Source organism: Hordeum vulgare, chromosome 3H (assembly GCF_904849725.1).
Source record: "Hordeum vulgare subsp. vulgare chromosome 3H, MorexV3_pseudomolecules_assembly, whole genome shotgun sequence".
Lineage (NCBI taxonomy): Eukaryota > Viridiplantae > Streptophyta > Magnoliopsida > Poales > Poaceae > Hordeum > Hordeum vulgare.
This window is the reverse complement of record NC_058520.1, coordinates 605040911-605185089: the sequence shown is the minus strand read 5'-3', so window position 1 is coordinate 605185089 and position 144179 is coordinate 605040911. Positions and strand designations below refer to the sequence as shown.

Here is a 144179-nt window from a genome sequence, read left to right as displayed (position 1 = left end):
TAGGGGTCGCTTTGAGATCCACCAAGAAATTATCACACTATATATCATGTTTCTTTGATCTTACAAAGGTCTATATAGTACTCATTGCAAAAAAAAAAAAATCTATATAGTATTAGTACACGAACTAGTCAAAAGGCAAGAGAAGTATTTACAGAAACCAAGGAATCAAGAAGACCTATGTGCTTCTCTGCGATCATCAAAAGCAGCTCGGCGGTGTGAGACTACGAACTAGCTAAACATAGGTAATATATAAACGGAGACGGGAACAGTGACAACTTCCTCGCCGGCCCTTTGTCCTTCCGGTCGCCGGCGCAGTTGTAGGAGTCGACGGACGAGGAGCCTTGGTCGTCATCATCGTCGTCGGAGAGGATGACGAGCCCTTTTAGCCGCTGGAGCTCCCTGCCTTACTCCCGCTAAAGCTTGGCGAACCGAGCCGCCTCTGTCGCCTCGCGCTCGGACTGCTCAATGGCAATGCACAACGCCTTCATGCTCTTCCGCTGGAGCCGCAACACATCTGTCTCTGTGGTCATAAACAAACGACGGTAGACCCATTCGAGGAGTCGTGCGTCCTTATCAGGCTCCGCCTACATCCCGCGGCGGCGGCGCATAGATTGCTCCACCTCCGACCTCTCCCTTTGTCGTTGCCGCTTGCGGCAAGCGACACACGCCTCTGATTCCGGAGTGCGTGTCAGGGCCGGCGCAGCGGGCACAAGCGCACACCGCTGCCTAGGTGGGGGAGTAGCAGTCGATGGGACCAGGGGATGATGCAGGGGAGGCACGGATTGTGCATGCCGCCTGCCGGAGTAACACATGGACCAGAAGGGGCTAACGCCAGTGTCTGAGCTGCCTTCGAGGGAAAGCGGTGAGGCTGCCGATCCGGAGCTGTCCCCGGTCTCCACCTTGGACGCTCCTAGGCGATGCAGAGGGCAAACTCAAACTTCGGATCTAGGTCATCGTCGGGGCGACTGTCGAAGCTCGACATTTCGCTGGATTCGATCGGATTAGGTGCGGGAATAGGAGAGGACGGGGCGAGAGAGGAGAGTGACTGAGCTAGGGTTTCGAAGCAATGAGCCGGATGTGGCTTTTTATGGATCCGTGGGGTCGTGGGTGGGTCGGGCCTGCCAAGCGAACGTGCCCGGGCTCTCCATATCCGTCCCATATTTGGGCAGTACGAGCGTCTATTTGGTTCATTTTTCTAATGACCGGATACTGACCGTACGGACTGTCTGAACCTTTGAGACGGATATAAGGGGTCCGGTTATAGATGCTCTCACGGACCCCGTAAAGAGCAGGGTCAAAAGTTATAACCTTGTGATTTTACACAAATATTCTCCATCTATAAAAAAAATAAAAAAAATCTCAAAATAAATCCACAAGAACAACCACGCAAAATTTATGACGTTGATTGTGGTTTAACTATGTCTGAACCAATTGAGAATTAACAAATCCGGTAAGACTACTACCCTGGGCTACATGTAGGGGTCGCTTTGAGATCCACCAAGCTATTAGTACACGAACTAGTCAAAAGGCAAGAGAAGTATTTACAGAAACCAAGGAATCAAGAAGATCGTATGTGCTTCTCTGCGATCATGAAAAGCAGCTTGGCGGTGTGACCTCTCCGGACGCGGACCCGCCGACGTTTTGGCACTTGGCCTGCGCCGGCCGCTTGTGCCGGTACGTGAGCCTGATGTTCCTGAGGTTGATCCCACTGCAGGGGTTGGTGTCGCTGCAGTTAAACTTCACCGCGACGGGTGTCATCGACGTGCCCTCGATTTCCGTGTACGACACGTTGCTGATCTGCACCCCGGAGCTCTGCATGCACACGCAACAATAAAGCACTTGATACAGTCGATCGATTGATGAATTCATGTAGTAGACCTGCACGCATGCATGCATGGATGGTGGCATCGATCTCTTAGGTACGTACGTACCTTGCCCGGGCAGTCGGCCTTGCGGGGACAGTAGTTCTGGTCGACGAGGATGGGGTTGGCCACGCGTTGCATGGTGACCCTCGAGAAGGAGACGTTCACGACGGAGCCGGAGTTGGGCGTCCCCCACGTCTTGATCCGCAGGCCGTTGGTCGTGCCCGTCAGCACCGCCCTATCCACGGTCACGTTCCTCACCTCCTCCTCACCGGCCTGCCATCCCAGGCTCCCGATGCTGCATGCCACGGTCCATCCAACGCAAACACAAAAATCTATCAAACGCTGCGCAAATCACAAGCAAACACAATATATGATGTATGATGAACTAGCAAGTGAAGGTGGCACCTGATGCCGTGGCCCGGACCGCAGGTGATGTCCCTGATGAGCATGTCGGAGGTGCCGGGCCCCAAGGAGACGCAGTCGTCGCCGGTGCCGATGGTGGTGTTGAGGATGCTCACGTGGCGGGAGCGGCTGGCGTGGATGCCGTCGGTGTTGGGGCTGTCGGCCGGCGCGATGATCCGGACGCCTTGGAACGTCACGTTGGTGCAATCGAAGATAACCATGTGGAATTCCTTGCTGTCGAGCAGCGTCATCTGCTTCACGCTCACGCCCTTGGACTGGCTAATGTCCAGCGTCTGCAATCATATGTACGTACGTCACAAGGAAACTGAACAACCCAATCAAATTGCAAAAACAAAACCAAGAGGTTCATTTCATCACTCACCCTGGGGCCTTGCCCGGCGGTGCACCTGCCGGCCTTCTTGCACGCCCAATACTCCTGCCCTTGCCCATCCAGCGTCCCGCCGTGGATCGCCAGGCCGTCGGCATGGTGGAACATGATCCACGCCCTGCCGTCCACGGCCGGCGGAGCGAAGACTGTGCCATTGCCGTCAATGGCCACGACCACGCCGGCGCTCCGGCAGGGCCCCTTGAAGTAGGCCCGGCTGAGCAGGAACCTGCCCGCCGGCACGCACAACACCGGCCGCGAGCCGGAGCTCCCCGTGTCATTGCACGCAGCGCCCCACGCGGCCTGGAACGCCCCCGCCGAGTCAGTCCCACCGTCGGGCCTTGCGCCATATTCCATCACGTTGTACTCCGTCGCCGTTGTCAACGTCACCAGTGCCATGAACGCCACCAGCAGCAGCAAGAGCCTATCACCCATCATCCTCTGCACGATTAATTAATCGGATATGCTATAGTCTCAGCGACACGCTCTAGTCTCACGTACGTACGGGCGCTGAGTGCTTTGACAGGTTGAGTTTACAAGCCAAAGTATTCAGTATATAAAGCCAACAACACCTTCCTAGTATTGTACTAGTATTCCTATTTGATGCAGAATCCTGTCAGGACACACGGACGGAGCCAGCGGACACCACCTTCCACCCTTGGGCTCGGCCCAGTTTTCCTTTTGGATGTGTCCAGAAAACATCTAGATGCGACATAGTTATTAATTTTAATTATATATACGTCTCATATAAAAAATTTAATAATTAAATAAAAAGTTTAAATAGTTTAAAAATATTTTTGGGTTAAACTTGACTTTTTTGTACTAGTATAAAAAAATTACAAAAAAACCAACATTGACTTCTAGTCAAAAAAGAAAAAAATCAATTTGCTATTATAGCACAATTCACATTATTTTGATTGAAAATTTGTTTTTCCTAAAAGACGTCGACGTGTAATTTAATTTTTCCGAATTTTTTCTTAAAAGTAAAATGAAAGGTCAAATTTATTTCGAAAATATTTTTAGAAATTTTTAACTTTTTGTTAAATTGCTATATTTTCTCACATATAGGGTGTACATACACAAAGGAACCAAACGTTCCCGTCCCATAGTTATTGCACACCTAAATGACCAAATCTCTACTATTAAAGCAGGATGTGCCGTCGTGATGGTTTAACCAGAGAGATGGTTCGACCTCTCGATCCCACCTCTCCACTTCCTCCCGCTAGCATTTCCACCGATTTTTTCATCCCTTCGTAAACCAGACGATTAAATAACCACACCAAACGGTTCAATAAAAAAAACCGTTCGTTCCCACGTGTGATCGCCCTCCCACGCACTGCCTCTCCCATCCAAACCCGTCAAAACGCAAAAAAAAGACACACAACCCACAAACGCCCCTGCTTCCCCCAAGCTCTCACGATCCCCTCGATGGGAACCCTAGCCGCCGCCACGCGCAGCCACCGTCGTGGCCTCCACTCCACTGTCGGCGCCGCCTCCCCTCCTTTCCCCTTCTCCCGCCGACGACGAGCCCCTAGCTAGCTAGCTCGGACCAGTCCGGCTGCGAGAGGCCACCGGCGGCATGGCTGCGTGCAATGCGAGCGCTCTACTCGGATCTGTCCGAATCCTGTCGCCACGCCCGTCCCGCTCGCCGTGGCCGCTAATCGCGCCACGTCCGAATCCTGACGCACCCAAGGCCGCCGGCAGGGAGGGATGTGGAGGATCCTCGAGTCCGGTGGCGTTTTTTGTCTGGCCGCCGGCGGGGAGGCGGAGGGTGGGGGCGGTAAGACTTGCGTGTCTTGGCCTCGCCTCGATTCGAGGATGTCGGGTTCTTCACCGACCACCGGACGAGGGGGAGGAGGGGCGGCAGGCCCGTTCCGGGGGAGGGAGAGGACCGGAGGCAGGCCCGTTCCGGGGGGAGGGAGAGGAGGGGCGGTCGCAGTTCTTGGCGTCCTGCCGCCGGCGTTCTTGCGTTCTTGTCCTGCCGCCGGGGGATGGATGAGAGGCGTCGGGTTCTTGATTTTGGGGGGATAGGGGCCGGGTGGTCCCACTTCTCTCCTGTCTTGCCGCCGGGGGGCGATGTTGATTCAGGCTTGCAATGCTGCGATTTCCTGATGACTATTCTTGTTTTTCACCCGCAGCTTGTTCCACGCGAGTCTTGTTTTAATCAGTTTCCACGCATTTGATATGTACAGTAGCTAATTGAGTAATTGGATTTGCTCTTGTTGAGGAGGAGGAGGAGGAGGAAGCGAGGTGTCGAGTTGCTTGTGGTCGGGCGGCGAGCGGAGAGCCGCGAGTTGCCGCTGACGGCCGGCATATCGGACTGGACATTTGTGGAAGCCAATAGGTTTAGTATTTTTATTTTTGTTCCTATTCCAGGCAAAGGAAGCAGCTAGTCAAGCATAAAAGGTAAAAAGGAAAACAATATACCCACACAAGTTTTCACGTAAAGATCAATGATATAGAACTTAGATGTGTACTACTTATCTCACATCTATATGTGTTTCAGCAAAATTGCTTCCTTTTCTTTTTTTCCTTTTCCTCTACTGCACCGCGTTCTCTCCTTCTCTTCCTTTTCCCCCGACCACAATGTCGTCTTGTCTTTCTTCTTCCTTCGCCATGATCCCCTTCTTCTCCTCTTCATCTCTTCTGATGATTGCGACCGTAATCCAAGCAAAAGGCAGTAGATCGATTGGTTCGCGCATCCACTTCTCAAGGGTCGTCATGGCTTGTGAAGGTTCGTGCTCATCTCCATTCTTTTGTCCCGTCTCTTCGAATCAACGGATGCTGCCCTTTTGATCCGGTAGTCTATGTGTGGGTATGCTCATATTCATATATTGAGAGGTTTATCTAGTAGTAGGTCTTCGCTCGGCTGTTGGTCAGCAACAGGTTTAGCACTCGGGGTAATTTGTTCGCCAAGAACGGTGCTCAAATTTTATACTCATAGTAGTGAAACAAGGAGTTCATGAAAGTTTCTACTTGTAGTTGAGTTGTAGATTGCATTCTATTGCTCTATAACTAAATACCTCGTTGGCGCTAAAGGTTTTATGGTCCTGATAAGTACCTTTCTATGAGCATCTCCAAAAGACATGCGCTAGCGCGGCCTCTTAAAAAAATTTATACAACGTCAAAATTGTGTTTTTAGCGCGTTGAAGGACGTTTGCTCCAACAGACATGCGCTAGCGCGGCGCCCAATTCAGAGGTCCCACCTGCAATAGTCCAGAGTTTGTAGCGCACGCGAGCGGACACATCAAATACGCAGCGCGTGATGCCATTTTGATCTGCATGTTGGATCGAGTATAGCGTGCGCACGATTTTTATGCGGCTGCTGGAGCACCCAAGTCGGGTCCGCGCACGCTAAAAACAGGTTTTTTACAATGCAGCTTAGATAGCGCGTGCCTGTTGGAGTTTCTCTAATATGATACTCAAGCTTTCACTACTATGAGTAAATTATTATTTTTCTAGATTGAACCTGTGCGGCACAGATTTCTGACATCTAGCTTGTCAATATTTTTGTTGGGATGATGGTGTTAATAGTGATGCTTGTGTTTCTTTATGAAAAAGGTTTTCCCTCTGGTTCATGTTATAAAACAACCATTACCGAATACATGCTTGTGTTTATTTTGAGGTGTCCAAATAGCTACTGCTAGATTGTTAATTTTGTAGCACTCTAAGCTAGGAGTTTAGTTCCATCATTATGTTTGGCTCTTTAGTCTTTTAACGTTGATATAGTTTACTCTTTAAATCTTTGGAAAACTTAAACGAAAGGTTGTGAACATTGACATTGGCAGCATAAAGGCAGCTCAGGCACGCACAACACATTTTTATTCTGTTAGAAACGAAGGCTCGCTAATTTCTCTCGTTCACAGGGAAGACTGTGGTTTTTGTGTCGCATGCAAAGTTGTGACTTTTCACATTATCCTTCCTCGCACTATTTATTCGTTACAAGGGGAAGAGGGGTCAGTGGCGATCCTAACTACGCGCCACAATCCGCTAGACTCGCGCCATCCCACGAGTGTTGATCGTGTCTCCTATGCCACCTGCGAAACTATCGGGCCTTGACGCGATCGCGCCGAGCTACACGCCCGTGCAAGCTACTTGCACGGCGTGCGGAACTTCCTGCTCATGCCTTCCTATCTATTTATTTGAAAAAAATAACCTAGAACAAAGGCAGCTCAATGACTAGATTAGCTAACAAATCACCCCCCTAATCTTGTCGTCGGCGAATTATTCCAACCATGCCGATCCTCCTCGTCAGCTCCTGAAACATAATGCAGCCAAGTGCCTTCGTAAGAGTGCCAGCAAGCTGGTCACTTGTTCTTATGAAGTGAATGACGATCTGCCCCTGTTCCACACACTCGCGAATGAAATTATACATGATCTCTATGCGCTTGCTTCACTCGTGGAAGACAGGGTTCTTTGCCACGGAGATCGCTGATTTGTTGTCAACGAGGAGCTTCAGCTGCACAACCTCCTTGTTTATCATCTCTCCAAGTAGCTGTGCCAGCCAGATGCCCTGACAAGCAGCGGTAGTGGCCGCCATGTACTTGGCCTCGCATGAGGAGATCATCACCACCCTTTGTTTGTGAGACTGTCAGCTCACCGGGCTCCTGCCGAGGAAGAAGATCACACCCGTCGTGCTCTTCTTGTCGTCCGTGTCCCCAGAGTGATCCGAGCCACTATAGTCGGTTAGCTGCAGCGTTCCTTCGCTGCGCCCATATGCGCAGCTGTGATTCAGTGTCCCCGCCACATACCGCAAGAGATGCTTCACCACGGCGTAGTGGTCGGAGGCAGGCTTCTCCATGAACCTGCTCAAATACCCGACTTCGACTGAGATATCATGTCATGTTTGTCTCACGTACCGTAGCCCTCCGATGATGTTGCGATACTTGATCTTATCCACCGGGTCGGGGAGCTCTCCTCGCTCAGCTTGAGCCGTACCTCCATGGGAGTGTTGCTCTGGTTGCAATCCTCAATACCTGCACGCTCCAGCAGCCTCTTGGCGTAGGCCGCCTGCCCAAGCACGATCCGATCGGGCTCCTTGCTCACCTCGATCCCAGGTAGTAGCTAAGCTTGCCCAGGTTGATCTGCTTGAAGGAGTCGATCTCCATTCTGGCCGTGCCCGTGATGATGAGATCATCTACGTAGACTCCGACAATCAGGAGCGAGCCACCTGAGCCGGGTTGGTACACCGCGTGTTGCGACGAACAGCGCTCGAAGCCCACCACGCACAGGCTCTCGTCCAACTTCGCGTTCCAGGCCCTCGGCCGTTGGCGGAGACCGTATAGCGCCTTGCAGAGGCGCAACACCTTGCCCTCCTGGCCAGCCACGGCATACTCCGGCGGCTGCTGCACGTAGACCTCCTCGAGCAGGTCGGCCTTCAGGAAGGCTGACTTGACTTCCATATGGTGTACCTGCCAGCCGTGGTGCGCCACGAGCACGATAAGGATGCGCACCGAGTCCATGCCTGCGACCAACGCGAAGACCTCTGATGACCCACAAGTATAGGGGATTAATCGTAGTCCTTTCTATAAGTAAGAGTGTCGAACCCAACGAGGAGGAGAAGGCTCTGATAAACGGTTTTCAGCAAGGTAATAACTGCAAGCACTGAAAGTGGCGGTAACAAGTGATGGTGTAGTGAGATGAAACGTAGCAAGCGAAAAGTAACAAGTAACAAGTAGTAGCAACGCTGCAGCAAGTGGCCCAATCCCTTTTGTATCAAGGGACAAGCCTGAACAAAGTCTTATAAGAGGAAAAGCGTTCTCGAGGACACACGGGAATTTCTGTCATGCTAGTTTCGTCATGTTCATATGATTCGCGTTCGTTACTTTGATAGTTTGATATGTGGGTGGACCGGCGCTTGGGTACTGCCCTTACTTGGACAAGCATCCCACTTATGATTAACCCCTCTCGCAAGCATCCGCAACTACGAAAGAAGAATTAAGACAACGTCTAACCATAGCATTAAACTAGTGGATCCAAATCAGCCCCTTACGAAGCAACACATAGACTGGGGTTTAAGCTTCTGTCACTCCAGCAACCCATCATCTACTTACTACTCCCCAATGCCTTCCTCTAGGCCCAAATATGGTGAAGTGTTATGTAGTCGACGTTCACATAACACCACTAGAGGAAAAACAACATACATCATATCAAAATACCTATCGAATACCAAACTCACATGACTATTATTAGCATGACCTATCCCATGTCCTCAGGAACAGAAGTAACTACTCACAAAGCATAATCATAATCATGATCAGAGGTGTAATGGATAGCATCAAGGATCTGAACATAAACTCTTCCACCAAGTAATCCAACTAGCATCAACTACAAAGAGTAATCAACACTACTAACAACCCTACAAGTACCAATCGGAGTCGCGAGACGGAGATTGGTTACAAGAGATGAACTAGGGTTTGGAGAGGAGATGGTGCTGATGAAGATGTTGATGGAGATGCCTCCCCTTTGACGAGAGGAGTGTTGGTGATGACGATGGCGACGATTTCCCCCTCCGGGAGGGAAGTTTCCCCGGCAGGATCGTCCTGTCAGAGCTCTAGATTGGATCTGCTCAAGTTCCGCCTCATGGCGGCGGAGAATCCACGAAAGAGCTCCACCCTGACTTTTTTCCGGACGAAACCCTTCATATAGAAAAAGAGGGGGGCCAGTGGGCCACCAGGTTGCCCACAAGCCCTGTTGCCGCGGCCAGGGGGGTAGGCCGCGGCAAGCAGGCTTGTGGGCCCCTGGTTGCTCCCCTCTCACACTTCTTTCGCCCAGTATTTTTTATAAAATCCAAAAAAAATCCAAGTTGATTTTCGGGGCATTTGGAGTTGCGCAGAATAGAGGACTCAAACTTGCTCCTTTTCCAGTCCAGAATTCCAGCTGCGGGTATTCTCCCTCTTCAAATAAATCTTGCAAAATAAGAGAGAAAAGGCATAAGTAAGGTTCCACAAAGTATAATAACAGTCCAAAAAGTGATAAATATCAACATGAAAGCATGATGCAAAATGGACGTATCAACTCCCCCAAGCTTATACCTCGCTTGTCCTCAAGCCAAAACCAAGACCCAAAACATGTCCACATGTTTAGGGATGAAGGTGTCGATAAAACAAAATACGGACATGAGGGCATCATGATCACACATAGGACAACAATACATCATAGAGATTCTTATGGGAAAGTAACAATTCCTTCACAAAGCAAAGTATGAGACAAAAAACCTTACCGAGAAGTGGCCAACAACAGTCCATAGTCATTGAAGCAATTGCAATTTATCATATTATCAGAAAGAGTCAAATAAGAGCTTGCAAAGCAAATCCACATACTCAATCATCTCTTTTGTTTTCCACAATTATGACAACTCACGTGGTACCCATGGTATCCAAGTTTCAGTCGGACACAGAGAAAGATAGGGGCTTATAGTTTTGCCTCCCAACTATTTACCTCAAGGGTAAAGTCAACAATAATAAAGCATAAGTACTCAGCTCCAAGTTGATATATGAATGTAGATCTTTCCCAAGCAAATGACGTTCACCAAGAAAAAGGCTAGATAAGGAATTGGTGAAGATCACCATGACTCTTACAAGGGCAGAAAGTAAAGGTACAAGATAGGCCCTTCGCAGAGGGAAGCAGAGGTTGTCATGCGCTTTTGAGGTTTGGATGTGTGTCCTCTTAGTGCGGAGGAACCTCACTTTATATTGCCTCCTGTGATAAAGAACTTTATTAAGTAGTCTGTCGCTTTTATGTCTTCCTCATCACAGGTTCGTACAAAGCTTATTTTCCACACACTAATAGATCATACATATTAGAGAGCAATTTTTATTGCTTGCACCGATGACAACTTACTTGAGGGATCTTATTCAATCCATAGGTAGGTATGGTGGACACTCATGGCAAAACTGGGTTGAAGGTTTATGGATGCACAAGTAGTATCTCTACTTGGTGCGGGAGTTTTGGATAATATGAGGTGGAAGCAATCGTCACATGCTAAGGGATCTCTAATCATATAACATTGTTTGGAACCAAGCAAACACAATTCATTATGTTGTCTTCCTTGTCCAACATCTACTTCTAAGCATGTAATAGTTTGGTGAATGCTCACAATTATAGAAAGTGTCTAAGATGATATATTTATATGTGAACCTCTCTTTCCTTATTACTTCTTATTAATTTCAACAATGACTGAGGTATATGTTGGTCTACTCTCAACAGGTTTCAATCATCATACTTGTTATATGTGAAGCTATCACTTTCCATAGGATCATCTCATGATCTTTCATGCTATCGTTCTTTTCATACTTTTGATCACGACACAAAACAAAGCCCTTGACTAAGATACTCTTTATTATATAGCTCGCAAGCTCGAATACATCGGGGGAGACACAAGGCAAAAGACTCAAACTAAAACACTAAAGACTTATTCCACTAAGAGAAGAAATAAAAACTGAAAAGGAAAGAACTAAAACAAAGGTAAAAGCAAAAGATATAAAGGTGATACGATACCAGGGCAACTCCCCCAAGCTTGGCATAAGCCAAGGGGATTGCCCATACCAATGCTTAGTTGTTTTCCTTTGGTGGTGATGGTGGTGGTGGTGTTGAAGTAGTCTGATCCTCCGTCTTCCAAGGCATAGGTGCTCCATCATGGTAGGATGAACGAGTCGCCGGAATCCTCAAATCTGCAGCCAACCGTATTGATTTAAATCTATACTCATACTCATAGTTTTGGTTCTGTAGGTCATAGATCTGGCCCTGGAGTTGATCAACCCTGTCATAGAGCCTGGAGAGGTGCTTCCCAATGTCAATGGTATCCATCTTGTGATTGCTGGTGAACTCCATGATCATCATGTGGTTGACGTTGAGTCCACGCTCCACCATCCCTTGGCACTTGAAGACTTGTTGCTCCATTGCTTCGAGCCTCGTCTCCATGCTTCCGGTCTTCTTAGGCCCCTCAACATCACAGATGTGCAACATCCCCTCACTCATCTTAATAGACTAAGGGTGTTTCAGCACTTCCGTGAGGTAGGGATTTATGACCTTCTCGAAGATCTTGTCTTTAGGAGCTTTTGGGGAAGTCATGATGGTCTAGATCTGCGAAAGAAACAAGCTCGAAACAAAAACAGAGGAAAACTGTGTGATACCGAGATCAAAACCCTCGGGCGAATATATAATGATTTTTTCTGGACCAGAAGGAGCGCTCCGCAAGAAAACGGAGTCCGGGAGGCACACGAGCTGCCCACAAGCCCAGTTGCCATGACCAGGGGGTAGGCCGCGGCAACCAAGCTTGTGGCCGCCTCGTGCGCTCTCCGGACTGCTTTTTATTTTTCTAATTTTCCATAAATTCCAAAACGGAGAAATTTTCCTATTGGAAAAGTTTCGGAGTCCAATTACTTACCAAAACAGATACCTCTTGGTTTTCAGGGTCTGGAACAGACTGATAAACATCCCTTATGTAATCCTGTGGAGTTATGATATTGATGATATTGGTCTCAACATTTATGGGAGTACCACAGATGTAATGCTTGATTCTTTGCCCGTTTACCACCCTAGGAAAATTACCTTCCGTGTTATTGATTTTGATGGCACCGGAACGATATACTTCCTCGACAACGTAGGGACCTTCCCATTTAGAGAGAAGCTTGCCTATGAAGAATCTTAAACGAGAATTGTATAGCAGGACATAATCACCTACATTGAACTCTCGTTTTTGTATTCTTTTATCGTGCCACCTCTTAACCTTTTCCTTGAACAACTTGGCATTCTCATATGCCTGGGCCCTCCATTCATCTAATGAGATGATATCAAACAACCACTTCTCACCGGCAAGTTTGAAATCAAAGTTGTGCTCTTTGATTGTCCAATAAGCTTTGTGTTCCAGCTCAAGAGGTAAATGACAGGCCTTACCGTATACCATTTTATATGGCGACATGCCCATGGGATTCTTATAAGCAGTCCTATAAGCCCATAGTGCATCGTCAAGTTTGCTAGACCAATTCTTTTGAGATCTATTGACGGTCTTTTGTAAGATCAATTTGATCTCCCTATTACTCAACTCCACTTGACCACTAGACTGAGGATGATAAGGAGATGCAACTCTATGGTTGACATCGTACTTAGCGAGCATCTTGCGGAAAACACCATGAATGAAGTGTGAACCGCCATCAATCATCAGATATCTAGGTTCTCCAAATCTTGGGAAAATGACTTCTTTAAGCATCTTAATAGAGGTGTGGTGATCAGCATTTTTAGTGGGGATAGCTTCTACCCACTTAGTGACGTAGTCCACAGCAACTAAGATGTGAGTGTACCCATTGGAACTCGGGAAAGGTCCCATATAATCAAAGCCCCAGACATCAAATGGTTCAATGACAAGTGAATAGTTCACAGGCATTTCCTGACGCTTACTGATATTCCCTATTCTTTGGCATTCGTCACAAGACAAGACAAACTTACGGGCATCCTTTTAGAGAGTGGGCCAATAGAAACCTAATTACAATACCTTATGACCAGTTCTGTCTCCAGCATGGTGTCCTCCGTAAGCCTCGGAATGATACTTCTGCAAGATCTGTCCCTGTTCATGTTCAGGCACACAACGTCTAATAACACCATCTACTCCTTCCTTATAAAGGTGAGGATCATCCCAAAAATAGTGTCTCAAATCAAAGAAGAATTTCTTCTTTTGCTGGTAGGTGAAACTGGGTGGTATGTATTTGGCTACGATATAGTTTGCGTAATCAGCATACCACGATGCACTATGTGAAGTGCGGATGAAATTCAATTGCTCATCAGGAAAGCTGTCATCAATAGGTCGTGGGTCATCAAGGACATTCTCTAGCCTAGACAAGTTATCTGCTACAGGGTTATCAGCACCCTTTCGGTCAACAACGTGCAAATCAAACTCCTGTAGCAGGAGAACCCATCTGATTAGCCTAGGCTTAGCGTCCTTCTTCTCCATGAGGTACTTAATAGCAGCATGATCAGAGTGAATAGTGACTTTGGAGTCAACTATATAAGATCTGAACTTTTCACATGCAAACACGACTGCTAAAAACTCCTTCTCCGTAGTGGCATAGTTTCTTTGGGCACTGTCTAGAGTTTTACTAGCGTAGTGAATGACATTCAACTTCTTGTCAACTCTTTGTCCTAGAACAACACCCACAACATAATCACTAGCATCGCACATGATTTCAAAGGGCAAGTTCCAATCAGGTGGTTGAACAATAGGTGCGGTTATCAAGGCCTTCTTAAGTATTTCGAAAGCTTCCTCACAATCCTCATCAAAAACAAAAGGAACATCCTTCTGCAAGAGGTTGGTAAGAGGCCTAGAAATCCTAGAGAAGTCTTTAATAAACCTTCTATAGAAACCAGCATGACCTAGGAAACTTCGTATACCTTTGATATGTGTGGGGCAAGGCATTTTCTCAATTGCATCTACCTTAGCCATATCAACTTCAATGCCTTTCTTAGAGATTTTCAGTCCTAAGACGATGCCTTCATTTACCATGAAGTGGCACTTCTCCCAGTTCAAGACGAGGTTGTTATCTTTGCATCTCTGTAAGACTCGATCAAGGTTGCTGAGGCAATCATCAAAGGAAGAACCGTAAACGGAGAAATCATCCATGAAAACCTCAACAATATTTTCACAAAAGTCAGAGAATATAGCCATCATACATCTTTGAAAGGTGGCAGGTGCATTGCACAAGCCAAAAGGCATACGTCTATAAGCAAAGGTACATAAGGGGCATGTGAAGGTGGTTTTCTCTTGATCAGATTGTGCAACAGGTATTTGCGAGAAACCTGAATAACCGTCTAGAAAGCAGAAGTGTATGTGTTTAGATAGCCTTTCTAGCATCTGGTCGATAAACGACAAAGGATAATGGTCTTTCCTGGTTGCCTTGTTCAGTTTCCGGAAGTCTATCACCATCCTATAGCCATTAATAATCCTCTGCAGGATTAGTTCATTCTTATCATTAGGAACGACGGTGATACCTCCCTTCTTAGGTACGCAATGTACTGGACTTATCCAATCACTATGAGCAACATGATAGATGATTCCTGCTTCCAGAAGCTTTAATATTTCTTTTCTCACAACCTCTTTCATCCTTGGATTTAGTCTCCGTTGATGATCAGCAACTGGCTTAGAATCAGGATCGGTTTTAATCTTGTGCTGACATAGAGTGGGACTAATACCCTTAAGATCATCAAGAGTATATCCAATAGCAGCACGGTGCTTCCTCAAAGTTTTTAATAACTTCTTCTCTTCGTGACTCGAGAGGTGAGCACTAATAATAACAGGATATATCTCCTTCTCATCAAGATAGGCATACTTAAGACTATCTGGTAACTGTTTTAGCTCGAACACAGGATCACCCTTTGGTGGGGGAGGATCCCCAAGCAGGTCAACAGGCGGATTATTCTTGAGAATAGGATATTGTTCTAAGACAATTTTATCTATCTCATCTCTTTCATCCATATGCATATCATTTTCATGCTCTAGCAGATATTGCTCTAAAGGATCTGTAGGAGGTACGGCAATAGAGGCAAGAGCAATGATTTCATCCCTACGAGACAACTCTTTTTCATGGGGTTGTCTTTGATACGTCTCAAACGTATCTATAATTTTTGATGGTTTCACGCTGTTATCTTGTCTTCTTTGGTTGTTTTATGTATCTTTTATATCTTTTTTGGGACTAACTTATTAATTCAGTGCCGAGTGCCAGTTCCTGTTTTTTCCGTGTTTTTGACTCTTTTCAGATCTGATTTTGAAACGGAGTCCAAACGGAAGAAAAACCCCGAAATGATTTTTTCCCGAACGGAAGAAGATCAGGGGGCCTTTGGGCCAAGCCAGGTGGGCTCTAGGGAGCCCACAAGCCCCCACTCCGCCACCAGGGGGAGGCGGCGGTGGGCAGGCATTTGGCCTCTCTGGCCGCCCCCTGACCTAGATCTTTGGCCTATAAATTCCCAAATATTCTGCAAAAAAATCAGGGGAGCCTCGAAAATACTTTTCCGCTGCTGCAAGCTTCCGTTTCCGTGAGATCTCATCTGGATACCCTTCCCGGCACCCTGCCGGAGGGGACTTTGGAGTTGGAGGGCTTCTTCATCATCATCATCGCCCCTCCAATGACTCGTGAGTAGTTCACTTCAGACCTACGGGTCCATAGTTAGTAGCTAGATGGCTTCTTCTCTCTCTTGGATCTTCAATACAAAGTTCTCCATGATCTTCATGGACATCTATCCGATGTAATCTTCTTTGGCGGTGTGTTTGTCGAGATCCGATGAATTTTGGATTTGTGATCAGATTATCTATGATATATATTTGAGTCTTTGCTGATTTCTTATATGCATGATTTGATATCCTTGTAAGTCTCTCCGAGTCTTGGATTTTGTTTGGCCAACTAGATCTATGATTCTTGCAATGGGAGAAGTGCTTGGTTTTGGGTTCTGCCATGTGGTGACCTTTCCCAGTGACAGTAGGGGCAGCAAGTCACACATCAAGTAGTTGCCATCAAGGGTAAAAAGATGGGGGTTTTATCATTGGTTTGAGATTATCCCTCTACATCATGTCATCTTGCTTAAGGCGTTACTATGTTCTTATGGACTTAATACACTAGATGCATGCTGGATAGCGGTCGACGTGTGGAGTAATAGTAGTAGATGCAGACAGTATCGGTCTACTTGTTTTGGACATGATGCCTATAGAAATAATCATTGCATAGATATCGTCATGACTTTGCGCGGTTCTATTAATTGCTCGACAGTAATTTGTTTACCCACCGTCTACTTGCTTTCATGAGAGAAGCCACTAGTAAACACTACGGCCCCCGGGTCTATTCACATCCATCGTTTACATCTCCGCTTTTACTTTGCTTTGTTACTTTGTTGCTTTCAGTTCTCACTTGGCAAACAATCTATAAGGGATTGACAACCCCTTCATAGCGTTGGGAGCAAGTTTTTGTGTTTGTGTAGGATCTTGAGATACTCCTCCACTGGATTGATACCTTGGTTCTCAAACTGAGGGAAATACTTACCACCGCTACGCTACATCATCCTTTCCGCTTCGAGGGAACACCAACGCAAGGCTCCAAGGCCACGGGGGAAATCCTTTGCACACTTGCCTAGGAAGTCCCTTAAGGTGTAGCCGCAACAGAAAGATCAAGCCAAGTATTCTCCCGTCGACGTGCCTATTTCTGGCGCCGTTGGAAGGTCTTTTGTTGCAGTAGCAGAAGTATTTCTGGCGCCGTTGCCGGAGAGGAGAAATCAAGATCTATCCAAGTAGGTCTCACAAACTCTTCTCTTGCATTTACTTTTGTTGCCAGTTGCCTCTCGTTTTCCTCTCCTCCACTTCACATTTGTCGTTTTCATTCGCCTTTCGCCTTCGCCGTTTTCTTTTGCCTTTGCCGGTTTTCTCCGTGCTTGTGTGCTATGTGCCTTCAATATGCTTGCATCTTGGCTTGCTGAAAATCTATTGATATGGATCCTCAGCCACTAGCTAGTCTCTTTAAGAGACCCACTATTGTTGAACGAATTGCTAGTGTATTGAGGACAATTGACTATTTCTATGGAGTTTTGCTTAAGATGCTTGAATCTGAAAATTGTGAGGAAGAAATTCATGAAGTGATTCACGAGGGCTCCTTGGATGAAAAGCATGATTGCAATGGTTTCACTATAAATTCTATTAGTGACAATCATGCTAAAAATATGCAAAACCCTAAGCTTGGGGATGCTAGTTTTGCTATGTCCTCTACTTGTTGCAATAATCATGATTGGGGTGGTGATCTTTCTTATGATCTTGAAAATTTGTTCAAACCTCATGATGAATATGATATTTGCAACAACACTGAAAGTGGGATTGGAGAAGTCATGACTTTATTTGAAGATAATCCCACTATTTTCGAAGAGCATCAACTTTGCATGCATGTGGATCATGAAAAGAATATCCTATCTGATAGTTACATTGTTGAATTCGAATATGATCCCACATGTAATTGCTATGAGAGAGGAAAATATTGTGGTAAAAACTTTCATGCTACCAAATTACCTCTCGTTATGTTGAGATTGCTATTGTCTCTTTCTTCTTCCTTGCATATGGCAACTATTGGTTGTTTTGCCAATTTGTTTTCCTATAAAATGCCTATGCATAGGAAGTATGTTAGACTTATATGTGATTTTCACATGCTTTAGGATGCTCTCGTTGTACTTCAATTCTTGTCTTTTGTGAGAGCATCATTGAATGCCTAGCTAAGGGCGTTAGACAAAAGAGCTTGTTGGGAGGCAACACAACGAATCTATCATTTTTCTTTATGTTTTGTGTTTTCCACACTTCCATAATTCTGTTACGATTGTGTTTTTGTGTTTCTTTTTGCGTTTGTGCCAAGCAAAACCGTTATGATTAGTCTTGGGGATGATCGTTTGGTCATGCTGGAAAAAACAGAAACTTTCTGCTCACGAAAAGAATTTTCATTCTTTTTTCGTAAGAGCTTTTGAGTTGACTCTTTTTGCTGCTAATTTATACGCAAATTATTCCAACTGTCGTAATTTTTCAGAAGTTTTGATGTACCAGAGGTATACGAAATATACATATTGCTACAGACTGGTCTGCTGTTAACAGATTCTGTTTTTGTTGTGTTGGTTGCTTATTTTGATGAAACTATGGATAGTATCGGGGGGTATTAGCCATGGAATATTGATAGTACAGTAACCCAACATCAGCACAAGTAGAATTTAAGTTTTCTACAGTACCTAAGGAAGTGGTGGTTTGCTTTCTTGTACTAATGTTATCACGAGTTTCTGTTTAAGTTTCGTGTTGTGAAGTTTTCAAGTTTTGGGTGAAGTTCTTATGGACAAAGAGATAAAGAGTGGCAAGATCTCAAGCTTGGGGATGCCCAAGGCACCCCAAGAGATTCAAGGATGCCGTAAAAGCCTAAGCTTGGGGATGCCCCGGGAAGGCATCCCCTCTCTCGTCTTCAATCCATCGGTAACGTTACTTGGGGTATATTTTTATTCACCAGATGTTATGTGTTTTTGCTTGGAGCGTCTTGTATCGTAGGAGTCTTTTATTTTTGTTGTGTCACAATCATCCTTGCTGCACACCTAGAGAGAGAGACATGCACACACCGTGATTTTGTCGAGCTTCACTTATATCTTTCGGTAGACAATTCAGCTCACATGTGCTTCACTTATATATTTTGAGCTAGATACTTTTGCTCTATGTGCTTCACTTATATCTTTTAGAGCGCAGCGGTGCGTGGTTTGGTAGTTGATCTATGCTTTTAAAGTAGTCTCAAAAGGGGTAGTTATCCAAAGGGATACGAAAACTTCCACCTGCATGTGCATTAATACTTAGAGAAGTTTGATTCATCTCAATTAGTTTTGAGTTATGGTTATGGTAATATTGAAGTCATGCTAGTAAGGTGTTATGGATCTAGAAATACTTGTGTTGAAGTTAGTGATTCCCGTAGCATGCACGTATGGTGAACCGCTATGTGATGAAATCTGAGCACGATTAGTATATTGATTGTTGTCCTTTGCGTGGCGGTCGGGATCGCGCGATGGTTTATACCTACCAACCCTTCCCCTAGGAGTATGCGTTGAATGCTTTGTTTCGATTACTAATAAAACTTTTGCAACAATTATATGAGTTCTTCATGACTAATGTTGAGTCCATGGTTTAGATGCACTTTCCCCTTCCACCATCACCATCTTCTTAGTGTCGTGCAACTTTCGCCGGTGCACAAAACCCACCATTAGCCTTCCTCAAAACAGCCACCATACCTACCTACTATGGCTTTTTCAAAGTCATTCCGAGATATATTGACATGAAACTACCACCGTGACATGTGCCACCACGTCTACATTGCCATTGCATGATCGTAAGATAGCTAGCATGATGTTTCCATTGATGGCTATGCCATGCTAGATCATTGCCACGGTACACTACCGAAGGCATTCCATATAGAGTCATCGTTACTCTAAGTTTTGAGTTGAAAGTGTGATGATCATCATTAATGGAGCATTGTCCCATGTGAGGAAATAAAAGAGGCCAAAGAAACCCACCAAAAAAAAGAGGCCAAAGAGCCCACCAAAAAAATGAGAGAAAAAGAGAGAAGGGACAATGCTACCACTTTTCCCACACTTGTGCATATTAAGCACCATGATCTTCATGATTGAGAGTCTCTCGTTTTGTCACCACCATATAGCTAGTGGGAAATTTTCATTATATAACTTGGCTTATATATTCCTATCATAGGCTTCCTCAAAATTGCCTTAGGTCTTCGTGAGCAAGCAAGTTGGATGCACACCCACTAGTTTTCTTTAAGAGCTTTCACATACTCATAGCTCTAGTGCATCAATTGTATGTCAATCCCTACTCATTCACATTGATATCTATTGATGAGCATCTCCACAGCTCATTGATATGCCTAGTTAATGTGAATATCTTCTCCTTTTTGTCTTGCAACCTCCACTACATTCCACACCATCTATAGTGATATAACCATGGCTCATGCTCATGTATTGCGTGAGAGTTGAAAAGGTTTGAGAAAGTAAAGGTGTGAAATAATTACTTGGCCAATAGCGGGGTTGTGCATGATTTAAATTCGTTGTGCAATGATGATAGAGCATAGCCAGACTATATGCTTTTGTAGGGATAACTTTCTTTTGGCCTTGTTATTTTGAAAGTTCATGATTACTTTGCTAGTTTGCTTGAATTATTATTGTTTCCACGTCAATAGCAAACTATTGTTTTGAATCTAATGGATCTGAACATTCACGTCACATCAGAGGAATTACAAAGGACACCTATGCTAGGTAGCATGAAAGCATCAAAAATTCATTCTTATCACTTCCCTACTCGAGGACGAGCAGGAGTTAAGCTTGGGGATGCTTGATACGTCTCAAACGTATCTATAATTTTTGATGGTTTCACATTGTTATCTTGTCTTCTTTGGTTGTTTTATGTACCTTTTATAACTTTTTTGGGACTAACTTATTAATTCAGTGCCAAGTGTCAGTTCCTGTTTTTTCCGTATTTTTGACTCTTTTCAGATCTCATTTTGGAACGGACTCCAAACGGAAGAAAAACCCCGAAATGATTTTTCCCCGAACGGAAGAAGATCAGGGGGCCTTTGGGCCAAGCCAGGTGGGCTCCAGGGAGCCCACAAGCCCCCACTCCGCCACCAGGGGGAGGCGGCGGTGGGCAGGCTTGTGGCCTCCCTGGCCGCCCCCTGACCTAGATCTTTGGCCTATAAATTCCCAAATATTCTGCAAAAAAATCACGGGAGCCTCGAAAATACTTTTCCGCTGCCGCAAGCTTCCGTTTCCGCGAGATCTCATCTGGATACCCTTCCCGGCACCCTACCGGAGGGGACTTTGGAATTGGAGGGCTTCTTCATTATCATCATCGCCCCTCCAATGACTCATGAGTAGTTCACTTCAGACCTACGGGTCCGTAGTTAGTAGCTAGATGGCTTCTTCTCTCTCTTGGATCTTCAATACAAAGTTCTCCATGATCTTCATGGACATCTATCCGATGTAATCTTCTTTGGCGGTGTGTTTGTCGAGATCCGATGAATTGTGGATTTGTGATCAGATTATCTATGACATATATTTGAGTCTTTGCTGATTTCTTATATGCATGATTTGATATCCTTGTAAGTCTCTCCGAGTCTTGGATTTTGTTTGGCCAACTAGATCTATGATTCTTGCAATGGGAGAAGTGCTTGGTTTTGGGTTCTGCCATGTGGTGACCTTTCCCAGTGACAGTAGGGGCAGCAAGGCACACATCAAGTAGTTGCCATCAAGGATAAAAAGATGGGGTTTTTATCATTGGTTTGAGATTATCCCTCTACATCATGTCATCTTGCTTAAGGCGTTACTCTGTTCTTATGGACTTAATGCACTAGATGCATGCTGGATAGCGGTCGACGTGTGGAGTAATAATAGTAGATGCAGACAGTATCGGTCTACTTGTTTTGGACGTGATGCCTATAGAAATAATCATTGCATAGATATCGTCAAGACTTTGCGCGGTTCTATCAATTGCTCGACAGTAATTTGTTCACCCACCGTCTACTTGCTTTCATGAGAGAAGCCACTAGTAAACACTACGGCCCCCGGGTCTATTCACATCCATCGTTTACATCTCCGCTTTTACTTTGCTTTGTTACTTTGTTGCTTTCAGTTCTCACTTGGCAAACAATCTATAAGGGATTGACAACCCCTTCATAGCGTTGGGAGCAAGTTTTTGTGTTTCTGCAGGATCTTGAGATACTCCTCCACTGGATTGATACCTTGGTTCTCAAACTGAGGGAAATACTTACCACCGCTATGCTACATCACCCTTTCTGCTTCGAGGGAACACCAATGCAAGGCTCCAAGGCCACGGGGGAAATCCTTTGCACACTTGCCTAGAAAGTCCCTTAAGGCATAGTCGCAGCAGAAAGATCAAGCCAAGCATTCTCCCGTCGACGTGCCTATTTCTGGCGCCATTGGAAGTTCTTTTGTTGCAGTAGCAGTCTTCCAAACTTGGAGAAGTTAAATTCATGAGACACACCCTCGATACTAACAGTGACAGCCTGTTTAATGCAATCAATGTGAGCATTGACAGTGTTGAGAAAGGGTCTACCAAATCTGATGGGACAAAAGCTATCTTGTGCAGTAGCAAGGATGAGGAAATCAGTAGGATACTTCGTCTTACCACACAGGACTGCTACGTCTCTCACAATTCCCAAAGGGCAAATAGTGTCTCTATTAGCTAGCGTAATAGTGACAACGATGGGTTCTAACTCAGCAGGTGCAATCTCATCTTTGATTTCATCATATAGGGAACGGGGTATTGTGTTGGAATTATGCCCTAGAGGCAATAATAAATATAGTTATTATTATAATTCCTGTATCAAGATAATCGTTTATTATCCATGCTATAATTGTATTGAATGAAGACTCATTTACATGTGTGGATACATAGACAAAACACCATCCCTAGCAAGCCTCTAGTTGGCTAGCCAGTTGATCAAAGATAGTCAGTGTCTTCTGATTATGAACAAGGTGTTGTTGCTTGATAACTGGATCACGTCATTAGGATAATCACGTGATGGACTAGACCCAAACTAATAGACGTAGCATGTTGATCGTGTCATTTTGTTGATACTGTTTTCTGCGTGTCAAGTATTTATTCCTATGACCATGAGATCATATAACTCACTGACACCGGAGGAATGCTTTGTGTGTATCAAACGTCGCAACGTAACTGGGTTACTATAAAGATGCTCTACAGGTATCTCCGAAGGTGTTAGTTGAGTTAGTATGGATCAAGACTGGGATTTGTCACTCCGTGTGACGGAGAGGTATCTCGGGGCCCACTCGGTAATACAACATCACACACAAGCCTTGCAAGCAATGTAACTTAGTGTAAGTTGCGGGATCTTGTATTACGGAACGAGTAAAGAGACTTGCCGGTAAACGAGATTGAAATAGGTATACGGATACTGACGATCGAATCTCGGGCAAGTAACATACCGAAGGACAAAGGGAATGACATACGGGATTATATGAATCCTTGGCACTGAGGTTCAAACGATAAGACCTTCGTAGAATATGTAGGATCCAATATGGGCATCCAGGTTCCGCTATTGGATATTGACCGAGGAGTCTCTCGGGTCATGTCTACATAGTTCTCGAACCCGCAGGGTCTGCACACTTAAGGTTCGACGTTGTTTTATGCGTATTTGAGTTATATGGTTGGTTACTGAATGTTGTTCGGAGTCCCGGATGAGATCACGGACGTCACGAGGGTTTCCAGAATGGTCCAGAAACGAAGATTGATATATAGGATGACCTCATTTGATTACCGGAAGGTTGTCGGAGTTACCGGGAATGTACCGGGAATGACGAATGGGTTCAGGGAGTTCACCGGGGGGGCAACCCACCCCGGGGAAGCCCATAGGCCTCGAGGGTGGCACACCAGCCCTTAGTGGGCTGGTGGGACAGCCCAAGAGGGCCCTATGCGCCTAGAGAATAAAATCAAAGAGAAAGAAAAAAAAGAGGAGGTGGGAAGGGAAGGAAGGACTCCCTCCCACCAAACCAAGTCCAACTCGGTTTGGGGGGAGCCTTCCCCCCTTGGACTCGGCCGACCCCCTTGGGGCTCCTTGAGCCCCAAGGCAAGCCCCCTCCCTCCCACCTATATATACGGAGGTTTTAGGGCTGATTTGAGACGACTTTTCCACGGCGGCCCGACCACATACCTCCACGGTTTTTCCTCTAGATCGCGTTTCTGCGGAGCTCGGGCGGAGCCCTGCCGAGACAAGGTCATCACCAACCTCCGGAGCGCCGTCACGCTGCCGGAGAACTCTTCTACCTCTCCGTCTCTCTTGCTGGATCAAGAAGGCCGAGATCATCGTCGAGCTGTACGTGTGCTGAACGCGGAGGTGCCGTCCGTTCGGTACTAGATCGTGGGACTGATCGCGGGATTGTTCGCGGGGCGGATCGAGGGACGTGAGGACGTTCCACTACATCAACCGCGTTCACTAACGCTTCTGCTGTACGGTCTACAAGGGTACGTACATCACTCATCCCCTCTCGTAGATGGACATCACCATGATAGGTCTTCGTGCGCGTAGGAAATTTGTTGTTTCCCATGCGACGTTCCCCAACAGTGGCATCATGAGCTAGGTTCATGCGTAGATGTCGTCTCGAGTAGAACACAAAAGTATTTGTGGGCGGTGATGTGCGTTTTGCTGCCATCCTTAGTCTTTTCTTGATTCCGCGGTATTGTTGGATTGAAGCGGCTTGGACCGACATTACTCGTACGCTTACGAGAGACTGGTTTCATCGTTACGAGTAACTCTGTTGCTCAAAGATGACTGGCAAGTGTCGGCTTCTCCAACTTTATTTGAATCGGATTTGACCGAGGAGGTCGTTGGATGAGGTTAAATAGCAAGTCATATATCTCCGTTGTGGTGTTTGCGTAAGTAAGATGCGATCCTACTAGATACCCTTGGTCACCATGTAAAATATGCAACAACAAAATTAGAGGACGTCTAACTTGTTTTTGCAGGGTATGCTTGTGATGTGATATGGCCAGCGATGTGATGTGATATATTGGATGTATGAGATGATCATGTTGTAATAGAAAATATCGACTTGCACGTCGATGGTACGGCAACCGGCAGGAGCCATAGGGTTGTCTTTATACTAACGTTTGTGCTTGCAGATGCGTTTACTATTTTGCTAGGATGTAGCTTTAGTAGTAATAGCATGAGTAGCACGGCAACCCCGATGGCAACACGTTGATGGAGATCATGGTGTGGCGCCGGTGACAAGAAGATCGTGCCGGTGCTTTGGTGATGGAGATCAAGAAGCACGTGATGATGGCCATATCATGTCACTTATGAATTGCATGTGATGTTAATCCTTTTATGCACCTTATTTTGCTTAGAACGACGGTAGCATTATGAGGTGATCTCTCACTAAAATTTCAAGACGAAATTGTGTTCTCCCCGACTGTGCACCGTTGCTACAGTTCGTCGTTTCGAGACACCACGTGATGCTCGGGTGTGATAGACTCAACGTTCACATACAACGGGTGCAAAACAGTTGCGCACGCGGAACACTCGGGTTAAGCTTGACGAGCCTAGCATGTGCAGACATGGCCTCGGAACACATGAGACCGAAAGGTCGATCATGAATCATATAGATGATATGATTAGCATAGGGATGCTTACCACTGAAACTATACTCAACTCACGTGATGATCGGACTTGAGCTAGTGTAAGTGGATCATGAACCACTCAAATGACTAGAGAGATGTACTTTTTGAGTGGGAGTTTAGCAAATAATTTGATTAAGTTAAACTCTAATTATCTTGAACATAGTCTAAGTCCACTTTGAATATATATTTGTGTTGTAGATCATGGCTCACGCGACAGTCATCCTGAATTTTAATACGTTCCTAGAGAAAGCTAAGTTGAAAGATGATGGAAGCAACTTTGTAGACTGGGCTCGTAATCTTAAGCTAATCTTACAAGCTGGGAAGAAGGATTATGTCCTTAATGCTGCGCTAGGAGATGAACCACCCGCTACGGCTGATCAGGATGTTAAGAACGCTTGGTTAGCACGTAAGGAGGACTACTCAATAGTTCAATGTGCAGTCTTGTATGGCTTAGAACCGGGACTTCAACGTCGCTTTGAGCGTCATGGAGCATTTGAGATGTTCCAGGAGTTGAAGTTTATCTTTCAGAAGAACGCCCGGATCGAGAGGTATGAGACCTCCGATAAATTCTATGCTTGCAAGATGGAGGAAAACTCATCTGTCAGTGAACATGTGCTCAAAATGTCTGGGTACTCAAACCGTCTAGCTGAGCTGGGGATTGAACTCCCGCAAGAAGCTATCACTGACAGAATCCTTCAATCACTGCCGCCAAGCTATAAAGGCTTTGTGTTGAACTACAACATGCAAGGGATGAACAAGTCTCCCGGCGAGTTGTTTGCGATGCTGAAAGTCGCAGAGTCTGAACTCCGTAAAGAGCATCAAGTGTTGATGGTGAATAAGACCACTAGTTTCAAGAGAAACGGCAAAGGCAGGAAGGGCAATTCGAAGAAGAGCGGCAAGCCTGTTGCCAATCCGACGAAGAAACCCAAAGCTGGACCTAAGCCTGAAACGGAGTGTTACTATTGCAAGGGTATGGGTCACTGGAAGCGCAATTGCCCCAAGTATCTGGCAGATAAGAAGGCGGCCAAAGAAAAATTAGGTATATTTGATATACATGTTATTGATGTGTACTTAACCGGCTCTCGTAGTAGTGCCTGGGTATTCGATACCGGTTCTGTTGCTCATATTTGCAACTCGAAACAGGAACTGCGGAATAGACGAAGGCTGGCAAAAGATGAAGTGACGATGCGCGTAGGAAATGGTTCCAAGGTTGATGCAATCGCCATCGGCATAGTGTCACTTCAGTTACCGTCAGGATTAGTGATGAACTTAAATCATTGTTATTTAGTGCCTGCGTTGAGCATGAACATTATATCTGGATCTTGTTTATTGCGAGACGGTTACTCTTTTAAGTCAGAGAATAATGGTTGTTCTATTTCTATGAGTAACATCTTTTATGGTCATGCACCGAATGTGAGAGGATTGTTCATATTGAATCTTGATAGCGATACGCATATACAAAACATTGAGACCAAAAGAGTTAGAGTTAACAATGATAGCGCCATATTTTTGTGGCACTTCCGCTTAGGTCATATTGGTGTAAAGCGCATGAAGAAACTCCATGCTGATGGACTTTTGGAAGTCACTTGACTTTGATTCACTTGACACGTGCGAACCATGCCTCATGGGCAAGATGACTAAGACTCCGTTCTCCGGAACAATGGAGCGTGCAAGTGACTTGTTGGAAATCATACATACCGATGTGTGTGGTCCGATGAGCGTGGAGGCACGCGGCGGATATCGTTATTTTCTCACCTTCACCGACGATTTAAGTAGACGTGGTTATGTCTACTTGATGAAGCACAAGTCTGAAACATTTGAAAAGTTCAAGCAATTTTAGAGTGAAGTGGAAAATCATCGTAACAAGAAGATCAAGTTCCTACGGTCTGATCGTGGGGGTGAATATCTGAGTTTCGAGTTTGGTACTCACTTAAGACAATGTGGAGTTGTTTCACAGTTAACACCGCCTGGAACACCACAACGTAATGGTGTGTCCGAACGTCGTAATCGTACTCTATTAGAGATTGTGACATCCTCGACTTTTGCAACAGTAATTATTGTAATTAAGCTACAGTGATCAACCGCTAATGATGCCACGTCATCGAATTCTCATCTCAGACCCGCGTTGATTCGAGTTTGTCCGGATCAAAAATTTGAAAGCAAGGGAAAAATACTTTATAAGTTCATTACAAATATTAAGAAGGATATATATAAAAAAGGAAAGTATTAAAAATAATAATGATAAAAGAAAGTATAATAAAAGAAAGTATTTAAAAATAAAAATCAATTAGTAAAATAAATAATGAAAGAAAGAAATAATAGAAAAGGGAAAAAGAAAACAACATAAAACAAATCAAAGCAAAAAAAAAAGGAAAGCAACCCCACCCCCTGGCCCAACTGGGCTCAAGGCCCAGCCGGCCACCCCCCCATCCCGCAAACCCTAGCCCCCCTGGCGAGGGAGCCGCCGCCTCCTCCCACTCGCCTCCCACGGCGCCGCCAGCGCCCCCCCACTCCCCACCTCTCGCCTTCCACCCCCACCGACACCCTCGCCACCAACCGCCCCTCGTGGGGGCCCCTCCCCATCTCTCCCGTGACACTCTCCCTCCCCCACGACCCCCTCCCCTGCCGAGCCCCCATCTCCCTCGGCCACCCCATCTCGCCCCCTCCCCACGACCCTCTCTGCTCCCGTCGCCTCCCCTCCTCCCAGATCCTCCCGCCGGCGGCCTTCCTCCCCCCTCCACCTCTCGCCGGCAGCGCCCCCCACGGCCTCCTCCCTCCACCGACCCTCCTTCCCCGACGACCCCCCCTCCCCACGGCCTATCCTCCCCCGGCGGCCCCCCTCACGGCTTCCTCCTACCCTGGCGGCCCCTCCCCTCTCCCGGCCGGCGAGCCACCCCCTCCACCGCGTCGGCCAGCAGTCCCCCCCTCGGTCCTTCTTCCCGCGGCGAGCCCCGGCCCCCGTCGGCCTTCTCCCGCTCGGTCCGGGAGGGACCGGGCAGGGAGACGTTATCATCTCGCCGGATCTGGCCGGCTCCCCCTCGCCGGCGCGTCATCACCATCATCACCGTCCCCTCCACCACCGGAACCACGCCGTCTCCACCGTCACCTTCGTGCGAACTCCGGCTTCATCGGACCGTCTCGTCACCGTCGGTGAGCCCCTCCTCGGGCTCCTCCCACCATGACGTTCTCCTCGCCGTCCCGGTTCCGTTCCGGCAAACGGGACCTCGATCCGTCGACGGTAGACTCCGGTAGGAGGATTTGAACTTTCGGTTCTTCTAGGTGGAGTTAGCACAAAGTTGTTCTGTGTCTGTTAACACAGAGATGAGTGTTGAGAGTTTTGAGAGAAAAAATAAATAAAAATAAATGATGTATTAGACGCGTATGTATGTATGTATGTATGAGATGTGATGTATGTATTTGCGTATATGGATATTCAGAGAAATACGGTATTTGCACGGTTAGGTATCTAATAATAAAATGAGAAAATAACCTTAGGCCACTTACCGGTGGGGCCAATGCACCCGCTGTCTATGACAGGGAGGCCCCACGCGATAGTTAAAATAAAAATAAAAATAATGTTTTTATTAAATAAATAAATAAATAGATATAATAATAAATTAATGAGTTAATGAATTAGTTAAATAAATATATAAGTTAATCTGTTAATTAGAATAATTAATTAACATAATTAGAGTATGACACGCGGGTCCCCCACTAAACTAATCTGATTAAATAATATTTAATCTTAAATAAAACTTGTGCCTATGACGTTCGGGACCCGCTGGTCAGTTGACCAGTCAACTGCTGATGTCAGCCTGACATCGCGATGATGTCATAATAGGATTTTATTAAATCTTTTAAATCTGTTTTTAATTCCTAAATAATTAATAAAACTTTGAAAATTAATATAAAATAATCCGTAAGTCAGATCGAAATATTTTCAACATGAAAGTTGATCAGTAAACCGAGACGAACCCGGATACACGGTCCGTTCGTCTGTCACGCGTCCCTAGCATAGCAAACATGGAACTTTTCCATCATTTCCAGTATTACCGGTAGTAGCCCGAGACCCGGAAAATATCGTCAGATATTCTTCCGACCCGTCTATGACGAATGTTGCTGCGTTAGCTCATGTCTAGCCTGCATCTTGCCATGTCATGCTTTGTGTTGCATCGGTGCTATTATTTATTGTTTATTCCCCCTCTTCTTACCGGTAGACCCCGAGACTGACGCTGCTGCCGGGTTCATCTACGACCCTGCCGATCAGTCCTTTGCCACAGAGCAGCAAGGCAAGCAAACTCCCCTTGATCATTCCTATATCGCCTATGTCTTTCTTCCTACTGCTTGCATTAGTATTTTGCTACTGTTGTAGTTAGCTCCTATATCTGATGCATAGCCTGTTTTTGTTGAACTGCTACTTTGAGTCCTGTACTTTAAATATGCCTACTATAGGTGGAGCAGTCATCCCCTCTGACCCCGTAGATCAGTTGCCCCGCTTGTTTTCAAATCTCGATCTCTGATCGACGAGCCAGACCCGACACAGCACATTCACCCCCTTCGTTGTACGACGCTACAGAGTTACTGTTGGGTACCGAGGGTGACACCTCACTAAGTACTCCTGATGATATCTCTGTAGTATAGCTAGTCGGTCGTGGTTATCGAGGGTGATTCCTCTTTCACCATTCCCGATGACGCCTCTGTCGTGCCACCCCGCGAGTGTGGGACCCCCGAGGGTGATTCCTCTAAGCCCACCTTGACGGGTACATCGTTCGGGATCCAACGAGGGTGATACCTCGGATTCCCCCCGATGTTACGACCACACAGTTACTCGACCATGTTACTGGGATCATTGGTGATTAGTTGTAAGACGGGTGGATTCCCGTGAGACTGTGTTGTTGGCCTAATTAAAATGCTAATGGATTTGGGTATTTGATCTGGGTTGGTCGGAGACCTTTTCGCACTAACCGGCTACGCGGGAAGAATTATGGGTACTCGGCGTCGCGGTATCAGCCGAAGCTTTTCAGATGCCAGCAGTGTAGCGGCGCGCGCCCGAGTGGTCCCGAGATGCATCGCGCTTGTGATTAAGGGATGCTAGGACTGACGTCGGCCGCCCACGCCACGTGCAGGAGCGTGAAGGGGAACTGGGCCCACGAACCCTTTGTGCTTAGGATTTAGACCGGCGGGCTGGCCTCTCTGATTAGTCTTAGGTGGGGCTGCGACGTGTCGATATTCCGAGGCCGGGCAGGACCCAGAAAAGTATGTCCGGCCAGAGTGTTATCGAGCGTGACGGGACATGTGGTGCACCCCTGCAGGGATGAAAATTAACTATTCGGATAGCCGTGTCCACAGTTACAGGACGACTTGGAGTTGTGCCCCGATCTTATACAACTACAATTGTTACTTAACTGGAATTAGTTTGCCTCGGGATTGCTTCCTCGCAGGGAGTCGAGGGAGGATCTTTAGGCGTGACCTCACTTTAATATTGCTGCAACAATATGACTATTAATGTGTTACCCCTGTTCTACTCTCGTCTATTGCTGCAAGACCCTGAAGATGCTAGTCTTCGATAGGACTAGGCCTTCTCTCTCTATTCTCGCATTGCTGCAGTCAGTCCACATATAACCCCCTTCTTTGATACTGATGCATAATTAGAATAGTTCTGATGTAAGACTTGCGAGTACTTTGGATGAGTACTCACCGCTGCTTTGCTCCCCCCTTGTCCCCTTGATCCGTTTGCTATGACCAGATGATGGAGCCCAGAAGATGGAGGTCCCCGTCGCCGACGACTGCTACCCCGACGGTGCCTACTACTACGTGGAGGCCGCTGATGATCAGGAGTAGTTACGAGGTTCCCAGGCAGGAGGCCTCGCCTCGTTCGATCATTGTATCTTTTGTGCTAGCCTTCTCTAAGGCACCCCATGTTTTATGTCTGTACTCAGATATTTGTTGCTTCCGCTGACTCGTGTGTTTATCGAGTTTTCGTATTCTAGCCCTCGAGGCCCCTGGCTTGTAATATGAAGCTGATGTTATTTTATTTGTGTCTAGAGTTGTGTTGTGATATCTTCCCGTGAGTCCTTGGGTTTGGTCGTACGCATTTGCGTGTATGTTTAGCGTACGATTAAGCCGAGGGCGTCACAAGTTGGTATCAGAGCCAACTGCCTGTAGGTAGCCCCCTTTCCAACTCCTTGGCCGAAGTTGAGTCTAGTGTTTGAAAGACTTTACTAACACTGATGTTGTGGCTTACGGGCCCACATCTCAATTGGGTGGTATTAGTATCTTTTACTCCTTTCCTATACTCTGGGCTCTACTCTCTCTTCTCTTTCGGGTTAAAGATTTTACTAACTCTAACATTAGGTTCGCGTAAATATTTCCTCTCGAGGAGTCTCGTATTCCATACGATGGCTTGATCCATCAGAAGACTCCGAAGTTACTCGCTGATGTTATCTCGAGAACTAGTGCCTATTGCTCTTGCGATTTCCTTTCCTCCGACTACCACTATGGATGACTACATACATATGTCGTTCATACTATCTTCTCCAATTGTTCTTGTTATTACGAGATGCAACGAATTACCTTATCGGGGATTTGTCCGTCATCAGTTATCATGGGTTCCGATAGCTCTCTGAATTACTATTCGGTCTTCCGAAATCCTCCGTAGCCACATGTTCATGACCTTTCTCACCTGCTTGCATTATGGTTAAATCCATATGTCTAGCAGCATTCATTAAAATCCTTTGTGATTTCCCTGTGATTTTATTGATTCTACCTTTTTGTGAATGCACACGATCATCTGTTGTGACTCATAAATTATCTACCGGCTCAGACGTCCTTCTAGACCGAGTTGGTTCTCGACAAATCAATTTTTGGTTGGTTGTCCATCTAAGTCCAATCAACCTACTTGTATGTGATCGGAGCATCTGTTTATGATACACCAATCTGGAAATCTTAATTCCTTTGGTAGTTAAGTATCAGTATTTTTCAGGTGTTCTATAATCCGATGCCTTGCATTTTACCCCCTCTGATTGAGTACCGATACTCACATCAGATCATTTGTGGATTGCCAGACTCATTTGAGTTATTATCCGACGACATCCTTTGCTTTAGAAAATTCTTGTGATTGTTTCCCCTGACACATGATGCATTTGGTAAATTGTGTCTCCTCCTTCTGACGAGTTGCATCATCTGCCTTGTTAGCCATGCTCTTCAAGCATGTGTTATGTACTCTTGAAATTTGTGATATATGTTCCTAAGATGCCCCGATGGGTTGAACCTGTGCCTTCCTTAATCAATATGACCTGAAGAGTTTTCACAAGTCTTGCTCTTCTGGTGTTTTGCCAAATGTTCTTTCAAGCTACAACTTGATCCAAGGCGAGGGATAAATGGCAGGTGATGCATTGATGAAGTGGGAGTCGACCTTGAACTTTGTGTTCATGCCCATGGAAACGACGCTGATCCTATCATAGAAACTTCTCGTATAAATAATCAATTCATTCTGTAGTTTAAATATGGGATCTGTGATCTTATCCTTTGCAGTCGTGGTTCCGACCATGTTGTCGCACCTTGATTTCATTCGCGGACGAGTTAAAGTACTTGTCTTCTTCAGATCGACACGCCGGTCCAAACCGTAAAGTTGATCTACCTCCGAGTATTATTCCTTGTAGCTCGAGGATATCGCGGAGCTATGGAACTTCTTGTGAGCTCCTCATCAACTATGATATCTTTCTTAGTTCCAGTTGCCTCGTGTTTGAGTTGTTGGACACGTGAGTACATCGACAACTGAATCGAGTACGCATTACGATTCAACAATTTTTAGTAATCTTCCTTGTTTACGAGTTTGTACTTGATCATGTCATTCCAAGCTGTTAAGCTACATCGTCATCGTCATGTTGTAGCTCGACCTTGCTATCTATACCCTTCATCCCTGGAACACAATACCAACTGTGCGTTAAGCTTGCATCGAGCTTTCCACCTCATGTTGGTTGTCTTGAAAGGCAATCTCAATTCTAAGCAAGCAGTCTTATCTGTGTTTTCGACAACCTCTTGCTTCATCATTCCCTTGCTTGATGTCGTCGCTAAACGATTGCATCTTCATGAAATTTCTCGACAAATGTGTCGTGATCACCATCAGCATTCGGAACTCTTGGAGGGTATCAATTGAATGCATGTTGAGAAATACCATCCTTGCCCCTCGATGATTCTATTATCATCGGCTTCATTGTTTACCTTCTCTCCAACACAAACGTGTTCATGTTTGGTGTTGTCCCTTAAGTTCCTTGGTATTCAGCTTATGTTATCTTCTACCTTGGAGTATTACCATCTTTATGTCAAGGATGTCGTGAGAATTGTGCACCTCTTAAGAATTCTTGATATAGTAATACTTCTCGCCATCACGATTCATTTCTTGGTGCCGTGTTGTTTCAAACCGGAATACCAACAAGTGAACCCTGATGTGTGATTCCAATACTTATGGCAACCCTTTTGCCTTGAGGTTAAGAATTGATTGTTTCATTCTTAGTGTGTTGGGTGTAGGCTCATCATTTTTGACATTGGTTGTGCTGCTCCGTCCGTATTTCCGAGCGCACCATTCAACCAATGTTTAATTGTTGTTGTTCCCTTGAACATATGACATTATACCATTTGGTTTGACAAATGCTATCTCCTTGGTATAATAAAATTTGGAAATTCATCCCTATCTAAATCTTATGGGATTGCTGTTGAGCCTATCAGCCACACCCTCAACTTCTCTATGTACCACGATGAAGCTCTTGAAATCATTATCCTTGTGCCTAGCTCATGAAGAATATGTGGATAGTAGGAGTGTATTTCCCAAAGTTCACGTGCACTCTTTCCGCCGTGAATATGTAAAGTTTTGTTTCGCTTCCTCTCGTGAAATACCAAATCATTCACGCATGTGCGAAGTGTTATATGTTTTGAAGAATTGTTATCTTCACTTGATATAATTTCTCTTAGCACGCCAAGCCACCGACTGATTTGATCAAGGAAAATAAGTTCTTTCATAAGAGCTAATCCAGACTTACACATGGAACCTTGTCATCCTCGATGATGGTTCCCAAAATGAGAACCGAGTTGCCTTTTGAGATAAGAATTTCACGTGGGCACGAATGTCTTGACATGCTGTTCATGTGTCTTACAATCAAACTCATGATTCAAGGATTACTTGTGAAGTTCATACCCTGAGAATCTTACATCTTCATTTTTCTTCTCAGACATCTTGAGTCTGAGGTATCCTAACACCAACTAGATCGGAATCTCGGGCAGATATGATGGTTGTGACATTTTCCAAATAATTATAACTTTGGTCTTTAGGTAAACCGGTACAGTGATGTCTTGTCTGGCACACTGGGTCGGAGGACCTATTGTTATAAATCCTTCCATATGTAAGGTTCGCCATTCTACCATGAGGAAATTGTATGACTTAGCTTTGTAAGTAGTCCCTCCTGGTTCCTCTTTGTATATCCATAAGTCCAACCTTTATCTGATGACCATGTCGATGCTACCCCAAAGCACGGATGTGGTACTCTAAATTCAACAGGAACATTGGAAGCGCGATGCTAAATTGTTCCTGATCAATTATCCAAACCACATGGTATGGATAAACATGATGATTCTTCTTGTCTCTTTACCAAGATGGTTATGTACTGGATGACCTATCATGTATACCATACTCTATGGTTTCCTCGGGAATGGTATACTCTAATACTTGTGTGTGTGAACACATTTTCCCTTCCCATTGGTCTGTTTGATTTTTATTGTGGCATAACTTATCTAAGCAGTGTTAGTTCCCTGCTTAGGTAAAATTCTTGGTGTACAACTCTGTCAGTAAGACCGTGTTACTATTGTGGATAACATTCCGGTAGCCGCCGGTGGACAGAACCTTGCCTATTGGCCCGCCTCGTTTCAACGAGCAGGAAAATGGTTCTATTCGTTCCCCGCCCTTGGTATCGACGATGTTGCCAACATAACTGACAGGTTATCCTCTGACATGTCGTGTTACCAAGACCATGTAATATGTCACCCCTCTGTCTACTCCCGCCCCACATGGTGGACCCATAACCCAAAGTTCCACAGGATTGAAACCTGACTCTCCTGTACACCTTTGACTCCAAAGTATCCTTTACATTTGGCTTCGTATGAAATTCTCGAGCCACCGTTCAATGTACCGATCACTCTTCGGTCCGGATATTATTCAACATGCCGAAGATCAAGTCCGTATTATTCATGACAATCTGAAGGCTGCTCAGTCTCGTCAGAAGAGTCAGTATGACCGTCATCATCAAGATATGGCCTATCAACCTGGCGAAAAGGCTTATCTTCATGTCACACCAATGAGAGGTGCACACCGTTTTGGAATCAAGGGCAAGTTAGCTCCTCGTTATATTGGTCCTTTCACTGTTCTCGAAAGGCGTGGAAGAGTGGCTTATCAATTGGAACTGCCGGCGAACCTTTCTCAGGTTCACGATGTCTTCCATGTTTCTCAGCTCCGTCGCTGCTTCAAGGACCCTATTCGAGCAGTGGATCACGATATGCTTGAGCTACAACAAGACCTCTCTTATAAAGAGCATCCGGTCCGCATTCTCGATCAAGCTGAACGTAAGACTCGTCGCAAGGTCACCAAGTTCCTTAAGGTGCAGTGGTCAAATCACTGTGAAGATGAAGCCACTTGGGAACGCGAGGATCATCTTCGTGATGAATACCCCCGGGCTCTTTCCCTCTACCTCTTAATTCTCGGGACGACAATTCTTGTTAGTAGGGGAGAATTGTGACATCCTCGACTTTTGCAACAGTAATTATTGTAATTAAGCTACACTGATCAACCGCTAATGATGCCACGTCATCGAATTCTCATCTCAGACCCGCGTTGATTCGAGTCTGTCCGGATCAAAAATTTGAAAGCAAGGGAAAAATACTTTATAAGTTCATTACAAATATTAAGAAGGATATATATAAAAAAGGAAAGTATTAAAAATAATAATGATAAAAGAAAGTATAATAAAAGAAAGTATTTAAAAAGAAAAATCAATTTGTAAAATAAATAATGAAAGAAAGAAATAATAGAAAAGGGAAAAAGAAAACAAAATAAAACAAATCAAAGCAACAAAAAAAAAGGAAAGCAACCCCACCCCCTGGCCCAACTGGGCTCAAGGCCCAGCCGGCCACCCCCCCATCCCGCAAACCCTAGCCCCCCTGGCGAGGGAGCCGCCGCCTCCTCCCACTCGCCTCCCACGGCACCGCCAGCGCCCCCCACTCCCCACCTCTCGCCTCCCACCCCCACCGACACCCTCGCCACCAACCGCCCCTCGTGGGGGCCCCTCCCCATCTCTCCCGTGACACTCTCCCTCCCCCACGACCCCCCTCCCCTGCCGAGCCCCCATCTCCCTCGGCCACCCCATCTCGCCCCCTCCCCACGACCCTCTCTGCTCCCGTCGCCTCCCCTCCTCCCAGATCCTCCCGCCGGCGGCCTTCCTCCCCCTCCACCTCTCGCCGGCAGCGCCCCCCACGGCCTCCTCCCTCCATCGACCCTCCTTCCCCGGCGACCCCCCCCTCCCCATGGCCTATCCTCCCCCGGCGGCCCCCCTCACGGCTTCCTCCTACCCCGGCGGCCCCTCCCCTCTCTCGGCCGGCGAGCCACCCCCTCCACCGCGCCGGCCAGCAGTCCCCCCCTCGGTCCTTCTTCCCGCGGCGAGCCCCGGCCCCCGTAGGCCTTCTCCCGCTCGGTCCGGGAGGGACCGGGCAGGGAGACGTCATCATCTCGCCGGATCCGGACGGCTCCCCCTCGCCGGCGCGTCATCACCATCATCACTGTCCCCTCCACCAGCGGAACCACGCCGTCTCCACCGTCACCTTCGTGCGAACTCCGGCTTCATCGGGCCGTCTCGTCACCGTCGGTGAGCCCCTCCTCGGGCTCCTCCCACCATGACGTTCTCCTCGCCGTCCCGGTTCCGTTCCGGCAAACGGGACCTCGATCCGTCGACGGTAGACTCCGGTAGGAGGATTTGAACTTTCGGTTCTTCTAGGTGGAGTTAGCAGAGAGTTGTTCTTTGTCTGTTAACACAAAGATGAGTGTTGAGAGTTTTGAGAGAAAAAGTAAATAAAAATAAATGATGTATTAGACGCGTATGTATGTATGTATGAGATGTGATGTATGTATTTGCGTATATGGATATTTAGAGAAATACGGTATTTGCACGGTTAGGTATCTAATAATAAAATGAGAAAATAACCTTAGGCCACTTACCGGTGGGGCCAATGCACCGCTGTCTATGACAGGGAGGCCCCACGCGATAGTTAAAATAAAAATAAAAATAATGTTTTTATTAAATAAATAAATAAATAGATATAATAATAAATTAATGAGTTAATGAATTAGTTAAATAAATATATAAGTTAATCTGTTAATTAGAATAATTAATTAACATAATTAGAGTATGACACGTGGGTCCCCCACTAAACTAATCTGATTAAATAATATTTAATCTTAAATAAAACTTGTGCCTATGACGTTCGGGACCCGCTGGTCAGTTGACCAGTCAACTGCTGATGTCAGCCTGACATCGCGATGATGTCATAATAGGATTTTATTAAATCTTTTAAATCTGTTTTTAATTCCTAAATAATTAATAAAACTTTGAAAATTAATATAAAATAATCCGTAAGTCAGATCGAAATATTTTCAACATGAAAGTTGATCAGTAAACCGAGACGAACCCGGATACACGGTCCGTTCGTCTGTCACGCGTCCCTAGCATAGCAAACATGGAACTTTTCCATCATTTCCAGTATTACCGGTAGTAGCCCGAGACCCGGAAAATATCGTCAGATATTCTTCCGACCCGTCTATGACGAATGTTGCTGCGTTAGCTCATGTCTAGCCTGCATCTTGCCATGTCATGCTTTGTGTTGCATCGGTGCTATTATTTATTGTTTATTCCCCCTCTTCTTACCGGTAGACCCCGAGACTGACGCTGCTGCCGGGTTCATCTACGACCCTGCCGATCAGTCCTTTGCCACAGAGCAGCAAGGCAAGCAAACTCCCCTTGATCATTCCTATATCGCCTATGTCTTTCTTCCTACTGCTTGCATTAGTATTTTGCTACTGTTGTAGTTAGCTCCTATATCTGATGCATAGCCTGTTTTTGTTGAACTGCTACTTTCAGTCCTGTACTTTAAATATGCCTACTATAGGTGGAGCAGTCATCCCCTCTGACCCCGTAGATCAGTTGCCCCGCTTGTTTTCAAATCTCGATCTCTGATCGACGAGCCAGACCCGACACAGCACATTCACCCCCTTCGTTGTACGACGCTACAGAGTTACTGTTGGGTACCGAGGGTGACACCTCACTAAGTACTCCTGATGATATCTCTGTAGTATAGCTAGTCGGTCGTGGTTATCGAGGGTGATTCCTCTTTCACCATTCCCGATGACGCCTCTGTCGTGCCACCCCGCGAGTGTGGGACCCCCGAGGGTGATTCCTCTAAGCCCACCTTGACGGGTACATCGTTCGGGATCCAACGAGGGTGATACCTCGGATTCCCCCCGATGTTACGACCACACAGTTACTCGACCATGTTACTGGGATCATTGGTGATTAGTTGTAAGACGGGTGGATTCCCGTGAGACTGTGTTGTTGGCCTAATTAAAATGCTAATGGATTTGGGTATTTGATCTGGGTTGGTCGGAGACCTTTTCGCACTAACCGGCTACGCGGGAAGAATTATGGGTACTCGGCGTCGCGGTATCAGCCGAAGCTTTTCAGATGCCAGCAGTGTAGCGGCGCGCGCCCGAGTGGTCCCGAGATGCATCGCGCTTGTGATTAAGGGATGCTAGGACTGACGTCGGCCGCCCACGCCACGTGCAGGAGCGTGAAGGGGAACTGGGCCCACGAACCCTTTGTGCTTAGGATTTAGACCGGCGGGCTGGCCTCTCTGATTAGTCTTAGGTGGGGCTGCGACGTGTCGATATTCCGAGGCCGGGCAGGACCCAGAAAAGTATGTCCGGCCAGAGTGTTATCGAGCGTGACGGGACATGTGGTGCACCCCTGCAGGGATGAAAATTAACTATTCGGATAGCCGTGTCCACGGTTACAGGACGACTTGGAGTTGTGCCCCGATCTTATACAACTACAATTGTTACTTAACTGGAATTAGTTTACCTCGGGATTGCTTCCTCGCAGGGAGTCGAGGGAGGATCTTTAGGCGTGACCTCACTTTAATATTGCTGCAACAATATGACTATTAATGTGTTACCCCTGTTCTACTCTCGTCTATTGCTGCAAGACCCTGAAGATGCTAGTCTTCGATAGGACTAGGCCTTCTCTCTCTATTCTCGCATTGCTGCAGTCAGTCCACATATAACCCCCTTCTTTGATACTGATGCATAATTAGAATAGTTCTGATGTAAGACTTGCGAGTACTTTGGATGAGTACTCACCGCTGCTTTGCTCCCCCCTTGTCCCCTTGATCCGTTTGCTGCGACCAGATGATGGAGCCCAGGAGATGGAGGTCCCCGCCGCCGACGACTGCTACCCCGACGGTGCCTACTACGTGGAGGCCGCTGATGATCAGGAGTAGTTAGGAGGTTCCCAGGGAGGAGGCCTCGCCTCGTTCGATCGTTGTATCTTTTGTGCTAGCCTTCTCTAAGGCACCCCATGTTTTATGTCTGTACTCAGATATTTGTTGCTTCCGCTGACTCGTGTGTTTATCGAGCTTTCGTATTCTAGCCCTCGAGGCCCCTGGCTTGTAATATGAAGCTGATGTTATTTTATTTGTGTCTAGAGTTGTGTTGTGATATCTTCCCGTGAGTCCTTGGGTTTGGTCGTACGCATTTGCGTGTATGTTTAGCGTACGATTAAGCCGAGGGCGTCACAGAGATGGTGCGATCTATGATGTCTCTTACTGATTTGCCGTTATCATTTTGGGGTTATGCATTAGAAACAGCTGCATTCACTTTAAATAGGGCACCATCAAAATCTGTTGAGACGACACCATACGAACTGTGGTATGGCAAAAGGCCAAAGTTGTCGTTTCTTAAAGTTTGGGGATGTGATGCTTATGTCAAAAAGCTTCAGCCTGAAAAGCTGGAACCCAAAGCGGAAAAGTGCGTCTTCATAGGTTACCCAAAAGAGACAGTTGGGTACACCTTCTATCTCAAATCCGAGGGCAAAGTGTTTGTTGCTAAAAACGGAGCTTTTCTTGAGAAGGAGTTTCTCTCGAGAGAATTGAGTGGGAGGACGATAGAACTTGACGAGGTTGCCGAACCTCTCATCCCTCTGGATGGTGGCGCAGGGCAAGAGGAACCTCTGTCGTTGCAACGCCGGTTGAGGAGGAAGTTAATGATGATGATCATGAAACTCCAGTTCAAGTTTCTGTCGAACCACGCAGGTCGACGAGACCACGTGCTGCTCCAAAGTGGTACTGTAATCCCGTCTTATCAATCATGTTGTTAGACAACAATGAACCTGCAAATTATGAAGAAGCAATGGTGGGCCCAGATTCCAACAAATGACTAGAGGCCATGAAATCCGAGATAGGATCCATGTATGAGAACAAAGTGTGGACTTTGGAGGTACTACCTGAGGGCCGCAAGGGCATTCAAAACAAATGGATCTTTAAGAGGAAGACGGACGCTGACGGCAATGTGACCGTTTATAAAGCTCGACTTGTGGCAAAGGGTCTTTCACAAGTTCAAGGAGTTGACTACGATGAGACTTTCTCACCCGTAGCAATGCTTAAGTCCATCAGAATCATGTTAGCAATAGCTGCATTTTTTGATTATGAAATCTGGCAAATGGATGTCAAAACGGCGTTCCTTAACGGTTTCCTTAAGGAAGAGTTGTATATGATACAACCCGAAGGTTTTGTCGATCCTAAGAATGCTAACAAGGTGTGCAAGCTCCAGCGATCCATTTATGGACTGGTGCAAGCATCTCGGAGTTGGAACAAACGCTTTGATGAGGTGATCAAAGCATTTGGGTTTATACAAGTGGTTGGAGAATCTTGTATTTACAAGAAAGTGAGTGGGAGCTCTGTGGTGTTTCTAATATTATATGTGGATGACATATTACTGATTGGAAACAACGTAGAGTTTTTGGAGAGCATAAAAGGTTGCTGAATAAAAGTTTCTCTATGAAGGACCTAGGAGAAGCTGCTTACATTCTAGGCATTAAGATCTATAGGGATAGATCAAAACGCCTGATAAGGCTTTCACAAAGCACATACCTTGATAAAGTTTTGAAGAGGTTCAAAATGGAACAGTCCAAGAAAGGGTTCTTGCCAGTTCTACAAGGTACGAGATTGAGTAAGACTCAGTGCCCAGCAACTGATGAAGATAGAGAGCATATGCGCTCCGTCCCCTATGCTTCAGCCATAGGTTCTATCATGTATGCGATGCTATGCACTAGACCGGATGTTAGCCTGGCCATAAGTATGGCAGGTAGGTTCCAGAGTAATCCAGGAGTGGATCACTGGACAGTGGTCAAGAATATCCTGAAGTACCTGAAAAGGACTAAGGATATGTTTCTCGTGTATGGAGGTGACGAAGAGCTCGCCCTAAAAGGTTACGTCGATGCAAGCTTTGACACAGATCCGGACGACTCTAAGTCGCAAACCGGATACGTATTTATTCTTAATGGGGGTGCGGTAAGCTGGTGCAGTTCCAAGCAAAGCGTCGTAGCAGATTCTACATGTGAAGCGGAGTACATGGCTGCCTCGGAGGCCGCTAAGGAGGGTGTCTGGATGAAGCAATTCATGACGGATCTTGGAGTGGTGCCAAGCGCACTGAATCCAATAACCTTGTTCTGTGACAACACGGGTGCCATTGCCTTAGCAAAGTAACTGCGGTTTCACAAAAAGTCCAGACACATCAAACGACGCTTCAACCTCATCTGCGACTACGTCGAGGGAGAGGACGTAAATATATGCAAAGTGCACACGGATCTGAATATAGCAGACCCGCTGACTAAACCTCTTCCACGGCCAAAGCATGATCAACACCAGAACTGTATGGGTGTTAGATTTATTACAATGTAATTCACATGATGATGTGAGGGCCAGATTATTGACTCTAGTGCAAGTGGGAGACTGTTGGAATTATGCCCTAGAGGCAATAATAAATATAGTTATTATTATAATTCCTGTATCAAGATAATCGTTTATTATCCATGCTATAATTGTATTGAATGAAGACTCATTTACATGTGTGGATACATAGACAAAACACCATCCCTAGCAAGCCTCTAGTTGGCTAGCCAGTTGATCAAAGATAGTCAGCGTCTTCTGATTATGAACAAGGTGTTGTTGCTTGATAACTGGATCACGTCATTAGGAGAATCACGTGATGGACTAGACCCAAACTAATAGACGTAGCATGTTGATCGTGTCATTTTGTTGCTACTGTTTTCTGCGTGTCAAGTATTTATTCCTATGACCATGAGATCATATAACTCACTGACACCGGAGGAATGCTTTGTGTGTATCAAACATCGCAACGTAACTGGGTGACTATAAAGATGCTCTACAGGTATCTTCGAAGGTGTTAGTTGAGTTAGTATGGATCAAGACTGGGATTTGTCACTCCGTGTGACGGAGAGGTATCTCGGGGCCCACTCGGTAATACAACATTACACACAAGCCTTGCAAGCAATGTAACTTAGTGTAAGTTGCGGGATCTTGTATTACAGAACGAGTAAAGAGACTTGCCGGTAAACGAGATTGAAATAGGTATACGGATACTGACGATCGAATCTCGGGCAAGTAACATACCGAAGGACAAAGGGAATGACATACGGGATTATATGAATCCTTGGCACTGAGGTTCAAACGATAAGATCTTCATAGAATATGTAGGATCCAATATGGGCATCCAGGTCCCGCTATTGGATATTGACCGAGGAGTCTCTCGGGTCATGTCTACATAGTTCTCGAACCCGCAGGGTCTGCACACTTAAGGTTCGACGTTGTTTTATGCGTATTTGAGTTATATGGTTGGTTACCGAATATTGTTCGGAGTCCCGGATGAGATCACGGACGTCACGAGGGTTTCCGGAATGGTCCGGAAATGAAGATTGATATATAGGATGACCTCATTTGATTACCGGAAGGTTTTCGGAGTTACCGGGAATGTACCGGGAATGACGAACGGGTTCCGGGAGTTCACTCGGGGGGGCAGCCCACCCCGGGGAAGCCCATAGGCCTCGAGGGTGGCACACCAGCCCTTAGTGGGCTGGTGGGACAGCCCAAGAGGGCCCTATGCGCCTAGAGAAGAAAATCAAAGAGAAAGAAAAAAAAGAGGAGGTGGGAAGGGAAGGAAGGACTCCCTCCCACCAAACCAAGTCCAACTCGGTTTGGGGGGGAGCCTTCCCCCCTTGGACTCGGCCGACCCTCTTGGGGCTCCTTGAGCCCCAAGGCAAGGCCCCCTCCCTCCCACCTATATATACGGAGGTTTTAGGGCTGATTTGAGATGAATTTTCCACGGCGGCCCGACCACATACCTCCACGGTTTTTCCTCTAGATCGCGTTTCTGCGGAGCTCGGGCGGAGCCCTGCCGAGACAAGGTCATCACCAACCTCCGGAGCGCCGTCACGCTGCTGGAGAACTCTTCTACCTCTCCGTCTCTCTTGCTGGATCAAGAAGGCCGAGATCATCGTCGAGCTGTACGTGTGCTGAACGCGGTGGTGCCGTCCGTTCGGTACTAGATCGTGGGACTGATCGCGGGATTGTTCGCGGGGCGGATCGAGGGACGTGAGGACGTTCCACTACATCAACCGCGTTCACTAATGCTTCTGCTGTACGGTCTACAAGGGTACATAGATCACTCATCCCCTCTCGTAGATGGACATCACCATGATAGGTCTTCGTGCGCGTAGGAAAATTTTTGTTTCCCATGCGACGTTCCCCAACATATTGCACTAACACTAGCACCCATATCACATAAACCATGGTAACAATGATCTCCTATCTTGACAGAAACGACGGGCAGGCCAACTACAGGTCCGTATTTGTCTTTCGCGTGAGGTTTAGCTATTCTAGCAGAGTCCTCACAGAATTTGATAACATGCCCATCTATGTCTTCGGCTAAGAGATCTTTGATAATAGCAATACTAGGTTCAACTCTAATTTCCTCAGGGGGTGCAAGTGGTCTAATGTAACCCCTACGTATCACAGTTGGAGCTTTAGAATAATCCTTTTTCCTTGCAGGGTAAGGTGGTTTCTCAGCGTAGGCACAAGGAACAATAGGATCACTAAAGGCAATGACTTTCTCCTCAACTAGATTGGGTTTAACTATGTTGATTTCTACAGGAGGATGATACTTAAACCACTTCTCTTTGGGAAGATCAACATGAGCAGCAAAAGATTCACATAGAGAAGCTACTATCTCAGAGTCAAGTCCATACTTAGCGCTAGAATCTCTAGAAGTGTTTGTTTCAACAAAAGATTTAAGGCAATCAAACTGGAACTTCATACCTGACTCCTTACCTTCTTCAAGCTCCCAATCTTTAGAGTTACGTTTGATTCTTTCCAATAAATTCCACTTTTGATCAATATCCTTCTTCATAAAAGAACCGGTATAAGAAGTGTCAAGCATGGTACGATCTTCAAGAGAAAGCCGAGCATAAAAGTTCTGAGTGATAATTTCTCTCGAGAGCTCATGATTGGGGCATGAATATAGCATTGATTTAAGCCTCCCCCAAGCTTGAGCTATGCTTTCTCTGTCACGAGGCCAAAATTTATAAATCTAATTCCGATCACGATGTACTAAATGCATAGGATAAAACTTTTGATGAAATTCCAATTTCAACCGATTGTAGTCCCATGATCCAGTATCATCACATAGCCTATACCATGTCAACGCCTTATCCTTCAAAGATAAAGGAAAGACTTTCTTCTTTACCTCATCCTCGGGCAAACCTGCAAGCTTAAATAAACCACAAACTTCATCTGCATAGATTAGATGCAAGTCTGGATGTGAAGATCCATCTCCTGTAAAAGGATTAGCCAGCAGTTTCTCAAGCATACCCGAAGGAATTTCATAAAAGATATTTTCAGTAGCTACCTCAGGTTGAGGAACAACTCCTCGTGCTTCCATTCGTGGTGAAGATACCCCGAACAAACTCCTCAAAGGAACAGTTTCCATAGTGACAAGTGACAATAAATTTCAGCACAGTATATAAATGTTTCCATACCAAATTCCACTTACCAAAGGCGCTTCCCTCCCCGGCAACGGTGCCAGAAAAGGGTCTTGATGACCCACAAGTATAGGGGACCAATCGTAGTCCTTTCGATAAGTAAGAGTGTCGAACCCAACGAGGAGGAGAAGGCTCTGATAAACGGTTTTCAGCAAGGTAATAACTTCAAGCACTGAAAGTGGCGGTAACAAGTGATGGTGTTAGAGGTGAAACGTAGCAAGCGAGAAGTAACAAGTAACAACTAGTAGCAATCGTGCAGCAAGTGGCACAATCCCTTTTTTAGCAAGGGACAAGCCTGAACAAAGTCTTATAAGAGGAAAAGCGCTCCCGAGGACACACGGGAATTTCTGTCATGCTAGTTTCATCATGTTCATATGATTCGCTTTCGTTACTTTGATAGTTTGATATGTGGGTGGACCGGCGCTTGGTTACTGCCCTTACTTGGACAAGCATCCCACTTATGATTAACCCCTCTCGCAAGCATCCACAACTATGAAAGAAGAGTTAAGACAACGTCTAACCATAGCATTAAACTAGTGGATCCAAATCAGCCCCTTACGAAGCAACGCATAGACTGGGGTTTAAGCTTCTGTCACTCCAGCAACCCATCATCTACTTACTACTCCCCAATGCCTTCCTCTAGGCCCAAATATGGTGAAGTGTTATGTAGTTGACGTTCACATAACACCACTAGAGGAAACACAACATACATCATATCAAAATACCGAACGAATACCAAATTCACATGACTTATCCCATGTCTTCAGGAACAAAAGTAACTACTCACAAAGCATAATCATAATCATGATCAGAGGTGTAATGAATAGCATCAAGGATCTGAACATAAACTCTTCCACCAAGTAATCGAACTAGCATCAACTACAAAGAGTAATCAACACTACTAGCAACCTTACAAGTACTAATCGGAGTCGCGAGACGGAGATTGGTTACAAGAGATGAACTAGGGTTTGGAGAGGAGATGGTGCTCATGAAGATGTTGATGGAGATGCCTCCCCTCCGACAAGAGGAGTGTTGGTGATGACGATGGCGAGGATTTCCCCCTCCGGGAGGGAAGTTTCCCCGGCAGGATCGTCCTGCCGGAGCTCTAGATTGGATCTGCTCAAGTTCCACCTCGTGGCGGGGGAGAATCCACGAAAAAGCTCCACCCTGATTTTTTTCTGGACGAAACCCTTCATATAGCAAAAGAGGGGGGCCAGTGGGCCACCAGGGTGCCCACAAGCCCTGTTGCCACGGCCAGGGGGGTAGGCCGCGGCAACCAGGCTTGTGGGCCCCTCGTTGCTCCCCTCTGACACTTCTTTCGCCCAGTATTTTTTATAAAATCCAAAAAAAAAGCACGTTGATTTTCAGGGCATTTGGTGTTGCGCAGAATAGAGGACTCAGACTTGCTCCTTTTCCAGTCCAGAATTCCAGCTGCCGGTATTCTTCCTCTTCAAATAAACCTTGCAAAATAAGAGAGAAAATGCATAAGTAAGGTTCCACAAAGTATAATAACAGTCCAAAAAGCGATAAATATCAACATGAAAGCATGATGCAAAATGGACGTATCAACCTCCTCGAAGTCCACACCTTGCTCTTGGACATAGCCCTTTTCCACCAAGCGCGCCTTGTGCTTCACCACGGCGCCTTGGGTGCCCTTCTTCAATTTGTACACCCACTTTAGACTGATCGCGCGGTGACCAGGTGAGAGCTCGCTCAGCTCCCAGGTGTTGTTGGCGATGATGCTTTGCATTTCTTTGTCCATCGTTTCACGCCAACCTTGCTCCTTCTCCGCCACAACGAAGGATGAAGATTCCTCTCCCGCGAGCAGACATACCTCGTTGTCGCTGTAGCTCGCCTCCTCCTCTTTGGTTGTGTCCCACATGTTATCCAGTGTGCAATACGTTCACGGCGCCTCCGCGCCGGCGGCACCTTGGACGCACAAGTTGGTGGGAGACGAAGTCAATGCCGTGGGTGTCGAGATCGTCGTCGCATACGCCTAGGAGGCAGGTGTGAGCGTGCCGATCATTGTCCATGGTGAGTTCGGCTCAGCGTCGGACGTGTGCACCCTGGGAGTGTCGCCCGACTCGAATCGGGTGCTAGGCATGGTTGCGGGCATGAGATCGATAGTGAAGGAGTTCATCACTTTGCCTTGTGCCTCCGTGACAGAGCTCTAGTCCCATGATGCGTTCTCGTCGAACACGACATCACGACACACATGTGCATGCCCCGACTGTTGGAAATATGCCCTAGATTCAATAATAAATTGGTTATTACTATATTTCCTTGTTCATGATAATCGTTTATTATCCATGCTAGAATTGCATTGATTGGAAACTCAAATACATGTGTGGATACATAGACAACACACTGTCCCTAGCGAGCCTCTGAAGGACTAGCTCGTTGATCAAAGATGGTCGAGGTTTCCTGGCCATAGACATGAGATGTCGTTGCCAGTAACGAGATTGAACTAGGTATAGAGAGATACCGACGATTGAATCTCGGACAAGTAACATACCGATGGACAAAGGGAATAGTATATGGGATTAACTGAATCCTTGACACAGTTGTTCGACCGATAAACATCTTCGTAGAATTTGTAGGAGCCAATATGGGCATCCAGGTCCCGCTATTGGTTATTGAGCGGAGAGTGTCTCGGTCATGTCTGCATAGTTCTCGAACCCGCAGGGTCTGCACACTTAAAGTTCGGTGGCGTTTCAGTATAGTTGAGTTATGTATGTTGGTGACCGAAGGTTGTTCGGAGTACCGGATGAGATCCTGGACGTCATGAGGAGTTCCGGAATGATCCAGAGACGAAGAACGATACATAGGAAGAGGGTATTTGGGCTCCGGAATGGTTTCGGGCATTTCCGGTAGTGTACCAGCTATGACGAATGGGTTCTGGGGGTCCATCAGGAGAAGTCCACCCACCGTAGGGTCCACATGGGTCTAAGAGGTGGCGCACCAGCCCTTAGTGAGCTGGGCAGCTAGTCCCTAAAGGCCCTTGCACCAAGGAGGTAAAGATTGATATATAGGAAGTCCCGTTTTGGTCAACAGAAAAGTTTTGGGTATTTTCAGTAGTGCACGGGGAATGCCGGGAGGGCCATCGGGAGGGGTCACCCAAGCCAGGAGGACACATGGGCCCTAGGGGTGGTACACGCGCCCTTAGTGGGCTGTCCGAGCCATCCACGAGGGGCCCATGCGGCCAAGAGGTGGGGAAAGGGGAAAACCAAAGGAAGGGAAGGATTCCAAGTAGGAGAGGCATCCTACTTGGAGTAGGATTGGAGGTGGGTTCTTCCACCTCGTCCTAGTTCGGCCAAACCCCTAGATGGTTTTTTGGCTGCCTCCTCCCCTCCCTCCCACCTATATATACTAGAGGAATTCAGGGCAGCCCTAACCCTAATAAGATACGTGTTGTCCTCTTTCTCTCTAGATCATCTTCTCCTCTAGATTAGTTCTGCAGCGCTTGGTGCAGCCCTGCTGGATTGTTCACCACCACCACCACCACACCGTCGTGCTAGAGAACTCATCTACCTCTCCGCTCCTCTTGCTGGATCAAGAAGGCGGTGGTCGAGTTGCACGTGTGCTGAACGCGGAAATGTCGTCCGTTCGGCACTAGATCGGGATGGATCTTGATGGGATCGCAGGACGGATCGTGATGAGATCGCGGGATGGGCTGCGATTTGGATCACGAAGATGTTACACTACGTGAACCGCATTATATACGCTTCCGCTTAGCGATCTACAAGGGTATGTGTATCCAATCTCTCCTCTCGTAGATGGTCATCATCATGGATAGATCTTGTGTGCGCGTAGGAAATTTTTTGTTTCCCATGCACGTTCCCCAACACTGAGGGCGGGTGGAAGACGCGGTAAGCCGCAGATCCTGGTTCGTACCCCAGGAACACCAAGGGCACACACCGGTTGTCAAGTTTCTCAACGTTCGAATGCATCACCTTGACGTGCGCGACACACCCAAAGGTGCAGAAGTGTTGGACGCTCGGTCGGCTCCCGTCCCACGCCTGGTATGGTTCATGCCCGACACGCTCTTCGTCGTTGCCCTATTGAGAAGGTGCACTACCGTCGTCACAGCCTTGTCCCAGAAACACGTCGGGACGCTCTTGGCCTTGAGCAAACTCCCCACCATGCCGACAATCATTAGGTTGCGGCGCTCTGCCACGCCATTATATTGTGGAGTGTATGGGATGGTGAGTTGCTGGCGTACCCCCAGTTCCGCGAAGAACTCACCGAGGCGGGTGGAGTTGAATTCACACCCGTGATTGGTGCGCGGGGTCTTGAGGTGATAACTAGACTCGCGCTCTGCCGCCGTCTGGAATTGGCGGAGCACCATTTCCGCCTCGTCCTTCGTCGTGAGTAGTCGCATCCACATGAAGCAGGAGGAAGTACCTCTTCCCTCCCGGCGTAGCAGGGGAGATCGTCCTACACACATCCGCGTGCACGAGCTCGTGTACCTCCCTAACGCGGTTCATGTCTTGGCGGGGAAAGGGAGCTCATCGATGCTTCCCCACCAGCATGCCTCATAGACGCGGTCTGATACGTCCATTTTGCATCATGCTTTTATGTTGATATTTATTGCTTTTTGGGCCGTTACTACACTTCACGGTACAATACTTATGCCTTTTCTCTCTTATTTTACAAGGTTTACATGAAGAGGGAGAATGCCGGCAGCTGGAATTCTGGCCTGAAAGAGGAGCAAGTATGAGATACCTATTCTACGCAACTCCAAAAGCCGTGAAAATCAACGAGGAATTATTTTGGATTTTACAAGAATTACTAGGCGGAAGAAGTACCAGAGGGGAGCCACGAGGAGGCCACAAGCCTGCTAGGCGCGGCCTACCCCCCTGGTCGCGCCTAGGGGGCTTGTGGGCACCTTGTTGGCCCTTTGGCTCCCATCTTTTGCTGTAAGGAGGGTTTCGTTCCAGAAAAAATCAGGAGGAGGCTTTCGGGAGGAATTGCTTCCGCCACGAGGCGGAACTTGAGCAGAACCAATCTAGAGCTCCGGCAGGGCCGTCCTGCCGGGGAAACTTCCCTCCCGGAGGGGGAAATCGTTGCCATCGTCATCACCAACACTCCTCTCATCAGAGGGGACTCGTCACCATCAACATCTTCATCAGCAGCATCTCATCTCCAAACCCTAGTTCATCTCTTGTAACCAATCTCCGTCTCGCGACTCCGATTGACACTTGTAAGGTTGCTAGTAGTGTTAATTACTCTTTGTAGTTGATGCTAGTTGGATTACTCGGTGGAAGATTATATGTTCAGATCCTTGATGCTATTCAATACCTCTCTGGTCATGAACGTAATTATGCTTTATGAGTAGTCACTTTTGTTCCTGAGGACATGGGATAAGTCTTGCTATAAGTAGTCATGTGAATTTGGTATTCGTTCGATATTTTGATGCGTTGTATGTTGTCTCTCCTCTAGTGGTGTTATGTGAATGTCGACTACATGACACTTCACCATTATTTGGTCCTAGAGGAAGGCATTGGGAAGTAATAAGTAGATGATGGGTTGGTAGAGTGACAGAAGCTTAAACCCTAGTTTATGCGTTGCTTCGTAAGGGGCTGATTTGGATCCACTAGTTTAATGCTATGGTTAGACTTTGTCTAAATTCTTATTTCGTAGTTGTGGATGCTTGCGAGAGGGGTTAATCATAAGTGGGATGTTTGTCCAAGTAAGGGCAGCACCCAAGCACCGGTCCACCCACATATCAAACTATCAAAGTAGCGAACGCGAATCATATGAACATGATGAAAACTAGCTTGACAGAAATTCCCATGTGTCCTCGGGAGTGCTTTACCTCCTATAAGAGTTTGTCCAGGCATGTCCCTTGCTACAAAAGGGATTGGGCCATTTTTCTGCACCTTTGTTACTTGCTACTTGCTACGAATCATCTTAACACACAACTATCTGTTACTGATAATTTTAGTGCTTGCAGAGAATACCTTGCTGAAAACCACTTGCCATATTATTCTGCTCCTCGTTGGGTTCGACACTCTTACTTATAAAAAGGACTACGATAGATCCCCTACACTTGTGGGTCATCAAGACTCTTTTCTGGCGCCGTTGCCGGGGAGTGAAGCACCTTTGGTAAGTGGAATTTGGTAAGGAAACATTTATATAGTGTGCTCAAATTTATTGTCACTTGCCACTATGGAAACTAATCCTTTGAGGAGCTTGTTCGGGGTATCTTTACCTCGAACGGAAGCACAAAGAGTGTCTTAACTGAGCACCAAACTCAAAACTCATATATTCACCCCCACAATCAGACCGTAGGAACTTGATCTTCTTGTTACGATGATTTTCAACTTCACTCTGAAATTGCTTAAACTTTTCAAACGTCTCAGACTTGTGCTTCATCAAGTAGACATAACCATATCTACTCAAATCGTCAGTGACGGTGAGAAAATAACGATATCCGTCGCGTGCCTCCACACACATCGGACCACACACATCGGTATGTATGATTTCCAGTAAGTCACTTGCACGCTCCATTGTTCCGGAGAACGGAGTTTTAGTCATCTTGCCCATGAGGCATGGTTCGCACGTGTCAAGTGAATCAAATTCAAGTGACTCCAAAAGTTCATCGGTATAGAATTTCTTCATGCGTTTTACACCAATATGACCTAAGCGGCAGTGCCATAAAAACATGGCGCTATCGTTGTTAACTCTAACTCTTTTGGTCTCAATGTTATGTACATGTGTATTATCACTATCAAGATTCAATATGAACAATCCTATCACATTGGGTGCATGACCATAAAAGATATTACTCATAGAAATAGAACAACCATTATTATTTGACTTAAACGAGTAACCGTCTCGCAATAAACAAGATCCAAATATAATGTTCATGCTTAGCGCAGGCACTAAATAACATTTATTTAAGTTCATAACTAATCCTGATGGTAACTGATGTGAAACTGTGCCGGCGGCCATTTATCAACCTTGGAACCATTTCCCACACGCATCGTCACTTCATCCTTCGCCAGCCTTCGCTTATTCCACAGTTCCTATTTCGAGTTGCAAATATGAGCAACAGAACCGGTATCGAATACACAGGCACTACTACGAGAGCTGGTTAAGTACACATCAATAACATGTATATCGAATATACCTGATTTTTCCTTGGCCGCCTTCTTATCAGCCAGATACTTGGGGCATTTGCGCTTCCAGTGACCCATACCCTTGCAATAATAGCACTCCGTTTCAGGCTTTGGGTTTCTTCGTCGGATTGGCAACAGGTTTGCCGCTCTTCTTTGAATTACCCTTCTTTCATTTGTCGTTTCTCTTGAAAGTACTGGTCTTATTCACCATCAACACTTGATGCTCTTTACGGAGTTCTGACTCTGCGACTTTCAGCATCGCGAATAACTCGCCGGGTGACTTGTTCATCCCTTGCATGTTATAGTTCAACACAAAGCTCTTATAGCTTGGTGGCAATGATTGAAGAATTCTGTCAGTGATAGCCTCTTGCGGGAGTTCAATCCCCAGTTCAGCTAGACGGTTTGAGTACCCAGACATTTTGAGCACATGTTCACTGACAGACGAATTCTCCTCCATCTTGCAAGCATAGAATTTATCGGAGGTCTCATACCTCTCGATCCGGGCGTTCTTTTGAAAAATAAACTTCAACTCCTGGAACATCTCATATGCTCCATGATGCTCAAAGCGACGTTGAAGTCCCGGCTCTAAGCCATACAAGACTGCACATTGAACTACTGAGTAGTCCTCCTTGCGTGGTAACCAAGCGTTCTTAGCATCTTGGTCAGCCGCGGCGGGTGGTTCATCTCCTAGGGCAACATTAAGGACATAATCCTTCTTCCCAACTTGCAGGAGCAACTTAAGATTACGAGCCCAGTCATCTTTCAACTTAGCTTTCTCTAGGAACATATTAAAATTCAGGGTGACTGTCGCGTGAGCCATTGATCTACAACAAAAATATTTTCAAAGTGGACTTAGACTATGTCCAAGATAATTAGAGTTTAACTAATCAAATTACTTGCTAAACTCCCACTCAAAAAGTACATCTCTCTAGTCATTTGAGTGGTACATGATCCAATTTCACTAGCACAAGTCCGATCATCACGTGAGTTGAGGATAGTTTCAGTGGTAAGCATCTCTATGATAATCATATCAACTATACGATTCATGCTCGACCTTTCGGTATCATGTGTTCCGAGGCCATGTATGCACATGCTAGGCTCGTCAAGCTTAACCCGAGTGATCCGCGTGTGCAACTGTTTTGCACCCGTTGTATGTGAACGTTGAGTCTCTCACACCCGATCATCATGTGGTGTCTCGAAACGACGAACTGTAGCAACGGTGCACACTCGGGGAGAACACAATTTTGTCCTGAAATTTTAGTGAGAGATCACCTCATAATGCTACCGTCGTTCTAAGCAAAATAAGGTGCATAAAAGGCTTAACATCACATGCAATTCATAAGTGACATGATATGGTCATCATCATGTGCTTCTTGATCTCCATCACCAAAGCACCGGCACGATCTTCTTGTCACCGGCGCCACACCATGATCTCCATCATCATGATCTCCATCAACGTGTCGCCATCGGGGTTGTCATGCTACTTATGCTATTACTACTAAAGCTACGTCCTAGCAATATAGTAAACGCATCTGCAAACACAAACGTTAGTTTACAGACAACCCTATGGCTCCTGCCGGTTGTCGTACCATCGACGTGGAAGTCGATATTAACTATTACAACATGATCATCTCCTACATCCAATATATCATATCACGTTATTAGCCATATCATATCACAAGCATACCCTGCAAAAATAAGTTAGACGTCCTCTAATTGTTGTTGCATGTTTTACGTGGCTACTATGGGTATCTAGTAGATCGCATCTTACTTACGCAAAAACCACAACAGAGATGTGCAAATTGCTATTTAACCTCTCCAAGGACCACCTCGGTGAAAACCAATTCAACTAAAGTTGAAGAAACCGACACCCGCCAGTCATCTTTATGCAACGAGGTTGCATGTCAAGCGATGAAACCAGCCTTTCGTAAGCGTACGAACAATGTCGGACCGGGCCGCTTCAATCCAACAATACCGCGGAATCAAGAAAAGACTAAGGAGGGAAGAAAAACGCACATCACCGTCCACAAAAACTTTTGTGTTCTACTCGAGAAGACATCTACGCATGAACCTAGCTCGTGATGCCATTGATGGGGAACGTCGCATGGGAAACAAAAAATTTCCTACGCGCACGAAGACCTATCATGGTGATGTCCATCTACGAGAGGAGATTTGGATCTACGTACCCTTGTAGATCGCACAGCAGGAAGCGTTAAGAAACGTGGTTGATGTAGTGGAACGTCCTCACATCCCTCGATCCGCCCCGTGAACCGTCCCGCGATCCGTCCCACGATCCGTTCCGATCTAGTATCGAACGGACGGCACCTCCGCCTTCAGCACACGTACAGCTCGACGATGATCTCGACCTTCTTGATCCAGCAAGCAAGGCGGAGAAGTAGACGAATTCTCCGGCAGCGTGACAGCGCTCCGGTGGTGGTGAAGGATCTACTCCTGCAGGGCTCCGCCCGAGCTCCGCAGAAATACGATATAGAGATAAAACTATGGTGTCTAGATCTGAGTTGCACGTGGCAAAAGTTGTCTCAAATCAGCCCTAAATCACCAGTATATATAGGAGGGAGGAGGAGGGACTTGCCTTGAGGGACAAGCCCCCAAGGTGCGCCGGCCAAGAGGAGGAGTAGGACTCCTACTCCAATCCTACTCAAAATAGGATTGGAAAGTGGAGTCCTTCTCTTCCTTCCCACTTTTTTTTCTTTCTTTGGTTTTCTCTCTATGGCGCATAGGCCTTATTGCGCTGTCCCGCCAGCCCACTAAGGGTTGGTGCGCCACCCATAAGTTCTTTGTGCTTCCCCCGGGAGGGTTGCCCCCCTGCCGGTGAACTTCTGGAACCCATTCGTCACTCCCGGTACATTCCCGGTAATGCCCGAAAACTTTCCGGTAACCAAATGAAGTCATCATATATATCAATCTTCGTCTCCGGGACATTCCGGAAACCCCCGTCATGTCTGTGGTCTCATCCGGGACTCCGAACAACATTCGGTAACCATGCATATAACTCAACTATACTAAAATATCGCCGAACCTTAAGTGTGCAGACCCTGCGGGTTCGAGAACTATGTAGACATGCCCCTAGGTACTCCTCGGTGAATATCCAATAGCGGGACCTAGATGCCCATATTGGATCCTACATTTTCTCTGAAGATCTTATCGGTTGAACCTCAGTGTCAAGGATTCGTATAATCCCGTATGTCATTCCCTTTGTCCTTCGGTATGTTACTTGCCCGAGATTCGATCGTCGGTATCCGCATACCTATTTCAATCTCGTTATCGGCAAGTCTCTTTACTCGTTCCATAATACAAGATCCCGTGACTTACACTAAGTTACATTGCTTGCAAGGCTTGTGTGTGATGTTGTATTACCGAGTGGGCCCCGAGATACCTCTCCGTCACACGGAGTGACAAATCCCAGTCTTGATCCATACTAAATCAATGGACACCTTAGGAGATACCTATAGAGCACCTTTATAGTCACCTAGTTACATTGTGACGTATGATACACACAAGGCATTCCTCCGATGCCAGTGAATTATATGATCTCATGGTCATAGGAACAAATACTTGACACGCAGAAAACGATAGCAATAAAATGACACGATCAATATGTTACGTTCATAGTTTGGGTCTAGTCCATCACATGCTTCTCCTAATGATGTGATCCAGTTATCAAGCAACAACACTTTGCACATAGCCCGAAAACCTTGACTATCCTTGATCAACTCGTTAGCAAACTAGAGGCTTGCTAGGGACATTGTTATGTCTATGTATCCACACATGTATCTATGTTTTCATTCAATACAATTATTAGCATGGATAATAAACGATTATCTTTTAAACAGGAAATATAATAATAACTATTTATCATTGCCTCTAGGGCATATTTCCAACATTGGTTACTCAGAGTATCACATTGACATGGAAGTTGAGAACTTGACGGTGACTCCCTTTCGCGTCACCTTTGTGTATGGCGAGGCTCAGGTTCTCAAGAGGCATAAAACCTGGGACATGATGAGAGGAATTGTGCCAGCTAGTTCACATTACCATGGATAGTAATGGGCGATTTTAATGAAGTACTTCACGCTAACGAACATGATGGAGTTGGCAACTGCAGCCAGGCTCAGATGGATGCATTTAGAGATGCCCTGGATACCTGCGGTCTTTATGACATAGGGTATTAGGGGAATCCATGGACTTTCGAGAAGAAGGTTGCAGGAGGAACATTCACTCGTGTCATGCTGGACAGATGTGTAGCCTTGGCAGATTGGATTCTTCCTTCTCCACAAGCAGAACTGGGCCATGAAACTGCTGCTTCCTCGGATCATGCACCACTGTTGCTCTGCCCGAGTGACGAGTGAGCAGGAACAGTGGGACCTCGACCCTTCAAATATGAAGTAATTTGGGTGTCACATGAAAACCTGTCGGCTACGGTGGCGCAAAGCTGGGGTCGACGTCAGGGAGGAATAGTCAAAGGGATAAAAGAAAAATTAGGATCGCTCTCTGAAGATCTTGCTCATCGGGATTGCATAGTCTTTGGTAATGTTAGGCATTAGATTCGTAGTTTACAGAACCAGTCGGCACTGCTGCGGATGATCCCAGGGAGAACCGAGCCCTCTTGGGCAGAAGTCAAAACTTGCGACAGGTTGGTTGAATTGTTCAATAGATAAGAAATTATGTGGCATCAAAGGGCTCAGAGCAAGTGGTTAACACACGGTGATAAGAACACATACTTATTCCACTTAAGGGCGAGCAAAAGAAAGAAAAAGAACTTCAAGTCGCTAGCTCTGTCTGATGGGAGGGTTACCGAGGCTGTAGTAAAGATAGAAGAGCATGTTACGAACTTTTACAACACCTTTTTCTCATCGGAGGGTGTTCATGATATGAACTGCGTGTTTGATTCAATTCCTCAAAAGGTCATCCCAACTATGAATCAGATCCTGGAAGCTGACTACTCCAAGGAAAAAATCAAAACGACTCTTTTTCAGATGTTTCCAACTAAGGCACCAGGCCCTGTCGGTTTTCCAACTCATTTCTTCCAGTGGCATTGGGAAGTTTGCAGGACAGAGGTAACTCACATTGTTCTCCGCATTATCAACGGAACAGAATCTACAGGATGCATCAATGACGCAATTCTTGTTGTGATTCCAAAGGAAAAGAACTCCACTTCGCTGACACGGTTCAGACCTATCTCCCTTTGCAATGTTCTATATAAGATAGCATCAAAGGTCGTTTCTAATACGCTAAAACTGGTACTTCCTGACGTCATCTCAAAGGAGTAGTCGACTTTTGTTCTGGGTAGACTTATCACTGATAATATTATTACTGCTTATGAGTGTCTTCACTTTATGAAATGCAACAAATCAAAGAGGAACATCCATTGCGCACTTAAACTTGACATGATGAAGGCTTATGATAGAGTTGAGTGGGACTACCTCCAAGGAATCATGCTAAAACTGGGGTTCACTGAATGATGGGTGACCATTCTCATGAGTATGGTTTGATCGGTGAAATTTCCAGTCCTTTTCAAAGGTAGGAAGCTGGATGAATTTACACCTTCTCGTGGAATTCGACACGGAGACCCAATTTCCCCAGACCTATTCTTGATAGCAGCAGAGGGCCTTTCATGCCTCCTAAAATCTATTGATGTGTCATCCAATCTGGGTGGGATACAAGTGGCATCCTCGGCACCACCTGTGGGTCACTTATTATTCGCTGATGACAGCCTGCTTTTTTTAAGGCTAGTGCAGCTCAGGAAAATGAGGTTCAGTAACTTTTGAACATGTACTGTCAGGCTTCAAGACAGAGGATTAATCATGATAAGTCATCAATCTTCTTTAGCAAGAAGTGCCTTGAGAGTACAAAACTTGAGGTAAAGGATCTGTTGCAAGTTCCGAATGAAACTTTAAGTGCAAAATACCTTGGGATGCCCTCTGATGTGGAGTCTTCCAAGAATGGTGTGTTCAAGTACTTGAAGGATTATCTGTGGAGCAAAGTCCAAGGCTGGATTGAGAAGTCGATGTTGTCAGCTCGAAAGGAGGTTTTAGTTAAATCGGTGGCCCAAGGAGTGCCAGTTTTTTCGATGTCCTGCTTCAAGCTGCCAAGAGATTTGTGTGAACATCTGGATATGCTCATCCTAAAATTCGGGTGTGGAAGCAAAAATGGCAAACGCAAGCCTAACTAGGTCTCTTGGGAAGTGATGACACAACCAAAGAGCATGGGGAGTTTGGGGTTCAAAGATTTCGAATTATTCAATCTGGCACTATTAGCTAAAGAATCCTGGAGAATCCTCCAACACCGTGAGTTTCTTAGTTCTCGAATCCACAAAAGTGTGTATTTCCCTGATTCTTCCATCCCCTCAGCCGAGCTAGGTTCCCACCCGAGCCAGGTTTGGAGATCCATCATCGAAGGCCGAGATATACTGAATCAAGGTCTAATTAAATCCATTGGCAATGGTAATTCTACTGACATCTGGCAAGATAATTGGATACCTCGCAAGGAGGTGATGAGGCCCTATGGCAATCAAACTGATAACCCTCCCCAGTTTGTCGTTGAACTAATCGACGCCACATCAGCCACATGGAATATAACCAGGTTGGAAGAAGTCTGTCTCCCCATTGACGTTGCTGCGATGCTAGAGATTCCATTGTGCATCAGCAACATCTCAAATACATGGACATAATTTTTTTGAAGAATGGATGCTTCTCGGTTATATCCGTTTATCGGATGATGACAGAAACCAAATATAGAAGGGGCGTGGTTGGATGGATCGTCAGGTTCATCAAGCTCGAACAGAGATGTTGATTCATGGAAGAAACTTTCACACACCCAAGTTCCTGGGAAGATTAGGATGTTTCTATGGAGGCTAGCCAAGCAATCTATCCGAACAGAAGATGTTCGGGCTCATAGAAACATGGCGACCTCGAGCGACTGTGGGTTGTGTGGTGCAGCCGACTCTTGGCGACATTCTCTGCTGGAGTGCTCGATGTCCCACTGCATTTGGGCCATGGTGGATGGGGAACTAGCAAAACATCTATGTGATATGACTGAACCGGATGCTAAACGCTGGCTTTTCACCATGATCGATTCCCTTTCTCATGAAGCTTTCATCTGTTTATCAATCACTCTCTGAGCCATATGGTGGGCGCGACGGAAAGCAATCCACGAACAGATATTTAAAAGTCCGGCTGCAACCCACCAGTTCATCTCGAGGTTCATTCATGAACTCGACCCGCTTCCTAGACAGGGGGTGAAGAAGAAGCCAACTCCTAAACTGGCTGTTGTCAAACCAAAAGCGCCACCTCTGGGATAGGTTAAAATCCATGTTGATGTTGCAATTTCATAGGTCCGCAGAAAGGGAGGAGCAGCGGCTATGTGTAGAGATGGGACAGGAAACTTCTTGGATAGCTCGGCGCTCGTTATCAAATGGCATCGCCGATGTAGCGACTCTGGAAGCTTTAGCATGCAGGGAAGGGCTCTCCCTTGCAGCTGACCTCCTCGTCAACAGCTTCATAAGTGCTTTCGATTCCAAGCAGGTCATTGGTGACATCCATTGTCATAGTAGTGCGAGATATGGAGCTATCATCACTGTAATAAACCTTAGGGCTGCCCAATTCTCTTGTAATTTCTCTTTTGAAAGTAGAGCGGCGAACAATGACGCCGATAGACTAGCCAAGTTTTCTCACTCTTTGGATCAAGGGCGACTTATGTGGATGACCAGCCCGCATGATCCGTTTTGTGTCCCACAATTTGTGGAATTTGAGTGAATAAAGTCTTGGCTGAACCCTAAAAAAAGCTGCAATGTTGCGAGTTGTCTCTAGTTTATAATTGGGCGCACGCTAGACGTCTTCATGCCCCTTGGATCTGATTTGATCGGGTGGTGCGCATCGCAACTCTCCTCACATGCCCATGCAGTCATAGTCACAGAAAAAGAATGATAGGCATTACAACAAGGCTTGTGTTGCAAAGTGCTGAGCTCTGCCTAAACCATTGTTACAATGAAAGACAATTTGAAGGTTTAGGTTTGCAGTCACAAAAAAGAAAGTTCGACGGGGACTACAACAAGGATTGTGTTGCAAAACCTTAACCGCAACAATAACCTTGTTGAAAAGAAAAGGGTTTAAGGATTTACTTGCAGTCGTAGAAAAGAGATTCTTCAACAGAAATTGCAAAAAGGCTTGTTGCAAGCATTGAGCGCAACACGGACCTTGTTGCAAAGAACCTTGTAGTCCGAGAAAAAGAGAAATATTTGCCGGGTATTGCAAAAAGGCTCGTGTTACAAAACATTGAACGCAACATAAACTTTTTTTTTTGCAACATAGATCTTGTTGCAAAGGGCCAACGACTCGCCGGAGGGGAGTGGAGACCGGACGACTGTCCATTCCTCCATCGAACGACTGCCCAGATGATGGATTTTCTAAAGATTATCATCCAACAGCTCATAGGTGCTTGATATGGGGGGCTCGGGCAAGACAAGATTATGCACTAATGCACTTATAAGTGCTCAAGTTCCCCCTTGTTTCGTGTGATTGCACGAGTAAACAGCAGCAGTTCATTAACGTATGGACGGTGAAAATTAAAAGAAAAACTGTGGTGACCCGTCCATGTACGTGCAAGCACACATCTACGTTATACTCTCGTAGAACGCCGAGCGCCATCGGACGGCCACGCGGAGGGCTTACACGCGAGGTATTATCAACCCGGTGATTTGAATGCTTTTCCTATCATTTTATACATACGCCCACCCCTTAACGTGCAGAAAGTTTCAGTTTTTCTCCTTTGAGAAAGGGGGAAAATTCTGTTGGTACCGGGCATCCAGTGATCCGCTAGCCCTTGGATCACCACCGGCAGATCCGTGGGATATTTTTGCAAACTTGCAGGAGCTCAGCATGCGACCGTAAAGTGAAAGTCACACCGTTATCTTCTTCGTTCATTTTTAATCATCATCATCACTGTTATTCTATTTTTAAATGAAAACAAAAGATTTGTCTTATTGATTAATTAAGAAAAAATAAATTATCAATTAATTAACGAAAAATCAGACGAAAACTGATACATAAAGATCACAAGCAAACAGACGAAAACTGATACATAAAGATCACACGCGGACAAGTCGCTAAGAAATAAACTCCATGACCTCACGGTCAATCCAACAAACATACACAACATATAACAACCACGAACCCTTGCACTTTAATGCAGGGCTAGTCCTGTCACTTTGGGGACCCGGGGCGAAAATAAAACACAGGGGCCCTTTACTAAAACATAAAAATAATACTTTATATATTGGCCTCGGTTGCTGAAATCCTAATATATGTGTAAATATCTTCTAGAGCTAACACATTAATTATTAGTATTAGGTAAATATACAAGCATAGCCTGGATTTCCCCCTAAATTTAAATGCCAAATTACCGGGCTACAAATCATGATCCATTTTACCAAATAAAGAAAACAAACAAATCAAGATGTTCAAAATGAAACTATCTACGTCTTTCATGTTGTAATAAGATCATTCCTAAATATAGGCTAGTTCTATAGGAACAGAAATCTGCTAAAAGTCACAAAAACAATATGTGCTTAACTATGAAAATACGTGTACAACGACACCGTTCTGGTGATACCTCAGCAACCATTAATCCAAACTGAGCAAATTGGGTTCGACAACCGAAAGTTATTTCCGAGCGTTTTCTACCCTATCCTTCACTTCACAAAATATGTTAGATTAAAGGCATCACCATCGCCGTACATCTGCACGGATTAACTTCAGACCACATAAATGCTATATAGAATATTGTACTAAATGAAGCTTATGCTCAAAATAAGACCTCTTTAGTCCTATTTGGATACTCTTAACTCGGTTAGAAGTTAGAGTTAGCTTACGGTTAGTCCCGGATTAGAATCTAACTCTAATCGTTTGGATGGTAGGGTTAGATTGTCAATAAATGCATTTTTTTCAATAGTTTGGCTCTTTTAACCAGGATTTGGTGTGGTGGGAGTAAAGGGAAAAGTAACTTTTTCTGGGTCCCGCCTAACTTTAACCCAAATAAGCACATCTTGAATGGGTTAGTTCTTTTGGATGGGTTAGATGCATCTAACCAACTCTAACCCTTTTGTTTGGATGTTTTGGGGTTAGTTCAGACCAAACTAACCAACTCTAACTCTAAACCATGGATCCAAACAGGGCCTTTATTGAGAAAGGGAATAGTCTAGGCTTAAACATACTGAAACCTTTATTACAATGTTATTACAAATGTAAAGTTTCAGCTTAAACATACTCAAACCATTAATCTCATTACAAAAGTAACATAAAACTTAAAGAACACAGCCATTATCAGCAATATGGAAGCCTACACTCCCTTCAAGCTGCCGCAAAGAGGCTGAATATATACTTGTGTTCTTGTACGTATCGCTAGCACCGTTGAGTTGAATTTCCGTGCTCTTCTTGTACTTTTGGCCCACCGGTGCTTTAAAGCCGAGACAGCCTTTGGTCCAAAAGAAGATGCTGAAATTGTTGGTCGACTATTTCTTCTCTGTGGGACTTGAGATTATACATGCACATGTAACAAGCAACAGCTAGTCGGCTTTTCCGGTAATAGACGCAGTTGGCTTGGACGGCCGGAAATTTATCAGCATTAACACACAAGCACCAACAATAAAGATCTAAGAAGATGGCACAGTTACCAATGTCCAACACAAGCTCGAGTTCATAGTTGTGCGTTTGTAATCTGTAGACCACGACGCCTTGTGCTAGCTTCATGATGATCAGCACTTTTCCAGCAGATTCCGTTAGGAAACAACGTCCTGCACAAAGCTTCCATAAAGATTTTTGGTCGGACATCATGGTATAGTCATCCTCAGATACCTCAGCAAGGTCGTCCTTGTAAAACCTCATTAGATCAAAGATCCTTCTGGCCACGGATCCCAGGTCAGCACCATGAATAGTGTAGATACCGCTTGTAGCCAGCTTGATCAAAGGGAAAGCACACCTGTCCTCATAGACGGCGAGAGAGCCACTGTCAGGCTCAGCCATGTAGACCGTACGAGATGATTCGTGTATAACCCAGTTATCATCCATGAAGTCCTTGCAGAAAAAGAAAATGGTTGGTGTAGTAGAACCGGACTCGAGGGCAGCATATTCCACGATGTTGCCGGGTCGCTGCGCCATGAAACGGATCAGGTAGCCTGTGAAAGGATTGAGGACGCATGTATTGTGGGGGTGTGTGCAGTCCATCAAAACGAGGAGACCGTCCGTGGTGGTTCTGACAATGTTATAGTGACGGAGCACCCGGAGTTCCTGGCGCAGAGGTCGGCCGGTGGCGGTGTTGACCAAGAGGCGCGTGGCGGAGCGGCAAGAGGCTCCGTTGATGTTGACCCAGTGACGAGGGTGGAAGCGAGGGTCGGGGGAATTGTTGGGGTCTTGGGTGGCGGAGCGCCAGCTATGGCAGACGGCACGGAAGTCCATGTAGTAGTCAACGTCGCTGGTGGCCAGGAAGCGGTCGGCGATGCGGTTGATGAGGTCGGCCGGGAGCGAGGACCAGTGTGCAGAAAACTCCATGGTGGTACGTACGCGCGCAGGAATGGAGGATCGCTGGCTGATCTAGTATAGTGTGATCTTTCCTGCAGTTGGCAACCAAAACAAACAAGGCAATAGGGATCGATGGTTAACAACAGAAATGGTAGGATTGAGGCCACCCGGGCCGGGTCGCTCAAACTTTCTCATGCGGTCAGGTCAAACAAAAGTAGAAATTAATGGTGAAGGAAATCAGCGGGGGTGCTGGCAGCCGATGTGAACCTCCTGTATTATACGACTAGGTTGCTACTCCACAAAAACTGCAGGGTCAACGGGCGCGGCTACCACACCACTAGGGCTAGCTACTTGGAACAGAAAGTAAGCACAGAAGAGAGGAAGGAGAGGGATGAACTCACCGTGGCCACGGAAGGCGGGCGATGCAGCGGCAGACGAGGAAGACCAAGAGCGTGGACGTTCTGAGTCGAGGACGTGGTAGGCGCGCGGCCGGCGTACGGCGGCCGTGGGATCAGCGTGGAGTCGAGGGAGGGATCGCCGGTCCAGGCCGGATTATATTAGCACCGGATCGAGATGAATGAATCTCGCTGTGACCTCCAGAGAGGGAGGGGATCGACAATGGTTTGACTAGAGGAGGGAGAGACTTCCTTAGCACTAACAAATGATCGATGAAGGAAAACAATTGGCGTCGGTGGGAGATCCCGCGCTCGAGCACGCGTCCCACTGGACCCCACCCATCCTTATCTCATGCCTACACGCGTCCAACCCTACAAAAATAATGAAGGCAAAGCAAATTATACAAAATATTCATCTCTTTTCTTGTTCATCGATAAGCTACACACCCACACATGCCACGGTTTTTTAATTTTGGGCATGGGCAACAACTATACTACCTCCTCACGTTTTATTGGCCTCCTTTGTATTGTGTGTCAAATTTTAATCATAAATTTAACTAAAAATATATTAATGTATGTCATAAAAAATTATATAACGTTGGATTCATATTTAAACATAGTTTCAATAATATTGTTTTCGTTATGTACAATTTATTTTATGAGTTAAAATTATTATCAGCATATGATCTTTTAATTAAATATAAAAAGGCATAATAAATCAGGACAAAGGTACTACTACTATATGCTACAGGCTCGCCTACATTAATGAGCCTGCGTCACATAGTCACAGGAGATATTGGATGTACTACAGCCAACAAAAGTTGCAGAAGATTTGTGGGGGTCTACTTCGCCTATTTCGATGGTGTGCTTTCTAAGAAGATGGGATCGCTTGGAGGATACTTGGTGATGCCGACTACGACCTCATCATTGTTGTTGGAGCTCATTCGGCCGCGCAACTTTGTAGACCGTGAAGGTTTGGATGCTGCTATTGCTCTCTCAGCTGACGTCAGTGGGTGCTGCTGATGATGAGGTAGATGCTTTGGCACCTAATTTTGAGGTGCTCAAGCCCATCCGACCATCCATCGTTGATCGTGATACTATCTTGATACCTTTGTCCGCTTTCGTCCTAGCGGAGTAGGTTTCTACGGATACAATAAAACAGATGAAGAAGGCTCTCAGGACCATAGGCAAGAAGAGTGACATCATTGATAAGGCGTCAACGGCTGTTTAATGGGGATACTTAGTCCCGTCATCCTCCATCTTCATCCGGTTCATCTCCATTGATTTGATGGCTTTCGATGTATTAAATCTTGATTTTGTTAAGGGTTTGTTCGAGACATAGAAGCAGGGCCGGCCTTGAAGGGGGCAAAGGGACGGCCACCCCAGGTCCTCAAATTCAAGGGGCCCCCTCTCAGGCATACAAGCCCAGGGGACCTCCTATTCGTCGCTCACTGCGGCAACCAGTCGGGGCTTCGCACAGGGCGACCCCCGACTGGGCCGGCCCAGTAGGTGCATAACGACTGTAGTTTTTCTTCTTATTTTACTTTTTTTCTGAAACTCCAAAAGATTTTTTCGAAAATCTAGAGCATTTTTATAAAAGCAAAAAACATTTTTAGAATTTGAATAACAAGTTTTGAAAGTCCAGAACATTTTTTGAATTCAGAAACATTTTTTAAATTACAGAAAAAAAATCAAATTCCAGAATATTTTTTCATAATCCGGAACATTTTTAACAAATCTTGAACATTTTTAAATTTCCGGAATATTTTTTAAAATTCTGAAACATTTTTACAAATTCCAGAACATTTTCTAAAAAAATTAAACATATTTTCAATTCTGGAACATTTTTTAAAATTCTAAAACATTGTTCAAATTCCAAAACATTTTTTACAAATTCCTAAAAAATGTTTGTTTTTTAGGAAACAGAAAAAAAGAAAAAAAAACTGTTTCAAACCTTCTAGAAGTTTCCTAAAACCGAAAAAAATCAATTGAAACCTCTAGAAGGTTTCCAAAACCGGGCACGGCATCCTTGGGTCAGCCCAATCCCCCGCCCGCTCTGTGCGAAGCCTCGACACCGCTTCGCACAGAGCGGCAAATAGGATTTTCCCAAGCCCAGAGCTTCTCCTGGAAAAAGAAAGAAAGCAATTGGGACTGGCTTGTAACATGGCTTGTGCCTTTTGCGTTTACAACTCGATATGGCCCAAGTGGATTGCTGCTGCTGTGCATGTACGCACAATTTGTGGGAAATAAAAACGCAAGCCCCATGTCTATCAGATCAGATTGTTTTAAAAAGATCTAGTAGATCAGATCAGTTCAAGGAAGGGTGATGTATCACGATGCTGCCGAGGGATGAATTTCTCCTCGCGCCTAGCGCCCGGGCAACTCCGACCCACGTCCCCAAGTCCGCCCCGCGTACGTTTGGAAGTAAATGGACACATATTATGGGCCAACGCGCAGGAGTAAACGAACAAATGTTTGTTTTCGATCCATTTACAGCTTAAGTTTGGACCGTGTTTGCGGTCAAACAGACACACGCGGATCGTGGCGACGCGTACCCTTGTCCGTTCCTGGCCGGGCCGTTGGTGAAGCACCCATCCCTTTTTTTTCTATTCCCTCTCCCCCCTTCCCCAAACTTTAACCGCACACCCCGCCCCTCTCCCTTCTCGTCGGTCGTTTGATTCGAATTTTCTCTCTTCCGTCGGTTGTTTGATCGGCGTTTCTTTTTTCAATCTAAGATCGTTTTGGTTGCCCACCACCACCGTCGACCCCATGCCTCTATTCTGACATTGGCACGACCACCCGACCTCTTCTCTGACCCGGCAGCCTCGTGCGATGCAGCGGCCCCTCACGGTCGTCGCCAGCGCGCCTACTCGCACATCGCCCTGCGCCGAACCGTTGTTGCCCTTCTCCGACCGGGACCTCTCCATCACCGCCGCCTCTGTTGCATATGTACGGTCGCCCAGCCAGCTGCCTCGTGCCGGTTGTCGGCTCTGACGCGTCGGCCTCACTGTCTGCCTCGGGCCGACTACCAGCTTCAGTCGCGTCGGGCTCGCCGATTGCCGCCTGTCGGCTGCATCGGCCTCGCAGGCTGCGAAGGGCCGGCTACCAGCTCCGACTGCGTCAGGCTAGTACAGACGTCATCTCGGTTGTCGGAAGGGGGCGGCAACATAGGTGTACAACAGTTTTGGAGGTGCTTCTTCGAGTACCGAGCCGTGATTTCCAGGGTGAAAGCTCGAGGTCTAGCGTTCATTGGTTGTACCTGACGATGGCCTTGTTGAAGGCATTGTTTTGGGATCTTGGACTTTCTTCATGATGAAAACACAAGATCCTTGATCTGATGATGACAAAGCTTATGCATTGTTTCCTTTTTGGAGGCGTCGCTTTTGAAGAACCTCTTCTGTGGTCTGGGTGTTGTCTTTGATGATTGTTGGAGTGTTGTTGTTGCGAGTGTTTCATCGTTGCGACGGGGTCTTTGTTTTATATTTCTCTCTCTTTTATTGTGTTCTTGGTTGTGTGCATCCTTGATGTCTTTCAATATTTTATTGATGCAGAGGCTGGATGTATTTGATATCTTCACGATATTAACATATTCCCTTTATCAGAAAAGAAGAAAAAAATAAAATCTCAAAATAAAAACAGAAAAAAATAAGTAACACTAAACTGAAAAAAAGGAAATGGGGAAGCGAATGGGCATGCACGTCCAAGCCTGTCCACCATCCGGCCCATCTCTGTGGGTATGCGCGGCCAGAAAACACTGTTTTGACCCTCTTTGAAAGTTTAACAAAATTTAACCATCTTTCAAAAAATTAGGATGATCGTGAATTGAGCATAGTTGAGATGGTAGTTTTTTTATGGTGGAATCAATCCATCAGAGTTCAATTCCTGACTTGGTGTCGATGATCGTATTTTTTTGAATTATTTTAGACCTTTCGACGAAGTGCGTTCGGTGGGAAGAGCCTTTTCCATCGAGTATGAAAGATACCCGTGATGATTTCGTCAATCCCAATATGATGCATGGGCTCGGTCTCTCACAAATGCTCATGGCGATAGAATATGTGTGTATGCATTTTAAGGGGAGAGTGTATGTTTATCTATGAACACATGCATCAGTATTATGTTCAAAAACATTTTTCCATGATCTGATCATTTTGGTGACACCATCCACCGCAGTGTTTGTATTGCAGGGACTTCGCACGGGGATGTTTGCATATTTCTGGGATTTATTTCGAGCTTTTCGACACTGTTCTTGGTATGACGTGCAAGTCGGCTACTAAAGTGCATGTGGTTACTTTCTACTCCCTTCGTTCTTAAATATAAGTCTTTTAAGAGATTTCATTAGTGAACTACATACGGAACAAAATGAGTGAATATACACTCTAAAGTATGTCTATATACATCTGTATGTAGTTTCCTAGTGAAACCTCTAAAAAGACTTATATTTAGGAACGGAGGGAGTAAATCTCAACATCTACCGGCTCATGAATATCATACAGGTAGCATGTGTGTGCACGCGAGTAGTGGCGGAGCTAGACAGGATGTTTGTGGGGGGTGGGGGGGGCAAAGTTGTAAATAATGTTTTTTGGGGGGGAAGGGGCAAAAGCTAAAAAATTCTAATCTAAACAGCCCTTCAATTTATTTTTTCAGGTTTTGTAGTGAAGGGGCCATGGCACCTGCTGGCCCCAACTAAGCTCCCCTGTTGCACGCGAGCATTCGTGCGTGTGCACGTGAACGTTTATATAGATAACTGTGAGTTCTTGAGCGTTTGTGTGTGTAGCATGGGGATCTTCTATTTGACCCTTCAGGCGCCAGGGAAGCTCCCTGACGCCCACACGCCGGCGTGGTGGGTTGACCCATGTACACCTTCATATTTGAAAACAAAATGAATTAAACAAACAGCAAAATAAATAAATAAAACATGAATTCAAAAAAGGTTCATGAACTTAAAAAAGTTCATTAATTTGGAAAAGAGTTCATCAAATTTTTTAAAAGATCATTCAATTTGCAATAGAGTAAAATACACCAAAGTCCCAAATATATTCTAAGTGTGTTAAGTAGGTCCTAAAAGTTTAAAATCGTCATCATGCGTCCTATATGTGTATTTTATGAGCAGATTTTAGGACCTACTTGACACACTTTGAATACATTTAGGACATGTGGTGAATGACTTACACAAATTGTGGACCCATGGTAAACGATTTTAAACTTTTAGGACCTACTTGATACACTTGACATTCTTTTAGGACCTCTAGTGTATATGTTCTTTTTTTGAAAAAAATCATCAAATGTTGGCAAAATTCTATTAAATATGAAAAATATCACCAATTTTGAAAAAAAAAATCAGTTTTGAAAACAATTCATCGGTTTTGTAGAATATTCTGTAAAATTCATTGACTTTGAAAAGAGTCCAACAAATTTTGTAAATAGTTCAACGTTTTAATAAAACTTCACCGATTATGACAAAGTTCACAAAGTTTAATTAAAGAAAAGAAAAAGGGAGAAGTTACCACAGCAAAGCATTGTGGTACCACACGGGCGCGTTAGTGCAATTTATCCAGGATCCCTGGCTTGACACTCCACATGCGCGTTCGTTCTTTCAGTTCAAACAGAAAAGAAAAAATAGCTAAACGGGTCGGTCCAACTTTGAGGTCTTCCGGCACCGTTTACAAAATGTACAGTAATATGGGTGCCTGAAGCGCCAAATAAATAGGATATGCCTGTAATCATGTGTCGTACTGTATTTTTTTAAAAGCACTCGGATGAACTCACAACTTGTTGCGGGTCCGGTTACAATGACGCAGCCTCCCAAGTGAGCATCCACTTCGTCTGTCATAGTCCTACTAGGCTCATCCCCACCATGGAAATCTGTCTTCGCTTCCCAAGTCGAAGACCCAAACCCAACACGCACAAAAAGCCCGGACCCACCTCCTCCTCCCCCTCACAACTCGCCACTCAAAACCAAACCCATCTCCGCCGCCGCCATCTAGCCAGAGAGCGAGCGATTCGCTGGCACCTCTGCTGCCGCTGCCGCTGGCATCAACCGTCACTTGATCTTGACTCACCAAATGGTCTTTGTTCATGGTATGGTACACAACAAAAAATGTCAATGTGAAGATCAGATGAGTCTACCTCTATATATAGTTGTCTGGCAAATATGTAATCTGAGACTGGTTTTGGATTCTAGTGTTTTGACATTCAAATATTGCACCGACAAAGACTGTTGGGTGTGGTCTTTTGTAGCTAGTTGGAGTATGTACTAGAAATGTCCATCAGGTCTATGGTCTAGAGCATAGTTTAAAAGGTAAATTGGTGGTCGAACCAATAAGGCCATGTTTAGAACCATACAGATTATATAATCTAGTTTTTATAATCTATTTTGTCTTTAAACATGACAGATTATGGTATAGATTATAAAAACTAGATGGATATATTATTAAAAACTCATAATCTACTCTACACCAGCTAAAATCAGATTATGGATTGTTAATGACCCATTATCCTTGTAAAGTTGGAGATAATTACATTTCTACCACCGCCACCCTCCTCTTTTTTTTAAAAAAGAGGACGGACAGGTCATTATGCAATGTAAAACCTGGATTATAGTTTATATAATCTGACATCCAAACATGCCCACGTAGATTATTTTTATAAACCAGATTATATAATCTATCTTCATAATCTAGATTATCATAATCTATTGTGGTTCCAAACAGGGTCTAAGGCTTTCAGTTCAGTTTTTACAGGTCTGGACGCTAGTTCATTGGTTTGTTTGTTTGTTTGCTGGTTTTTAAATAAAATTATATATCTAGAGTAATAATATACTATGTTAATCTCTCCCTAATAATAAAGCTAATAGGGTTTCTGGTCGTTCGTCGTGGCATTTTTACGAAAAAGTCCCTCAGTTTTCAGTTAATCAACACGCACTCTTTTCTTAAGTGGAAAAAAAAACTTTTCGTCCCGGCTGCCCCTCCTCCTCCTCCTCCTCCTCCCGGCCACCCCTCCCCCTCCTCCTCCTCCTCCCTCCCTCCCCTCCCCCTCCTCCTCCTCCCGGCCGCCCCTCCCCCCTCCTCCTCCTCCCGGCCGCCCCTCCTCCTCCTCCTCCTCCCTCCCTCCCCTCCCCCTCCTCCTCCCGGCCGCCCCTCCTCGAGGCGGCGGCTTCCAGCGGGGTCCGGCGAAGGCATGGGCAAGGGCGCCAGGAATAGCGTCATTATGGGCAACTTTTCTGCTAACTGTATCCTTTTTTCCCCTGCATTTACCATTCCCAGGTTCGCTTATTAAAGCAATCATAAGTAACTTTTTATGCATTTGCTGCTGTCAGATTTAGTAATTCAAGTTATGATGATTAAGTTCGAGTACATCTTGCCATTTTGCTGTTAAATTAGCAATTTTGCTGTTAAAACTATCCATTTCACTGTTAAAAGTAGAATACATTGAATATTCTACTCCAGAGTTGATTGTTATTTGATGAAATGAACATTGTCGTTTAGTTAATTGTTGCTCTGCGCATGCAGGATTGCTCCCTAGCACTGACGGGTCCTACCCGTGCTATTGTCGTGTCATATGATCCTACATACCTTGAGGTTTTTCGAAAGTGAAGGGCACTACTGAATCTGAGGATAAGGATTTAAGTGCTCTTGTTGTGGTGTTTAGAGCTGGAGCATGTCCTCAAAGTGTTTATCCTAGCAGGCTTAGCACGTTGGAAATTAAATTTGTTCACATTTATCACTCTGTTGAGGCCACAGTCTTCATAAGAATTATTGACGGGTCGTGGTCAGATGGTTTTCGGGGTGTGTTTAGTGCCGCCTCCGGTAGTGATGATAACCTGCAAGTCAAGTTACTTGTTTTTGGAGATGGTGGATTGCCTGTTGATGCTAATGGCGTGATCACTCTCTCACGACCTGTGGTCTCTGTTAAACTTGAGAGGAACCTGAAGGTTTCTGTAATGGCATTTCCAATTAACAAGGGATATGCTGCCGAGACCAGCGAAGCAGTTTTAAAACCTCATAGAGCCGGTGTAAGTCCCCCAGGTATCAATCTCTGTTGGCTCATGTAGTATGGAAGTTCGTGTTGCTTGGTCATGTTTCAGTTCTGAGTGATGACATGAGATCATCTTTAACTCATGTAATCCGTGCATTATATGTTAGTGTAGCGGTATTGTGGCATTTATCGTAGTGGTGTATGCTAGAAACCTATTCCAAGTTTGCGCCAACATTTTCTGTTTAGCTATGGATGCAGGCAAAATACTCAGCTTTGTCGTCCGTCTCAAATCCAGGGTACATAAATGGCCCCTTTAATGTTAGGCCGGATGGGCTCTGCACTATTGCTCTCTCTCTCTCTCTCCTTTAATTTCTTTCTCTAAATTCCCTTGTAGAAACTAGAAAGAAGAAGTAGAAATAGAGAAGGATGGAAAAGAAATGGCTAGGGTGCATGGAAAATGCTGAAACTTTTAATATAAAGCATATGATTTATACTTAGTTCAACAAAAGAAGTTTCAACCGATATGGAAGAGTTGAATTCAAACTCAATTGAATGGCAAGTACATATTTGTAAGGTTCGAAAAAAAGTTTAGGTATTTGGTGGGGCTTGGTAAGGTGACAAAACAATTTATGGGCAAAGTTTGGGTTCCAAAATTTAAGTTGAAGTTTTTTAACTATATAAGTTTGTTCATGGGTGATTCCAAATGACTGATTGCAATGTTGTTTTAGTGATAGTTTTTTCTAACTTTTTAAGCATATTTTTTTTACATCCGGTGTAACGCACGGACCCTTTTGCTAGTATAGAACTAAAATAAGGACAAATAGCAGTGGTCTCCTCTGTTAGGCAGCAAAAAGCGCAACTTAGGTGGTTACTACCCCGAACATTTCTTTTCTTTTGATTTACTCTCTAGACCGTTTCGACCGCCCGGTTTATCAGCAAGTTTCACACAAAAATGCCATGTCCGACAGGTTATCACCGGTCTAGTTGCAGGGCAGTCCATTGTGCAAATTATTGTCTAGAGGACATGAATATACGTAATCAAAAATTAGCTTTTAGGATACACGTAACAGGTTACTTACAAATACTAACAAACAAGTGTACAACAAGATAGAGAGTTGCAGCAAGATATCACATAAAACTAAAGGAGTGGAGTCAGGATACAAACATAGAGGAGCTCGACAATGCTTTATCGTGGCTTGGATGGGTTTTTTTTTTTGCAAAAATAATTCATGTCTATTACAAAAGTCCATAAGAACTACAAATCATCTCAAATATAATAGAAATTACATCAAAATTTCAAGACCACCAAACAACCACTAATGCCGTCGATGCGCCACTGTCAGTACTCCCATATCGGAGCCGGCTTAACGTTGTTGATGACAGCGGGGATGTCTCTATGCCCGTGCCCCTAAAGACCAGTGCCTTGAAACCGTAGTTTTCGATGTTGAACCTTGCATAGATCTAAAACACCTGACATCAAAGCTCACTACATGACGAGAAAACCCAACCTCACCGCCCCAAGAAGGTGAAAGGAATATACATCTAAACTCCATCGCTACGTCCAAGTTGACAAAGTCGAGGAGGACCGAAGCCCAGAAGACAAACTCAAAGAAGTAGGGCCGCCATCCGGCCGAGCGTCGTACCTGTGGGGACTAAAATGTAAAAACCCTAACCTAAACTACTAACCGTATCGGAGGCACTGGGATTCCCCTCCCCGTCATCGGCCATCGGAACGTCATAAAAATGGAGGTGAATCCACGGGCTCGTCGGTGCAGTCTGTCGGGCAAATTTCCTCTAGCCGCCTAGAGGAATTCTACAGAGAGCTTTACTGCTCTTCGTTGATGTAGCTCTGAACTAAAGTGACTTTTAACCTTGGAGGCACACACACGCCCTCGCAAATTTAGAGCCAAAGCCCAACATGATGATGACTAAGAGCATCTTTAGCAGACCCCTTAAATTTGCAAACTGTAAAATTGCGATACGGATCGAAAAAGCATTTTAAGGGTTTATTTTAGCTACAGCCGAACAGATACTGTAAAACATACTGTAAAACTGGGATAAAGAACTCCTTCCTCCAGTCTGTCCGCCACCGCCCCAGCCGACCGTGCCGGCCACGTCGGCCGCGCCCAACCTCGTCGGTTGCGCCCCGTCGCTCGTCGGCCGCGCCCCGTCGCCTCCGCCGTCAGTGCCTTGCTCCATTGCCAACTGCGCTGGCCGAGCCGTGCCCCTTTGCCTGCCGCACCGGGAAGATTCCAACGGCCAGGCTGAGGTCATGAGAGGTCATTGCAAGGTCGAGCTATTTGGGCAAACTTCACGGTGGCGTGTTTGCTCCGAAGAGGTTTGACCAGTATACGCCCCCCCCCCCTCGGTTCGTCTTTCCAACCTTCAATTATAAAGGTTTCGGGTGTGCATTTTCGGTGACCCTTAAAAAATTTACGAGTTGGATCATTTTTATGGTCTGTGTTCTGAACATTTTTTCGACCAAAACTGCAAAACGCAAAAATTATAAGGATTTGTCCACTTATACGGGGTCTACTAGAGATGCTCTAAGCACACCTAGAAGCTCCGTGGCATTGAACCAACCCATCCAGGTATATTAGAGTCGGCACGGGTACTCGCATATTTTCTCTATTTACTTCAATCTTCCCCACGTTGCTCTTGCAGTGGCATGACATGCTCACCGGCTATGAGATGCCTGTGATGAATTTGTTAACCTTAAAATTCACCGGCATAATTTCTCGGAGAAGCTCGTAAAGATAGCATGTGCGCGCGTTCGTAGGGGTAAGTATATATTTTTTTTCTTTCTTTGTTTATAAAGAAGAGCACTTCGATGGCGAAAATCATCTTCTGAGCACGGGCTCAAATGATCGCGCTCACGAAAAAAATAAAAAGAAATACTAAAAAATTCAACAAATTCAAAAAAAAATTTGTGTAGTAGATAATTTGATGCATAAGGTTCGTTCCAAATTTTATATCATTTGGACATCTGAGCAGCTCTCAGCAAAAAAAATTAAATTGGGTCAAAAAAATTGTGAACAATGAACTTTTTCACAGACCCAGATTTTATCTTTTTTGCTAAGAGCGCCTCAGGTGCCTCTCAAAATTAAAGCGGACCTCACGCATATAATTATCTATCTAAATTTTTTAATATTTATTTTGATTTTTTCCGTCGGAACGGGTGTAGATGCACCCGAGAGCCGAAACGCCGGTCTCACTTGGATGGACTCTCGAGTTGTTTGTTGCAGGCCCAGTTGGGTAACGTCTTTCTTGCTTCCCAAGACGAAAACCCAAATCCAACACGCACAAAAAGCCCGGATTCGCCACAACCACAAAGCCAAACCCGTCTCCGCCAGCCAGCCAGAGAGCGATTCGCCGCCGCCGCCGCCGCCGCCGGCGTCAAGCCTCCAGGGAGCGAGCCCCTCCGTCCACAAGACAGCCTCGCACCACCGGCCCCCGTCCCGCGCTCCCTCACGGGCACCGCGTCTCCCGCGAGAACCGCGCCCGCCTAGCTAGCCAGGGTGTCCGCCACCGCCGGAGAGAGGAAGGGGAGGACCAGAACCAGAGCGCGATGGTACGTGCGCTGCCCTCTCGATACTTTTCTCGATCTGATCCGTGCTCCAGCTTTTGTGAATCGCGTGCCTGATGATCCGGTTCGATGGTTCCGCAGGCCGGACGGCTCCTCGGGCAACTCCTCGTCATGGGCGGCGCCGTCGTCGGCAGGGCCGTGGTGCAGGCCTACCGCCAGGCCATCGTCAGTGAGTGCCCCCCCTCCCCCTCTATCTGTTGCCTGCTCCGTATCTCTAGCTCACAGGGCCAGATGCCAAAAGATGCCTTCTTTTGCCCCTTCTGAACATGTCGCGGTGCCCCTTGCTGTCCAAAACTGAGTGGTGATGAATGCTACAGTGTTAAAATGTGAATGAATGATGCACGCAATTTTTGATATTTTGTAATCATGTACGCTTTGTGTATGTTCTTGTCATGAATAATCATCATTTAGTATCAAAGCAGGATGCGCACAGGGAATTCATTTAGCAGCCTGAATAAGCATTGGACTATGAATGAACCAAAACCTGATTCACCTTTTACTCCATTAGACCCTGTCTGGAATCGTTTCTTGCCTTTAGATCAGGGCCCTTGTTTGCCTACCCATGACTTTTACTAGTTCAGGTTTAAGATTCAATAGACATTCATTTTTTTTTTATGAATGCTGATATGGGCTGAATTATTGACCATATCCTGCACAGGACACAGTTCTCATGTGTAATTGTAAAGCTGACTTCGAGGTTTGTTCTTCCTTTTGGTTGCTTATAGATGCATAGAGACATCTCCCTGACTGTTTGCCTGAGCAACTTGCAGTTTTCTGAATGCAACTAATAATTCCTGATTTGTCTTATAGATGCACAGAGAACCGGAGCTGCACAGGAAGCTGTGAACGGTATTCGAAGGGCTAGCAAGGCCATGACTGAGCAAGAAGCCCGGCAAATATTGGGTATCAGTGAAAAGACGAGTTGGGAAGAGATCGTGCAGGTGTGTGTGATGATAGAAGCCTATTCTCTTGATACATCTTACTATAGCACATGGATTAAGGCTTTTCCTCCATGTGTTTGTTTTCATGTAATTAAGAGTTTCAAAAGCATATCTATAATGACTTGCTTCATCTTAAAACTGATGTTAAATTGCAGATGTATACTTTCATTTATATCTTTTAGTACCTGTCATGATATTCGCATGAACTAAGGTTTTTTCTCCATGTGTTTGTTTTCATGAAATTAAGAGTTTCAAGCACATATACAGTAGTTTGCTTGAGCGTAATACTGATGTTAAATTGCAGGAATATTGAACAATGCCAACATCATGTACACTGTCGTTTTATTGCTCTGTATCAACATCTCATAGTTGCGATTGTGAGAAGCACATGTATATCCATTTGCTCTAGACACGAAATCCTGATGCCTGGCTTCCTCCCTTCTGAATATTTTGCAGAAGTATGATACGATGTTTGAGAAGAACGCCAAGAGTGGAAGCTTCTATCTCCAGTCGAAAGTACACCGGGCCAAAGAATGTCTGGAGTCTATACACCATGATAAGCCTGACATAATGAACTGAGATGGCCAGTGTTTTGTCCAATCTATTGATTTTGTCATTGATGTTCTGTCCATGCTATGCTGGGTTGCTGCATCAGGTCAAATTGGTTGTAACAGGGAGCTTGTTCCACTTTGACTCGAATAATATATATTTAACAAAAGGAACATCGTCTGATTTGTTTTTTCAGAGGCGGTGCCTCGTTTCCTTGCAAATTCAGATGTTGAGACCTTTGTGTTGTTGGGATCATCGGTAATGTTTGATTCTTGTAGCAGCTTGTCATTTGAACCTGATTTTCCCATGTTACTAGTGTTGTTAAACATAATTTGAACCTTGAATTGAATTTCAACCCGGCTTATGTTGGCTGGAAAATGTAATCTGTGATGTTGGTACGATTCTAAAGATGCGATCTCTATGGTCTAAAGAATTGTTCCTTACACTCTGTTCTTGCACAAATTGAACAAAATCAGATGTAAATGGTTTCAGATGACCAAGCACAGGAACTAAGGGAACTTGTAGATACTCCCTCCGATCCAAAACAAGTGTCATGGTTTTAGTTAAAATTTGAACTGAATCCGCGACACTTATTTTGGATCGGAGGGAATAGCTCTGAATGGGTCACTTTCAGTCATGACCAAGCACAGTTACAAGAGAAAATAACATATATTTTTCTCAAAAGAAAAAAACAGGGACATCATTAACTAATTACTACTTTGGGATGAAGATATTATAGGTAACTAACTACTCATGCCTGATCTGACGGCAATCTCTTGCCTGTCCAGATAGTACTGAAAACATCTAATTACAAGTACACACTCTCATATACAACCCATCATAACTTCAGAAGGGAATAAATTTCTCACGACCACCGTTCCGCATGGGCTTTCACAAGATGATGAGTCCACTAGTGGCGAAACTGCTAAATCTACATACAGTTGTCCTAGTACAGAGATTAACCCACAAGAAAACTCGATGCGATGCAACGAGCATAGGCAAAGCGCTAGCTGTTAAGACTGCCCATGTTGGTGCTCTGCTATTCTCTGCCCAACCACTTGCCAGGAGTAATACAAGGTCATCGCAGCCGTCATGCACAGTAAAGGTGTACCGACGAGGCAACCTCCAGGCACAAGGTTGATCAATGTCTGAAATGAACAGAACACACAATCAGTGTTGCATTCGCATTGTTTGAATCAGGCACCTATACTGTCTAAAAAGCAACAGGTTCTAGTACCAGCATGTACATGTCGTGCCATATGCTACTTAAAAACGTAAATACTTGGTTGACATGTAAAAGAGATTACTTTCTACCATATCTCAACAATGTAAGTGCAAATATGAAAATGCTTCAACTATTCAGTCATCTGTTAATGAACATAAATCTGTTCAAGCATTGTCAGGCCCGTTGTTAAGGGACAGGGAGGCACTAGATCCGACAAAAAACAATTTCAAGACTTGGTAGTTCTTACCATTACAGCAGCAATCAGGTGAACCACTGGGACGAAGATTTGGTCCTTCTTCTTTCTCTCTCCATATCCATTAAAGGCAATAATCATCGAGGAAGTATGGATGACCAAGAATCCAAGTGAAATAATTGCTGCCAATAGCACATAGGGTTTAGCCAAGGAAAATAACATCATTAAAATAAACTCTGGCGTATACAATACAACCAGGATCTTGGAGAAACAAACTATGCTGACAAGATAACATAAACTGCGGTAAAACCAACAATCTTTTAAATTTTGTTCAGCAGCCATGAAATAAGAAGGAAGGCTTCTTCACCTCCTTGGTGACTCGTATTAGGGAGTGAAGAAAATGTGGACTTACCAGACACAAGGAAAAATGGCATCCTTGAGCACCTTTCGACAAAAAATGTTGCTCGACCAAATGCTGGAGTTAGGAGGCTGAGGCAGAAAAAGACTGCATGAGCAAGTCCATGACCTAAACCACCAGCTATGCCAACATATCAAACAGAAATGAGCAAACAATAGCAGTTATAACTTGTGACAACCTCAAGCACGAAGAACAGATTCTCCCAACAAAAGATAATTGAATGCACATCCTTGGATTTATATTCACTCGAGTCACCAATGTGGTCTGTAGTTCCGGATCAAATTACGGAGAGCCATACATAAGCTGTGCATTGCTCTATCACGACTACAGTAATTATTAACCTATGTTTGCTAGAGTTGGAACGAATAACAATCATCAGAAAATCCCCCAATTATGATATGCACACGATTCATTTGAAGAAATAAAAGATGGCAGTGAATAACTGCAGGTGTCTATTTCCAATTCAAATCCTGGGATAAACACCAGACAGCGGTATATGAAGACTTTATGTAAAATGACAGATGAAGAAACATTCGACCTTCCTTGACCAAAGAACATTTTAATATAGAACCACAACAACTTACCCAATGATATTAGCATCTTGTCTGTCAAACAGAGACGTGGTTTAGATATTCTGTCGGCAAAGGCATATAGCATCTCTTCCATTTTCCTGGGGAAAACAGTTATCAGGATATATCACAAGGAAAGCAATCAAACTGCATATTCTATACCTACGGCATTCGGCGCATGAGAAGATAACTTGAACGTTTTACATGGTTCACCTACTTGTAAAGCCTTATGTCATATATACCAAGCAGTTCAAAAGTTAAAAATAATAATATCAAACTGTATATCACAGACATAGCCTTGAAGAACAATGCTAGACAAGTCTTTGTGCATTCTACAACTAAAAAACGAAGGGCACAGCAAAATATGGTCATTCTAAACCAACTAGATCCACGCCAAGACATAGCCCTCCACGCCATGTGTCTAGAAACTACCTGCAGCATAGGAGGATGGATCTCACGAAGCCGCATGAACCAAGCCAAGCTTAAGCCTAGCACGAGGAGGGACCGAATCCACGGCCACAATGCGAGCCCCCATGGCTGTGGGAGGCACGGCAAGCCGATATTTGATGGGAACGAACGCAGCAGCAGATGGGGAGGATGGGGAGCGAGCGACACCTGGAGAGGAGGGTGAGGACGACGAAGGGCTTGGTGGCGATGACGCCGGCGAAGAGGGAGATGGCGGGGCCCAGCGCGATGAGCGTGTACCCAAACAACTTTTCGAATATCAAACTGTATCGAATTTGAATATCAATTTCGAAAAATCATGAAAAAATTGGGGAGCGTGAACAACTTTTAAAGCACCAACATTTTTTAAATATTGAGCACAAAATTTGGAAAAGCAGAACTATTTTGGAAAACCCCAAACAAACTTGAAAGCGCGAACAATTTTTTTAAGAACGGACATTTTTTGAATTTTGAGAACAAATTTTAAAATAGACAACTGCTTTAGAAAAAAGACACTTTTTGAATTTTGAAAACAAATTTTCAAACTGAGAACAGTTTTGAAAAATGTGAACAAGCACGGACATTTTTTGAATATTCGGACCAAAATTTGTAAAAGAAGAACAATTTTGAAAAACCCCGAACAAATTTGAAAGTGTGTTTTTGGATAGATTTTTAAAGCACGAACATTTTTGGAATTTTGAGAACAAATTTTGAAACTGGGTACAATTTTAAAAAACGTGAACAAATTTGGAAGCGCAAACAATTTTTTTAAATACACGAACATTTCTTCAATATTGAGAATAAATTTTTGAAAAGGAGAACAATTTGGAAAACCCCAAACAAAATTGAAAGAGCGAACATTTTTTTAAAAACAAACTTTTTTTGAATTTTGAGAACAAATTATTAAACCGAGAACATTTTTTTAAAAAAGTGAACAAATTTGGAAGCGCGAACAATTTTTGAAGGACACAAAGTTTTTGGAAAACATAAAAAAAATTCTTAGTCTATAAACAAATTTATTAACAGGAGCATGTTACAAACATAGAGCATTTTTTTGTAAGAAAGAACATTTTTTAAAATTTGTGAACAATTTTTGAAACAGGAACATTCTTTAACCTATGTACACTTTTTAAAAGAGGAACATTTTTTGAATTTACGTACATTTTTTGAAACGGGAAATATTTTTTGGAAAATGAAGAATATTTTTTAAACGTCCTGCACATTTTAAAATCATGAATAATTTTATAATTGGCGAACAAAATTTGAACAAGCTTTCAATTTGTGAAGAAAAATAAAAAAAGAGAAACATTTTTTATAAAAATGTGAAAGGAAGAACTTTGAAAAAACTTGTGAACAATATATGAAAAAAGGAACATTTTTGAAAAATCATGTTGTTTTTTGAATATGAGAACAATTTTTGGAATACGAACATTTTTCAAAAGATGAACACATTTTGGAAACAGGAACTTTTTTGAAGGATGGTCATTTAAATCTAAACTGTGAATACGAGAACATTTTTTGAAATTCATAACAAAAATTATAAAATGTCAAACAGAAATGTTTTTGAAAAAATCATTTTGGAAAAATGTCGGACATTTTTCTAAAATCCCGAACATTTTTCTAAAATCCCGAACATTTTTTGAAGCTAGAATGTTTTTTGAAAAAGGTTAAATATTTGAAATTTAGATTTTTTTTATAAAGTCAACAACATTTTCTGAATTTCACTAAAAAGTTTAAAACATGAACTTAGGTTAAAAAATAACCATAGAAAAAAGGAAAAAAAGAAACAGAAGAAGAAAAAGGAAAAACGATACAGAAAAAAGGAAAAAATCCCTCGATCTGTAGCTAGCGGGTAACCCCAATTTTTCATGTGCTACCGGAGTCCATCAAGATGTCAACGTGGGTTGCCTGCTCTCCGTTATCTCCTACTAAAACCTACGCCACCTATCATGTACTCCCTCTGTTCCTAAATATAAGTCTTTTTAGAGATTTTAGTAGAAGACTACATACGAAGCAAACTGAGTGAATCTACACTCAAGTAAGTCTATATACATCCGTATGTAGTCTTTTAGTAAAACATCTAAAAAGACTTATATTTAGGAACGGAGGGAGTAGTTCTCATGCATGTGAATGCTGCAGCCCGCACACCAACCGCACAATTCTCCCAAATTGTATTTACAAATGTCATAAAAATGCAAGCCAAATTTCGAAGCACAACTCCAAAAATAAAAAAAGACATTTTTTTGTGAATGGTGAAAATGGGCCAAAAAGAAAGCTTGACTTGCATTATGCACTATTTGGTGTAAATTTTCTTTTTTTCTTCTCAATTTGTGTTACAAATATTGATCTGAATTTGGGTCATATGTTAGATATTGGTGTTACCTTTGTCATTTATTTCTTTCATTTATTTTAACACTTTCAAAAGTATGAAAGGGTGTTGGATGCGCTGGGCGCACCAGAATATGACTCAAAGACCGATGAAATCCACGAAGAATGAGTGCACTGCATGAGGTGGAATAAGAAAACAACTACTCCATCCATTTCTAAATATATGACGTTTTGATAGTTCAACCGTTCCAAAATATATGACGTTTTGGTAGTTTAGTTCAACTACCAAAACGTAATATATCTAGGTACGGAGGGAGTAGTTTAGAAGCACATTTTCAATTTTTTAGGAAAGATTTGTATGCCAATGATGTCAACGCATTTGTGTGTATGTAGTACTATCTGTTGCTCATACCATACTGAGAGGGTGACATGTCCTCTTGAATCCTAAATCCTTAGAAAAGTCTTCCTGAACCCTGAATCCTTAGATAAGTTAGGATGATTCTCAAGGAAAACAATATTAGATATATGAAGAATATCTTGTAGAGATAAATATCATGTTCAGGGAGGGGTGATATGTCCTCCTGAATCGTAAATCCTTAGAGAAGTACAAGATCTTGGACCAATGACTAGCTGCTATGAAAGAGAAACAAAGGAGTTCTAACAAGAGATCCAGGTGAGTAGAAACTTCAGAATATAAATTGAGTTATGATTTGATTACTAACTTTTCTTTAGAGTTAGACAAAATGACAAAGTCGAAAAGTAAAACGATTTAATTGGACGAGAATCTCCTCCAAAATATAAATGATTCTGACGCATGGCATGGGAAATGATTGACCAGTGGTCATCGACAGGAGTGCTGTAGGTAGCCTGGCAAGCTAGATATTTTCCATTTCTAAGTATACGATGATTAATCTAGCGAATTTCCCAGTCAGGTGCAAACATGCATGTCTGCATACATTAAGAGATCTCTAGCTTAACCAGCCAGCAGCGCAAGGGGAACCAAACCCTCTTCACAAAGACAGCAACCACACCACAACAGGAGAGTCACAAGGCACTCAACTTGTAAGCATACAACGCGTCCAAGCTCAAAAGCTCCGCTGACTGATCTGAGTGAATGAATGAATAATTGCCCTGAGAGACAAAAGCAACAAGCCCTCTTAGTCATGGTCAATGAAGGAAACTCAGGATCGGTGGTACTCGATCAAAACAACAGGGAAAATAAGCAAATTCGAAACAGAGATATGCATGTCTAGATTTAGTTTCTCAGGGAACAAACAATCTTTGTGCACAACTAAAAAGGTGTTCCATTCTTCGAATAGCTTGCCACAAAAGCATTCTAATCTTCTATGACACCTTCCAATTAGTTTAGTTTTCCAGGAAGCTCCCCTAACCAGCATGGAGTGTACATGAAAGACTCTTCCACCAGTGTATGCCAGTAAATGTGGCTTCGATCCAAATAGAAATCTGGAAAAAGCTTGCCTAAATCTTGAAGCTTTGAGCTCGACCAGTGATAGGCTAGCACTCTGTTCCACAGAGATAACAAAACAACCTCTTTGAAAGGATGGAATCCAAGGAAATTTATATCGGTTGTCTCCCACCTGCCTCCAGGTTCAAGTACATTATCATTGTCCGAGTCCCACTCAAATTTCCCTTGTTTCACTATAGCTTCAGATTTCTCCTTTTCCACTATGGCTTCCCTGTTATCCTCCACAACAGAATCATCTTCATCAGAATGTTCATGGTAGTCAAATTGTTGTAGGATCCAAGGTCCATCGCATCGGTTGCCATAATCAAGGTTTGGCAGGATGGGGAAAATATCCATGTCATGCTCCAAAACCCACTCATTCAGGTCATTAAGGAACCAAACGTGAAGGAGAGACCTATATAAGCTGAATACTGATGCACAATATATCCCCTTGGTAGATTTTCCAAGGTAAAACTGTTGACGATCTCTGGAACCGTGTTTGGAAAATATTGGCGGTGGCAGTTTTATTACTTGATACCTGTTGTCTGACAGCGATATTCTGCAGGAACAAAAAATTGAAAATAAATCAAAAAACCAGAATAACCTACTGTATATAATTATATATGATGTTCAAGGAGTTGGTATAGTACACTACCTCATAACAAAACAGTTGGAGCAACATATATAGAGCGATCCTCTCCAGTAGGCAGACTGACGTTCATTGCAAGACCGTCTTATTTCCGGATCCATGCCAGGCATGGTCCCTGCAGCTTCCCCTTCCCGATCAAATGTACGGTTCTCCCATGAACCAATCTTGGATGAAAACACAGAAAGGATGAACGCGGACGGTGGCCATTCAACTGGCTCACATTCGGCGTCGGGGTCCAGTTGGAAAGGAACTTGGGGCATTATGAACAAGTCGAAATGGTTGGGCGACAGGATGGGGTCAAACACGAGGTAAGAGTGTATGATAAAATCCATGCCTGGAGGTGGGGGTTGTGGCAGGGCCGGGTCCGGTGGCAGGGGTGCCCACTGCTGCGTGGCAGGGTTGGCCACGCAGTGACAGAGCAAGAGGAGACCATTGCAATGATCAAGCACGTAGGGAGCGGGCACAAAGTGGTTGTCCGGATGGCAAGCATCCAAGGTGTAGTCGAGCCGGCCGGAGACGGCGGCGGCCGTCGTGGGGCGGGAAAGGAACTGCGTAGCAGACCGTAGTTGGAAGTGGTTGAGGAAGATGCCGCCCAGCGAGAGAGGGAGGAGGTCCGCGCGCAGCAGCCGGTGGCCGTCCACGACGCGGCGCAACGACTTGCAGACGCGGCGGGACGCTGCGATGTCGCGCGGCGCCAGGCGGAGGAGGACGTCCGACACCACGTCGTCAGGCAGCGACGGGGCCTGGCCCATCGCCGTCCTCAGACCCGGCGCCTGGGCCGGGGCCGGGGCGGCAGATGGCAGACCACCAGGACGGCGTCGAAGTGGGAGGAGCAGTCAGCAGGGCGGAGGGAGAGCCGCCGTCGCCGTGGAATGGGAGAGAAGGAGGGGAAGGGGATCGGTAGGCAAGAGCTAGGGTTCCAGGCACGCTTCGGGATCGGGAGTTGATACTAAATTAAAAGCCCAGAAAATGGATATTGCTATTGGGTTCCCCAAACGTCGAATCAGAGAGCAAAATTGGCCCCTTCATGCTAACACCCACGCAGCCCCTTTTCCAATTCCAATTGGAGCCCGTCCGATGAGAAAGTCCATCGAATTTGGAGTAAAACATGTAAAAGGTTTTAATTTATCGGGAGTTGCTTCGTGGTGGGGTGGTTGCGTGAGCGTGTCTCTATGATGAAGGTCCCAGGTTTGAATCATGAAACGGGCGCTTGTGGCGTCAAATAAGGTTTTCCTTTTCCAATGGGTTCTCAAAAGAAAAGAAAAAATGAATTTTAATTACAAACAAAGGCCTTTTTCAATGGAAAACATTCTAAATCAAGCAACTCATTTCTAGCGAACTTAATCCTCCGCCTCGACCTCCCCGGCCGCCGCCCCCCGCCCGCCTACCTCCCCGACCGCCTCCGCCGCCCCCGCGCCCTCCTTCTCCCGCAGCAAGAGGCCGCCCCGAGCTCTCCTCGCCGACCCGCATATATGTTTTTTTTTCTTCTGTTTTTTAGTTTAATTTGTTCCTTTTTGATTCATTGTTGGCACTCACAATTTTTTGTTTTGTGTTGTGTAGATGGAGGCGTTGTCCGATGATTCCGGTTGGTCGTCGTCGGATGATTCGGACATTGAGGAGTTGCTTCAAAACGATGACGTCGAGATGATGGGCCTCCTCCTCGACGTGAAAGAGTTTGAAGACCGCGCGAAGTTGATGGATCACAGGAGAGGGTCGAAGATGGGGCGAGTCACCATCTACCGGAACCGCGGTCTCGGTCACGAGCATTTGATGCAAGACTACTTTGCGGAGGTACCGACGTACCCACCTCGCCTCTTCCGGAGAAGGTAACGAATGCGCCGTAGTTTGTTTGTGAAGATTGTCACCGATTGTGAGGCCGCCTCAGATTACTTCAAGCATCGTAGATCCGTCTCCGATATCATGGGGTTTAGTGGGTACCAAAAGATATCGGCTGGAATGCGGGTGCTCGCCTATGGCATACCCACAGACTATACCGACGAGTATCTTCGCACTGGATAAGATACAACCACGGCGTCCGTTCGTAGGTTTGCAAATTAGTTATCCGGTTGTATGGCGATGAGTATCTTCGGGCACCCAACGAGGAAGATACAAAGAGATTGATGGAGATGAATGAAAAAGGGGGATGGCCAGGGATGCTTGGTAGTCTTGATTGCATGCATTGGACATGGAAAAATTGTCCAAAGGCATAGCAAGGAATGTATTACGGTAAAAGCCGTGATGCTATCATTGTGCTTGAGGCCGTGGCATCGGAGGACACATCGATTTGGCATGCATTTTTTGGTTTGTCGGGAACACTCAATGATATCAATGTGCTCAATAGATCTCCTTTGTTCAAAAGATTAGTTTATGGGGATGCTCCAACTTGCAACTACAAAATCATGGACAATGAGTACTCAATGGGATACTATCTCACCGATAGAATTTATCCCGATTGGGCAACTCTTGTGAAGTCCATCAAGGAGAAAAATGGGGTGCCCTTAACCAGAAAAGAGGCTCATTTCACCAAGGCATAAGAGGCAGCCCGCAAGGATATTGAGAGAGCTTTCGGTGTTTTGCAAGTAAGGTTTGCCATAGTTCGGGGTCCAGCTCGTTTTTGGGACAAAAAACCTTGAAGAACAGAATGAAATGTTGTGTGATTCTACACAACATGATTCTACACAAAATGAAACGTCTGACACCGCGTCGTCAGGCAGCGACGGGGCCTGGCCCATCGCCGTCCTCAGACCCGGCGCCTGGGCTGGGGCCGGGGCGGCAGATGGCAGACCACCAGGACGGCGTCGAAGTGGGAGCAGCAGTCAGCAGGGCGGAGGGAGAGCCGCCGTCGCCGTGGAATGGGAGAGAAGGAGGGGAAGGGGATCGGTAGGCAAGAGCTAGGGTTCCAGGCATGCTTCGGGATCGGGAGTTGATACTAAATTAAAAGCCCAGAAAATGGATATTGCTATTGGGTTCCCCAAACGTCGAATCAGAGAGCAAAATTGGCCCCTTCATGCTAACACCCACGCAGCCCCTTTTCCAATTCCAATTGGAGCCCGTCCGATGAGAAAGTCCATCGAATTTGGAGTAAAACATGTAAAAGGTTTTAATTTATCGGGAGTTGCTTCGTGGTGGGGTGGTTGCGTGAGCGTGTCTCTATGATGAAGGTCCCAGGTTTGAATCATGAAACGGGCGCTTGTGGCGTCAAATAAGGTTTTCCTTTTCCAATGGGTTCTCAAAAGAAAAGAAAAAATGAATTTTAATTACAAACAAAGGCCTTTTTCAATGGAAAACATTCTAAATCAAGCAACTCATTTCTAGCGAACTTAATCCTCCGCCTCGACCTCCCCGGCCGCCGCCCCCCGCCCGCCTACCTCCCCGACCGCCTCCGCCGCCCCCGCGCCCTCCTTCTCCCGCAGCAAGAGGCCGCCCCGAGCTCTCCTCGCCGACCCGCATATATGTTTTTTTTCTTCTGTTTTTTAGTTTAATTTGTTCCTTTTTGATTCATTGTTGGCACTCACAATTTTTTGTTTTGTGTTGTGTAGATGGAGGCGTTGTCCGATGATTCCGGTTGGTCGTCGTCGGATGATTCGGACATTGAGGAGTTGCTTCAAAACGATGACGTCGAGATGATGGGCCTCCTCCTCGACGTGAAAGAGTTTGAAGACCGCGCGAAGTTGATGGATCACAGGAGAGGGTCGAAGATGGGGCGAGTCACCATCTACCGGAACCGCGGTCTCGGTCACGAGCATTTGATGCAAGACTACTTTGCGGAGGTACCGACGTACCCACCTCGCCTCTTCCGGAGAAGGTAACGAATGCGCCGTAGTTTGTTTGTGAAGATTGTCACCGATTGTGAGGCCGCCTCAGATTACTTCAAGCATCGTAGATCCGTCTCCGATATCATGGGGTTTAGTGGGTACCAAAAGATATCGGCTGGAATGCGGGTGCTCGCCTATGGCATACCCACAGACTATACCGACGAGTATCTTCGCACTGGATAAGATACAACCACGGCGTCCGTTCGTAGGTTTGCAAATTAGTTATCCGGTTGTATGGCGATGAGTATCTTCGGGCACCCAACGAGGAAGATACAAAGAGATTGATGGAGATGAATGAAAAAGGGGGATGGCCAGGGATGCTTGGTAGTCTTGATTGCATGCATTGGACATGGAAAAATTGTCCAAAGGCATAGCAAGGAATGTATTACGGTAAAAGCCGTGATGCTATCATTGTGCTTGAGGCCGTGGCATCGGAGGACACATCGATTTGGCATGCATTTTTTGGTTTGTCGGGAACACTCAATGATATCAATGTGCTCAATAGATCTCCTTTGTTCAAAAGATTAGTTTATGGGGATGCTCCAACTTGCAACTACAAAATCATGGACAATGAGTACTCAATGGGATACTATCTCACCGATAGAATTTATCCCGATTGGGCAACTCTTGTGAAGTCCATCAAGGAGAAAAATGGGGTGCCCTTAACCAGAAAAGAGGCTCATTTCACCAAGGCATAAGAGGCAGCCCGCAAGGATATTGAGAGAGCTTTCGGTGTTTTGCAAGTAAGGTTTGCCATAGTTCGGGGTCCAGCTCGTTTTTGGGACAAAAAACCTTGAAGAACAGAATGAAATGTTGTGTGATTCTACACAACATGATTCTACACAAAATGAAACGTCTGACACCGCGTCGTCAGGCAGCGACGGGGCCTGGCCCATCGCCGTCCTCAGACCCGGCGCCTGGGCTGGGGCCGGGGCGGCAGATGGCAGACCACCAGGACGGCGTCGAAGTGGGAGCAGCAGTCAGCAGGGCGGAGGGAGAGCCGCCGTCGCCGTGGAATGGGAGAGAAGGAGGGGAAGGGGATCGGTAGGCAAGAGCTAGGGTTCCAGGCACGCTTCGGGATCGGGAGTTGATACTAAATTAAAAGCCCAGAAAATGGATATTGCTATTGGGTTCCCCAAACGTCGAATCAGAGAGCAAAATTGGCCCCTTCATGCTAACACCCACGCAGCCCCTTTTCCAATTCCAATTGGAGCCCGTCCGATGAGAAAGTCCATCGAATTTGGAGTAAAACATGTAAAAGGTTTTAATTTATCGGGAGTTGCTTCGTGGTGGGGTGGTTGCGTGAGCGTGTCTCTATGATGAAGGTCCCAGGTTTGAATCATGAAACGGGCGCTTGTGGCGTCAAATAAGGTTTTCCTTTTCCAATGGGTTCTCAAAAGAAAAGAAAAAATGAATTTTAATTACAAACAAAGGCCTTTTTCAATGGAAAACATTCTAAATCAAGCAACTCATTTCTAGCGAACTTAATCCTCCGCCTCGACCTCCCCGGCCGCCGCCCCCCGCCCGCCTACCTCCCCGACCGCCTCCGCCGCCCCCGCGCCCTCCTTCTCCCGCAGCAAGAGGCCGCCCCGAGCTCTCCTCGCCGACCCGCATATATGTTTTTTTTTCTTCTGTTTTTTAGTTTAATTTGTTCCTTTTTGATTCATTGTTGGCACTCACAATTTTTTGTTTTGTGTTGTGTAGATGGAGGCGTTGTCCGATGATTCCGGTTGGTCGTCGTCGGATGATTCGGACATTGAGGAGTTGCTTCAAAACGATGACGTCGAGATGATGGGCCTCCTCCTCGACGTGAAAGAGTTTGAAGACCGCGCGAAGTTGATGGATCACAGGAGAGGGTCGAAGATGGGGCGAGTCACCATCTACCGGAACCGCGGTCTCGGTCACGAGCATTTGATGCAAGACTACTTTGCGGAGGTACCGACGTACCCACCTCGCCTCTTCCGGAGAAGGTAACGAATGCGCCGTAGTTTGTTTGTGAAGATTGTCACCGATTGTGAGGCCGCCTCAGATTACTTCAAGCATCGTAGATCCGTCTCCGATATCATGGGGTTTAGTGGGTACCAAAAGATATCGGCTGGAATGCGGGTGCTCGCCTATGGCATACCCACAGACTATACCGACGAGTATCTTCGCACTGGATAAGATACAACCACGGCGTCCGTTCGTAGGTTTGCAAATTAGTTATCCGGTTGTATGGCGATGAGTATCTTCGGGCACCCAACGAGGAAGATACAAAGAGATTGATGGAGATGAATGAAAAAGGGGGATGGCCAGGGATGCTTGGTAGTCTTGATTGCATGCATTGGACATGGAAAAATTGTCCAAAGGCATAGCAAGGAATGTATTACGGTAAAAGCCGTGATGCTATCATTGTGCTTGAGGCCGTGGCATCGGAGGACACATCGATTTGGCATGCATTTTTTGGTTTGTCGGGAACACTCAATGATATCAATGTGCTCAATAGATCTCCTTTGTTCAAAAGATTAGTTTATGGGGATGCTCCAACTTGCAACTACAAAATCATGGACAATGAGTACTCAATGGGATACTATCTCACCGATAGAATTTATCCCGATTGGGCAACTCTTGTGAAGTCCATCAAGGAGAAAAATGGGGTGCCCTTAACCAGAAAAGAGGCTCATTTCACCAAGGCATAAGAGGCAGCCCGCAAGGATATTGAGAGAGCTTTCGGTGTTTTGCAAGTAAGGTTTGCCATAGTTCGGGGTCCAGCTCGTTTTTGGGACAAAAAACCTTGAAGAACAGAATGAAATGTTGTGTGATTCTACACAACATGATTCTACACAAAATGAAACGTCTGACACCGCGTCGTCAGGCAGCGACGGGGCCTGGCCCATCGCCGTCCTCAGACCCGGCGCCTGGGCTGGGGCCGGGGCGGCAGATGGCAGACCACCAGGACGGCGTCGAAGTGGGAGCAGCAGTCAGCAGGGCGGAGGGAGAGCCGCCGTCGCCGTGGAATGGGAGAGAAGGAGGGGAAGGGGATCGGTAGGCAAGAGCTAGGGTTCCAGGCACGCTTCGGGATCGGGAGTTGATACTAAATTAAAAGCCCAGAAAATGGATATTGCTATTGGGTTCCCCAAACGTCGAATCAGAGAGCAAAATTGGCCCCTTCATGCTAACACCCACGCAGCCCCTTTTCCAATTCCAATTGGAGCCCGTCCGATGAGAAAGTCCATCGAATTTGGAGTAAAACATGTAAAAGGTTTTAATTTATCGGGAGTTGCTTCGTGGTGGGGTGGTTGCGTGAGCGTGTCTCTATGATGAAGGTCCCAGGTTTGAATCATGAAACGGGCGCTTGTGGCGTCAAATAAGGTTTTCCTTTTCCAATGGGTTCTCAAAAGAAAAGAAAAAATGAATTTTAATTACAAACAAAGGCCTTTTTCAATGGAAAACATTCTAAATCAAGCAACTCATTTCTAGCGAACTTAATCCTCCGCCTCGACCTCCCCGGCCGCCGCCCCCCGCCCGCCTACCTCCCCGACCGCCTCCGCCGCCCCCGCGCCCTCCTTCTCCCGCAGCAAGAGGCCGCCCCGAGCTCTCCTCGCCGACCCGCATATATGTTTTTTTTTCTTCTGTTTTTTAGTTTAATTTGTTCCTTTTTGATTCATTGTTGGCACTCACAATTTTTTGTTTTGTGTTGTGTAGATGGAGGCGTTGTCCGATGATTCCGGTTGGTCGTCGTCGGATGATTCGGACATTGAGGAGTTGCTTCAAAACGATGACGTCGAGATGATGGGCCTCCTCCTCGACGTGAAAGAGTTTGAAGACCGCGCGAAGTTGATGGATCACAGGAGAGGGTCGAAGATGGGGCGAGTCACCATCTACCGGAACCGCGGTCTCGGTCACGAGCATTTGATGCAAGACTACTTTGCGGAGGTACCGACGTACCCACCTCGCCTCTTCCGGAGAAGGTAACGAATGCGCCGTAGTTTGTTTGTGAAGATTGTCACCGATTGTGAGGCCGCCTCAGATTACTTCAAGCATCGTAGATCCGTCTCCGATATCATGGGGTTTAGTGGGTACCAAAAGATATCGGCTGGAATGCGGGTGCTCGCCTATGGCATACCCACAGACTATACCGACGAGTATCTTCGCACTGGATAAGATACAACCACGGCGTCCGTTCGTAGGTTTGCAAATTAGTTATCCGGTTGTATGGCGATGAGTATCTTCGGGCACCCAACGAGGAAGATACAAAGAGATTGATGGAGATGAATGAAAAAGGGGGATGGCCAGGGATGCTTGGTAGTCTTGATTGCATGCATTGGACATGGAAAAATTGTCCAAAGGCATAGCAAGGAATGTATTACGGTAAAAGCCGTGATGCTATCATTGTGCTTGAGGCCGTGGCATCGGAGGACACATCGATTTGGCATGCATTTTTTGGTTTGTCGGGAACACTCAATGATATCAATGTGCTCAATAGATCTCCTTTGTTCAAAAGATTAGTTTATGGGGATGCTCCAACTTGCAACTACAAAATCATGGACAATGAGTACTCAATGGGATACTATCTCACCGATAGAATTTATCCCGATTGGGCAACTCTTGTGAAGTCCATCAAGGAGAAAAATGGGGTGCCCTTAACCAGAAAAGAGGCTCATTTCACCAAGGCATAAGAGGCAGCCCGCAAGGATATTGAGAGAGCTTTCGGTGTTTTGCAAGTAAGGTTTGCCATAGTTCGGGGTCCAGCTCGTTTTTGGGACAAAAAACCTTGAAGAACAGAATGAAATGTTGTGTGATTCTACACAACATGATTCTACACAAAATGAAACGTCTGACACCGCGTCGTCAGGCAGCGACGGGGCCTGGCCCATCGCCGTCCTCAGACCCGGCGCCTGGGCCGGGGCCGGGGCGGCAGATGGCAGACCACCAGGACGGCGTCGAAGTGGGAGCAGCAGTCAGCAGGGCGGAGGGAGAGCCGCCGTCGCCGTGGAATGGGAGAGAAGGAGGGGAAGGGGATCGGTAGGCAAGAGCTAGGGTTCCAGGCACGCTTCGGGATCGGGAGTTGATACTAAATTAAAAGCCCAGAAAATGGATATTGCTATTGGGTTCCCCAAACGTCGAATCAGAGAGCAAAATTGGCCCCTTCATGCTAACACCCACGCAGCCCCTTTTCCAATTCCAATTGGAGCCCGTCCGATGAGAAAGTCCATCGAATTTGGAGTAAAACATGTAAAAGGTTTTAATTTATCGGGAGTTGCTTCGTGGTGGGGTGGTTGCGTGAGCGTGTCTCTATGATGAAGGTCCCAGGTTTGAATCATGAAACGGGCGCTTGTGGCGTCAATTAAGGTTTTCCTTTTCCAATGGGTTCTCAAAAGAAAAGAAAAAATGAATTTTAATTACAAACAAAGGCCTTTTTCAATGGAAAACATTCTAAATCAAGCAACTCATTTCTAGCGAACTTAATCCTCCGCCTCGACCTCCCCGGCCGCCGCCCCCCGCCCGCCTACCTCCCCGACCGCCTCCGCCGCCCCCGCGCCCTCCTTCTCCCGCAGCAAGAGGCCGCCCCGAGCTCTCCTCGCCGACCCGCATATATGTTTTTTTTTCTTCTGTTTTTTAGTTTAATTTGTTCCTTTTTGATTCATTGTTGGCACTCACAATTTTTTGTTTTGTGTTGTGTAGATGGAGGCGTTGTCCGATGATTCCGGTTGGTCGTCGTCGGATGATTCGGACATTGAGGAGTTGCTTCAAAACGATGACGTCGAGATGATGGGCCTCCTCCTCGACGTGAAAGAGTTTGAAGACCGCGCGAAGTTGATGGATCACAGGAGAGGGTCGAAGATGGGGCGAGTCACCATCTACCGGAACCGCGGTCTCGGTCACGAGCATTTGATGCAAGACTACTTTGCGGAGGTACCGACGTACCCACCTCGCCTCTTCCGGAGAAGGTAACGAATGCGCCGTAGTTTGTTTGTGAAGATTGTCACCGATTGTGAGGCCGCCTCAGATTACTTCAAGCATCGTAGATCCGTCTCCGATATCATGGGGTTTAGTGGGTACCAAAAGATATCGGCTGGAATGCGGGTGCTCGCCTATGGCATACCCACAGACTATACCGACGAGTATCTTCGCACTGGATAAGATACAACCACGGCGTCCGTTCGTAGGTTTGCAAATTAGTTATCCGGTTGTATGGCGATGAGTATCTTCGGGCACCCAACGAGGAAGATACAAAGAGATTGATGGAGATGAATGAAAAAGGGGGATGGCCAGGGATGCTTGGTAGTCTTGATTGCATGCATTGGACATGGAAAAATTGTCCAAAGGCATAGCAAGGAATGTATTACGGTAAAAGCCGTGATGCTATCATTGTGCTTGAGGCCGTGGCATCGGAGGACACATCGATTTGGCATGCATTTTTTGGTTTGTCGGGAACACTCAATGATATCAATGTGCTCAATAGATCTCCTTTGTTCAAAAGATTAGTTTATGGGGATGCTCCAACTTGCAACTACAAAATCATGGACAATGAGTACTCAATGGGATACTATCTCACCGATAGAATTTATCCCGATTGGGCAACTCTTGTGAAGTCCATCAAGGAGAAAAATGGGGTGCCCTTAACCAGAAAAGAGGCTCATTTCACCAAGGCATAAGAGGCAGCCCGCAAGGATATTGAGAGAGCTTTCGGTGTTTTGCAAGTAAGGTTTGCCATAGTTCGGGGTCCAGCTCGTTTTTGGGACAAAAAACCTTGAAGAACAGAATGAAATGTTGTGTGATTCTACACAACATGATTCTACACAAAATGAAACGTCTGACACCGCGTCGTCAGGCAGCGACGGGGCCTGGCCCATCGCCGTCCTCAGACCCGGCGCCTGGGCTGGGGCCGGGGCGGCAGATGGCAGACCACCAGGACGGCGTCGAAGTGGGAGCAGCAGTCAGCAGGGCGGAGGGAGAGCCGCCGTCGCCGTGGAATGGGAGAGAAGGAGGGGAAGGGGATCGGTAGGCAAGAGCTAGGGTTCCAGGCACGCTTCGGGATCGGGAGTTGATACTAAATTAAAAGCCCAGAAAATGGATATTGCTATTGGGTTCCCCAAACGTCGAATCAGAGAGCAAAATTGGCCCCTTCATGCTAACACCCACGCAGCCCCTTTTCCAATTCCAATTGGAGCCCGTCCGATGAGAAAGTCCATCGAATTTGGAGTAAAACATGTAAAAGGTTTTAATTTATCGGGAGTTGCTTCGTGGTGGGGTGGTTGCGTGAGCGTGTCTCTATGATGAAGGTCCCAGGTTTGAATCATGAAACGGGCGCTTGTGGCGTCAAATAAGGTTTTCCTTTTCCAATGGGTTCTCAAAAGAAAAGAAAAAATGAATTTTAATTACAAACAAAGGCCTTTTTCAATGGAAAACATTCTAAATCAAGCAACTCATTTCTAGCGAACTTAATCCTCCGCCTCGACCTCCCCGGCCGCCGCCCCCCGCCCGCCTACCTCCCCGACCGCCTCCGCCGCCCCCGCGCCCTCCTTCTCCCGCAGCAAGAGGCCGCCCCGAGCTCTCCTCGCCGACCCGCATATATGTTTTTTTTTCTTCTGTTTTTTAGTTTAATTTGTTCCTTTTTGATTCATTGTTGGCACTCACAATTTTTTGTTTTGTGTTGTGTAGATGGAGGCGTTGTCCGATGATTCCGGTTGGTCGTCGTCGGATGATTCGGACATTGAGGAGTTGCTTCAAAACGATGACGTCGAGATGATGGGCCTCCTCCTCGACGTGAAAGAGTTTGAAGACCGCGCGAAGTTGATGGATCACAGGAGAGGGTCGAAGATGGGGCGAGTCACCATCTACCGGAACCGCGGTCTCGGTCACGAGCATTTGATGCAAGACTACTTTGCGGAGGTACCGACGTACCCACCTCGCCTCTTCCGGAGAAGGTAACGAATGCGCCGTAGTTTGTTTGTGAAGATTGTCACCGATTGTGAGGCCGCCTCAGATTACTTCAAGCATCGTAGATCCGTCTCCGATATCATGGGGTTTAGTGGGTACCAAAAGATATCGGCTGGAATGCGGGTGCTCGCCTATGGCATACCCACAGACTATACCGACGAGTATCTTCGCACTGGATAAGATACAACCACGGCGTCCGTTCGTAGGTTTGCAAATTAGTTATCCGGTTGTATGGCGATGAGTATCTTCGGGCACCCAACGAGGAAGATACAAAGAGATTGATGGAGATGAATGAAAAAGGGGGATGGCCAGGGATGCTTGGTAGTCTTGATTGCATGCATTGGACATGGAAAAATTGTCCAAAGGCATAGCAAGGAATGTATTACGGTAAAAGCCGTGATGCTATCATTGTGCTTGAGGCCGTGGCATCGGAGGACACATCGATTTGGCATGCATTTTTTGGTTTGTCGGGAACACTCAATGATATCAATGTGCTCAATAGATCTCCTTTGTTCAAAAGATTAGTTTATGGGGATGCTCCAACTTGCAACTACAAAATCATGGACAATGAGTACTCAATGGGATACTATCTCACCGATAGAATTTATCCCGATTGGGCAACTCTTGTGAAGTCCATCAAGGAGAAAAATGGGGTGCCCTTAACCAGAAAAGAGGCTCATTTCACCAAGGCATAAGAGGCAGCCCGCAAGGATATTGAGAGAGCTTTCGGTGTTTTGCAAGTAAGGTTTGCCATAGTTCGGGGTCCAGCTCGTTTTTGGGACAAAAAACCTTGAAGAACAGAATGAAATGTTGTGTGATTCTACACAACATGATTCTACACAAAATGAAACGTCTGACACCGCGTCGTCAGGCAGCGACGGGGCCTGGCCCATCGCCGTCCTCAGACCCGGCGCCTGGGCTGGGGCCGGGGCGGCAGATGGCAGACCACCAGGACGGCGTCGAAGTGGGAGCAGCAGTCAGCAGGGCGGAGGGAGAGCCGCCGTCGCCGTGGAATGGGAGAGAAGGAGGGGAAGGGGATCGGTAGGCAAGAGCTAGGGTTCCAGGCACGCTTCGGGATCGGGAGTTGATACTAAATTAAAAGCCCAGAAAATGGATATTGCTATTGGGTTCCCCAAACGTCGAATCAGAGAGCAAAATTGGCCCCTTCATGCTAACACCCACGCAGCCCCTTTTCCAATTCCAATTGGAGCCCGTCCGATGAGAAAGTCCATCGAATTTGGAGTAAAACATGTAAAAGGTTTTAATTTATCGGGAGTTGCTTCGTGGTGGGGTGGTTGCGTGAGCGTGTCTCTATGATGAAGGTCCCAGGTTTGAATCATGAAACGGGCGCTTGTGGCGTCAAATAAGGTTTTCCTTTTCCAATGGGTTCTCAAAAGAAAAGAAAAAATGAATTTTAATTACAAACAAAGGCCTTTTTCAATGGAAAACATTCTAAATCAAGCAACTCATTTCTAGCGAACTTAATCCTCCGCCTCGACCTCCCCGGCCGCCGCCCCCCGCCCGCCTACCTCCCCGACCGCCTCCGCCGCCCCCGCGCCCTCCTTCTCCCGCAGCAAGAGGCCGCCCCGAGCTCTCCTCGCCGACCCGCATATATGTTTTTTTTTCTTCTGTTTTTTAGTTTAATTTGTTCCTTTTTGATTCATTGTTGGCACTCACAATTTTTTGTTTTGTGTTGTGTAGATGGAGGCGTTGTCCGATGATTCCGGTTGGTCGTCGTCGGATGATTCGGACATTGAGGAGTTGCTTCAAAACGATGACGTCGAGATGATGGGCCTCCTCCTCGACGTGAAAGAGTTTGAAGACCGCGCGAAGTTGATGGATCACAGGAGAGGGTCGAAGATGGGGCGAGTCACCATCTACCGGAACCGCGGTCTCGGTCACGAGCATTTGATGCAAGACTACTTTGCGGAGGTACCGACGTACCCACCTCGCCTCTTCCGGAGAAGGTAACGAATGCGCCGTAGTTTGTTTGTGAAGATTGTCACCGATTGTGAGGCCGCCTCAGATTACTTCAAGCATCGTAGATCCGTCTCCGATATCATGGGGTTTAGTGGGTACCAAAAGATATCGGCTGGAATGCGGGTGCTCGCCTATGGCATACCCACAGACTATACCGACGAGTATCTTCGCACTGGATAAGATACAACCACGGCGTCCGTTCGTAGGTTTGCAAATTAGTTATCCGGTTGTATGGCGATGAGTATCTTCGGGCACCCAACGAGGAAGATACAAAGAGATTGATGGAGATGAATGAAAAAGGGGGATGGCCAGGGATGCTTGGTAGTCTTGATTGCATGCATTGGACATGGAAAAATTGTCCAAAGGCATAGCAAGGAATGTATTACGGTAAAAGCCGTGATGCTATCATTGTGCTTGAGGCCGTGGCATCGGAGGACACATCGATTTGGCATGCATTTTTTGGTTTGTCGGGAACACTCAATGATATCAATGTGCTCAATAGATCTCCTTTGTTCAAAAGATTAGTTTATGGGGATGCTCCAACTTGCAACTACAAAATCATGGACAATGAGTACTCAATGGGATACTATCTCACCGATAGAATTTATCCCGATTGGGCAACTCTTGTGAAGACCATCAAGGAGAAAAATGGGGTGCCCTTAACCAGAAAAGAGGCTCATTTCACCAAGGCATAAGAGGCAGCCCGCAAGGATATTGAGAGAGCTTTCGGTGTTTTGCAAGTAAGGTTTGCCATAGTTCGGGGTCCAGCTCGTTTTTGGGACAAAAAACCTTGAAGAACAGAATGAAATGTTGTGTGATTCTACACAACATGATTCTACACAAAATGAAACGTCTGACACCGCGTCGTCAGGCAGCGACGGGGCCTGGCCCATCGCCGTCCTCAGACCCGGCGCCTGGGCTGGGGCCGGGGCGGCAGATGGCAGACCACCAGGACGGCGTCGAAGTGGGAGCAGCAGTCAGCAGGGCGGAGGGAGAGCCGCCGTCGCCGTGGAATGGGAGAGAAGGAGGGGAAGGGGATCGGTAGGCAAGAGCTAGGGTTCCAGGCACGCTTCGGGATCGGGAGTTGATACTAAATTAAAAGCCCAGAAAATGGATATTGCTATTGGGTTCCCCAAACGTCGAATCAGAGAGCAAAATTGGCCCCTTCATGCTAACACCCACGCAGCCCCTTTTCCAATTCCAATTGGAGCCCGTCCGATGAGAAAGTCCATCGAATTTGGAGTAAAACATGTAAAAGGTTTTAATTTATCGGGAGTTGCTTCGTGGTGGGGTGGTTGCGTGAGCGTGTCTCTATGATGAAGGTCCCAGGTTTGAATCATGAAACGGGCGCTTGTGGCGTCAAATAAGGTTTTCCTTTTCCAATGGGTTCTCAAAAGAAAAGAAAAAATGAATTTTAATTACAAACAAAGGCCTTTTTCAATGGAAAACATTCTAAATCAAGCAACTCATTTCTAGCGAACTTAATCCTCCGCCTCGACCTCCCCGGCCGCCGCCCCCCGCCCGCCTACCTCCCCGACCGCCTCCGCCGCCCCCGCGCCCTCCTTCTCCCGCAGCAAGAGGCCGCCCCGAGCTCTCCTCGCCGACCCGCATATATGTTTTTTTTTCTTCTGTTTTTTAGTTTAATTTGTTCCTTTTTGATTCATTGTTGGCACTCACAATTTTTTGTTTTGTGTTGTGTAGATGGAGGCGTTGTCCGATGATTCCGGTTGGTCGTCGTCGGATGATTCGGACATTGAGGAGTTGCTTCAAAACGATGACGTCGAGATGATGGGCCTCCTCCTCGACGTGAAAGAGTTTGAAGACCGCGCGAAGTTGATGGATCACAGGAGAGGGTCGAAGATGGGGCGAGTCACCATCTACCGGAACCGCGGTCTCGGTCACGAGCATTTGATGCAAGACTACTTTGCGGAGGTACCGACGTACCCACCTCGCCTCTTCCGGAGAAGGTAACGAATGCGCCGTAGTTTGTTTGTGAAGATTGTCACCGATTGTGAGGCCGCCTCAGATTACTTCAAGCATCGTAGATCCGTCTCCGATATCATGGGGTTTAGTGGGTACCAAAAGATATCGGCTGGAATGCGGGTGCTCGCCTATGGCATACCCACAGACTATACCGACGAGTATCTTCGCACTGGATAAGATACAACCACGGCGTCCGTTCGTAGGTTTGCAAATTAGTTATCCGGTTGTATGGCGATGAGTATCTTCGGGCACCCAACGAGGAAGATACAAAGAGATTGATGGAGATGAATGAAAAAGGGGGATGGCCAGGGATGCTTGGTAGTCTTGATTGCATGCATTGGACATGGAAAAATTGTCCAAAGGCATAGCAAGGAATGTATTACGGTAAAAGCCGTGATGCTATCATTGTGCTTGAGGCCGTGGCATCGGAGGACACATCGATTTGGCATGCATTTTTTGGTTTGTCGGGAACACTCAATGATATCAATGTGCTCAATAGATCTCCTTTGTTCAAAAGATTAGTTTATGGGGATGCTCCAACTTGCAACTACAAAATCATGGACAATGAGTACTCAATGGGATACTATCTCACCGATAGAATTTATCCCGATTGGGCAACTCTTGTGAAGTCCATCAAGGAGAAAAATGGGGTGCCCTTAACCAGAAAAGAGGCTCATTTCACCAAGGCATAAGAGGCAGCCCGCAAGGATATTGAGAGAGCTTTCGGTGTTTTGCAAGTAAGGTTTGCCATAGTTCGGGGTCCAGCTCGTTTTTGGGACAAAAAACCTTGAAGAACAGAATGAAATGTTGTGTGATTCTACACAACATGATTCTACACAAAATGAAACGTCTGACACCGCGTCGTCAGGCAGCGACGGGGCCTGGCCCATCGCCGTCCTCAGACCCGGCGCCTGGGCTGGGGCCGGGGCGGCAGATGGCAGACCACCAGGACGGCGTCGAAGTGGGAGCAGCAGTCAGCAGGGCGGAGGGAGAGCCGCCGTCGCCGTGGAATGGGAGAGAAGGAGGGGAAGGGGATCGGTAGGCAAGAGCTAGGGTTCCAGGCACGCTTCGGGATCGGGAGTTGATACTAAATTAAAAGCCCAGAAAATGGATATTGCTATTGGGTTCCCCAAACGTCGAATCAGAGAGCAAAATTGGCCCCTTCATGCTAACACCCACGCAGCCCCTTTTCCAATTCCAATTGGAGCCCGTCCGATGAGAAAGTCCATCGAATTTGGAGTAAAACATGTAAAAGGTTTTAATTTATCGGGAGTTGCTTCGTGGTGGGGTGGTTGCGTGAGCGTGTCTCTATGATGAAGGTCCCAGGTTTGAATCATGAAACGGGCGCTTGTGGCGTCAAATAAGGTTTTCCTTTTCCAATGGGTTCTCAAAAGAAAAGAAAAAATGAATTTTAATTACAAACAAAGGCCTTTTTCAATGGAAAACATTCTAAATCAAGCAACTCATTTCTAGCGAACTTAATCCTCCGCCTCGACCTCCCCGGCCGCCGCCCCCCGCCCGCCTACCTCCCCGACCGCCTCCGCCGCCCCCGCGCCCTCCTTCTCCCGCAGCAAGAGGCCGCCCCGAGCTCTCCTCGCCGACCCGCATATATGTTTTTTTTTCTTCTGTTTTTTAGTTTAATTTGTTCCTTTTTGATTCATTGTTGGCACTCACAATTTTTTGTTTTGTGTTGTGTAGATGGAGGCGTTGTCCGATGATTCCGGTTGGTCGTCGTCGGATGATTCGGACATTGAGGAGTTGCTTCAAAACGATGACGTCGAGATGATGGGCCTCCTCCTCGACGTGAAAGAGTTTGAAGACCGCGCGAAGTTGATGGATCACAGGAGAGGGTCGAAGATGGGGCGAGTCACCATCTACCGGAACCGCGGTCTCGGTCACGAGCATTTGATGCAAGACTACTTTGCGGAGGTACCGACGTACCCACCTCGCCTCTTCCGGAGAAGGTAACGAATGCGCCGTAGTTTGTTTGTGAAGATTGTCACCGATTGTGAGGCCGCCTCAGATTACTTCAAGCATCGTAGATCCGTCTCCGATATCATGGGGTTTAGTGGGTACCAAAAGATATCGGCTGGAATGCGGGTGCTCGCCTATGGCATACCCACAGACTATACCGACGAGTATCTTCGCACTGGATAAGATACAACCACGGCGTCCGTTCGTAGGTTTGCAAATTAGTTATCCGGTTGTATGGCGATGAGTATCTTCGGGCACCCAACGAGGAAGATACAAAGAGATTGATGGAGATGAATGAAAAAGGGGGATGGCCAGGGATGCTTGGTAGTCTTGATTGCATGCATTGGACATGGAAAAATTGTCCAAAGGCATAGCAAGGAATGTATTACGGTAAAAAGCCGTGATGCTATCATTGTGCTTGAGGCCGTGGCATCGGAGGACACATCGATTTGGCATGCATTTTTTGGTTTGTCGGGAACACTCAATGATATCAATGTGCTCAATAGATCTCCTTTGTTCAAAAGATTAGTTTATGGGGATGCTCCAACTTGCAACTACAAAATCATGGACAATGAGTACTCAATGGGATACTATCTCACCGATAGAATTTATCCCGATTGGGCAACTCTTGTGAAGACCATCAAGGAGAAAAATGGGGTGCCCTTAACCAGAAAAGAGGCTCATTTCACCAAGGCATAAGAGGCAGCCCGCAAGGATATTGAGAGAGCTTTCGGTGTTTTGCAAGTAAGGTTTGCCATAGTTCGGGGTCCAGCTCGTTTTTGGGACAAAAAACCTTGAAGAACAGAATGAAATGTTGTGTGATTCTACACAACATGATTCTACACAAAATGAAACGTCTGACACCGCGTCGTCAGGCAGCGACGGGGCCTGGCCCATCGCCGTCCTCAGACCCGGCGCCTGGGCTGGGGCCGGGGCGGCAGATGGCAGACCACCAGGACGGCGTCGAAGTGGGAGCAGCAGTCAGCAGGGCGGAGGGAGAGCCGCCGTCGCCGTGGAATGGGAGAGAAGGAGGGGAAGGGGATCGGTAGGCAAGAGCTAGGGTTCCAGGCACGCTTCGGGATCGGGAGTTGATACTAAATTAAAAGCCCAGAAAATGGATATTGCTATTGGGTTCCCCAAACGTCGAATCAGAGAGCAAAATTGGCCCCTTCATGCTAACACCCACGCAGCCCCTTTTCCAATTCCAATTGGAGCCCGTCCGATGAGAAAGTCCATCGAATTTGGAGTAAAACATGTAAAAGGTTTTAATTTATCGGGAGTTGCTTCGTGGTGGGGTGGTTGCGTGAGCGTGTCTCTATGATGAAGGTCCCAGGTTTGAATCATGAAACGGGCGCTTGTGGCGTCAAATAAGGTTTTCCTTTTCCAATGGGTTCTCAAAAGAAAAGAAAAAATGAATTTTAATTACAAACAAAGGCCTTTTTCAATGGAAAACATTCTAAATCAAGCAACTCATTTCTAGCGAACTTAATCCTCCGCCTCGACCTCCCCGGCCGCCGCCCCCCGCCCGCCTACCTCCCCGACCGCCTCCGCCGCCCCCGCGCCCTCCTTCTCCCGCAGCAAGAGGCCGCCCCGAGCTCTCCTCGCCGACCCGCATATATGTTTTTTTTTCTTCTGTTTTTTAGTTTAATTTGTTCCTTTTTGATTCATTGTTGGCACTCACAATTTTTTGTTTTGTGTTGTGTAGATGGAGGCGTTGTCCGATGATTCCGGTTGGTCGTCGTCGGATGATTCGGACATTGAGGAGTTGCTTCAAAACGATGACGTCGAGATGATGGGCCTCCTCCTCGACGTGAAAGAGTTTGAAGACCGCGCGAAGTTGATGGATCACAGGAGAGGGTCGAAGATGGGGCGAGTCACCATCTACCGGAACCGCGGTCTCGGTCACGAGCATTTGATGCAAGACTACTTTGCGGAGGTACCGACGTACCCACCTCGCCTCTTCCGGAGAAGGTAACGAATGCGCCGTAGTTTGTTTGTGAAGATTGTCACCGATTGTGAGGCCGCCTCAGATTACTTCAAGCATCGTAGATCCGTCTCCGATATCATGGGGTTTAGTGGGTACCAAAAGATATCGGCTGGAATGCGGGTGCTCGCCTATGGCATACCCACAGACTATACCGACGAGTATCTTCGCACTGGATAAGATACAACCACGGCGTCCGTTCGTAGGTTTGCAAATTAGTTATCCGGTTGTATGGCGATGAGTATCTTCGGGCACCCAACGAGGAAGATACAAAGAGATTGATGGAGATGAATGAAAAAGGGGGATGGCCACGGATGCTTGGTAGTCTTGATTGCATGCATTGGACATGGAAAAATTGTCCAAAGGCATAGCAAGGAATGTATTACGGTAAAAGCCGTGATGCTATCATTGTGCTTGAGGCCGTGGCATCGGAGGACACATCGATTTGGCATGCATTTTTTGGTTTGTCGGGAACACTCAATGATATCAATGTGCTCAATAGATCTCCTTTGTTCAAAAGATTAGTTTATGGGGATGCTCCAACTTGCAACTACAAAATCATGGACAATGAGTACTCAATGGGATACTATCTCACCGATAGAATTTATCCCGATTGGGAAACTCTTGTGAAGTCCATCAAGGAGAAAAATGGGGTGCCCTTAACCAGAAAAGAGGCTCATTTCACCAAGGCATAAGAGGCAGCCCGCAAGGATATTGAGAGAGCTTTCGGTGTTTTGCAAGTAAGGTTTGCCATAGTTCGGGGTCCAGCTCGTTTTTGGGACAAAAAACCTTGAAGAACAGAATGAAATGTTGTGTGATTCTACACAACATGATTCTACACAAAATGAAACGTCTGACACCGCGTCGTCAGGCAGCGACGGGGCCTGGCCCATCGCCGTCCTCAGACCCGGCGCCTGGGCTGGGGCCGGGGCGGCAGATGGCAGACCACCAGGACGGCGTCGAAGTGGGAGCAGCAGTCAGCAGGGCGGAGGGAGAGCCGCCGTCGCCGTGGAATGGGAGAGAAGGAGGGGAAGGGGATCGGTAGGCAAGAGCTAGGGTTCCAGGCACGCTTCGGGATCGGGAGTTGATACTAAATTAAAAGCCCAGAAAATGGATATTGCTATTGGGTTCCCCAAACGTCGAATCAGAGAGCAAAATTGGCCCCTTCATGCTAACACCCACGCAGCCCCTTTTCCAATTCCAATTGGAGCCCGTCCGATGAGAAAGTCCATCGAATTTGGAGTAAAACATGTAAAAGGTTTTAATTTATCGGGAGTTGCTTCGTGGTGGGGTGGTTGCGTGAGCGTGTCTCTATGATGAAGGTCCCAGGTTTGAATCATGAAACGGGCGCTTGTGGCGTCAAATAAGGTTTTCCTTTTCCAATGGGTTCTCAAAAGAAAAGAAAAAATGAATTTTAATTACAAACAAAGGCCTTTTTCAATGGAAAACATTCTAAATCAAGCAACTCATTTCTAGCGAACTTAATCCTCCGCCTCGACCTCCCCGGCCGCCGCCCCCCGCCCGCCTACCTCCCCGACCGCCTCCGCCGCCCCCGCGCCCTCCTTCTCCCGCAGCAAGAGGCCGCCCCGAGCTCTCCTCGCCGACCCGCATATATGTTTTTTTTTCTTCTGTTTTTTAGTTTAATTTGTTCCTTTTTGATTCATTGTTGGCACTCACAATTTTTTGTTTTGTGTTGTGTAGATGGAGGCGTTGTCCGATGATTCCGGTTGGTCGTCGTCGGATGATTCGGACATTGAGGAGTTGCTTCAAAACGATGACGTCGAGATGATGGGCCTCCTCCTCGACGTGAAAGAGTTTGAAGACCGCGCGAAGTTGATGGATCACAGGAGAGGGTCGAAGATGGGGCGAGTCACCATCTACCGGAACCGCGGTCTCGGTCACGAGCATTTGATGCAAGACTACTTTGCGGAGGTACCGACGTACCCACCTCGCCTCTTCCGGAGAAGGTAACGAATGCGCCGTAGTTTGTTTGTGAAGATTGTCACCGATTGTGAGGCCGCCTCAGATTACTTCAAGCATCGTAGATCCGTCTCCGATATCATGGGGTTTAGTGGGTACCAAAAGATATCGGCTGGAATGCGGGTGCTCGCCTATGGCATACCCACAGACTATACCGACGAGTATCTTCGCACTGGATAAGATACAACCACGGCGTCCGTTCGTAGGTTTGCAAATTAGTTATCCGGTTGTATGGCGATGAGTATCTTCGGGCACCCAACGAGGAAGATACAAAGAGATTGATGGAGATGAATGAAAAAGGGGGATGGCCAGGGATGCTTGGTAGTCTTGATTGCATGCATTGGACATGGAAAAATTGTCCAAAGGCATAGCAAGGAATGTATTACGGTAAAAGCCGTGATGCTATCATTGTGCTTGAGGCCGTGGCATCGGAGGACACATCGATTTGGCATGCATTTTTTGGTTTGTCGGGAACACTCAATGATATCAATGTGCTCAATAGATCTCCTTTGTTCAAAAGATTAGTTTATGGGGATGCTCCAACTTGCAACTACAAAATCATGGACAATGAGTACTCAATGGGATACTATCTCACCGATAGAATTTATCCCGATTGGGCAACTCTTGTGAAGTCCATCAAGGAGAAAAATGGGGTGCCCTTAACCAGAAAAGAGGCTCATTTCACCAAGGCATAAGAGGCAGCCCGCAAGGATATTGAGAGAGCTTTCGGTGTTTTGCAAGTAAGGTTTGCCATAGTTCGGGGTCCAGCTCGTTTTTGGGACAAAAAACCTTGAAGAACAGAATGAAATGTTGTGTGATTCTACACAACATGATTCTACACAAAATGAAACGTCTGACACCGCGTCGTCAGGCAGCGACGGGGCCTGGCCCATCGCCGTCCTCAGACCCGGCGCCTGGGCTGGGGCCGGGGCGGCAGATGGCAGACCACCAGGACGGCGTCGAAGTGGGAGCAGCAGTCAGCAGGGCGGAGGGAGAGCCGCCGTCGCCGTGGAATGGGAGAGAAGGAGGGGAAGGGGATCGGTAGGCAAGAGCTAGGGTTCCAGGCACGCTTCGGGATCGGGAGTTGATACTAAATTAAAAGCCCAGAAAATGGATATTGCTATTGGGTTCCCCAAACGTCGAATCAGAGAGCAAAATTGGCCCCTTCATGCTAACACCCACGCAGCCCCTTTTCCAATTCCAATTGGAGCCCGTCCGATGAGAAAGTCCATCGAATTTGGAAAAAAAATCTCCGAATTTGAAAAAATTCAAAAATTTGAAAAACGTTCATCATTTAAAAAACAAAAGAACAAATTTGATGAACTCTTTTCAAATCGTTGAACCTGTCAAAGAAAAAAACAAAATCGTTGAACCGGGTCGAAGAAAAAGACAACGAAAAAGAGAAAAAGGAGAATGAGAGAGTAAAACATAGAAAAGGTTTTAATTTATCGGAAGTTGCTTCGTGTTGGGGTGGTTGCGTGAGCGTGTCTCTATGATGGAGGTCCAAGGTTTGAATCATGAAACGAGCGCTTGTGGCATCAAATAGGGTTTTCCTTTTCCAATGGGTTCTCAAAAGAAAAGAAAACTTTTTGAATTTTAATTACAAACAAAGGCCCTTTTTCAATGGAAAACATTCTAAATCAAGCAACTCATTTCTGGCGAACTTAATCCTCCTCCTCGACCTCCCCGGCCGCCGCCCCCCGCCCGCCTCCGCCTCGACCTTGCCGGCCGCCGCCCGCCTCTGCCTCGACCTCCCTGGCCGCCTCCACCGCCCCCCGCGCCCTCCACCTCCCGCAGCAAGAGGCCGCCCCGAGCTCTCCTCGCCAACCCGCATGTATGTTCTTTTTCTATTTTTTTTGTTTAATTTCTTCCTTTTTGATTCATTGTTGGCATGAATATATTTATATCTAAACATATTATATTCTCATGAATATATTTGAGTTATTGATCCTATGTTGCAAGTGAGATTTCAGTTCAACCTTTTACATCTACCAAATAATATTTCTAGAATATTTTATACAATATTTGCGTTGTATGAGATATATGGAGAGAAAGTTCATGTGGTAAATAACTATTAATATTGTTTGCCACATTTCATTCTGCATGTCATTTTAGTGGGTTTAAATTACCATGAGGGCATCTCCCTTACACACATCATTCTTCCTCTTGCATCTATGCAGATTAGAGGTGGGAGAAAAGGCACTATTTAAATGTTGATTAGGCAACATGAATACTATTTGATTTAAACTAATGCTTTTAAATGTTGTTCATATTTCATCTTCAGCTACTCTCTCTCTCTCTCTCTCTCTCTCTCTCTCCTTAAAATTGATTTAAATTTCCATGACTTAATATCTTTCCGCTCAAATATTTAGAACCACACAGAACATTTAAACGACAATCAAATACATTATTTTTGTATGTCATAAGATTATATAAGTATCGTGTTGTAATTCCACCTTTGCTGATTATGGTGTCATTTGTGTGAAAAATCATGTTTACCCATTAGAGCTCCAAAAAATGCCACGAGAAGGAAACCTAAAGATGATTTTTTGATGCCGTTGCATAAGGTACCTCCAACACTTATAACTATGAGAATGTCTTCTCCATGGTCGGCTTCGTACTTGGGAGTAGCTATTTGAAATTTCAGAGTAAATAAAAACAAATGAATGTACTATCACAACTGGAGAGTCAAACCATCTGTTTTACTAAAATGTTACTAAAATCTCACTGTTTTAGCTTGTCAATCTTCTTTCAACATTTGCTTATGATAGCTTAGCCTGTAAATAAACCATTGCACCTCATTGGATTTTATTTTCTTCATTAGCAAATTGTATCATCTAGCCAATGTAATCTACCTCATAATGTTCAACTGGATATACTTTACCACTCATCCGATATGTGTACCCTGTAGTTCTTATAGTTCTTAAAGTAGCAGTTTTTTTTTGTAAAAGTCAAAAGCACTTGCACGGGTGCGGCATGTCGCCGCGCCTTCACCCGCCAGTGTAAAATATCATAGCTACACAATTTGTGACATATAGGAACCAACACACTTCGTTCATATACTGGAACCATTTTTCAAAGTTTTTTTGAATAAAAGGGGTTTCCCCCTTGCTCCACTTTATTGAAGCAACGAAACCATCAGGTTTTACATTCAAAACAAAACACCAACACATAGACAACAACCTCCGAGGAAACATTCACCGAACTTGCGAAAAGGTCCAGACACAAGAACGAACTGCACATATTACAGACAAGATTTATTCGAGTTTTAGCTCTCAGTTTGGCGACCATGCGATGCGCAGCAGTTCTCCCCTGAACTTGTCCAACTTACTGATGAACTGACGAAGTACTTCCTCCTGTGTGTCAGTTCTCCCCTGCTCCATTTTTGAAAGTGGGTATGTTCCAGTACTCCTGTCAGCTGTCACGATTTTCTAAAAGGACTACTGTAACATTCCAAGACAAATAAGACATGCACAATTTTTCCACTAGGAGTCATCTAACTCGCATCTTCTATGTTAGTATTCCCTCAAAACATAACAGAGTACCATATAACACCAACCAGTGGACCGGGTCAAAAATAGATGGAACATACATTTTGCTATCATAATATCGATGTTTTCTAAACACGATCAGATTGTACAGCAGTTCCAAATTACATTACATGCAGCCGCACATAGTAACAACCCAAATGAAACAAGAAACACACAAACTCGTGGTTATAAATAAGTGAACAACACTCTAAAACAAGAGCATCAGTTTCAATCTACTAGTAATGGTGGCTGCACCCTGCATTGAAAAAGAAATACAATCCGCCATGTCTTTACAGATTTCTGAATCTGAGAAAGAAAGACAAGTAGCTTGTTCCTTTTCCAGGAAACAATGATCATTAACATGTCCATACGATTGATTTATTTTATAAGCATGATATCGTCGCAGTGATCACACTAGATCACTTCTGAACGTCTGCCATTGCTAGAAAGTTCTTCACTGCAGTGAACTTGGCAACCAGTTCCTCCTTGCTCGGGAGGCAGGCCTTAGCACACTCCTCGCCGGCATATTCTTTCGCCCAGCGACACAGAGCAGGGAACCCTTCATCTGTGAGCAGATTCACGCCGGAGATCTCTTCGAAGGTTTGGAGCCAGCGAGCTAACCCACTGGCAGCTATGTCCACGAGTCCAATGGAGTCCCCTCCAAAGAACTTCTTCCCCTTGAGCTGCCTCTCGAGAAGCAGCAGATTCTCCTTGGCTTCCTTCAAGAAGTCCTCCTCCTCTTCCTTGTCACCATCCGCCATACATATCGATATCCAGAACGGCCTAGCAAACTGCAGTACAGCGTTCAGGACAGAAACATATTTGTTCAGAAGTTCACAAGAGATGCCGAGATGGTACCTTTTGGTCGATGAACTGCGCCCAGAAGCGGGCCGTGGCCCTCTCGCAGGGGTCGGCCGGCAGCAACGGCGGTCCTCCGAAGGCCTCGTCGATGTACTCGACGATGTTGAGCGACTCGCAGATGGACCTGTCGCCGTGGAGGAGCACGGGGACCAGTTTGTGGACAGGGTTGTGCGTGAGCAGCAGCTCGCTCTTGTTGTTTGGCAGGTCTTCGAGGAGCAGCTCGTAAGGTATTCCCTTGAGCCTCAGGGCCACCTCTGGACGGTGGCCGTATATGCTGCCGAAAGTGCTCAGGACCTTCACTCGCTCACTCATTTTTGCTTCCAAATTCTGGACCTTAAACTGCTGGCTGATATGAACGGGTGGTATTTATAGGGAATTAGGGATGCTACCTAGCTATTGCTTTGTTGCTGAATCTTCTCTTAAAGATTGAGCTCTTCACTCCTTGATCTCTTGAAGTATGCATCTATCGATGCAGAGGCCGGGGCTCAGCCTCCATTTCGAAAAAAAACTCCTTGATTGAAGCCACGGTGTGGGAGAGAGAAACTACTGAGTTGCTTCCTTCCAAAGTTCAGATGTTTAAAGAAACCTATCTGATCCTCACCCCAATAAACTTGTTTTTGGCTGGAAGCATCTGTACAGGTTCGGTTCAATGGAGTTACTTGGAAGCAACACATGTACTTTAAAACGATAAGTAAGCGCCTCGAGATGATGCAAGCAACGGGATAATCAAGCCTATTTTATATAAAGGTTCAGTTCAATGGAGTTACTCGGGAGGCACACATTGGATTTTTTTCAGTGTTTTAAAAATTAGTTGGTCATGCCAAATAGCAGTGACCCTTCAAATCAGCTATAACGAGGCTATAACGGGTCCACTATTTCTTTAGTTTAACGGGTTATGCATCATAGCGGCACCTGCTCAAACAGCTATAATATCCCGTTAGAGGTGCGCTATAATCGGCTATTTAAAACTTTGATTTTTTTATCTTTTATATAAAAAGGATGAATTCTATTGACTCAAAATAATGTATCAAGGGAATACAAAAAACTGAACACATCCGGCTGTTTTATTAGAATGCATACATCCAACACCCATACACACAGACACAATTAGGTGCGCTTACTCAATGCTCTCCCCCGACTCTAAGGATGACATCAACGTGGGCTACATCTGGAGCTCTACAGTCCCATTAAGCTCAATTCTTTTGCTTGGCTTCTATTCCGAGATATGCTCAACAAAAGGCGAACTTTATTTAGGGAAACACATTTGTGAACTTCTTCAACAAATCCACTTATATCTCCAGTGCCGTGAGGCAAAGGAGATGTGGCTCTTCCTTGGCGTCCCCATTTCCATCGGACTCATTTGGGACAACCACTACTGGAATTTCATGGTATGCCGGCTCTTTGCCGAGAGCCAAACCGCGGACACTCGGTAAACTCATATACGCGGAGAGCAACACTCGGCAAAAAAGCAAAACTCGCCAAACATGTACTTTGCCGAGTGTCATGAAAAAAACACTCGGTAAAACAACAAACTTGGCAAACGGGGCTTTTCCGGGTGATACACTCAGCAAAAATTGGTCTTTACCGAATGTCACACCCGGCAAAGGGGATCTTTCCTACACTCATCGTTTTGGTTGTATAGGTTGCATACTACCTCGGATGAACATGGTCAAAAATGAAAGTTGTTCATTTTGACGAGACATATAATTTTCATGTTAAGAACTTTTTCATTTGAGGACATATTAGTTATACTTTTTGTGATATAAAAATTTAGTCTGAAATGACTAAGACGGTGATCACATACATTGCAAAATTTATTATAATGTGCCCAAATTGAAACATAGGTGCATCTTACCATTTCAAACAATGTTGTCAAATAAAGTTTCCAACTTTTTTGCACAGAAAAATCTCCATTTTTGAAGTGTCAAAAATGGGTGTTTTTTGTGAAGCAAGTACAAAAAACATGGTGCGAAATGGCACCACTCCAATTATCAATATAAGTAGACCATATTTTATACACAATTCCCAAGTTTCATGGATTTTCTAGTTTTGTAGCCAATTTCGCACATTTAAATGACTTTATGTCGATTTCCCAAAAGTAATTCAAATTTAAACTGCAAGTGTATGATAGCTCTGTCCTAAAAAATAGCAAAATATGTTTTTAGGTACACAAGTAGTCACTATATGGAATAACCACTTATAATTTTAAAAGATTCAACTCCTTGTTATGAATAGTCATGCCGGCCATTTTGACCCAGTTTTGGAAAAAAATGAAAGAAAATGAATAAAAGTTCCAAAAATACAATCCTTTTGCATGGAGTCCTTTTATGTGTACTATTTACTAGGAAATATAGCAAACTTTGAATATGGAAAATTTGAAAACAAAATCCTTGACAAAATGAACTATGATGTTTGAACATTGGTGGCATTCAAGTCAAATGACTAAGGCGGAGGACATATATTTTATAGTTTACTAGCAAAAGGGCCCGTGCGTTGCAACGGGAGAAAAAATACCACACGCTTTTAATCTTTTTATAATCATTTTGATTTATTAAAATAATAAGCTAACTAACTAATGTAGTCAGTCCTATCCTATTTTGTTGAGAAATCAACCCGTCCATTGTTAATTCTATCATGATGAGAAATTGAGCGGGACAAGCAAAACAAAACAAAGAGGCTATGTGAATTGATCAATGGACTGTTATCTTATTTCACTCATGGGATAGAGAATGTGGGATCAGATAAAAAACTGAAGGTGGTGTTCCATTCTTTGTCTCTACAATAATACAATCTTACATTCAATACATTCATTCATCAGCAAACAAATTCCCACAAAAAAAAATTTCTTGTCGGTGCTTGGCACATGGTTGGAGGCATGGGGAGGGGATCTCACCAGATGATGAGTTCCTGCCGGAGGAGGGGATACGATGAGGGGAGCAAGGGTTAGGCGCCTCTATCTGGCCATAAGGAGTCGTCGTTGCCGCGCCATAACCTCGGAGTTCCCCGTGTGAGCCATGGAGGCCCGCCTCCACCTGCAAGTACTTCGCTCCGCCATGCCTTATCCGCGCGCCGCCGTCGTTCTGCATCGAGCAGACGCATCATCCCCAGTCACTGTAGCTGTCGCGTTGATTTGATCCAGAAGCTGTGCTCGAGCGCCGAAACGGGGGCAGCAAGCGGGCACAGGTACGGCCGCGGAGGCTGGTGGGTTGAGATCAACAACAGTGGTGGTTGAGGTCGGCCGCGGCGGCGAGTGGTGTGGCAGCGGCCTGGGCACAGGCCAGGGTGGACCAGGGTCGACGCGATGCGCTCGAGCGCCGCAACGGGGCAGTGAGCGGGGAGAGGTACGACCGCGGAGGCGGGTGGGTTGAGATCGGCAGTGGTGGCTGTTGAGGTCGGCAGCAGCGGCGAGTGGTGTGGCGGCGGCCTGGGCACATGCCAGGGTGGCCCAGGGTCGACGGGAGGAGGCGATGCGTACGCGTATAATTTTGTAGCGAATCATTTTTTCCTTTTGCGTTCCAGATAATAAATGATGGAACGCGGGTTGAATAACAAAAATTACAGGGGCTTTTTATAAAAATGCCGCGGTGGGTTTTTCGACGGAAGCAATAGCCTCTTTATTATTATTAGGTATAGACTAGCAAAAGGGCCCATGCGTTGCAACGGGAGAAAGAAATACCACACACTCTTAATTTATAAAAAATGGTCTATAATCTGAGGATTTGTAGTTACGACACAAATAAAGATCGTCTTATCCTACAAAAATGCAGTTCAAAATTTCAGAGGTCTTCTATTTTAACATGGCTTGCATGTAGATTTAATACGTACAAAGAATCAGTCAAGTGACCTTCAGTTTCATCTCTAATCCTGATTTTGTTGACGTGTTCATCCCCAACCCGGATGAGTACCGGTATGAAAGAAAGATAAATAATGACTTATTTATTAAGATTGCACCGTAGATAGTATTTTTATTAAACGTTTAACAGATAAAATAATATCATATTTAAATTCTACATATTTTTCTAATCAAATTCCATATATAATATGTTAAATTTGGAGTTATGGTTTAAAAGATATGAGTATTTTAAAAAACATTTAATATATACTACGAGTTTAATGTCATAAACAGTAAGGGCTTTTTTGTAAAATCACCTCGGTGGGTTTTCTGACGGAAGCGATAGCCTCTTTATTATTAGGTAAAGATTATAATGTTTCCACATTAGAGACATAGGTGCATCTGGGCATTATAAACAATGTCGCCAAATAGAGTTTTCATTTTTTTGTACAAAAAATCATTTTTCATTTTCTATGTGTCAAAATTGTTTTTTTTGGTGTGAAGCAAGTACAAAAACACAGGGTGCAAAATTACACCACTCCAATTATCACAGTAAGTAGATCATATTTTATTCAAATTTCTAAGTTCATGGATTTTCTAGTTTTATGGCTACTTTTGCACATTTCAATGACTTTATGTCGATTTCCCAAAAGAGATTTGAATTTGAACTGCAAGTGTGTGATAGCTCTGTCATAAAAAATTGCAAAAAAAGTTTTTAGGTACACAAACAATCATTATATGGGAGAACCACTTAGAATTTTGAGAGATTCAACCCCTTGTTATGAATAGCCATGCCTCACTTTTACCCCATTTTTAAAAAATAGTAGAAAATGAATACAAGTTCAAAAAATGCAATCCTTTCGCATGGAGTCATTATATGTGTACTAGTTGCGAGGAAATACCAAACTTTTCACATGACTAATTTGAAAAAAAAATCCTTCACAAAATGGACTACTCCCTCCTTCCATCTATATAAGGCCTAAGTTTTGAATCTCTCATACTAAGGCTGTTGCATAAAAAGAGGAGTAAATATTGGAAATAGTACTTGGCCAACCAAATTGCCTGCCAAGATTTTTTGGGTGCCGTGTAGCCCCCTCTATTCCCTTGCTATTAATCCTTCGCATGCAACCTTCTCTCTCCTTTTTTCTGCATGTAGCTCAATAATAACTCCTCCAGGCCTTCATGCATTGGGCGCCGAGATAGCGCACGCAACGATCCTGTACCTTGCCACTGCGGCATCTTGTTCAACTTGCGCATGGGCTACATCATGACGACTTTGTTAATCTCCAGTTCATCGGCGTCTTTGGTCTCAGCGTCTGGATCGAAGGTCTCAGCATCCGAGTCGATGATCTTGTCGTCGTCGTTGACTTCGGCGTTGGCGAACGTGAACGCGGCGGCTTCCGAACCGGCCGACGACGACATGGCCGCGCACGCGCACGCGGACTTAACCTTAGCAGCTTCCGAACCGGCCGACGGCGACATGGTCGTGCACGCGCATGCGCACGCGACGGACACGGAGCTAAGCGTAGCAGCCGGCTCTTCGAAGACATTAGTGGCGAGAACTTGATCCATGGTGAAGATAGAAGGCAAAGTGAAAATGGCTGTCTTTGAGAATGGAAGGAAATGGCTCTCGTTGAGAAGGAGTAAAGAGGACTCGGTGGAGAAGAAAAGAACCCCTAACGGCTCTCTGCATGCATGCAAATAAATGCTGCATTTTCACGAAGACGACGGGCGCGACCTGCGAGAGGAATTTAAGTGGCAGACGCATCGGTTAGCTCGTTTGGCCTTATATAGATGGAAAAAATAAAATTTGAGGTTAGGCCTTATATAGATGGAAGGAGGGAGTATCACCTATGAACATTCATAGATTTCAAGTCAAATGATCAAGTGGTGGTCATATTTATTGCATGGTTTATTATAATGTGCCTAAACTTGGAGCATGGATGCATCTTATCATTACAAACAATGCTTCTATTTTTTTGTGCTTTTACAATTTTTGTGTTCACCGAGTGTTACACTCGTAAAAGTCATGCTTTTCTCTGATTGGTCGAGAGAAAACACACTCTCAACCAATCTGAGAATAACACATGGATCGATGATGTGGCGTCATGACATCCGCACATCTCTTACTCCCTCTTTTATCTCTCTGTCCTTCTCTCTTCTAAATCAAGAGCTTGTATACATCAGCATCTCATTTACTCATGTCTTTCCTTATCTTATTTCACGGCCACCACCGGCGCGCGACGGCCGACCACCAGCAGCGCCGCGACATCGCAAGCGCCCCGTGGAGGAGAAGGCCCGCTGACATCCATCTCCTCTAGATGCTGACCTCTCCCTTCCGACGAGGCGCCGGATCGGACGGTAAGTTGAAGTCGTGCCGGACGATACATCGGACGACTGCTGCCTGCACGCGCTCGCCTCCACCGTCTTTGCTCCTTTTCCCGGCCTAGCTGCTGTTCCTCTTCCACGGCCCGGTCTCTTCGTCGATCAAGCAAGCAGCAGCACCAGCGGTGCAGCTAGCTAGCTAGTACGCTGGTGTAAACTACCTTGCTCTCGGTAAACTGATCAGACGGTCGGAGCAAACCGGAGTAAACTACCTTGCCACCCGGTCTCTTCGTTTGCTACAACGCCGTTTGCTCCGACCGTCTGATCAGTTTTTTTTTTTTTTTTTTGCCGAGTGACAGTATTTGAAATTCGACAAAGGTTTTACCGAGTGTACGACGAATGACTCCTGATAAAGATCCGTTTGGCTGATAGGTATACGTCGGGTGGTCTTCGTTGAGTGCAACTCTCGGCAAAGGCTTTGCCGAGTGTTGCGTCATGCGTGACCGTATCTGAAACTGAGCCCTGTTTCAGGACATCCATTTATGCAACCGAGCAACAGTCGAGACCATTCCGGAAGCTCTGTCCACTCGTGTCGCTCCGAAGGAGACGCTGCGGGATTTGGGAGGGCGACGGGGCTGGCGGCGCAGGGCGGCAGGCTACCTGGTAATATCCACCACGACGGCGACGGCTACGGATTCGGCGGTGGCCGGCGTTGACTCCAGCAGGTATACATTGGAGAACGGCTCATCCCCTTCCCCCCATTTTTGTGCGTTTTGTCGGCGTTCATGGCGGTCCTCCCCGGGGTGGCTTCGCACTCAACGGCACCGGGTTTGTTGGCGAGTGGTCGCTGGTGTAGTTAGTTGAACGGTGCAATAGGAGAGATGTCGCGGGGTTGTAGGGGTGGATGTCGCCAATGCACTAGGTTGGGGGCGGCGCTTGTGTGATGTGAATCATGGTTGGATGTTGCTGCAGGATTTTTTTACATGCTCTATTTGCTGACTTATTTGCTTTCGCTGTTTTGCAAAGCTCATCTGAGCAGAGGTTGTGCTGCTGAAATGTTTCAGTGAGTGTCAGTGAGTAGTGTTTCTAAGATATGTGTTGCTGATCGGTTTCAATGAGTGCCAATGGGTAGGTTTCAGTGAGTTTGTGTTGGTTTATTGTTTCAGTGAGTGTGAATGAGGTTTAGGTTTTCTGTAGTTGCGGTGCTGAATTTTAATGAGTTTCCGGGTTTCATCCATTCCTAAATTCGGTGCTGCTGAATTTTCCGAATTGAATGTGATGTAGAGAAACCTAAAGTTGCATGATCATAGTTTTCAGGTCGCGATATTTCTGAAGCTCCTAGTTTTTGGAGTTCATAGTTTACGATGTGATGCAATCCCCGCATAGAAACATGATGCACGATCGCTTTGTCTTATTTCTGAATTTTTGCAGCAAATAGATTATGTGGTTCATTCTACCTTTTTTTATAGCTCATGTTGTTCCATCTCATAGCTTATGTTATTGTTTTTCTGAAATTAGCTATGGTGCATTTCCTGTAGCTTTTAGCTGGGAAATTTTAGGTTATATGTTTCCGAGAAGAAATGTTTGGTAATAGCTTATGCTTTTCTGAAATTAGTTGGGACCGGTTGAATTATGTCTCATGTAGCTATTTTTCTGAAATTTGAATCATGTCTGCATGGTTTCACTAGTTTTAGTACCTTTCATTTTCTTAGATCACTAGTTATGCATGCATATACACTAGTGCAGGAATGCCTAGGCGTGCGGAAAAAGCCCATCAATGGCGGGCATGGTTCTAAGGGGCGCCCGCCACTCCTAACATGGCTTTAGTGGCGGTCGCGCGCCTGCCACTAATAAAGATCTAGCAATGGCGGGATTTACCTAGTGTCTTTCACTAGTAATCCACACTAACGACACACACTATCAATGATGGGCATCAATATTCACCTGCCATTGGTATAATTTTAGAAAATTAAAAAAACAAATGAACCAGCAGGCGGCACAGCAGTGACGCTCTACCTCGTGCACGCTGGATCCATCCTCGCGCGCATGCCTACTGGATCCACTGCCGCACAGAGGCCCGTTGGAAGAGCCCGCTAGATCTATTGTGAGCGTTGCGCCTGCTAGATCCATCAGCCCACCAGATCCTCCGATGTGCCCACTGGATCCACCACGCCGTTGTATCTGTCGCCACTCATGCTGGATTCGTTGTTGCACACACGCTCGCTGGATCTTGCGCCCCACTACATCCGCCGCCTCGTCCATTGGATTTGTTGTGCCTGCTGCATCCATTGCCCACGCGTTGACCATGTCCTGCCTGCTCGTCCACTCGATCGAAACGCTCACCAACGGCCGATATCACCGCTAGCCAAGTGTGGCCCATGCCCATGCTAGCCCACCATGTCGTCTACGACCCACTGCTGGGCCGACATGTGGGAACCTTGGCCACGCTGAGCATATTATCCATGTAGATATGCCCCATCGTCCTGACATGTGGATTCAATTGGCCAGTTTTGTGCTTAGAAGTGGCTCAGTCTCGAATCAATGAGATTTGTTACTCACTTGCCGTAGAAATGGTGACCATTTGTGATTTTTTGACAAAAATGATGACAACCTATTACTTTATACAAATGTGATGGTTTTGAGCAATTTACTCAACTGCTGAATTACATCAACGGGCTTGGCTCTAATAGAAGAAGGCCACATATCATCTCCCAGAAGAGCGCCGAATCGCAAATCAAAATAAGACCATGATAAAAATTGCATGATACAAATCAAGAATTCCCCTGCCTGCATGCAGATTCAGCGGTGCCCTCGTCCAACCCCAAAAGACACAACCAGACAGGAAAAAAAGAAAAGGTTATCAACACCCCCAATTAAGCTCAAAACAAAGAAATGGTTGTGCTTAACAGTGTGACATAAGATCGTGTGAAGAAATGGAGTATTAGAAGACGGCCTTGTTGAGCTGCAGATGGCGACCACACAGGTCATCGGGCCGCTAGCCCGCTGGTTTTTGGTGCAGAGGCCAGTTGTTTACTCATTATGTTTGTATCCCTGATCCTATATTATACCCCCTCTGTCCGAAAATAAGCGACTCAAAATTAAAGTGATACACTTATTTTGGGATGGAAGTAGTAGTAAATAAAAAATGGCATTTATCTGAAACATGGAGCATATAACAGATCAGCCTTAAGTTTTTTCATAAATTTTCTTGACAAGTTGCACAGCTAGCGAACTATCATCGCCGATGTTGACACATAATAAACTATAATTTTTCGTCTCACCCCATCGTGGGGGGCGGCTAATACGTGCGTACATGCGTACATGTGCAGCACCCAGTATTGTGAGATGTCAACAACCATTCTCTTATACTATTGAGAAATGATCTAATCATCTTGACCGGGCCCTGACGAGTGGTGACTAGATACAAAAATTCTGAGACTGAGCATGTGATCATTTGAGGCCGAGCTCGTATCAATTATCCTATCTGGTCACCATTGATCTTATCGAACAGACTTGACAATTGACATCATTTCGTGAACCAGTATTAGGTGGCAAAAGAAGGCCACGAGCACAAGTTTTTCAAGGTCCTATCCAAAGAAGAGATAATTTCTTCTTATTATTTTATTTTTTGAGGGGGTAAAAGATTTGTCCCATTCGTCAATTAAGAGAGAGTTCGGTACAAGTTCAAGCATCTGAGAGAGCATACAAAAGCCTTCTCTTTACGCACAATGATACACCAATGTGTAGCACCCTCAATGGCCCAATTCATGCTTTCGCAATCTTCCAGAGATTAATGGTCCCGTTGCAAACTTTATGTTGCCTTCATTCCATATCTTCCAAGCCATGAGCATGTTAAGTGAATCCATGGCCTTCTGGAGGTTGTGGCCATCATGGACAATGGCATACCACCACGACTTGATGCGAATCCATACCCAATGTCTTGATGGAAACCAAGCAGATGAAGCCAACCCCGAACCAAGCTCCGCACGCGAATGGCAAATCTACATAGGAAGAACAATTGGGACGCCGTCGACACTTGTTGCGAAGGGGGCAATTGCCAAAATTCATCCAGCCTCGCCTCTTGAGGCGGTCCAAGTCCAACATGGTCGCTTGGTAATGTCGTCTGACAATCTACAATCATTTTGGTTATCAATTTTTTTAAAGAAGCGTATGAACGATTCAACATCGACCAAAGCTAAGTCAAACAAGTAACCAGAATTTTATATATAACATTCCCAGGTCTACAACTAATCCATGGAAAACTGAGACGAGTTAGCATAACCGGTCAAGTGGCACTTCTTTTTAAGCAAAGCCCAAGTGGCTATACATTAGCAAGAAGTACTTCTCTCTGATCTGGAACTGGTTATCTAATGGAACAAGCCACACATCCCTCACTATATAACGCTGGCCAATGGCTACACGTATGGCAAGCAAGGAGCAAAGCACATATTTGAGCGAGCAGAGTATATTCGGGTGGGCGCCATTCATCAAAAAATGGGAGGTACGCATCATGCTCCCTTCCCTCTCTGTCTAGCTTTCTAGTCCTAATTCAATTTATTTTCTTAAGCCTCACATATGTAGTTATGAGCGCTCTAATTCCTAAAGGTTTTACAAATTTTAAGTAGGATCCGTCATTTGTAAAGTCAACTGAAATACGTTTTCACACAAGTTGATTTTTCAAGTTTTAGTATGCATCCTTCATCTTCTTCCTCCACCAAACGATTTTTCTAGATATAGTATGCATTGGACTGAAATCCAACGACTCAGCTTCATCTTTTCCCTCCAACAAACGATTTTTCTAGATATAGTATATATTAAACTGAAATCCAACTACTATACTTCATCTTCTTCCCCCACCAACCGTTTCTTCTCCAGCCATCCCATCTTCTCCACAATTTGCCTCTCATCCACCCGCGACTGCCTTCGGTGAGGCCCTAGAGAGCCCTTCCTGGTGATGTCACGGTCGGCTGCCGCGTCCCCGAGCACATCACCTCATAGCGGAGTCAAAACAAAAAGAAAAAAAATCAACCTAACTTAAGATCACCTGGCCTCTCCTCCATTGGCGACATTGTGGCAAGCCGCCGGCTTCCATCTCCGGTAAGATCCTATTTCTGCCTCAACGGGTACAGGTCTCCCCCTCACCTTGGAAGTTTCACATACATAAATTTTGCTTACAGACATCTTGTGGATAACCACATTTTACGACATTCAGTTTTTGAGAAAGGACAATAATAAAGCTTACTGCTATCTTATTGTCATGTCATCTATTGACAATCAGTATCGCAAAAAAAAAAAAAAATCGACAATCAGATAGTCAAGTGTTTGACCCAGCTCACCCTCTCACAATGTTTCATGAAACCCATGCTATAACCTGATATTTTTCTATTTCCTCCAACTAATAAAACATATAATAGTTAAAACAGTATAGCCCACAACATTTTACTGATTCTATTTCCACGCAAGTTCCAACATTAATTATGTTATATGCAGCGGTGCATGGCGTGTGCTACGGAATGGTGGGCGACAACCTGCCATCCCGGAGCGACGTGGTGCAGCTGTACAAGTCCCGCAACATCCACGCCATGCGCATCTACCACCCAGACCAGGAGACCCTCACGGCCCTCCGCGGAAGCGGCATCTTCCTCATCCTCGACGTCGGCGGGGTCGACGAGGTCCGACGCCTCGGCCGTGACCCGTCATATGCCGCCGGCTGGGTCCGGAGCAACGTCCAGGCCTACTACCCGGACGTCCTCATCCGGTACATCGCCGTCGGCAACGAGGTCCCCGCGGGCGACACGGGCATCATCCTCCCGGCCATGCAGAACGTGCACAACGCGCTGGCGTCCGCCAACCTCTCCAGCAGCATCAAGGTGTCGACGGCGGTGAGGTTCGACGTGATCACCAACTCCTTCCCGCCTTCCAGCGGCGTGTTCAGGGACCCATCTGGATTAGTGCCCATCGCGAGGTTCCTGGACTCGACCGGCGCCCCGTTCCTGGCCAACGTGTACCCTTACTTCGCCTACCGGGACGACCGTGGCCAGAACATCCGGCTCAACTACGCCACGCTCCAGCCGGGCACCACGGTGAGGGACAACGGCAACGGGCTGACCTACACCAGCCTCTTCGACGCGATGGTCGACTCCATCTACGCCGCGCTGGAGAAGGCCGGCACGCCGAACGTCAGGGTGGTGGTGTCGGAGAGCGGGTGGCCGTCGGCGGGCGGGTTCGGGGCATCGGTGGAAAACGCGCGGAACTACAACCAGGGGCTGATTGACCACATCCGGAGCGGCACGCCGAAACGGCCAGGGGCGATCGAGACGTACATATTCGCCATGTTCAACGAGAACAGGAAGCCAGGGGATGAGGTGGAGAGGAACTTCGGGCTCTTCTTCCCCAACAAGCAACCTGTCTACCCGACCACCTTCCCCAATTAATTTTTTTTTGCGTGGATCCCCAATTAATAATCGGAGGGCTTGTGAATGCTCTAACTAATTATTTTAAAAAGTCAGCGTCTATTTACGTAGCTGGCGTAAAATGGATGCATGCTTTGCCACCTGAATAAAAATTATATTTGTGCTTGAAACAATGTACGTAGCATATGAATGAATCTTCTTCATGAATAAATTTATATTTCTTGTGCCATGTAGGGCAGGTGTGTGGGCGTTTATCAGTTCATTCATACGCCAGTTTCGTGCACGCAGAGCTCGCGGCTGCCAACCCGACGTGTTGTGGAACTGGCGTCGCCTCCACACGCCCGCATGCCTGTTAATTGCCATGTCTTCCTAGTGTTATATGGCAAGTGAGTGAAACTATGGTGCCCGCATGCCTGTTAGTTGCCATGTCTTTCCAGTGTTACATGGCAACTGAGTGAAACTGACGTGCCCACATGCCTGTCAGTTGCCATGTCTTTCCAGTGTTACATGGCAACTGAGTGGAACTACCGTGCCCACATGCCTGTCAGTTGTCATGTCTTCCCAGTGTTACATGACAACTGAATGGAACTGGTCGTGCTCGTGCGCGTATCAGTTGCCATGTCTTCCCAGTGTTACATCGCAACTGAGTGGAACTGACCGTGCCCGCATGCCTGTCATTTGTCATATCTTTCCAGTGTTACATGACAACTGAATGGAACTGGTCGTGCTCGTGCGCGTGTTAGTTGCCATGTCTTCCTAGTGTTACATGGCAACTGAGTGAAACTGACCGTGCCCGCATGCATGTCATTTGTCATATCTTTCATGTGTTACATGACAACTGAGTGGAACTGTCACGCGGGTCACACGAGACCGCGAGGTGGCAGGTCAGATGTGTGGGTCACGAGGTAGGAGGTCGGACGTACGGGCGTTAGCTTTTTATCCACACGTAGACGTGTGGACTGTTTCCCTTAGACACGACACGAGACGTGTGGGTAACACCCTTTAATGCCCACGCGTGTGGACGTTATCAGGGGCTGATGCATTAAATATCATTTGCATGTCTCTCTTTAGGAATTAATGACATGAAAAACAAAGCTCCTCACAATTTTCCGAGCGGGCCAAATAAGATTCATTATTTATACTGATTTTTGATTTATAGTATTCTTCATACAATCTCCATGCACCTAGGTTACGATGCAGCTCCGCCCTATGCACCTGGACGGACGGAGTAAGTCTTTTTAGATACTTCATTAGGAACTACATACGGAGCAAAATAAATGAATCTACACTTTAAAATATACCTATATATACATCCGTACGTAGTCCGATAGTGAAATCTTAATGGTTACTTATCAATGGCCAGTAAATATGTCTATATTTAGAAACTGAGGGAGTAGATGTTACTTATACCATTGTCCTAGGCTCTAATGGCCAGTAAATGTAAGACATCAGAGTAAACATAAGATACTACTCCCTCCGTCACGGTTTAGAAGGCACAGTTAAACTTGCATGCGTTTTCAAAATAGACAAGGTTTAAGGCGTGAAAGCAGTTAATTTTATTAATTGCTACTAGTACTGTTCATGTATGCGCCCTCCCAATTTGCTGCTCACGCATTAGTACTAGTATTTTTTTAGTTGGTGAGGCGCATTAACATTTATACCTGCTACATCTCACAACCAATCGGTGACTACCTTGGTCCCAGAGATTTTCCAAACGTGCCTTCTAAACCGTGATGGAGGAAGTATTGTTTTAATTTAACACACTCGATGCTGTTGTTTCAACTTTGTACTAAGTCAATGATAATTATTAAATACAAACCCAAAATATAAATGACATAACTAGACCGTCATCCAAACCGGTTGAACGTGCCACATCCGAGCATCTTTCATTGATTGCACTCGTACTCTCGTACTTTGTATATATATATATATATATATATATATATATATATATATATATATATATATATATATATAATATATATATATATATGTGATCACCTCTAATCAAAATAGACTCAGTCATTTGAAGAATATATGCCTGGGCTGAATGATGTAAGGTATGCCGTCATATCCATCTCGTACCCGAGCAAGTTTTTCCATAAGTGTCCATCATCTGCCAACTTATCAACAGCATTCTCCTCAAGTTTTAACATGTAGGTGCCAGGTTCCTCGCTTCCTTTTCCCATTGTGAACAACAGGGTGCCGCTCTTTTCACCAAACCACCTCAACTTGATTGTGTGGACATAGTGACTCACCACCATCATCTGTTTTCCCATTTGCTCGAGCAACACAATCTTGCGATTTCTACATATCTTGCCGGTTTGGATGTCATCTTGATTGGTAAACTCGACAAAGGTTAGCCTCAACACAAGCTTCCGCAACCCGTACTACCCTCTCATGAAACCACAATTCATTAAGAAGAGACGGTTATCCAGCGAGATGCCCATGAGTCGGTTGTTTGGGCCCACGTACGAGGTGTCGCAAGGCACCATGTGCATGTCCATGGTGTGATGTTTCAAATCGAGGCGCACCCCGAGCACACCTTGTTCGAGAGCCCAGAATGCAACCCCGCGGCGTACCACGGCAGGCCCGATATTGCGTATCTTGGAGCTGGGTATATTGACAATGGATTCAGCCTCTGGTCCCCAACGCCCCGTATCCGTGGAGTAGCATCGGAGCACCGTGGACTGCCCACCAGTCGGATGATTGTGGTTGTAGATGAGCAGAATGTGGAAGAAATCTTGGTGGCACAGAGGGTTGAGGTCGTGGCCGGTGAGCAACGCGCAGCCATAGTCCAGTATCTTTGCAGTGTTCTTGCCTAGTAATACCAAAGGTGGGATGACATCGATCTTGTCAAGCATCATCATCGGGTTGCATATGGCGAGCCGGAGGCCATCAGATGCGCGATCCTGGCGTCGGAGCTCGACAACGAGGCGGCCATTCCGGGATGCAACGGGACGGGAGTAGTGCAGAAGCCGGTCACCCCCATCTTCTAGTCCCAAGATAGCTAAAGAGCTGCGGTCATCACCACGGATGAAACGTGTACCTGACGCCGTTGCGATAAAACACGGCCGCGGCGATGACCCGGCCGTCCCTTGTTCGCGTAGTGGGCCAGTCTTTCTCCTGGTGGAAGAGACCAACGGCGAGGTTGGGGAAGAAGCGGCCTAGAGGCGGCATGCAGGGGGAGATGACCGCTGCCCTGGTGGCCACGACGTTGCCCCAGCGCCGGCACGTGGCGGCGCAGCCGGGCGAATATATATGTCAGCGAGCACGTCGTCAGAGATAGACGCCGTTATGCCGCCGCTGACTTGATGATGGTCGTCTTTCTTTCTTTTTGAGGAACAACGACTCGCTTTCTTGATTCGACGGCATGGCGCGGCGGCGGCCGCGGAACGACGGAGGGCTCGCATGGGAGTGTTCTGGTGATGCATGCAATGATGCAATCGATTTGGTGTTTATAGATTACATCAGTCTTGAGACAGGCGCCGTAATTGACTTTGCCTCGTGGCACGAATAAGTATAGTAGTAATTGGTTTGTTCTGTAGGGCCTGACTTCCGTGGGTCATTGAGTCAGTGACGATTACTTTGTTAACCGTTTGATGGAGTACTTGTTTCCGTTCCGGTTTATTATTCTCCTTTTGTATTTGGCGGAAATCATCCGACTAACTAGCCGTTCGATCTGTCATCTGTGACCGTCGGTCGCAGCTATACATCCCGTTCTCAGTTTTTCTCCGGTCTCCCATCCACACAGCGTCTCCTCTACAGCGAAAGCAACGACCATGAGAACTGATGCACACCTGTACAGGCAACCTCGGAGCATCATGTGCTCCATGGCAGCATCGTGCGCTGTTCCATGGCCTCCCTGCTCTGCCTCACAGGAAAAAGCTTAAGGCAGCAAAAGAAGACACCCCGGCGACCTTGGAAGCGCTCCATTGCAGCCCCGGCAACCCTGATGGCGCGCCAACGGAGCACCCATGATGCCCCGCGGAGCTCCATTGCAGCCCCGACAACCCCAGCAGCGCTCCAACGGAGCACCAATGTGGCTCCGCGCGCGAACCTCCATTAATTGCAGCCCCGCCTACCTTGTCAGCGCTCCAACGCAGCACCGATGGCGCCATGCGAATCTCCATTACAGCCATGCCAGCGCTCCATTGCAGCCCCGACGACGATGGCGGCGCTTCATTGCATCTCCGGCGACCCCGACGGCATTTCAACGCAGCACCGATGACGTGCCCCGCGAAGCTCCATTGAAGCCCGGAGACGGTGCTCCATTGCATCCCGGCGGAGCTTCCACAACCCTGATGTCGCTCCATTGCAGTCCTAGGTTGCTGCTAGAAAATCGGAATACTGCACCATTAAACGCTCGCACCAGAATGTTGTACAGAGGTTGGCCGCGCGCCCGCAGGAGTGGCGTTGCTGCAAAGAATGGGAAGGTATGAAAGCAGAGATGAGTGGCGTTGCTTGTATGGTGTTGCAAAAGCAGAGATGAGGCCGTGCTGGCTGTAATTGGAGAGCGCCCGCTGCGAGCCACCAGTGCCTCTCGCTGGATGCGGCGGCGAAAAGAAATTCAAACAAGATTCGCCAGGGTCGCGCGTGGGAGGATATATAGAAGAAAGAAAGGATACGGTCTCTGATGAAAGAGTTTTTCAAAGAAGAACAGATGCGTGAGGCTGGGACTGGATAGTTGACCGAGCACGAGATGCATGGGTGGACCATGGACGCGTGGCGTGTAGACGAGAAAGAAATCATCCGGATGAATTAAAGTATTTTCCTTTGTATTTTGGGTCAACCACTTCCTTATTCCACTTCCTTATTTTCAAGACATGCACGTTGTTTTAGGTTAACAATTTAACTTACTAAAGATGTATTATATTTCATAAAAAATATATGTTTAAAAACTATATTCGCTTAAGAATATAATTATATATATTATGAATGACATATAACTTATATTTAGTTAGTCAAATCGATAAGTTAAAATTATGCACAGGCCTTGTAAACCGAGGAGGGAGTACCAAACTATCCCTACTCCTAAAGAGGGTCTGTGGTTGCGATGGTGTGTTTGGTACGTCGTTCATTTCATTCGTTTTCCCTTCGTCTCTGTAGCGCTAAATGAAAACAAACTAAAAAAATCCTAATAATTATTAGTCTGTCTTATAAAACAACAAAGAGAAATAATATCTGAGCCTGATTACGTCATAGAACAGGAGGCATAAGCTATGGAAAACAACCACATCCCAACCTTGTGGCGCTAACTGAAAACTTACTAAAAAAAAATCTTCACAACCCCACAAAAAAAGAGAAAACAATAATCAACCAGATTTATTTTCTAAAACAACAAACAAAAGGTATGGACAATACGCAGCAATTATCATTGAAATATTTGTTACCAAAGTCAAATATCTTCGTCATATTGAGGTTATTATTTAAGCACGTACGTAGTATTTGTTAGGGGGTTGGTCATTCACGGAGACCACTGGACGAAGAGATCCCCATCAAGCATATCTGAACGGCAGATTGCTAGGAGATCACATGAGGTCACTTGTTGTGGCAATCATGAATTTATGGTCTCCCACGCCCATTGTGGTCTATCTTCACTTGGAGGTCACATGTATTTACAATCAACCAACTGTTCAGTCTCGCTTTCATCGCCTCGAGGTGAGTTCAACTTTGATTCCGGCTCTGCCATTCCCTTTTTGTCAAAGCAATCTAATTCTCTGGTTCCGTGGTGTTGTTCCTTAGTGATCTTCATAGTCCTGATATATGCTATTGAATTATAAGCTTAGATGAGGGCATTATCCATTTCTATACTTCGCAAAAGACAATGCATACCATTACGAAAATGAACTTTTAGTTTCTGCGATTCAGGGTCAGATAGCTCTTATATCAAGTAATGATAGCAATAACATGTGCTTATAATATGTAACATGATAAAGGAAAATAAGCTGTCTACTTTCTAACAAACTGTGTAGGAATAATGTCTTGATTGACAATTTGTATCTGAGCATGAAATAATCTTGATATTTGTTACCTATGTTCCTATGTGAAACATCCACATGCCAATGGATAAAATGCTCGCACAACCATTACCCTCATACTATTTGAGCCAAGAGAGCATGTGGAAACGTCAAATGGTATGAACCCTTCACACTGGCATATTTTTATTTGGAGTATATTTATTTGTAGGGACATTTACATATTTCTTCCTAATTTTTGCCCGACCTCATCTTTACCCATAAATAAAAACAATGCTCAACTATATCCCTCTTCTGTTAAGTGCGCTTGTATAAATACCCTTCCGTACATTTTTCCGTCCAGTCAAAGGCCTTTGACTGTTAAGTGCGTGTACAGAAAAATGTTACGGTCGAAGGCTTTTGACTGTTAAGTGCGTGTACAGAACAATGTTACGGTCAAAGGCCTTTGACTGGATGGAAAATGTACAGAAGGGCATTTCTATAAATGCACTTAATAGAAGAGGGGCAAAGTTGAACACTGTTTTTATTTAGGGGTAAAGATGAGGTCGGGCCAAAATTAGGGGAAAATGGAATTGACCCTTATTTGTATATCTAGATTTATTATCCCAACTTTGCTTTACGCATATTGATTCAAATCTGGGTCTTGGGTTTAAAAATTTATTTGTATATCTAGATTTATTATCCCAACTTTGCATGCTCGCCAGTGAGCAGGTGGCTCGTGTAAGTAGTCGTCCAAAAGGGACCATGGCACCAACGCACAACAGCCCAGCTCATGTGGAAACCGCAAGTCCGTCCCAAGCTGCTTCTACTAGGAGTCTAGCTGGAGGGCTAGAGACAACAAGTGGTGGACTAAGCCCGTCACGTGGTATAGGTCCACAAATGACCAAGTTAGCTAGACCGCCAGTAATTGAAAGTGTGGCAACTTTCGAAGAAAAATTCTCCGATGGTAATGGAGGAAAAGATAACATCACCTACACCCATACAGCTACAAACGGTGTTAATTGATCCGGTAAAACTAAAAGGGAGTGGGCGACAGTGTCTAGCAAGCGTCGAGGAACCGACAAAATTCGAAGGCGCAAATACGAAGGAGTGTTGGCGTCATTCTATGAAAGAAGAGTTGGGGTCGATCCATGACAACAACTCATGGAAGCTTTTGGATCTTCCCAACAATGAAAAAAACCGTGGAGCTCAAGTGGGAATTTACGATCAAGAAAGAAGCTGAAGGAAATTGTGTGAAGCACAAGGCGAAGCTAGTGGTCAAAGAGGACATGCAAGATGAAGGTGTGTGCTTTAAAGAAGTGTTCGTTTCCATTGCACGGATGGAATCGGTGAGATTACTCATCGCTCTCGCAGCTCAAGAATCATGGAAGATACATCACATGGATGTAAAATCTACGTTCTTCCACGGTGAGATGGAAGGAGATGTGTACGTGAATCAGCGACCGAGCTTCATCGAAGAGGGAGAAGAGCACAAGTTATCGGAGCCACACAAAGTCTTGTATGGGCGACGACAAGACCTTCGGGCGTGGAACATCAAACTTGACCAGACTATGATTTCTCTTGGATTTGAGAAAGCCCCACTAGAGCATGCAATGTACAAGAGAGGTGATGGAAGGGATCGTCTACTAGTTGGCATCTACGACGATGATCTATTGATTACTGGAGCAGATGAAGAGGTGATTGCAAAGTTCAAGCTACAAATGAAGGAGCTTTTCAATATGGATGATCTAGGTATTTTGAGTTGCTACCTCGGGCCATAGGTATATTAAAAGTCGAAAGGGATCACACTATGCCATGAGGCATACACAAGGAAGGTACTTGAAAGTTGTGGCATGAAAGATTGCAATCCAATTGATGCTTCAATGGAACCTCGTCTTGAGCTGAGCAAGAAGGAGATGGTGAAACTACTCGACTACAGTGGTAGTGACAAAGAAGGAATTATTGATGACCGTAAGAGTACCTCGGACGTGGCATATTTCCTTGGTGGAAGCGTAGTAAGTTGGCTATCACGAAAGCAGAAAATGGTGACATCGACTTCAAGTGAAGCAGAGTGTCAATGTGTGTGGCTAGGAAGGCTACACGATGATCTCATGGATTGAGATCCCGAACAAGTGGTGCTCAATATTGACAACGAGTCTATATTTTTTCTACACGAGGATCCAGTGCGGCATGACAGGAGCAAGCACATTGATACGATGTATCAGTACATGAAGGACTGTGTGGAAGAAAAGAAGACGGAGGTCAACTACAATCGCACCGATGATCAGCTAGCGAACATCTGGACCAAGGCTTTAGATCGGGAGAAGTTCTTGGAGATGCGAATAAAGATCGACGTCGGAGCCGTAACGTAATGATCACGACGCCGTGTTTAGAGGGATGATTGTTGAAGTTAACCACGATATCCGAGTCCGTGTTGGACCTAGGATTTGTAATTGAACTAGGACTAGTTTAGAACTAGCTTATCTTCTTTAAATATCCATGTATCCCTGTGTTGTAATAGAACGAAGCTAGACCAAAGCAATAAAGCAGAACACGAGGTACGATACGTACGTGCGGCCATCAATCTCGTCTAGCGATTCGTATGTGTGCGTTGGTGTAGTTCTGGCCAGCGGCAAGAATCGATCAACAAGATCGAGCTAGCTAGCTTGGTGCAGGGGCGTGCCTTGAAGAAATCAGGTTAGCTACATACAACGCATCTCAGCGTAAAGTATCTCGTCGAATTCGTCATCGTCGTTCGTCGTCGGTCATTGCCTGTCATGGGAAAGTACTCGTCGTTAGGTCTGGGCGAACAACGGATGCAATTCTTCTTCCACCGGCAGGCTGCACCCCATGCAAAGAAAAATTACACGATCACCATGGACACCGCACCTGGTGCACACCCACGGATGTATGCATCCCACACACGTTGATTGCTTTACGTCGATCAGTGCGGTTGGCTTGAATCGCTTGGCGTGGATGGCTTCATCCTTGGTGGACAACTCGTCGAAGTTTGCACGGCGACTCTCGACGACCTCCTCGCCATCTACCATGACACCTTCCAAAGCAACTGACGGGTCTTTGATCTGGCTCTCCACCTCCACCACGACGGCCTCTCCTTTCGAATCAGCCATGATCCGGTCCGCCACCACCACAGCCTCTCTGCACCCTCCCCACATTGAGCGATCGGTTGTGGTCTTTGTGCACAAGATGGAGTGCTTTATATAGATGGATGGAAGAAGAATAACAGCCAAAGCCAACGAGAGGTGTATCAGGTCTGTCGTGTTCACACCATGCATGGGTTCACACCACGTTCACACAGCTGCATGCAATAGTATTAGTACTCCTAATTACTCATTATAGTGTACTAGTACTAGACAATAAATGAAACATGCCTTTATCCTTCTCCATTTTGGAAATGAAATCTCAAGGGTGCCTTCTAAACCACGACAGAGGGAATATCATATAGTTGAGACTAGCAAAATTGTGATGTGGCATATAATTAAAGACGGGAGAGAAGGTTAGAGTAACATATATTAAATGCTATGTTACAATATGTCATGTATATCAATAAATGAGATCACATATGATACTCTCTCCGTCTCAAAATAAATGTCTCAACTTTGTACTACTAAGCTTGAGACACTTATTTTAGGACAGAGGGAGTATTATTTTTTGATACTATGCACTATGAAGCTATTCTCCCCTAATAATAAAGCGCGCAGCGCTTCTGGCGTCCGTTGTCGGTCATTTTGCAGAAAAGCCCTCGCAGTTTCAGGTAATTAACCCGCGGTCCAATTTTAAGTCAGAATGAACCGTTTTTTGTCATTTTGCAGAAAAGTCCTCACAATTTTAGATAATCAACCCACGGTCCATCTTTTAGTCACATCCGAACCGTTTTTTTTTGCATTTTTCATAAAAATCCCTGATGTTTTAGGTAATCAACCCGCCGTCCCTATGTAAGTTAGCCGAAACCCTGACTTTTTAGTTAATCAATCCATATTTTATCTAAAACAAAATTATCCATATCTTTTAAACCGTAACTCTGATTTTAACATGTTATATATGAAATTTGATTGAAAAAATGTGTAGAATCTAAATAGGATGTTATTTTTAGCTGTTGAATACTTCTTAAATATTATTTTTGGTGCAAACTTAATCTGTAGTGCACGGTCCTTTTTTTCCTCTCTTTTCGGCGACCATACGAATTGCAATAAATATCCATTAAATTAAAACCAAATTGACACAAAAGAAAACATCGTTAACCACACATGCACACCTTTGAAAAATCTCGTGGGAAGAAACAACATATTTCTCATCTTATTCCGAGTGATTGTACATTTAAACACGTTTTCGTTGTGTGAGCACTGAGGCCATCGTCGACAACACAAATGTGATGCCATGTGAAAATATATTGTGTTCAAACGTGTGTTATTTTATTTTCCGTTGCAACGCACGGTTTTTTTGCTAGTATCATACAATAGTATCTTATGCATGACATACTATATGTTACTCCGCCGTTATGAGTAGCCATAGCTGCATTAATGCTCATATAATTGACTTTCCTATTCCTTCTCCATGAAAAATAATGGAGTACCCCATGTGATACCCTACTTCCCAAAGTAATCCATGTTAATTTTTGAAAAATGATGAATCTTATTGCATAAAAATGAAGGATTAAAAGGATACAAGCCAAAGGAGCATAAACCCGTCCGTTTCTGCACAATAAATCTCGACGGCTTGGAAACTCTGCGACCTTGGGTAACTATATGAGTAACGAAATGAGTATTAGGCTGGCCATAATGGGAGTAACTTAGGTAGTATCATGTATTTGGAAATAGAAAACATAATGATGTGGCGGACATTTAAAGAAGAGAGAGAGGGTTAGAATAACACAGTTAGATACCATAACATGTTAAATACTATGCTACTATATGTCATGCATGTCAATAAATGAGGTCATCTATGATACTACTAGTTTATGATACTATGCATTATGGAGGTAATATCATACTATATTATCATATGCATGATACTATTACTTCATAATGCATAGTATCATACATATGATAATATAGTATAATATAATACTAGTATATTGGCTTTGGGTGGATTGATGTATACTCTTGTTAGACCTTTATGAAATATGCATATGCATGAACAATACCGCTCAAGGAAGAGAGCGGTTTTGGAAAAGAGCTAGAACAATACGTGCCTTCACATATCTTGTTGTTGATCTAAACTTAGTCCAAATACCATAAAAAAAGTAAGACAATAGATAGACACAGTACTGAACCTTCTTGGATAAATGACTTCAATATTTTAACCATGTCTCCTTACCGTTCCATGTATCATAGTGCCCCCAAACAATTACAATCCAGTTCAGATATGCCTAAGTTTTTCTAATAACTACTATTAACTTATATTAACATGATTATGTTAGGAAATCATATATTTGTACTGACAAAACACCACTTCATCAAGTAGTATCATGTGAAGGCTAATAAGTTCATCGCAATTAAGCTTAATGGAGTAGCCTAATGACACCGAGCTAGAATTACCATGAATCTTTCTCATGGCTAATCGCACCGACCATACCACAAACAAATTTAATAATATTAAATAAGCGCTAATTATATCATGAATCCGATTTATAACAGCTTAGACTAAATTTGTACTTGTATAGCTGGGGAAAATCAGATTGGAACAAATAGATGAATACGATAGTAGTTTGTAAAAAGCTATTCACATGTAGAAAGCATAAACTTTTGATGATTAGTACTTATTTACTCTCTGGTGAAGCTCACCTGATTGGCATATTTGTGGCATAAACCAATCTCCGAGAGGTATCTCAATATTATACGTAAGAATATTGGGGACTGAAATCCTGGAGAGCATGACACCATGAAAGAACATGATATATAAAATCAGTGATAGAAAAAATAATTCTGAAAGAACACCAAATCCATGCCTAAACTTACTTGCACCCAGTTAAGAGAAACATGGATTTGATTTTCATGTGATGAAAGAGAAGGCAGTAGAGGTACGTGGATTTATTTTCCATGTGAAGAGTGACAGAAAGAGATCGAGAGGCAGTGGGTGCATCCATGTCGCACTTGATGGGCATATTTGTGCTATGACCCGATCTCCAAGACCAATGTACGGGGGAGAAAGAGACATGGTTTTCTTTCATACGGGGAGAGAATGGAATCTATACATGTCGCCAGATTGGCTTTTGTTTCTTTAACATGGAGAGAAGAGATGGTGGAGTAGTAGATAATCGTATCTCTTTTGACTTCTTTTATCTACTTAGGGTTCAGGATTACACGAAAAGGATTGTTGGCCTTATGACAAATAAGTTTTTTCTATCGTTGGGCTTATGTTTTTTTTTATTTGAGGAAAATTTCAGCTAAAAATTAGATGGTTAAATCTACACCGTAATAACTTGGACCCACTCCAGATTAACGGTTGTTATTTTCTAATTAACGTGGTAATTTACTGGGAGTCTCTAATTAGTATAAGTAAGTATAGATATAGATAGACGAGCTGATGGGGATAAAACCCGGGGCATTGCTCAACTAGCAGGCAACCCCAAAAGTTTGCACCATGACCCGGGGCATCGCTCAACTACGCCATGACCACTCGATCCCCAACACCCGACGGTGAGATCACTAGCAGGCAGCGCCGGCGGGGGAGAACAGTCGAACCGTCCTGACTAGGCGAGCAGCGGCGGCCGGATGCGGCCGATTTGCTCCGGAGACCGTGGGCGAGCGGCGGCAGCCGCCGGATCAGAGCTTCCTCCCGAAGCAAAACCAGCAGGCGCGGCCACGAGCATTGCACCCGGACGATACCCTAGCTAACTAGGAGACGGCGCGGGTTGGGCGGCGGGGAGGGGAGGGCTCACCTGACTGCCTGACTGCCAGCCGGACGGACGGAGGGCTACCGGCGGCGGCTGCGGGTGAGGCCCTCGCTCGTCGGAGGGAGGAGGCGAGGACCGGGCGGCGGGGGAGGAACCCTAGCACGCAATCGGCGGGGGAGGACCGGGCGGCGGGAGGTGGTTAGGGCCTTCGGGGGAGGAGACAGGGGAGGGAAGAGCCCGTAGGGGTTATAGTGGGGGAGGGTTAGCAATCGCGCACCACCTAAGGGGTGCACCATTGGTAACCAGGGTTACTAATGGCGCAATTGGTGTGTGGTGCGCCATTACTAGTGAAAAAAATTTGGAAAAAAAATTGTTAGTAGTGGCGCACCGTGGGTGTGGTGCGCCATTACTAGTTAAGACTAGTAATGACGCACTTTCCCCTGGTGCGCCACTGCTAAGTCTGGAAAGGGTGTGGGGCCAGGAGAAAAACTAGTAATGACGCACCAGGCACCAGGTGCGCCATTAGTAATATGGCCACTAATGGCGCACCTGTATCTGGTGCGCCACTGCTATATAGCAGTGGGCACCACATACATGATGCGCCTTTAGTGTCCATATTAGCTATAGCCGTTTTTCTAGATTTGACAACCTCGAGGACGTACTAGCCCGTGAAAATCGCACATATAATAGGCTCTATATCCTCAACCTTGATCAATCTCGACCGAAGTGTTGGCTCGTCAAGAGTGATGATGGTTCATGGTTATGGCATGCTAACTTCTACGCCTTGAAGATGACGTCGAAGATGGAGATGGTATCCAGGATACCATTTATCGACCATGTTGATCGAGTCTGTGATGGATGCTTGGTTGGAAAACAGCACCGCAAACCGTTACTCGCTCAATCTACCTATCGTGCAAGAGATGCACTCAAGTTGCTCAATGATGATCTATGTGGCCTAGTTATCTCGGCAACTCACGCAGGAAAAAAGTATTTATTCCTTGTGAAAGATGACTACTCAAGATATATGTGGGTTGTTCTCCTACGATCTAAAGATGAGGCATTCGAAGTGTTCAAGAAGATGAAGGCTGCAACGGCTGAAGGTTCATGCTCTACATACATATCGTGGCGGAGAGTTTACGTCGAACGAGTTCAACGACTAATGCGAGAAGATTGGCATATAAATGTTCCTCAGGGCACCTTATACGCCACAACAGAACGAGTTTGTTTGGAAGGTGCAAACGAACTGTCATTAACATGGTAAGGAGTTTACTCAAGAGCAATAACTTGTCTCGCACTTTTTGGGGAGAAGTTGTCTCGACGACAGTCTATCTTCTCAACCGGGCTCCAACTAAGACGTTGATTAGCAAGATTCCGTATGCAACAATTTACGAACGTAAGACGAATGTGTTTCATCTACAGACGTTCGGGTGTGTAGCGCATGTGAATGCGGCGAAGCCACATCCCTCAAAGCTTGTTGATCGTAGCACCAAGATGGTGTTAATCGGATACAAGAGGAGTTCCGGCACCAAGGCATACCGCTTATATGATCCATGAATGGAGCATCTAAGAATTTCATGCGACATCATGTTTGAAGCTAATACTATGTTTTTCAACAGAAAATCCCGCAAGATTGTGTGCCTCATCTGATGTTACAAAGATGTCGCGTTGATGTTATGATGATACGACCAGCACGGCCAGGTCAACCTAGGTATCTGCATCACTCCTGTCCATACCGGATTTCTAAAACCGATGAAGTCATGACAATCAAAGATTGGAAAAAATGTATGGTCAATCGTAGAGAGTTACTTGGAAGCAACATTATGCGTAGCCCAAGAATTGGAGACAAGATGATCTCCATTCTCCATAATGGAGAGTCAGGGCCTATCTTGTTTTATGATATTCCACCTAAGCAGAGGACCTAGGTACAATGTGTTATTATATGCTACAATGTGTTAGAGTTGACGACGATGATGAGGAGGAGTTGTGATTATGACTAGTGACCAACTTTTGTTATATGATGTCTCATTGAGAAAAATGATATTAAATAGTATTGATGGTAATGACTATGATGATTATTAGCTATTTCCGAGATGATGTGATGATGTGCTACAATGTGTTAGAGTTGACGATGATGATGAGGATGAGTTGTGATTATGACTAGTGACCAATTTTTGTTATATGATGTCTCGTTGACTATGATGATTACTTCTACATCACTTATGTATCGCTATTTTCGAGATGGCGTGATGATATTTTATGAAACTATTGTAATGTTCTAACTTTGTTCGGTATTTTGAATTCGGAGACTAATATGATGAATTATATTCGGAGATTAATCTTCTATTGTATTCGATAAATCTGTTGTTTATATGTGTGATGTTTATATTCTGTGTTGTAATGTATTTTGTATCCTGTGCAAATATCAGAAAAGCAAAAAAAATAATTCATAATATTCATAGTAATGACGCACCATATTGCATTTTAGTGGCGCACATATACAAACACACCAGTGGTCGCATTATCTAAAAGTGCGCCATTAGTAACCCACAACAGTGACGCACTCCTGTGCCTAGTAATGGCACATCAGGTCGTGCGCCACTATTATGTAGATTAACAGTGGCGCACCAGGCGTGCGCCATTACTATTTATTAGTAGTGGCGTGATAATAAAATAGGTGCGCCACTAATAACCTTTTTTCTAGTAGTGAAGATCGTCATTGCTCCGTTTTTTATATCCACCTTGCATCCATTCTCATCAAGCTTTGGGATAAAAATGATGTTGTTGCGAAGTCGTGGACTGTAGTACACTTCGATGAGTATGCGATGTTCGCGTGTGATGAGATCCTCAAAGAGGACAGATCCTTGCCCGTAAATCTTGACAGCTGAACGATCACCGAACTTGACCAAGCCTTCAACATCATATTACAGCTCGAAAAATTTCGTCTTACACCCCGTCATGTGGTTACTGTCACGCATGTCTAGATGGCACGACACGTTCTCATCCCTTGATTGAAGATGTTACTTTATTTTCGTAAACTATAACAAATATATCCCCTCACTGAAAATGTGAGTTTACCAAACCAGTGCTCCAATCTTGTACTGTCCTCTGCCACTGATCTGATTTGGTGGCTGCGGTGAGGTCGAGGGATGCGAGACCCCACAACCATGAATATTTATGTGATCTGACCGTAACTTCCAGAAAATTATATACAAGTTAGAACCTGCAGGACCAACCAAAAATTATCTAGTCTAGATATTATTTCGCGTGTTATTTTTTGATAAATGATGAATTTTATTGCGTAAAAATGAAGCATTAAAAGGATACAAAAGGAGCATACACCCGTCCGTTTCTGCACGACGGCTTGGAAACTCTGCGACCTTGGTTAACTATATGAGTAACGAAATGAGTACTAGGATGCGCACACACACAATAGCAAGAACTAGCCGTTCTCAGTTCCCAAAAAAGCTTGTAAATACAGGTTGGCTCTTGGGTTGTCGAGCTTAATAAATCTCGACGGCTTGTAAACTCTCCGACTTCCGAGGGAAATTTGGAAACTGGAGAGTACGTAGCACTGCTTCGTTGTCAATTCCCAAGGCTAAGGCACTGGTTCTTTAAAAAGTCTTAGGATTTTTTTTAATCTTAACTAAAAAGTCTCTAGTCCCTACCCGTTTCTTTCCAAGGACTAAACTTTGGACTAAAGGTCATTAAATGACATGCAAAAAGATCATGTTATTCTTAGTAATATACTAGTAGTTATTAAATGACATGCTAAAAGTAGGGGCATTGTTGGAAACAGTGTTAAAAAGTCTCAAAAAGTCCCTCCCATAGAGACTTCTTCCTTTAGTCCCAACTACCTCATTTTAGTCCCTAAAAGTCTCTCCTGTTTCTTTCCAATGGGATTAAAAGGGACTTTTTTTAGTCCCTACACCAAAAAGTCCCTGAAAAGAAACACCCCCTACCTATTATTGAGAGTAAATGGAGGTCATGATCGGCATGGCCCTTGGATTCTCGAGCTTAATGAAGAGTAAATCTCAAACGGCGCATGCAAGCGCCTCCACGCTCCCATATATACTTAAACCCTCCTTCTACCCACTTCAGAAAGAAGAAAACACAAGTCCATTAGCTTCCTCCCGTCCGTTCAGCGGAGAGCAGCTACAGCCATGGCGGAGGCAGACGGGTCGTCTCTCCCGTCCGACCTCGTCAACCGCATCGCCGACTGCCTCCTCGCCTCCAATGACGTCGACTGCTACATGGACTTCCGGGCCGTCTGCACCAACTGGCGCTCCGCCACCAACGACCCCAAGAACTCCGCCGACCTCCGCTTCCTCCCACGCCGCTGGATCGTCATCGACGAGGTCTTCCAGAGCGACGCGCGGCTCCTGGTGAACACCGTCAGTGGCCGTATCGTCCGCAAGGAGCTGCCTCTGCTCCGTGGGTTCTATTTCATCGCCACACACGGCGGATTCTTCGTGCTCGCGGAGAAGAAGCCCCCTCACGCTGCTTGCGTCCTCAACCCTCTCACGGGCCACATGATTCGATTCGTTGCCCCCGTGATTTACGAGGAGGAAGTTTCTGCTTACGTTGTTGGATCTTCGCCCACCCTCATCTTGCTTTCTCACAGAATTGGGATGCGCTACATGGCAGATCCTGACAGCGAATGTTTTACCGTGCATGACGATACGGAGGACCATCACCATGACACTTTTCCTATGAAGCGTTTGGCCTTCAATGGTACTGCTGTATATGCCGGCAGCGAGCAGGGATCAGTGGTGCTGGTTACGCGCGGTCGTTTCATTCTGGAATTCAACGGAGAAGTGTTTATTATCCATAATGAACAGTGCAACAGAGTGGTCTTCAAGCTGGACACCGAGAGACAAGTGCTTGAGCCTATGAACAGCATCGGTGGCCTCGCCATCTTCGTCGGTCCTCGTCGATGCTTTGCTGTTAATGCGGAGAAGTTCCCATCTATTACCGCGAACTGCGTCTACTACGTGGAATCCACATTTTCAAATTTTGACATCTACAAGTATGACATTGAGGAGAAGAAAGAAGAAAGGCTCTCTGAAGCCATTGATTATATGTTGGGCAGATGATATCTCTTGGATTTAGCATTAGGGCATTTGCTCAACAATTTACGGAGTTACCCCACCCCACCTTTTACAACCATTCAGCTTCTCTCGAGCTACACCACCATCGTCCGGGAATCTCAACTAGGGGATCAAGAAATGTAATACTACTTTGTAACTGATCTCTTCGCGTCTACTAGACGTTGGCGGTTATTTTTTCCTTTCCCTTTTAGTAGACAAAAATATATTAATTTTATTTAACGAATATAGGGGAGGGTAGCCTCCCTTTTGGTAAAACAATGATCTCTTGGTTATTACTATGATTGAAGACAGTTCTATATAATTATGTTACCTAATGCAAATTTTCTTGTTCATATAAATCTGCGAGGTACGTTGGGTTACCTTGTTTTAGACAACACAAAAACACCAAAGAAACATCCATAACCTTACAACCAAAAAAATAACACAATAACATCATGAGCTCAGAAAAGTAAGCCAAAAGACAGCCAGAGAAGTATTCGAAGACGAAAATTAAGCGATGCGAGAATAGAGAGATCAGCACTGTAGACCAGCAAGGCAGCAACCATGGCAGTCAATAACCCAAGGTTCAGGCTTTGGGACATATATTGTGCATCAACACGTGACCTGAACTAGTGGGTTTTGAAAAATCAACAGTTTTACCTTGGAAAATCAACCAAGGGGATATATTGGGCATCAATATTCAGGTTATATAAGCCTCTCCTTCACGTTTGGTTCCTTAATGACCTGAACGAGTGGGTTTGGAAGCATGACAATGATATTTTCCCCATCCTGCCAAATCTTGACTATGGCAACCGATATGATGGACCTTGGATCCTACAACAATTTGACTACCATGAACATTCTGATGAAGATGATTCTATTGTGGAGGATAACAGGGAAGCCATAGTGGAAAAGGAGAAATTTGAAGCTGTAGTGGAAGAAGGGAAATTTGAGTGGAACTCGGACAATGATAATGTACTTGAACCTGAAGGCAGGTGAGAGACAACCGAGATACAAGTTTACTTCGATTCCATGCATGGATTTTACTGAAAACTGCTCACTCATCGAAAGTTTTCAGTGTATGGTGTCTAGCTCGTCAGATAAATGGACGTCCATCAACCTCCTGACCAGATGTTGTCCAATATTTAGAGGTACCGACTTTAATACTGCCGGAAAGAGTAATACAAGTTAGAATCTGTATGGCCAAACTAAAATTATTTAGACATTATAATTAAGCTGTTCAGCTACCGATTCATTAGGCCTTTTGGACGGAGTGACAATCACGTGCCAATCTCTTTTGCAACCTTCAACTTCCTCCCACCATAGGCTTGGTGCCTGTATCTATGGAATTCATCGGAGCGATACTAAAATCAAAGTAAATGGAGTGTGGCAGGGCTACAAATCATGTTAGCACCATGCTAACAGTCGTTTCTTCATTTTGTATCAACATCACGCCAACTAAATGTATAGGAGTATAGCCATTTGCTTTCTTTCTATGTTATTCAGAATTTCGACGAATGTTCAAGAAGAATGCCTATGACGGCAGCTTGTATGTCCAGTTTAAAGTTTGCCACATCGAGGAATACCTGAAATCCGGGCATAACACGGTGATAGAGTAATTTGCATTGAAGTATCCGATCGAGTCATCAATTCGGCCAAGCATACCATTCTGTTTAAGTTATGCTGGATCTAATCATAGCAAAAGGCCCGGGATATGCATGGTTCTCGTGTAGAGGCTGGGGATAATTCTTCTTTTTCAAAACTATATAAATAAATCTAATCATAGCAAGAAGTTGTTCTACCTGACCTAGAAAAGTAAGTTTAATCAAACGCATAATCTCCTATTTACTAATTGGAGGCATCTTTCAAGCCTTCTCATTAAACCACATCATCGAAATTAATTACACCGTTAGATTACAAAATTGGCATTGTACATAAAAAGATAACTTGCATAACATATATGGTCACGTACAAAAAAAAGTGTAACATATATGGTCACATACAAAAAAAAGCCATGTCAACACCTCCAACATCGTGAAACCAAAAAAACATTGTGAAACCAAAAAAAGGCATCCATCCATTCCTTAGAAAAAAATAGCCTCTTTCCATAACAACTCTACCAGTAAAAAGGAAAAAAAATTATGAGATTTGAATTGATGTCAAGATTATAAAATTGACGTCCAAGATAAAAGGAAAAGCTGCCTAACACATATGATCACGTACAAAAACAATGCCATCTGAACACGTCCAATGTTGTGAAACCAAAAAAAAAAATCCATCTATTTCTTAGAAAAAAATACATCCTCCTTCCATAGCAACTCTATCAGTAAAAAGGGAAAAAAAGATGGGATCCGATTGATGACACCGTTTTTTAGGGACCGATTGATGACACATTGATGACACGTTAAACTCCATGCATAAAATCTCTTATGAATTAAAAAGGTAAAAATCTCTCCTTAAAAAAAACACTTCCTCCGCTCATGTACATGGACACACTTTTCAAGCCTTCTCATAAATCCACGTCATCAATTTAATTACACCATGTCATAATTTTATTATTAAACTATTGAATTGTTGTAGTATTAGACACATATAGCCAGGTACATAAACAAATGGCATCTGAACAAGTCCAACGTTTTTTAGTGGACATATCCAATATTGTGAAAAAAAATCCATCTATTTTCTTAGAAAAAAATCATCCTCCTTCCATAGCAACTCTATCAGTAAATAGAA

General features: G+C 45.4%; 7 protein-coding genes and 1 pseudogene across 7 annotated transcripts; 3 read left to right on the top strand and 5 right to left on the bottom strand.

The window, feature by feature from the left end:
- Positions 1-1294: 1294 nt before the first annotated feature.
- Positions 1295-47434, bottom strand: LOC123442223 (polygalacturonase-like). Its single transcript, XM_045118274.1, has 8 exons — positions 47140-47434; positions 7699-8137; positions 7253-7457; positions 2650-3093; positions 2271-2560; positions 1932-2160; positions 1615-1812; positions 1295-1336 (listed from the first exon to the last, which is right to left on the bottom strand). The coding sequence occupies exons 1-8, from the start codon at positions 47432-47434 to the stop codon at positions 1295-1297; spliced, it is 2142 nt and encodes a 713-aa protein (XP_044974209.1).
- A 15435-nt stretch (positions 47435-62869) lies between these two features.
- On the bottom strand, positions 62870-64610 carry LOC123441041. Its single transcript, XM_045117567.1, has one exon. The coding sequence runs from the start codon at positions 64238-64240 to the stop codon at positions 63152-63154; it is 1089 nt and encodes a 362-aa protein (XP_044973502.1). The 5' UTR covers positions 64241-64610; the 3' UTR covers positions 62870-63151.
- Positions 64611-71823: 7213 nt separating this feature from the next.
- LOC123441040 lies at positions 71824-72786 on the top strand (annotated as a pseudogene).
- Positions 72787-75815: 3029 nt separating this feature from the next.
- On the top strand, positions 75816-77932 carry LOC123445599 (mitochondrial import inner membrane translocase subunit PAM16 like 2-like). The gene is made up of 4 exons (XM_045122607.1): positions 75816-76150; positions 76247-76334; positions 76976-77106; positions 77563-77932. The coding sequence occupies exons 1-4, from the start codon at positions 76148-76150 to the stop codon at positions 77683-77685; spliced, it is 345 nt and encodes a 114-aa protein (XP_044978542.1). The 5' UTR covers positions 75816-76147; the 3' UTR covers positions 77686-77932.
- Positions 77933-78388: 456 nt separating this feature from the next.
- LOC123445598 (gamma-secretase subunit APH1-like) lies at positions 78389-80172 on the bottom strand. The gene is made up of 4 exons (XM_045122606.1): positions 80076-80172; positions 79486-79611; positions 79128-79255; positions 78389-78803 (listed from the first exon to the last, which is right to left on the bottom strand). The coding sequence occupies exons 1-4, from the start codon at positions 80155-80157 to the stop codon at positions 78669-78671; spliced, it is 471 nt and encodes a 156-aa protein (XP_044978541.1). The 5' UTR covers positions 80158-80172; the 3' UTR covers positions 78389-78668.
- Positions 80173-84051: 3879 nt separating this feature from the next.
- On the bottom strand, positions 84052-85854 carry LOC123445597. Its single transcript, XM_045122605.1, has 2 exons — positions 84953-85854; positions 84052-84856 (listed from the first exon to the last, which is right to left on the bottom strand). Exons 1-2 carry the CDS (start codon positions 85696-85698, stop codon positions 84193-84195), a joined length of 1410 nt encoding a protein of 469 aa, XP_044978540.1. The 5' UTR covers positions 85699-85854; the 3' UTR covers positions 84052-84192.
- Positions 85855-110163: 24309 nt separating this feature from the next.
- Positions 110164-111498, bottom strand: LOC123445596 (glutathione S-transferase U8-like). The gene is made up of 2 exons (XM_045122603.1): positions 110974-111498; positions 110164-110906 (listed from the first exon to the last, which is right to left on the bottom strand). The coding sequence occupies exons 1-2, from the start codon at positions 111286-111288 to the stop codon at positions 110535-110537; spliced, it is 687 nt and encodes a 228-aa protein (XP_044978538.1). The 5' UTR covers positions 111289-111498; the 3' UTR covers positions 110164-110534.
- A 5508-nt stretch (positions 111499-117006) lies between these two features.
- On the top strand, positions 117007-123775 carry LOC123445595 (glucan endo-1,3-beta-glucosidase GV). Its single transcript, XM_045122602.1, has 4 exons — positions 117007-117396; positions 117493-121246; positions 121373-121634; positions 122624-123775. The coding sequence occupies exons 3-4, from the start codon at positions 121628-121630 to the stop codon at positions 123565-123567; spliced, it is 951 nt and encodes a 316-aa protein (XP_044978537.1). The 5' UTR covers positions 117007-117396; positions 117493-121246; positions 121373-121627; the 3' UTR covers positions 123568-123775.
- The last annotated feature ends 20404 nt before the right edge of the window (positions 123776-144179 follow it).

Excerpts from the sequence above, each read along its gene's own strand:
- LOC123442223 (XM_045118274.1), bottom strand. The coding sequence starts at position 47,434 with ATGTGGGACACAACCAAAGAGGAGGAGGCGAGCTACAGCGACAACGAG. Across the intron at positions 7,458-7,698 it reads AGCTACTACCTGGGATCGAG|GTTCATGGAGAAGCCTGCCT; the intron begins GTGAGCAAGGAG and ends GTATTTGAGCAG. Across the intron at positions 2,561-2,649 it reads CCGCCGGGCAAGGCCCCAGG|ACGCTGGACATTAGCCAGTC; the intron begins GTGAGTGATGAA and ends ATATGATTGCAG.
- LOC123441041 (XM_045117567.1), bottom strand. The coding sequence starts at position 64,240 with ATGGAGTTTTCTGCACACTGGTCCTCGCTCCCGGCCGACCTCATCAAC.
- LOC123445599 (XM_045122607.1), top strand. Across the intron at positions 76,335-76,975 it reads CTACCGCCAGGCCATCGTCA|ATGCACAGAGAACCGGAGCT; the intron begins GTGAGTGCCCCC and ends TTTGTCTTATAG. Across the intron at positions 77,107-77,562 it reads GTTGGGAAGAGATCGTGCAG|AAGTATGATACGATGTTTGA; the intron begins GTGTGTGTGATG and ends AATATTTTGCAG.
- LOC123445598 (XM_045122606.1), bottom strand. The coding sequence starts at position 80,157 with ATGGAAGAGATGCTATATGCCTTTGCCGACAGAATATCTAAACCACGT. Across the intron at positions 79,612-80,075 it reads CAAGATGCTAATATCATTGG|CTGGTGGTTTAGGTCATGGA; the intron begins GTAAGTTGTTGT and ends ATGTTGGCATAG. Across the intron at positions 78,804-79,127 it reads ACCTGATTGCTGCTGTAATG|ACATTGATCAACCTTGTGCC; the intron begins GTAAGAACTACC and ends TGTTCATTTCAG.
- LOC123445597 (XM_045122605.1), bottom strand. The coding sequence starts at position 85,698 with ATGGGCCAGGCCCCGTCGCTGCCTGACGACGTGGTGTCGGACGTCCTC. Across the intron at positions 84,857-84,952 it reads TCCAACTGTTTTGTTATGAG|AATATCGCTGTCAGACAACA; the intron begins GTAGTGTACTAT and ends TTGTTCCTGCAG.
- LOC123445596 (XM_045122603.1), bottom strand. The coding sequence starts at position 111,288 with ATGAGTGAGCGAGTGAAGGTCCTGAGCACTTTCGGCAGCATATACGGC. Across the intron at positions 110,907-110,973 it reads CGCAGTTCATCGACCAAAAG|TTTGCTAGGCCGTTCTGGAT; the intron begins GTACCATCTCGG and ends GCTGTACTGCAG.